At 46.9% G+C, this 103,100-nt stretch overlaps 2 protein-coding genes across 2 annotated transcripts; both read left to right on the top strand.

Annotated features, from left to right (window-relative positions):
- Positions 1-8,176: 8,176 nt before the first annotated feature.
- On the top strand, positions 8,177-19,196 carry RCL1 (RNA terminal phosphate cyclase like 1). The gene is made up of 9 exons (XM_078877197.1): positions 8,177-8,455; positions 8,892-8,963; positions 9,711-9,886; positions 10,335-10,409; positions 10,591-10,715; positions 11,088-11,213; positions 12,047-12,203; positions 15,291-15,394; positions 16,127-19,196. Exons 1-9 carry the CDS (start codon positions 8,329-8,331, stop codon positions 16,278-16,280), a joined length of 1,116 nt encoding a protein of 371 aa, XP_078733323.1. The 5' UTR covers positions 8,177-8,328; the 3' UTR covers positions 16,281-19,196.
- Positions 19,197-19,378: 182 nt separating this feature from the next.
- Positions 19,379-55,668, top strand: ZNHIT6 (zinc finger HIT-type containing 6). Its single transcript, XM_078877198.1, has 10 exons — positions 19,379-19,446; positions 20,592-20,657; positions 39,495-39,601; positions 41,517-41,602; positions 41,909-42,012; positions 43,019-43,087; positions 50,851-50,931; positions 52,920-53,000; positions 53,759-53,880; positions 54,110-55,668. Exons 1-10 carry the CDS (start codon positions 19,406-19,408, stop codon positions 54,178-54,180), a joined length of 828 nt encoding a protein of 275 aa, XP_078733324.1. The 5' UTR covers positions 19,379-19,405; the 3' UTR covers positions 54,181-55,668.
- The last annotated feature ends 47,432 nt before the right edge of the window (positions 55,669-103,100 follow it).

Below are 103,100 nucleotides of genomic sequence, written 5' to 3'. Positions count from 1 at the left end.
CGATGAGCTATAAAGCTCTTTCACATATGTTCAGTAGATACAGGGTAAGAACGTACAAAGAACAAATCAAAAGGGGTGGCGAGATGTTAACTACCTCGCCTGGTATACAAGAGGGTGTAGGTTCGATCCCAAACCTGACGCCTCTATATTTGGAGTTTGCGTGTCTCTCCCCGTGGTTTTGTGGATTTTTCTTCCGAGTCCTCCGGGTTTTCCCTCCACATTTAAAATCAACATCACGTGTTTAGAGTATTTGGCTGCTATTCATTTCCACGTGATAAGCCACTTCATTGAGCTATCATTTGTGGCCAGGTTGCTTCTGAAAGAGCTACATAACTCATTGGGCCTTACCTAGTAAAATAAAATAAAAATAGTTTTTGGATTAGTCAAACCCGGCCTCTTCTTGCTGCGAGGTGCGAGTGTTGCCACTGCACTCCTGCCACCCCTGCCTGCCCTGTTGGTTTGTTTGAGGAGAATAAGTAATATTTTAAAAAAAATTAAACACGCTTTAATGAAATGTACAGTACGAGTAATGGCAGAACTCCACGACTCCAGGACGTGGCCCCAAAGCTTGCCATAACGTAAGGGGGCCGTGGTGATTTACAGCCAACGTCAGTTGAGCGTGGACAATTAGACCCAAGCCAAAACATAACATATAAAAAAGATTGTTTAAAAAATATTTATTTTTTATTTTAAACGATAGAATATAGTATTGTCAAGTTTGCAGTCGATACGACATTGGAAAGTGGGTTAAAATTGAGTTACAATATTTGAAGATACGACAACAAAGTGAGTTAGATAAAAGCGTGTAAAATAATAAACAAACACCCGGATTGAGAAATATTTGAGGGATGTCGATTGCAATGTTTCTCATGTTCAGGATTGTAAACTAGAGCGGAGAGTGTGAGTGATGTTTCTCTGTTATGTAATTTCAGTATCCCAATTGTTTTCGATTAATCTGTTGTTGAACGTGTTGAAGTCTCAAGACGGAGGAATCTTGCTACACACACACAAGGTTAGTCAAGTTGGAAATGAGCTGTGCTAGATGGAGCGAGTCTCAATGTCAACAGCTGAGCGTGCGTGACGAGCAATGAGCAGTTCCAGTAATCGGTGTGCGGGGTAGATACGTTGGGGAGTAACAATCGTTAAATAGTGCTAATTATATGCAAACTGATATGTTAGTGTTAGACTCACGGAGAAAACAAGACAAACGAAGAACACTACAAATAAGCTGGGAAAAAACTAGAATCCATGCTTGAATGTGAATGTAGCGATGTAGGATTTGTAATGCATGCCGCCCGATTTTAATTCGCTTTCAGAAAGGGAATGATTCGGGGGGGGGGGGGGGGGGAGTGATTCAGACCCGTGGGAAACCCGCGGGCAAGCGGTCGGGCAGTCAGAACCGACACCGCTAACAATTTCCCGAGCTCTGTGGTCCTACATTGGGATGGTCGACTTCACCTTTCACGAGGGTTAGTTTATACCTGCAGGAGAAAAGCGGAGCGCCCGGAGAAAACTCACACTTTCACTTGCGTGTGTGGCTGGGTAACACGCGGATGGCATACAGATGTAATTTAAACCAGCTTGCTGTACTGCCATCGTACCCCTGGCAAGCCAGGAGTTGGCAACACCGAAACTCACAGGCAGGAAGGGAGTTCCACGAATGTTGAGTGAGACCGGTCTTAAGCTATAAACATTTCCCAGGATGTATTTTATTTAAAACTTGGAACTCTGTACATGTGAGTAACGTGTGTGTTATACTGGTAGGAACGAAGTGGACCAGCCTACAATAGATTATATCGTCCGTCCGTCCGACCGTCCGTCCGACCGTGTAGCAACATCGCCTCCTACTGCAAACACTTGACATGACCCTACAAAAACCTTTAGACTCAGTGACGCCTTCCTGGCTAAACAAGTGTAACATTCCCTTATAATTCCCTCAGATAGCTTTTAATTAAAACTTTGAAATAAAAAAATAATATCGTCCGTCCGTCCGTCCGATTACGTGTAGCAACATCGCTCCCTACTGAAAACACTTCGCATGACCCTACAAAAACCTTTAGACTCAGTGAGGCTTTCCTGGCTAAACAAGTATAACATTCCCTTATAATTCCCTGAGATAGCTTTTAATTAAAACTTTGAAATTAAAAAATAACTCACAGCGCCCTAAAGCCTACAGCTAGGCCTAAAGCCTCGAACTACGCCTATCACTCTCCCTTCGTATCGTACCCCCGCGTGTGTGCAAGGGAGTTCATGTTTAACAATGTTACATTCCCTGATGCTTTTAAATAGAAACATTTAAATTTAAAGCTTTTACATAAATAATAAAAACATTTAATTTTTAAATTAACTCACGGCGGCCTAAAGCCTACAGCTAGGCCTAAAGCCTAGAACTAGGCCTCAACCTCTCACTTCGTATCGTACCCCCGCGTGTGTGAAAGGGAGTTAATGTTTTACAATGTTACATTCCCTGATGTTTTTAAATAGAAACATTTACATTTAAAGCTTTTACATAAATAACTTAAACATTTAAATTACAAATTAACTCACAGTGGCCTAACGCCTACAGCTAGGCCTAAAGCCTAGAACTAGGCCTCACACTCTCCCTTCGTATCGTCCGATTCGGTGTAGCAACATCGCCCCCTACTGCAAACACTTGGCATGACCCTACAAAAACCTTTAGACTCAGTGGGGCTTTCCTGGCTAAACAAGTGTAATAATACATTATGTTTATATTCTTTGGTTATTCGTTCCTACCAGCCCACCCCGCAGGGTCCTGTTTAAAACTAGGAAGTTGCTCGAGCATAGACGCAAAATGACAAATGGCCAGCCGAGGGCGCTGTCCAAGTTGTAAGAGATTTCCAAAGCGCAGCAGTGCGGGGGAAGGAGTAGAACCAGAAGGTGAGGTCCAGAGGCGTAGCTAGGATATTTTGCGCCCGGGGACGAACTATAAAATTGGCGCCCACCCCCCCCCTTTAATCACATTTTCCTATTACATCGAATAAGGAATAACAATTTAAATTTTAATGAAACATTGTATTTAAATAAGAAAATTTATAGAAATTATATTACATGGCTCACTCAGTCACTGTCGTAGACTGGTTGACATAGTCTACAAAATATAAATTTTTCTTGATTTCACTGTCGCAAACTGGTCAATCACGTAATCAAAATCAGTTTTTTCCAATGTTTCTCTTTCAACGCTAAGAAGAGCAAGATCGCTGAGACGATCTTGTCCCATTGAAGCACGCAAATACGACAAAATAAGTTTCAATTTGCTGAACGACCGCTCACAGCTTGCAATTGAAACTGCTATTGTTAATAAAATTTGCAGTGAAATTGGGAAATATGTCGTCTCCATAAAACACAATAAAACCAAGAAGATCCAAATGAGTTTCTGGTAGAAATTCATTCTGGTTACTGAGCAGCATTTTGCAATCTCCAATTTCTGTGAAAAATTCGTGGCCATTGATGTCGGTGTCTTATAAATTTCCAAAATCTGTGCAATTTCGACGAATTGCATCGACATCTGTGTCGGATAGAAGAGTTTTGACGTCCAGCAGAAATCCAAATTTCGTGTTCAGGTCTTTTAGTCGTAAAAACCGTGTTGACATCTCTTGTCGAAGTCGATAAAAAATGCTCTTCATAACGCGCACAATGTGTTCTTCTGCTGAAAGTCCTGCATTTCTTGCCAGTTCACCTGGCATCTTCCGACGTCGCCTAATTCTTCTGTCCACATCGATCCCCCAGGCTGTGCATCTTATTTTGGCGTTTTCTACAGCAACTTGGCTCAAATCATCACGAAACTTGACAAATTCATGCTCCAAAGATTCAAGATCAGTTGCTGCTTCCTTGAAATTCATAGTAGGATCCTGTAAGCGCTTCTGAACACGATAAATTTTTCCAAGAATGACATTCCAGAAATGTAATAAAACTATGAAGTTAAAATTTAATACGCATGCCTGTAACTTGTCTGCATCACTTCTGGTTTCAGGCGTCATAGTTACTTCCTCCGATAATTTGTCTCGCAGCCATACTAGTTCATCCAGTTCTTCATAGATAGCTTTAACAGCTTCTGATTGTGTACTCCAGCGTGTTTCAGACTCCCGCTTTACTGTGATGGGCACAGCTTTTTTTAAACTCTTCCCAACGAATTGTTGAACGAGAGAAAAACAAATATATACTTTTAACTGTTACAAAAAATGTGACAAGTGGATCCTGTTTAGCTGAGTGTACTCCTGCTAAGTTTAAGCTGTGGTTGTCACAGTTGACAAACAATGCTCTGTAATTTTTGTCACATATTCGTTGTTGAAGGCCGGATATATGCCCAGTCATCACAGCAGCATTGTCATAACATTGTGCCCGACATTCGGCTAGAGGTATGTTGTCAGATTTCAGTCTCTCGACGATGACTCTTTTTAGGCTTGCTGCATCTTTTGCATGTATCTCGATATAACCTAAAAATTATTATTTGATAGTTACTTTTTTAGTTTGAAAATCCACATCCACAAATCTTATGACGTGAGAAAGCTGTTCCCGATGTCCTAGATCAGGAGTTGAGTCAAGTAAGATACCGTAGTACTTGTTTTTCCTGATATCACTCAACAATTGGTTCTTTACAGTCGACGCAAGTATGTGGATAAATTCATTCTGGATTTCCGGTGACAAATAAGAAACTGATCCCGGATTTTCTCCTGCGTGCTGTACGTGTTTTGCTAACAATGGGTCATACTGAGCAACGAGTTTGATCAGCGCGACAAAGTTTCCAACATTTTTATCCTCATCCGCATTCAAATTTTCCTCATGGCCACGTAGTGCCAAATTTTGTGAAACCAGAAACTTAATACAGGTGAGTATCCTTTGCAATATATCTCGCCAACGTTTTTCCAAATGAATCTGAGCTTGAACCACTGCGTCAATTCCAGTACCATCAATTATCCTTCGTTCGGCTTCCTTCCGTACTGTGGCTAGGATTGTTTTAATGAGAATTTAGTTTTTCTGGCTTTCTCCACTTGTTAAAACCGTTTGTTAACTCAAACGAAGCTTGTGAGTTTGAACTCGATGATGTAAATAATAGACAACAGAAACAGTAAGCAGCTTTATTGATTGGTGAATATAATAGCCACGAACGATTCACTTCCTCTCCGTTCGCTAGTCGGCGTTTAAACCATGCTGATGTAATTGAACGTTCTCTGGATACTGATGATAGATTGTCTCTGTGCTGAAAAGGCAAGGATCCGAGAGTAATCATTTCATTGCGAAGAGGTTGTGATATTTTCGATAGCTTTGTCGTTTTATCAAATTCTAAGTAGCCAACATCGTGAAACCTTAGTACAGCAGGAACAGCATCATAATGAGTATTTTCAGCGTCTCTATCAGAAGATTCTTCTATCTCATCTTCCCCGTTACTGTCAACAAGTTCATCATCATGTCGTAGTTTCCGCCACCAAAAAACAGGCCAGTGACTAAGGCTGAAAGACTGCGCCTGTTTGTTGTTTGGGACGTTCTTCCATGTAAGTTCTTAATAGGCGTACCAAAATGTAATTACATGACATGTAGGCTGTGTGTGGCGGGATATATAAACTTTTAGGTTGAGGTGTAGATTTGTGCAGTAGTTTCAGGCTGCCGCGCCCGCCACAATAAGTTAAAATGTCACGTTGTAAGCCTCATTTTGGCGCCCCTTTACCTTGGCGCCCGGGGACATATGTACCCCCCTGCCCCCACCTCGCTACGCCTCTGGTGAGGTCACCTGCAGTGTGGTGGTGAGTGGGTGAGGGAATGAGTGAGACTTTGTGACCGGCAGCACGGTGGTGGTGGATGAGTTGACACCGCGGGCGTCTGGTCGATTGAGTCCTCAACATGGGCGGAGGAATCCACGAGCGAAGTTCCCGGGAAAGTGACCGCGGCAGTAGCAGCGATAGAGGAGTGACCAGGAGGCGCCTGACATTTGGGATGGTGAAACGCTCGATTGATGTTTCGGTCGAATCAAATTGTGGAGTACATTTCTAATCGTCGGAGGAGGTTCGTGGTCGCTGCTGCTGTGAAGATCCGCGTCTACTCCTAATGACTATTTCTGTGATAATTGGTTTTTTACCCTTCTATCTGGCAACAAAACTGACACCTTTTTACAAGGAGTCATGTTTGCATAGACCGCAATACCTGCAGTCATAATACAAACAAAAGACATAACTCTGATAATGTGCACTGTCCTTGAAGTTGATTGGTCCACACCTGAGACAGCTTTCCTTAGAGCCTAGTCTCACATGAGTTGGACCAGATGACGCCAAAAGGCGCACAACTCAAAGACAATGCACCATCAGAGTATGAGAGCTCGGGGCAAGCATCTACACTATGGGAACCTCATTTGCCAGTAAAAATATGATAATTGGTTTTTTACCCTTCTATCTGGCAACAAAACTGACACCTTTTTACAAGGAGTCATGTTTGCATAGACCGCAATACCTGCAGTCATAATACAAACAAAAGACATAACTCTGATAATGTGCACTGTCCTGCACATTATCAGTTATGTCTTTTGTTTGTATTATGACTGCAGGTATTGCGGTCTATGCAAACATGACTCCTTGTAAAAAGGTGTCAGTTTTGTTGCCAGATAGAAGGGTAAAAAACCAATTATCATATTTTTACTGGCAAATGAGGTTCCCATAGTGTAGATGCTTGCCCCGAGCTCTCATACTCTGATGGTGCATTGTCTTTGAGTTGTGCGCCTTTTGGCGTCATCTGGTCCAACCCATGTGAGACTAGGCTCTAAGGAAAGCTGTCTCAGGTGTGGACCAATCAACTTCAAGGACAGTGCACATTATCAGAGTTATGTCTTTTGTTTGTATTATGACTGCAGGTATTGCGGTCTATGCAAACATGACTCCTTGTAAAAAGGTGTCAGTTTTGTTGCCAGATAGAAGGGTAAAAAACCAATTATCATATTTTACTGGCAAATGAGGTTCCCATAGTGTAGAGACTATTGCTGTGTTAACAGCTAATGCCCCACTGAGCTGTGCAGCTCTTTTTCAGAAGCGACCTGGCCACAAACGATAGCTCAACGAAGTGGATCATCGCGTGACGTTGATTCTAAACGTGGAGGAGAAAACCGGAGGACCCGGAGAAAAATACACACGACCACAGAGAGAGAGACACGCAAACTCCAAACATCCAGCAGCAGCAGCAGGCGTCAGGGTCGGGATGGACCCCACGACCTCCCCCCCCCGTGAGGTGGTCGACGTCTCGCCGCTCGTCAGGCGCCACGCGGCCTCCGTGCGGCTCCCCTCCACGCGGGGTGGCGGGGCCGCGTGTCACTTCGCATCCGCCGTCTTCTAATAAATGTTTATTTGCCCTCTTCGTTCACTCCGTGTCGTTGTATCGATCGTGTCGGCTCGTTAGCGCCGTCGCAATGACGCCGCTCGCTCCCGGGGGCGCCGGGAAGAAGAACCACAGACGGCAACAGTTCAGCAGCGAGGAGCCGGCGATAAATTACTCCCCTCCAAGCTCTGCAGTCCTCTCTACACGTGAAAGTGCAATTGGCCATTTAATGAATAAGTTACACGGAGGGTGACGGCTCCTGGACGCCCACACGGGCAGGGAGCTTCACGGCGTCTGTGGTCAGCAGCTGCGGCGTCTTCGCCGTCGGCAGCGTCTTACGGCAGCGTCTTCACCGTCGGCAGCGTCTTTACCGTCGGCAACGCCCCTCGTGCCGCACGGCCTCCCCAGGGGCTCGCGGCTCGGGCAGCGACATCCGCGGCTCTGCCGCAGCCGCAGCAGCAGCGAGCAAGACGCTCGCAGTGAAACGACGTAGCACGCGACATATCGCGATATATCGCGACATCGCACGGTACAGAACGATATAATATTGAGCGATATAGCACAAGACATCACCATTTCGCACGAAACATTGACGCATATATCACAAAATACCCCACAGTATAAAGCGATATACCGCGATATAACACGATGTACCGTATATCGCGATATAACACGATGTACTGTATATCGAGATATAACACGATGTACTGTATATAACACGATGTACTGTATATAGCAAAATGTACTGTATATCGTGAGAACACGATGTACTGTATATCGTGATATATCGCGATATAACACGGTGTACTGTATATCGTGATATATCGCGGCGACCCCGTGGAGACGGGGTTAGCCGCGCGGGCCGTGACGTCACGCGACCTCTGACCCCACGGCGCCACACGTGGTTACTGTACGCGCCACCACGTGCCTCTCCGTCTCCCCTCGCTCCCCGTGTGACTCCCTCCCCGCGTCTCCCCGCGTCTCTCTCATTCTCCCTGCGTCTTGCTCGTCCCCATGGAGTCTCGCCTCCGATACTCGGGCTCCGCGTGGCTCAGGCCGCGCCTCGTCCTCTCCGTGCTGAGCGGCCGCAGCGTGACCATCAGCGCCGTGAGGGCGCGGGGCTCCGAGCCGGGGCTAGCGGGTGAGGAGGTGGAGGAGGGAGTGAGATCCCGAGCGTGAGACTCCGCAGAGACACTGGGATACGTGGGCCCCACTGTGGCCAGACGTTATCTCCCGCGTCTGGTATTCAGGAGATCGTTGGTTCGACCGTGACGCCTGTTGTATATTTGTAGTTTGCGTGTCTCTCTGCCCGTGATCGCGTGTAATTTTCTCCGAGTCCTCCGATTGTTTACTCCACATTTAGAATCAACACTACGCATTTAGAGTATTTGGCTGTTATAAATGTCCACGTCGTGAGCCACTTTGTTGAGCTGTCATTTGTGGCCAGGTCGCCTCTGAAAGAGCTACAGAGCTCGGTGGGCCTTACCTGGTAAAATAAAAAAATGCTTTTGAGAAGTTGTAACTCAGCAGGGTTGCCACTGCCACGAGTGAATTAACTTCCCCGTGTTTTTCTCCAGATTTTGAAGTCAGTCTCATTCGATTGCTGGACAAGATCACAAACGGCTCCCGCATCGACATCAACGAGACAGGTGGGCTGGAGTCGCCTTCGTGATAATCATCGCCATCATTGTCAGCCATGGTCTATCCACTTCTGAATGAAGGCCTCCCCAAGCTGTCGGCATCTGCATGTTCTGTATGTTGAACTTATTTTGCACCGTACGTAGCCAGCAGTGCTTACCGCTCCACCTCCTCGGTGGACGCCCCGTTGTACCATCCTCGGCCGCCATTCCGTTGTTAGTCTTCACCATCGTCCCGTGCAGCCGTGGTGCGTCCCGCCCAAGCCCCGCAATTCGCGTCTCTCGAGTTTGGGTGACGTCATTAACCCCGTGCACTGTCAATCATCCACCAGTTCCTCGCGTCTTTATATAATTCTGAGCGCGTTGTTTATCCGTGCTTTGCGCACTCTTTAGGTTTTTGTTCTGTTTTCATTCGTCACCCACGTTCCTAAACTGCATACGCTTGTGTGTGGAGAGCGGTAGTGTAGTGGTTAGTGCTGAAATATGCTACGAACTCGGTGACCAGAGTTTTATTCCCACTCACGGCCAACACCAGTGACGATTATCTGAGCCGGTTCTAGGCCTCCCCTAGGTCGACTCAGCCGCAAATGAGTACCCGGTGCGATGTGTAAACATTGCCACTGGGGAGACAAAGGCAGTCGGGCGTGGTGCTGGCCACCCACCCCCTCGTGTGCCGTACCGGCCTTCATAGGTACTCGCTAACAACACTTGCCCCAACAGTATTTTAAGGCTATACGGGGGATCTTTGTCTTTGTGTAGGCACGATGTTGCGCTTCCATCCCGGGTTGCTGTGGGGTGGCCCCGTGGAGCACGAGTGTCCGGCCTCACGCAGCGTCGGCTACTTCCTGGAGGCGCTGCTCTGCCTGGCGCCGTTTTGCAAGACGCCACTGAGAGCCTCGCTAGCGGGCGCAACCAGTGGCACGCACGACCCCTCCGTGCGTCACACGCACAGAAGCACACACACGCACGCGCAAAACAACAGCCGCCAATCGTATCAAATCTAGGTGCACTTTCAGTCAATGTGAAGCGTCGAAGGCTTCAAATTTGACTGGGAGATGCACACCTGCGCTCCCCCACTGTGGTGTGTTTTACCGCCTGGCGCTCTGCTCGTGAGCATTTGCTCCTCTGTGGTTGTTGGAGGGCGACTTCCTCCCAATTGTTCAGTAGCATTTGTCTCGAGCCTCCTCCACAGAGGCTGATCTTGACATCGCTGGTACTAGCCATCGCCAATTCCACTCAGTGCCACATTCTCCTGTACCACATCAGCCCATCTCTTCTCGTGGTGTGACGTCACCACTTCGGTGCGCATGTTGTCGTGATGTCGCCGTGTGGTGTGACGTCGATGTGTGTGGTGTCATGACGTCGCCCACCTCTCCCATGTAGGTGGATGTGATCAAGGCCACGGCGCTGCCTCTGCTCCGCCGGTTCGGGATTGGGGAGGTCGGACTGGATCTGCAGGTAAACGAGGCCACGTTGTGGTGCACAGCGCGAACACAACACCTGGGTTCGATTCCCATATCAGGCACCGTTCTGTGTGCAGTTTATATGTTCTCACCTTGTACTGTGTGAGTGAGTGTGTCGCTCAGTGCTCATGGCTCCCCACGTGTGTCACTCCGTGTGTGTCGCTCCCCGTGTGTAGGTGCTGCGGAGGGGTATGGCCCCGGGAGGTGGGGGGTTGGTGCTGTTCTGCTGCCCTGTGCGGCGCCACCTCAAGCCCCTGCAGCTCACGCAGCCAGGGAAGATCAAGCGCATCCGCGGAGTGGCGTATCCTGCTCACCCACCAGCACTCACCACCAGCACTCACCAGTCAGCACTCACCAGCCAACACTCACCAGTATCAATCACCAGCGAGTCCTCACCACCACTCACCAGCTAGCACTCACCAGCACCACTCACCAGCCAGCACTAACCACCACCACTGCTCACGACCATCGCTCACCACCACCACTAACCAGCCAGCACTCACCAGCCAACACTCACCAGTACCACTCACCAACCAGTGTTTACCAGCACTACTCACCAGCCAGCACTAACAATCACCACCACCACTCCCAAACCAGCACTATCCACCACCGCTAACCACCACCACTCACCGTCTGTTGTTAGCGAGGTTAACTTCCTTAGCGTGCGCCACAGCTTCGGCACGCGGGTGTCTCCCCAAGTGTCCAACCGCCTGGTGGAGGCGGCACGCGGAGTCCTCAACCGCTTCCTACCCGACATCTACATCCACACGGACCACCGCAAGGGGGCACAGGCGGGGAGGCAAGACCCTCAGTCACACACACGGCCGCCAGCACCACCCCGACCGCCTCCCAGTCACACACACCGGCGCCAGCACCACCCCGACCGCCTCCCAGTCACACACACGGGCGCCAGCACCACCCCGACCGCCTCCCAGTCACACACACGGCCGCCAGCACCACCCCGACCGCCTCCCAGTCACACACACGGCCGCCAGCACCACCCCGACAGCCTCCCAGTCACACACACGGCCGCCAGCACCACCCCGACCGCCTCCCAGTCACACACACAGGTGCCAGCACCACCCCGTCCGCCTCCCAGTCACACACACAGGTGCCAGCACCACCCCGACCGCCTCCCAGTCACACACACAGGTGCCAGCACCACCCCGTCCGCCTCCCAGTCACACACACAGGTGCCAGCACCACCCCGACCGCCTCCACAGGTGCCAGGCGGTGATGCGTCCCAGCGGTAGCGTGTTCGCCGCTCCTTGTAGAGGTTCGTGGTTCAACTCCGGCAGGCCATCTCGGTTATTACTGCAGATGGATTAACCGTAAAATACCGTTTGCCGTCTTAATTCGCATTGGACGTGAAAGAGCCCGTGGCATCATTCATGTCCTCCTGGACATCTGTGAGAAAAGAGCTTTGTAGCTCATCGGATTCCTCCAGTATACATAAATATTTGAGGAGGCCATTGTGTGCCGGTGTCATGAAAAATAACACCGGAAATTAGTCAATTGGGATGACGAAACATCGCCCCCCCCCCCCCCCTTACTACTGCGAAAACTTGGAAAAGCCCTTCCGGCAAAGGCTTTCTTGAGCATGGCGGTGACGGCACGGCTCCGCTCCCTCAGGTCGCCGGGGTTCGGGATCTCGCTCGTCGCCGAAACCACAGAGGGGTGTTTCCTGAGTGCGGAGTCAACCTCCACTCCGGGGGGCGAAGGCCCCCCCAGCATCCCGGAGGACCTGGGCGGGGACTGCGCCCGGCTGCTGCTGGAAGAGATCTACAGGGTGAGTGGCGGCGTCGCTCCTCCTGCGCATCACCCGGGGCTCCACAAACAGTGTGAGGTATCGCCGCGACAGTGACCTCGGTGAATGCCCCTGGCGCGGGTTCTCAGTCGTGGCTTGGCCTCGGGGTGGAGCTACTTGGCCGCTTCCAGAGGGGCGTGGGTGGCTCAGCCATGGCTCGGGCTCCGGCTCCTGCTCAGATACAGTCATACCTCGGTATATGACCGCTTTAGAATACGTCGAATTTGGTATACGTCGTGTTTTGACGAGAAAAAAATGTCTTGGGATACGACGTCTTGCTTGGGATACGATGTGCTTGCTAGAACTTGTATGGATCGGGATGAGTCACCGCGTACCCGCGTATACTCCGTTCCTCACCACCATCCTCGTAGGCTGTTGATTTTATTTATTTATGCATTTATTTTAATTTATGTATGCATTTTAGTAATAAGTAGTGTCTAAATTATTTTATACAACCCCATTAATGTATAATATGCCATATAAAATATCGTTTCTTATACTCTGGAACGGATTATTTCCTTTGCCTTTATTTCTTATGGAAAAAATTCGTTTGGTATACGTCATTTTCCGTATAAGTCCTACCTTCTGGAACAAATTAACGACGTATACCGAGGTACCACTGTATTAGGAAACCACTGGAGCTACGCACTTTTGAATCTGATTAGTTTGTCGTCGTTCCCCCGCACCTTTGGTGAGCACGGTTGGCTACGTACGGTTCGAAATAAGTTCAGCATACTTAAGTACAGACAGCTCATGAGAAGCCTGAGTGTGCCTGGGACCAGGCTCAGAGCTGGCTCAGAGCCGGCTCAAGTGCATAGCTTTCAGCCAGCTCGCTTGAGCCAGAGGTGAGCCTTGATGAAGAATGTGGATCTCAAGAACTGGTGTGACCCACCACCTCCACGGAGCCGTCGCTGAAGCCTTCGTCTCTGACTGAACAATCGCTGCTGCTGCCACACAGAGCAGACACGTGGCCTGAGATGCAATCCTGCTTCTGTTGCTGCACTCACGCAGGGTGCAGCACCGAGCTCCTGCCTCACTGCACTCCACAGAATTCACCGATTCACTCCAGTCACTCACTCACCGGTGGCCGCTCGCCCCATCGCGACTACCATGGTTGCCGTTCCCCTATCTTTCACCCATTGATTCCTCCACCTGTCTTGAGAACTCGGTCTATCAGATACTGTTTTATCTCATCCACACACGACAGCTCACAACAACAACACTCACCCACTCGCCCTCTCACCACACTGCAGGTTACAACAACAAAGACAAAAATACCCCGTATAGCCTTGACATACTGTTGGGGCAAGGGCGGTATAAGCGAGCACCTATGAAGGGGGTGGGTGGCCAGCTCCACGCCCGGCTGCCTTTGTCTCGCGAGTGGCGATGTTTACACACACTGAACCAGGTACTCATTTGATGCCGTGTCGACCTAGAAGAGGCCCAGGACTGGTTCAGATAATCGCCACTGTTGGCCGTAAGTGCGCTAACTGCGACATCACCCACTCACTCGCCACACTAAAGTTCAGCTGATTTCTCTTTCTCCTGCTTCCCTCACACTGCTCCACTCGGGAATTCCCTCTGCCATAATCACAATCATTGTCTCTTTCCCCCCCTCCTTCCCCAATGATAACCTTGCTCAGTAGAAGAAACGCGTTAACTTTTCGTAATTATAACTTTCAAAAGTTCTCAACGCATTTCTCAATAACACCGTGGGGGGGCCTTGAAAGAAAAAATTATAATCGGCGACGTTTTGAGCAATGGCCCTTCTTCATAGCACAGAGAGGCGGGGGGGGTAGAGAGGTGATGGCGCATGGGTGATAAGAGTCAGAGACTGCACGAGTTTATGCCCGGGGGGGCCCTGTTGAGAAGTGTATTTTTAAAATGTTATGGGATCCCAGTTATATAAGGCGCCACTGGCAACGCCACATCAACAAATTAACGTATTGGCGGTGCACTGGCGGTGCACTGGCGGAGCACTGGCGGAGCACTGGCGGAGCACTGGCGGAGCACTGGCGGTGCACTGGCGGTGCACTGGCGGTGCACTGGCGGTGCACTGGCGGTGCACTGGCGGTGCACTGGCGGTGCACTGGCGGTGCACTGGCGGTGCTCGGTATAAAAAAATAAAATACAAATTTTCGGAAAAAAATATTTTCTTTCCCGCGATTCGTAACCCCGGTCAGATAATCCTGCGGGGTGGTGCATCAAAATCAGTTCCCACAATGTCGAGTCAGTCGGAAGACAAACGTTACGTGAGCGGCTGAACACGAAGCTTCACAGTCTGTTGCCGTATAGCAGCATCCAGCCTGATAACGATTGGCTGCTCCATGCTCCATAGGCAGATTTGACTCCTTGTGCCCTGACTTGGTCGGACGGTTCCTCGATTTTAACAGACCCAAATCACTGGTAAATTGATAAACAGATTTGCTGATTAAAATTTAGATTTCAGACTGTTTTATGAGGACTGGTGTGTTATTCTGCAACGGTGTACTGCCAATTCCAATACACTTTGTGAACAACGTTGGTATTGCTGGGTGGCGCTTACCGTTTGACATTTTGTGGCCTTTGGGTCCTGGCTCGGCATCTGTGTTTTGAAAAAAAGAATGCACCTTTGGTGTGAGGAGACCACGATGAATGTTGTTGCCTGGGAGAGGGAGCATAAAGCATCATCGCATTTGGATGCACTTCAGCGGCCGTTTGGAACACTCTTCCGATATTAGGAAGTCGTAGGAGCTATGCATTTTTATTTTATTGAGGCAATGCGCGGGCCCATTAGATCGCATTGTGATGAACGTACACACGGTCAACATGAACTAAACCGGTTATAAAAAGCAGGGGAAAGAAAGATGGGAAACGAACCCACTGCCTCAAGGAACTATGCACTTTTTAATCATCTAGATTGCAAACTTATTTTGAACTGATTTTTTTGTTTAGTTTGTTGTCCTTCCCCCACGCACCTCCGATGATCACGGTTGGCTACGTACGACGAGAAAGAAGTTCAACATATACATACGCACTTACAACTTGACGACGATCTTTAACGTGACGATGTGACTGTGTCGTGTTTAGGGTGGGTGTGTGGACTCGACCAATCAGAGTCTGGCGCTCCTATTCATGGCCCTGGGCCAGCAGGATGTGTCAAAGCTCCTTCTGGGTCCTCTCTCTCCACACACGTGAGTGTGCACACACAAATCAGAATATTTATACTGGAGGAATCCGGTGAGCTATAAATATATTTTTCACAGACATCTAGTATTCACAGATGTCCAACACCGAGATCCCCTCCACATGGCCTACACCAGGCTGGTGGAGGCCAGTCCTGGTTAAGCGAAGCGTGTGTTGCGCAGCCATGTCACAAAGGCGCCATGTTTCACAGACGGCTGTAAGTCTTCCAGTTGGGGGGCCATGTTGCTAAGTGCAATCCACGTTGAGTGCTTTGCTAAGCCGTTCGAATTCGAGTAGGCCATTGCGTGTAGGCGTCGCGGTCAAAAGTTTGCCAAATTCGAAAAATGCCACTGGAATTGACTCAATCGAGATCACAAACACAGCAGCAGAAACATTGCCCCCCCCGCCCCCAGGACCCTTCTGAAAAACAGCCTTGGGACTCCATGTGGCTTTCCTGGGTCAACAAGCTGGGTACACGATGGCCCATTCGTTTCGAATGACATCGCGGTATCTTTTTAACGTCCACCGCGAGCGAAGCGGATGGCGTGACGGAATAATTTTTATGGTCAATCTGTGAGACTATGACCGCAGTATTAACGAGGGCGGCCCAGCAGGTTTAGATCGCTAACCTCTGCAACGAGCGCGGAGAACGCCCTCCCCCCCCCTCCGAAACGGGTTGGTGCCGGCCGTTTAAAACCGCGCGCGTGCTGCGCCCCCATCTCTCCGTTCCCTTCCGGCAGAGTCGGGTTCCTCCGCCACCTGCGGGACTACTTCTCCGTCACGTTCAAGCTGGAGCCGCGCGCGGTCGAGGAGGGAGACAAGAAGGGAGGCGACAAGGTCCTGCTCACGTGCGTCGGCATCGGCTTCTCCAACCTCAGCAAGACGGTCTCTTAAAGAGCCTGAGCTGGCCTGAGCCAGCTTGCACCAGAACTCTGTTGACTGTCAGATTAAATTCTCCAGGGCGGCCGGTTGGCAGCGCAGTGGTGACGTGCCTCACGGCTCGCGTGCGTCGGCATCGGCTTCTCCAACCTCAGCAAGACGGTCTCTTAAAGAGCCTGAGCTGGCCTGAGCCAGCTTGCACCAGAACTCTGTTGACTGTCAGATTAAATTCTCCAGGGCGGCCGGTTGGCAGCGCAGTGGTGACGTGCCTCACGGCAAGAAAGCGCGCCTGGGTTTTAGAATCAGAATATTTATTTATAGGAATCCAATGAGCTATGAAGCTCTATTTTGCAATGTCCAGTAAGGGCAAGTCAGAACGTTACATTAACAAACAAAACAGAAACACGATAGGAGTGCAAAGTATTAGAAAGGTAAGCAAAATCACAAAAAAATCTACAAAATTGAACCATTTTTATTTTATCAGGTAAGTCCTACTGAGTTTTTAGCTTTTCAAAAGTGATAGCTCAACGAAGTGACTTATGTGAGAACTTATAGCAGCCAAATCATCTAAATCTAAACGCGTGTTTCTAAATGTGGACGGAAAAACCAGAGGACCCGGAGAAAAAATCCACGTGACCACGGGGAGAAAGAGACACGCAAACTCCAAATATATAGCAGCAGGCATCAGGGTGGGGATCGAACCCCCAACCTGCATACCAGACAAGGAAGATAACATGCCACCGTGGTGCCCCTTAAATAAAAAATTAAGTATATAAGTACAAATGTCATATGTACATCAGTTTCCAAGCTTGGGAAAGGCTGCAAAATGGCAAAACGAGTCCCAGACCACACCAAGACAGCACGCAGCCCCTCAATATAATTTTACATTCAAATGTAACTATCAATACGTGGCTAAGGATCAAAGTTACAAATCACATTGGCAAATATGGCTGTATCCAGCACTAATCTTTTGCTTCAGAATATTTTTTTAAGATTTCTGATGTGAAGGGAGCAAACAAGGTTGTTCCAAAACGTTGTGCTGCAACTTCAAAGGCTTTGTCACGTATTCCAATTGTTATTCTTGGGATAGATAAAAGGAATTAGATGGACGTCTTGGATTTGACAATGGAGTTAATGAATTAGCTCAGCAGAGCACAGATTTGCCAGTTAGGATTTTATTGGATTTACAGGGTCCAACGTAGGTTTATTTTTGCATCAAGTGATGTTGAGATTGGATTTTAAGTACAGATCACAATGGTGGGTTCTGTATGGTACATACAGTGGAAATCGAAAGAGCAGAATGATGAAGTGGGTTTAGTCTGTTTCGTCATTCATTAGCTGATCTGTACGCAGTGTCAGCAGTCAAAACTCCACGCCTTTTTGTATGGAGCTTGTGTATTCTCCCCGTTCTGTGTGGGTTTCCTCCAAAAACATTTTTTTACTGGCATTGGCCAAACATCCCAATGCTAAAAAAATACTTGAAAATTACTCTTTTGGGATCACACAACAGCAGCATTACCAATTTATTGCCAACACTTGGCAGCACCTTCCTGAAAAATGATCTTGAGACTCGGTGAATCAAAATGTACCTCGGGCTCCCAGCATGCGCGTCCAGCCCCATGTGTGAATGCGAGGGGTGCTGTCAGAATTGTCAAGGTTGCGCATGATGTGTTTTCACATGATGTGTTTACGCGTTTTTCTTACACCCAAAAGCCACACTGGTAGCGTCGAACTTCAGCATCGTTGATTGAACACGAGCAACACTGGGCCAGTTTTGACATTTGGTGTTTCATTAGTAGCCAGGTTTGCTTGAGCCATTGTTTTAATAAAAGCAAATATCTGGACTGGTTTCGACATTTAGTGTCTCGTCAACAGGTCAGGCTCGTGTGAAACAATTATGGTGAACTGCCAGAAGTTTATAGGCAAAGACCGTCTCTGTGGGGTATGGGTGCTAGTCTGACACAAAGTGCAACTGCATAATTATGTAATGCATAACAAGATAATATCGGCGTCGCTGTGGAGAAGAATAACGCCACGGGCAGAGGGGAGACGCCACCCCCTCATCTGCGCGGTCTTCGGCGCGAGGGTCCAACAGCAGCAGTTGGGGCGCCGTGCTGCGCCTTCGACTCGCCGAGCGAGAATTGTAATAAAGCTGTTTGCTTTCTTACACTTGCTTGGTGTTTGTTGGTACCGGCTGTAAATGTGGTTGGTGGTGGTTGTATGGGAAGCGGTAGTGTAGTGGTTCGCGCTGCGCTGCGCTACGAACCCGGCGACCCGAGTTCGATTCCAGCGATTTCTTGTAGATCTGAACCGGTCCTGGGCCGAGTACCGAGTGTGATGTGTTACCATTGGTTATGGTGATGATGATGATGATGGAGTCTGTGCGTGTTAGGCCAGACGAGGATGCCCGCACCCTTCCCTGTCTTGTTCAACTGCCGCGCTGGGAGGGGGATCGAACATCCACTCTCAAGTCCATTGCGCTGTCAGCATTCCACCACGGGCAGCTCCCTTCATATATTATTTATTTTATTTTTTCTATATATAAGGGAAATTTGTGAATGTGTCTGTTCGAAATGTTTAGCATACTTCTCGACATGCAACAAACTTGAAATTTGGCATGTGGGGAGTATCCAGACTGTACACAATGCAAAAAGTATAAAAATTGACTTTTGTATTTGGGGGGGGGGGGGGGGCGCAATAATGGATATGCTGTATTTTGCACGGCAAGTGAGCAGAGACGTCCCATCTGTGATGTCACCCGCATGCAGCAGCGTTACGCAATGTGCCTGCTGACGTCACCCCCCCAACCCTCCGCGTCGGCCGTGTATTAATCCAAGACAATAATCCAAGTCTCGGGCGAAGCCGGGTAGTAAAGCTAGTTTATGAATAAATAAATACATTTCATTCGTTATGTCTTGCTATATATGTGTATGCAGCAACTATATATCTATGAAGAACAAATATCTAAAAATATATTTGCAATATAAAGTTCGTGAGAAAAACCGATAACCGGTTTGTCTTTGATTGACAAACCGGTAACCGGTTTTTTAATCGGTTACCGGAAATGGAAGAGGCGACCCCAGGGGAGGAGCCAGGCTCGTCACCACGTGCCACGACCGCGCATCACGTGACGGCGAGCAATGGCGGCGCCCATAAGCTTCCACGCTCAGCAAAACGAAGGGTGAGAGGCAGAGGCACACTCAAGACTCCCACACTCGCATTCATAGAGACAACTCGAACTCGTAGAGACACACTGAGACACAAAAAAACAAAGACCCCCGTATAGCCTTAACAGACTAGGGGCAAGTTCTGTTAGCGAGTACCTATGAAGGCCGGAAAAGTACACAAGGGGGTGGGTGGCCAGCACCACGCCCGACCGCCTTTGTCTCCCCAGTGGCGATGTTTACACACCACACCAGGTACTCATTTGAGGCTGAGTCGACCTAGGTGAGGCCCAGGACCGGTTCAGATAATCGTCACTGGTGTTGACCATGAGCGGGAATCAAACCCGGGTCGCCAGGCTCATAGCGCAGCGCGCTAACCGCTACACTACCGCTCCCACACACTGAGACATTCGTAGAGACACGCACATCGATCCACTCACACTCATAGATCCACCGTCTCTCGTAAAGACAAAAAATCCGCGTATAGCTTAATCTGACTGTTGGGGCAAGTGCTGTTAGCGAGCACTTTTGAAGACCGGCACGGTCCACGAGGTGGGTGGGAATCGAACCCGGATCGACAGTTTCGTATCGCAGCGCGTTAACCGCTGCACTACCGCTCCCCATAGACTCACACCCATTGAGGCACCGTCTCTCGTGGAGAAACTCATAAAGACACGCTGACTCGTAGAGGCATTGTCGTGGAGAAACACACTCATAGACACTCAGAGAGAGAGAGTACTCAGAGACAGTAAGATCCCCCGCAGAAACTTAACGGACTGTTGGGACGAGTGCTGTTAGCGAGCACCTATAAAGGCCAACACGGTACACGAGGTGTTGGCTGCCCAGCACCACGCCCGACCGCCTTTGTCTCCCCAGTGGCGATTAGTTTACACACCGCACCAGATACTCGTTTTGAGTCTGAGTCGACCTAGGGGCGGCCCAGAACCGGCTCTGGACCGGCTCAGATACTCGTCACTGGTGTTGGCCGTGAGCTGGAATCGAACTTGGGTCGCTGCACCCCACATTAACACGCACTCATCGAGACGCACTGGTTCTTATGCCCTTGCGCTTGTCATTTTTTGTTGACCCAGGTCTGTATTGCCAGATGAGAGTTCTCACCTGGTAAACTCGGTGTGTGTCTGTGGTGTGTGCTCTTGGGCAGCTGTGAGGTTTGCGCAGAGGCCCTCGCCAAGTACCGCTGCCCGTGCTGCTTGCTGCGCTCCTGCAGGTGAGAGTGGCGCCGCGACGCCGGTGCCCTCGTAGGAGGAGCCCGATGGAGGGGCCAGCTGCCCTCGTGAACCCATTCGCGGCCACGTGTGTGGCAGAGGAGGTTGGGAGCGGTAACTTCGCGGTTAGCGAGCAACGCTACGAACCCGGCGACCTGAGTTCGATTCCCGCTCACGGCCAACACCAGTGACGATTATCTGTATATGTATTGGTCCTGGGCCTCCTGGGCCTCCCTTCAGTCGACTCAGCCTCAAATTAGTCCTTGGTGCGGTGTGTAAAAACATCACCACTGGGGAGACAAAGGCAGCCGGGCATGGTGCTGGCCACCCACCCCCTTGTGTGCCGTTCCGGCATTCATGCTCGCTAACAGCACTTACAATCTACACCAGGGGTCCTCAAACTTTTTAAACAGGGGGCCAGTTCACTGTCCCTCAGACCGTTGGAGGGCCGGACTATAGTTAAAAAAAACTATGAACAAATTCCTATGCACACTGCATATATCTTATTTTGAAGTGAAGAAACAAAACGGGAACAAATACAATATTTGAAATGAAGAACAAGTAACGTTAAATCAACAAACTTGCCAGTATTTCAATGGGAACTATGGGCCTGCTTTTGGCTAATGAGATGTTCAATGTCCGGTTCCATATTTGTCACTGCTAGTCGTAACAAGTGATGCAAGTGTGCATCCGTTAGTCTAGATCTGGTTGGAGATTTCAAATGTTTCATTCTGGAAAAAGTCTGTTCACAGACATAAGTGCTGCCAAAGATGGTTGCCATTTTGAGTGCATGGTTCCTGAGATGAGGATATGTCTCAGAGGGGAGAGATGCATAGAAATTATGAAGGCTGCTTGACTTGAATGCGTCTTTCAGAGAGTCACAATTCTGCAGTTCAGCCAGTTCCATTTGGTAAATTGTATCCACATTTTCAATGTCAATAGAAAATGGGTTACGGAAAAGCTGTATGTCCTGTTCATGGAGATGAAGCTCTTTAAATCTAAATTGGAACTCCTTTTGCAATTTTTCCAGTGAATCCACACATGTTTTGTTTGGGAATGCAACCAATGGTTTTTCCGCTAACAGATTTTGAGTTGTGGGGAGATGGCAGAAGTTTTCCTCCTTCACTTGTTTGATGAGGAGGCCTAATTTTACTTCAAATGCTTTGACATGTGATTGCATATCACAGATGAGCTTCCCCTTTCCTTGAAGTTGCACATTGAAACTGTTGAGTAGCTCTGTTACATCTGTGCCATTTCCATTCTGCATCATTGAGCTCTGGTACTTATTTGTTTTTTGAAAGCAGAAAAGCTGTAATCTGTGGAAGTAAGTCATAGAAACGTTTCAAAACTCTCCCTCGACTCAGCCAACGGAATTCTGTGTGGTACAGAACATCTTCATAGTCAACATTTAGCTCAGACAGAAATTCCTGAAATTGTCTGGTTTAGTGCATGAGCTCTAATGAAGTTAACACAAGATACCACAATTTTCATAACAGAGTCCCACTTCAGTAATTTACTACACAGCGCTTGTTGGTGGATGAGGCAGTGTATGGCTATTGGATGAGAATGGTTATATTTGTCCATCTCTTGGTTAATGAGAGCAATTACTCCTTTATTAGACCCCACCATGCTAGGAGCACCATCAGTTGTCACACTGGCTAGTTTAGCCCAGTTCAGCTCCAAACCATTCACAGTTTGGCAAACCTTTTAATAGATATCCTCTCCTGTAGTTGTTCCTTTGATGCTTTTCAGTGCAGCAAGCTCTTCTGTGACTTCGAAATAGTCATTCGTCCCACGAATAAAAATTAGAAGTTGTGCAGAATCACGAACATCATTGCTTTCGTCGAGTGCCAAGGAAAAATAGGAAAGTTTTTTTGTGGAGTTTTGCAAATGCTGATGCAAATTGTCTCCCATTTCTTCAATCCTCCGTGTAATTGTAGGTCCTGAAAGACTCACTGTACTAAATAAATCGGCCTTCTCTGGACACATCTCTTTGGCAACAGAAAGAAGGCATTCTTTAACAAATTCTCCCTCCACGAATGGTCCTGCAGTGCACGCTATTAGCTTGGCAACTTGAAAACTTGCTCGCAGTGATGAAATATTTAGCTGCTTCTGCTTCACAAAGTATTTTGCTGAGTTAATGTATTTTTCAGTTTTAATATTTTATCTTTTCTCACTTCTCCGACCAAACAATCATATTTATCTTTATGTTGAGTTTCATAGTGTCGACGTAAATTGTATTCTTTGAACACAGACACTATATTCTGGCATATCAGACACACAGCTCTTTCCTTGTACTGCATGAAAAAGTAATCATAAGTCCACTGTTCTTTGAATATCCTACACTCCGAGTAAATTTTTCTCTTTCTTGACATCATTGTTTCCTAGGGAGTCAAAATTGCTATTAGTAAAATACCAATATATACACAGCACTACAAAAACAATACACCAGCAATAACTTTTCCCACACAGAGACATACAGACTGCACTGCCCATCAATGCAGTCTGATTGGGGAAACTCCGCTTTTACCCCAGGCTCACACTGGTGCGGGTGCCATTAAAAAGTTAATTACACCTGCAGTTTTGTTCACAGATCGCAGTGCGATCTGCGAACTCGCATAGGAATCTGATCGCATGGGGGAGAAGACCCATGCGATCCGATTCCACTGCAGGAAAAAAGAAGGCACATGTGCCTTTTTTCTTCCGAATCTAATGCAAGTTCAGCCATACAAGCATATGGCTGAACTCGCACTGCTCAGAGATCGCAACAGTATGAACCGGGGCTTACACAACATACAACATATAACCTCATGCAACTGAATAGAAATCAGAATATAAATGCACTTACTGTCATTTATATTGGGTTTCCTACTCCTCGGCTGTCTGTCACTGACCAGCACGGGAAAACAGCAGGCAGGCCCTCAAGAGATCAGAGATCACTCTGTTATTACCCCTCTATCATTTACTCAGCGGTGCGTGTGCTGGGGATCTACATCCCCAGCACACAGGAATATCACTGGGAGTGGAGCCGAGGGGCAAGTGAGGGAGCTGAGGGAGGGAGAGCCAGTCAAGCGCAGCCAGGGGAGGGCTGGCAGCCTTAGGCCTGGGGGGCAAGTCCAGTCAATTGGCCCATTGAACCATTCACCAGCGCAGCCCAATGAGTGCCCACCGCCGCAGCTCAATCAGTGCCCACCGCCGCAGCTCAATCAGTGCTCACCAGCGCAGCCAAATCAGTGCTCGCCACCGCAGCCCAATCAGTGCCCACCACCGCAGCCCAATGAGTGCTCACCAGCGCAGCCCAATTAGTGCTCACAAGCGCAGCCCAATTAGCGACCATGGGCCGGATAAATATCCTCGGCGGGCCGCATGTGGCCCGCGGGCCGTAGTTTGAGGACCCCTGATCTACACCATCTGAAACCTCATTTGCCAGTAAAAAATATGATAATTGTTTTTTTACCATTTTATCTGGCAACAAAACTGACACCTTTTTTACAAAGAGTCATGTTTGCATAGACCACAATACCTGCAGTCATAATGCAAACAAAAAACATAACTCTGATAATGTATGCACTGTCCTTAAAGTTGATTGGTCCACACCTGAGACAGCTTTCCTTAGAGCCTAGTCTCACATGGTGTTGGACCACATGACGCCAAAAGGCGCACAACTCAAAGACAATGCACCATCAGAGTATGAGAGCTCGGGGTAAACATTTACACCATTGGAACCTCATTTGCCAGTAAAAAATATGATCATTGTTTTTTTACCCGTTTATCTGGCAACAAAAAAGGGTAAAAAAAACAATTATCACTTTCAATCTGTTAAAGTTTATACGGGGGATCTTTGTCTTTGTATGTCTTTCCCTCCTATTCCGCCACATCCATTCACATGGTGTCTTTCTGGCGCTCGCCCTTCATAAAATGCAGAGACCACAAGCTTGGCTAACAATGCCTCTTTATTCACACCAACGCCCCTTTCCCTTTATTCACACCACCAACAACACCACAACTTCAGTTTCATTTATTAGGTACTAGCTTTACTACCCGGCTTCGCCCGGGACTTGGATTCACCACGCCCGGCCGCCTTTGTCTCTCCAGTGGCGATGTGCACACACCACACCAGTTACTCGTTTGAGGCTGAGTCGACCTAGGGGAGGCCCAGGACCAGTTCGAATAATCGTCACCGGTGGTGGCCATGAGTGGGAATCGAACTCGGGTCGCCGGGTTCATAGCGCAGCGCGCTAACCACTACACTACCACTACCCCCCCACACACACACGCGTCCATAGGTATACATACACGCGCTTGCTGCAGACACACGCAACTTTCAGGGTGCGTACGGCAGTAAACGACAAAAAAAAAACTAATGCTGGGCGCAGAACGCCTTAGACCTGCAACACATTTGTATGGCACTTTACTCGCGGAGGGTTGGGGGGGGAATGCGTGACATCAGCAAGCAAACTGCGTAACGCTTCCGCATGTGAGTGACATGACAGAGATGTGACGTCACAGCTCACTTGCCGTGCAAAATATATCCATTATTGCCGCCCCCCCCTTCCCCCCCCCCCCAAAAAAAGAAAAGTATATTTCTATAATTTTTGCATGGTGTACAGTCTGGAAAGTACCCACATGCCAAATTTCAAGTTTGTTCCATGTCGGCAAGTATGCTAAACATTTTGAACAGACACACATTCACACATTTCCCTTTTATATATATAGATAACCCTGTGAGCCATGCGGCTCTTGACTCGGGTGCAACCGCAACAAACAATAACATGAACAAGAAACATCTTAAAGTGACTACACGCAACAGAAAAATCCAGGAAAAACAGCAAAAGTCTTCCAGAAAAAACACCGTATTTCAACGCTGTGTGCAAAAATCCCAGTGGGATGCAAGTCAAACAATAACCATATGACAATTTAGATTAAAGTTATCAGGCTAACTCTTTACTACAACAAACAAACATGGTTAAACCAAAACGTTTTAAAAATCAGCAAAATAAAGCTATAAAAACAATGTAACAGTGATCATAGGAACTGATTCAAATTTATCAAATAAACGATATACATAACATGTACGACCAAACTTTGAAGCCATAGCTGGCTGCATGAGTCACTCCATAACAGCAGGAGTATCAGTAGCAGTATCAAAAAATTTCAACACACCTTTACAGATCAGTACACTATAATCAAAACTCAAAATCATACTTTGCAGCGGTCATCCGGAACGATACATTTGATTTCAGGCCATTCTGAATAGCAGTGGCAGCTAGGGTGTCCAACTCCTCTAGAGCAGTTTTGAGTGAAGATCTCACAGGTAGTGATCAAAGTTGCAGTTTATTGGCGATAGCATTCCAGACCCCGTGGGCATCAATAGAAAGGGCCCTTCAGTACAGTGATACCTCAGTTCACGAACGCTTCTGTTCACGAACAACTCGGTTCACGAACAGAAAAGTTCATAAAAATATGCTCCGGTTCACGAACTCCGCTTCGGTTCACGAACAGGAGCCGCGGCCATTTTAATGCTATGGTCGTGACTTCCTGTAGGAAGATCGTGGAGAGAAGAAGAGACACAGAAAGAAGTACTGTGAGTACTGTGAAGACACTTTCAGTGACTTTTTGCTTTTTGGTGTGCTTTTTAGCACATACAGTACTGTACTGTACAATACTGTACTTACTGTATTGTACAGTTCACCCGTTTGAGTGCTTACTGAAGTCATCTCAAGCAAGGTTAGTGTTCTCTCTTTATACATTACAATACTGTACAGTACTAATGTGTATTGTAATTTGTTTCATATTTTTGTGGTTCAAAAACCAAAAAAAAAGGTCAGAACGGATTAACCGGATTTACATTGAACCCTATGGGAAAATGTGCCTCGGTTCACGACCAATTCGGTTCGCGACCAGAGTCAGTTCACGAATTAAGTTCGTGAACCGAGGTATCACTGTTTTTGTACAGCAATAAGGAATGTGCAGCTGGTAAATGAGCGAAGACCTTAGGTCACATTTGTTCTTCGAAACAGTGAGGAGATCCAGCAGGTAGTCTGCTGATTTTTTTGTAAGTACATCATGACTAAATAAGATCTGATGCGCAAGCCGTTGATCATTAAGAGAAGTTAATCCAATGTAGAGATCGCAGTGGTGGGTCCTATATGGGCAGTTCAATGCACATCTTAAGGCCGAGTGATAAATTGAGCCAAGCTTCTTCAGTATAGTACTTGGGGCTGATTTATATACGACTAGCGGTTAGTACCCGGCGTTGCCCGGGCGAAAAAGGCAGACACATGTAGTTACACACGCAAATCCATTGATACACACACATAGAGTTACACGCACAAATGGACTCACACATACATACATAGACTGAACAACAACAACCGCCATTCGCCACTAAGTGGCGGTGATGTCACAACAACGCTTGTGCCAGGCTATGTGCACCTTGAGGCCACGTGAAGTGTCGAACGCCCACTGGAAAGAGGTCACGGGGCAAACCCAGATGGCACAGGTCGACTGACTGAGACGACTGGCTGATGCACCACCTGTGGCCCCTACTGTGGCAACTTTCTGTGCTTTAGCCACCCGGCGCTCCGCTCGTTGTTGTGAGCGTCGCTCCTCCGCCCTCCGTTGTTGTTGGAGGGTGACTGCCTCCAACTGGCCAGTAGCGTCCTTCAGGAGCCTGCTCCACAGTGGCCGATCTTGACACGGCTGGTACCAGTCATCCGCAAGTGGTCTCAGCTCCAAGTCCTCCTGTAGCACATCACTCCATGTCTTCACCAGCCCGTGCCGCGCCCGTTTAGCCCCCTCGATCCGGCGGAACAAAAGCTGTTTAGGCATGCGGTGGCTGGCCATGCAGGCTACATGACTCAGGCAATGCAGCCTTGCCTGCCGGAGGTCACCGATGGGACTTTGTCCACATCTTTCAAGGATTTGTGAGCTCCTCACACAATGCAGCCTGGTTAAACCCAGGATGGATCGTAGGCAGGCCAGCCTAAATGTTTCTAACCGGCGAAGATGTTCCATTAGGGGGGTCCAAGTTTCGCAAGCGTAGAGAAGGGAGGGAATAACCGTGGCCGAGAAGAACTGAAGCTTCGTGCGGAGTGATAGAGCAGGTAGCTTCCACACAGCGTTACGCAGCCAATGAAAAGATACTGCAGCTCGACTGATTCGGAGTGAGTCCTCTGCTGTTAAACCGGAGCCGGTCATTAGCACACTGCCCAGGGAAACTCTCCACTGTCTCCACAACTGCCCCATCACCAATTGGGAGTTGTGGGGGTGGAGTGTCCGATGGTTCAAAATAGCCAGGCAGGTGCTTAGCTTTGGTTGGGCTGATGGTAAGGCCCCACCTGTTGGTGGCAAGCTCCAGGTTCAGCAGCAGCACTTCGAACGCCTTCTCCGAGTGAGCAGCCATTAGCATATCATCGGCATACATAACGTGGTTGAGCAACAGGGAGCCATCCCTTGACCGCAACCCGGGCATCGATCAGCCTCCCATTGTATCTGTAGCAGATGGGAATTCTTCCGGTACAGGCATTGAAGGCTCGACGAACTACGTGGTCCAATGTTGGAGCCAGAGGACATCCCTGTTGCACCCCAAGGTGTACAGGGAATGGCTCTGACTCACGGCCACGTAGTTAAGACGCGGGGCCGCTCACCATCATGAAGGTCCTTAAGGATGGCGATGAGTGGGTTCGGGACTCGGAAAGCACGAAGAGCAACCCAGAGGCCAGGCCTACTGATGGTATCATAGGCCTTGAGCAGGTTAATAAAGCACACGCATGGACTAAGATGCACACATGGACCTACAGACACGCAAAGAAATTGAATTACACTGACTAACATGGAGGCATGCACACACAGCGACTAACACACACACACATATGGACTGACATACAGAAACACATCGACTTACAGACACACACACATATGGACTCACACACACATAGACATGCACTTGAGATACGCACACATGGAGTTACACACACATATCGACGTACACACATACAGCGACACACACACATACGTAGAGTGACACACACATTGCCGTACACACACATACACATGTGGACTGTCACACAGACATCCACTTGAGATATACACACATGGAGTTGCACACACATATATGGACGTACACACATACAGCGACTCACACACACACACCGACTCACACACAGCAATACGTGGACTAAAACACACATTGACGTAAAGACACATGTACTTACACACACACATATGGACTAAGACACACACACATGAACTTACACATACATAGACTGACACACACATAGCCCTACACACATACACATATGGACTGTGACACACAGATATCTACTTTAGATACACAGACATGGATTAACACACATGGACTCACACACAGACGCATTGACTTACACACACACATCGAGTGACACACATGTATAGACTTACACACACATGTGGACTAACACACACACATATGGACTGACATACACATCGACGTACACGCACACAGATCGACTGACACACGTGGACTAACACACACACAAAAACACTTTGACGTTGTCCTTTCGAAAAAGACACCCACATGGAGTTAAAGACACGCATGGCTCTACACGCACACACATATGGACTCAAAGACACACACATGGACTCACACACACACATCGACGGGCACAGCAATCCCCGATGATGGCACAGCTATCAGTATCGCAGTACTACGTATGAGTAAATAGCGTGACTTGAGCGATGGAAACAATAGAAATGCATTTAAGAAATAAGCAGAAATCACAGACTGGCAGTAGACCGTGGCAGCGTTATAAAAGCGCAGCAAAAAAAGGGGAAATTGAGCAACCCAAAAATCCAAAAAGAGTTTTGTGTACACAAACATAATTATTGTAACATGTCAACTCGTTTCATAATGGTAAACAATGAACCTGAGTTGTTATCTTCACACAAACATAATTATTGTAACATCTGTGAACTTAAATTTCGATTTAAAGCTTTCGTGACTGCAAGGATTCATCTTCTTGGTTCTTTCGGTAAAGTCACGTAGAATGGAAATCATAAAATAATAAAAATACAATTATTCTCACGACGTTTCGGCCACAACGCAAGCAGCCGTCCTCAGGTGTAGAACAGGTCTGTCGAGAAGACAGAGTCTGAATGACACGCGACTATTTAAGCTGGGATGGAGGGGCGAAGAGCGTCTTGACAAAATAATTTGCATATCAAGAGGAATTTAGCATATTTATGGGAAATGCAGATATGCGATTAGTACTACTTGTGAAATGCGTAGGAGGTTTGGCGAGGGGTTTAAAGTCATTATGCCCGTGCATTATGCAGGATTAGCAGCATCAAAGGGAGGGGATAGGGGTATGTATCTGCAGTAACTAGACCACCACGTAAACAACTAAAGTATAAACTACATAGTATCATCAGTATACTAAATATACTCTTCAATAAGCTGAGCTACTAACAGTAAGTAATACATTACAATTCTATGTCGCAAAAAATATAATATGCTTCCAGCTAAACTTTATTCTCTTACATCACACGAGTCTACACCGTACTATATAATGCCATAGACAAAGCCAACATAAAATTAAATACTGTATTGCTATACACCACCTTATACATTGTAATATTACACTATGTATTATTCTACCTACCCTACTGTATATCACACTGCTGTATATTCACTATACAATTATGATACTATATATTACTTTTTACATTGTATAAAACATTACAATTGTATTATAGTATAATAATTTGTGTGAGTGGTTTATTCAGCAGTGCTTTAGTCAAAGGTAAGTATTGCATAGTGGATAGTCCTACCATGAAAAAATTAAACGAGTTAGGACATGTCACACGTGTAAAATATTCATATACCGCGCAGGGTCTTGTTTTGTTTGTAAAAAGTGGTATACCCCGTGGCTTATATGCGGGAAAATACGGTAATTTAAGAGCAACTAGCTGATATTGTAGTTTGTTGAAATCGCCCTGGAGCTTAGCAATCGCGTCATCCGGAGAGCGGCCAGCAGTATCATGTCATCTGCAAACAGATTTACCCTGGAATGATCCAGGTCAGTGGCCAAGTCATTGACATAAAGAGAGAACAAGAGGAGGCCGAGGATGGAATCCTGTGTGACCCCTTTTGTTATCTTAACACTGTTTGATCTCCAACCATCTATGAATACAGTTTGGGTGCGAGAAGAGAGGTAACATTTTTAACCATTCTACTGCGTGTTTGGAGAAACGGAGGCAAATTAGTTTACTAAGCAGGGTGTTGTGGTCGACTGTATCAAAGGCTTTGGGCAAGTCAAGAAAAAAGACTGGTGCATACTGCTTATTAAATCTGTCAGTAAGGGAATTCCTAATCCTGAATGGCAAGGTGCATCTGGGATGAAAGAAAAACCTAAAGGAACAATGTCACCCAACGCCACCACGTAGTTGTATGCACCTGCCATGCCATTCCACAGAGTTCCAGTCCCAGGTCCTTCCAGCATGGAAACGTTGGACCTCAAGAAACGTTGGGATAAGGCGATTGCAGCAGAATATTCTGCCAAGGTCTCTAATCGGTTTTGGGGCTCTCGCTACTCTTGATGATCCAGAGCAGATGTGGGAAGCCTTGAAGCTAAGGACCCTTGCGGCCAGCAATTGGATGCTTTGGGAGTCAGGGCGAGGTCAAGGTGTCTCATCTCATCAGAGACACTGGAGACCATTGCGCAGAGTCGCTTCGCAGCAGTTGGAGGGTAACTCCAGCCTGCGCGGGCACCTGTCGCATCAGGTGAGAGCCTCATTGAGGAGGGATAGGGAGTGTTTGGTTGGGAAGCTGATGGGTGTTGTTTGAGAGTCATCTGTGTGTACGGGCGACTCCTGGCCGGTCTGTCCGGCCCTCAAACGCCTCCGCTGAAAACTCCGAACCTCGAGAGGCCTCACTCAAGGTGGCCGATGGATCTCTTGTATCAGATCCTGGAGACTGTAGTTGGGCTGTGTGGGTCGGGTACTTTTAGCAGCTCCTCGCTGCCTCCCCCTCCGGCTGTGAGGCTGGACGTGCCTGACGCTGCTCCCAAGGCTGCTGGTCCCCTGATATCTGAGCCCCCCCCATCAATGCATGAGATTCTGACAGCAGTGAGGAGGCCGAAGGGGGTAAGGCAGCTGGGATCTGTGGCATCACGGCCAAATTTCTGAAAGCCGGTGGGTACGATACGCTAAGGGGGCTCCACGTGGCGGTGATTGTTGCAGCATGGAGATCGGCCACTCTCCTTCCCAGCTGGAGACAAACCTGGAAGGGGAATGGAGACAAGAGCTAACTTCAACATATCTCTGGGACCGTTTTTGCCAGTATGAAAAAGATTAAATAATACTAGTAGGCTTTATCCTGTCTGGCAATAAAAACGGTTGTTTGGACAGTCCAGGACTTGATGCCTTTGAAATAGGTATTTATTTGGTGTTTGAGCATCTTTCGTTTGGCTGCATATAGTGGGAAAGAAGTTCAATACACACACATACATACATCTTAATACCTGTTTTGTTGCCAGAAAGGCGAAAGCCTATGCTTATTTTTTTCATCTGACTGCAACAATTACCACCGGGTGACACTGCTGTCGGTATCTGGTAAGATACCTGCCCAGCCAACCTTCTGATTCACCAGAGGCCAGAACAGGTCGGATTTACATTTGGAGCGAATCCTGGCTCCCCGCGCCTTGTTGGAGCACCGACCTGAAGAAGGACTTCGACTCGGTGCACTGGGGAACCTCCCTGTGGTTTGGCCTGCACTCTAGAATACCGGAGGGCATTGTTGATTTGATCTCCACCCTGTATTCCAGACCGCTGTTAAATCGTGAGTGGGGATGTTGTATATGTTGGAATTATGAAATTTTTATAAAAATAATAAAAAGTTAATGAAATTTCGAAAAATTATGTTAATGTGTGTATTTATATGCATAATTTATGATAATCACGGAGATAATCGTAGTAATTTATGTGAATGCTTGCGATTATGTTAATGTGTGCAGTTATGACAATTAGGCTTAGCTTCGTTATCCAGAGTTGTATCAATCGGGATAAAACGATTATCTTTGATTAAACATTTATTGATTATCCGAGTCTGTTTATGTTATGTTAGGTCTCCAACTTCATATCTCATCGCAGGTAACAGTTCTTATGAATAAGACAGTTTTGCATGGACTTGGAAAGAAGCACTCGAACAGTTGGTGTTAAGCAATTTTAATTCTAAACAAACACATGACACTCTAATATGCAAAGGCGAAAGCATACGTCAATAAATTCATGAGCAAGATTATGCAATTAACGAAAATGAATGACTAAAACATTTCTTATTCATGTAACTCGACGGCAGCAACTGCTTTGCACGATCAGTTGATATTGAACGCACCACCTTGAAATGGCAACCCTTTTTGAAACGCAAAGATAACTTTTTGAAAGTCTTATTCGTGTGCGTGTTGTGTGTGCGTTGTCCCTTGTAAAATTAATTAAATTTTCATTAGAGCCGGGAGTTGTGTCGTTAGCTTGTGGGGTGTGGGAGGGAATATACAAACAGCGGTCAGGTTCTCTCTGGCTTGGGCGTGGCCGCAGCGAGCCGTGCTGCTCCCTCGGTCGGGCGTGTCTCTGCTCATGCGCTCTCACTCTCCACTGCTGGACGACGAGTTGGCACGACGCTCGCCGGCGTGGTGCGCGATGATTCCGTCGTCGCTGCTGGACGTCTTGTCTGTTCTCACTGGGTGTTGGTCGGTGTTGTATATTTTGGGTTATGAAATTAGATAAAAATAATAAAAAGTAATAATTTTCCCAAAAATTTGCGCATTAATTATGTTAATGTGTGTATTAATATGCATAAATTATGATAATGTGTGTAATTATATGTATAAATTATGATAATCGCGGAGATAATCGTAGTAATTTATGCGGATGCTTGCGATTATGTTAATGTGAACAGTTATGATAATTAAGTTTAGTTTCGTTTATCCAGAGTTATATCAATCAGGATAACACGATTATCATTGATTAAACATTTAACGATTATCTTAGTGTGTTTTATGTTATTTTAGGTCTCCAATATCGTCGTCGCTCTCTCCTTGATCGCTCTGGACGTCGCGGCTGTGCGCGCTCACCGGCTTGGAGCGCTCTGGCGATGAACGATGGCTCTTGTTGCTCATCCGCTGCTGCTCGTCCTTTTCGATGCTTGCTTGGTCGACGCTTGGCGATTTCCGCCCTTTTACAGGTTGATTGCTTGTCGTCACTCGTCACTCTCTCTTCTCCGTGCTTTCCTTTGTTCGTGCAGCTGCCAGCTTCACTCGCACTTAACTTCGTTCTGCGAGAAGCGACACCTGCTATCGGCATCGGTGTTTGCTCCCTCACGACGCTCCGCCAGCCGGAGCACGGCTGAAACCCAGCCTCGACCCAGGTTGAACTCAGACTTCTGCGACTCGAACGACCCCTCCTCGTTCCATCACTTCTCGAGGCACGACGCGCCCCAGCTCCCTTGCGAGCCCCGTCGCAACGCTGCGTCGCAAGCCGAGTCGCGAGACTGAGCGCGACTTGAACAGACTGCACACAGGCTGTCACTATAACGACCCCTCGTCGTCCCATCTCTCCTCGAGGCACGACTGCCACAGCTCCCTTGCGAGCCGCGTCACAAGCCGAGTTGCGAGACTGAGCACGACTCGAACCAGACTGCTCATTCGTGATGTGCGCTTGTGTTTAAACTCAAAACGTGACTCCCCTCTCTGCGCATCTCTTGCGAGAGGAACAACAAACCAAAAAAACAGATGCCCTCGGAATGTCAGGCACAGACCCCCCCCCCCTCGCGACCCTTCTAACCCCCTAAGTATTTATTGGGCCATCTGTTTGTGCCGGACCGTTGGAGACAAAGGTGGCTGAGGAGATTTTTGCAATACATTTATGTGGTCCTGTGTGTTACATTTATTCTTGATATTTCTTATGAGTTCCCTTGGTCTTAGTATATCGTGGTTATTAATCGGTCTATGTTTAATGAATATTCGTAATGATCCTCGTTACATCATTATTTTGAGGGTTTTGCCAAGTTTAGTTATGCGTTTGCCTCCAGGGATTGGTGTTTTATTCTGAGTTATATTTTAATGTCCTGAGGTTAAGTGTAACTAAGTTTCCACTTAAGCTTTCTGGAATTCATATTCTTTAGTTTTTAGGAAGGTCATGTAGATAGAAAACATACCATACTAAATAATATATATGCGGTGAATACGAGTAATATAAGGGAATTACTAATAAAAACCCCCTATTGTTTGCTGGTTAATTCTTTTTGTTAAGTTTCTACTTTTCGGTAAGGAAAACGTTAAAGAAAACGCGAGTTGCAACAGTTGTTTTTCTCTGCTCTGCGCCTTATCCGTGCATCTCCAGATGTCTTGGGAGGTTAGGCTATCGACCTTTGTCCATCTGGATGACCTCTCTGTGCCCGAATTCTTACCGTTTAATGGCCCTCCCCGTTTCACAGATTCCTGGTGTGCTTGTGAGGAGTAGTGGGTTGTTTTCATTATTTAATTTAAAAATATATATAGATAAAAAAAAAAAAATTTGGAATTGTTCTTAATATCAATAAAAAAAGGGGTATAGACACAACAATCCGCCCTTTTGAAAATTATCAGGGGTCGATTTGGCCACTGGCGAATTTTCAAACAAAGTAAATGCCCTTTTTTTTCCGTTATGAATCCATCAGCCGCCCTCACTCTCGGCGGTTATTCCTTACCACGCGCGCGTACGTATCACAATCTTAACATGGTTACATTTGAAATAAGCAAAGAAAATAAAACAAAACGTTAAACATCGATACCACATGTTACATCGGTTCTCATCCATCATAACTACGGCGAATATTCATTTTTGTTAAATCCTGGGAAACGCTAGGTAGCGGTTTCGAACGCATTCCTTACAACGCGCGCATACGTATCACAATCTTAACATGGTTATATTTGAAATAAGGAGAAAAAAATTAACATCAAGGCAACAAGTTACATCGGTTCTTATCCATCATAACTACGGCGAATATTAATTTTTGTTTTTGTTAAATCCTGGGAAACGCTAGGTAGCGGTTTCGAACGCATTTATGTGTTACCTTCCTCATGTTACCTCCTTGCCATATTTTTTTCAAGCTCCGAGTGTCTGGTTTACCACTTATCACGCAGGTAACAGTTCTTATGAATAAGACAGTTTTGCATGGACTTGGAAAGAAGCACTCGAACAGTTGGTGTTAAGCAATTTTAATTCTAAACAAACACATGACACTCTAATATGCAAAGGCGAAAGCATACGTCAATAAATTCATGAGCAAGATTATGCAATTAACGAAAATGAATGACTAAAACATTTCTTATTCATGTAACTCGACGGCAGCAACTGCTTTGCACGATCAGTTGATATTGAACGCATCACCTTGAAATGGCAACCCTTTTTGAAACGCAAAGATAACTTTTTGAAAGTCTTATTCGTGTGCGTGTTGTGTGTGCGTTGTCCCTTGTAAAATTAATTACATTTTCCTTAGAGCCGGGAGTTGTGTCGTTAGCTTGTGGGGTGTGGGAGGGAATATACAAACAGCGGCCAGGTTCTCTCTGGCTTGGGCGTGGCCGCAGCGAACCGTGCTGCTCCCTCGGTCGGGCGTGTCTCTGCTCGTGCGCTCTCACTCTCCACTGCTGGACGACGAGTTGGCACGACGCTCGCCGGCGTGATGCGCGATGATTCCGTCGTCGCTGCTGGACGTCTTGTCTGTTCTCACTGGGTGTTGGTCGGTGTGGGTATCAAACACACGGCGCATTCGATGGCGCTCTTTCTCTCTTGGTGGCAGCTCCAGGCTTCTCCACTGCTGGATGATTGTTGGGTCGGCACGACGCTCGGTGACGCGGTGCGCGATGATATCGTCGTCGCTCTCTCCTTTATCGCTCTGGACGTCGCGGCTGTGCGCGCTCACCGGCTTGGAGCGCTCTGGCGATGAACGATGGCTCTTGTTGCTCATCCGCTGCTGCTCGTCCTTTTCGATGCTCGCTTGGTTGACGCTTGGCGATTTCCGCCCTTTTACAGGTTGATTGCCTGTCGTCACTCTCTCTTCTCCGTGCTTTCCTTTGTTCGTGCAGCTGCCAGCTTCACTCGCACTTAACTTCGTTCTGCGAGAAGCGACACCTGCTATCGGCATCGGTGTTTGCTCCCTCACGACGCTCCGCCAGCCGGAGCACGGCTGAAACCCAGCCTCGACCCAGGTTGAACTCAGACTTCTGCGACTCGAACGACCCCTCCTCGTTCCATCACTTCTCGAGGCACGACGCGCCCCAGCTCCCTTGCGAGCCCCGTCGCAACGCTGCATCGCAAGCCGAGTCGCGAGACTGAGCGCGACTTGAACAGACTGCACACAGGCTGTCACTATAACGACCCCTCGTCGTCCCATCTCTCCTCGAGGCACGACTGCCACAGCTCCCTTGCGAGCCCCATCGCAACGCCGCGTCACAAGCCGAGTTGCGAGACTGAGCACGACTCGAACCAGACTGCTCATTCGTGATGTGCGCTTGTGTTTAAACTCAAAACGTGACTCCCCTCTCTGCGCATCTCTTGCGAGAGGAACAACAAACCAAAAAAACAGATGCCCTCGGAATGTCAGGCACAGACCCCCCCCCCCTCGCGACCCTTCTAACCCCCTAAGTATTTATTGGGCCATCTGTTTGTGCCGGACCGTTGGAGACAAAGGTGGCTGAGGAGATTTTTGCAATACATTTATGTGGTCCTGTGTGTTACATTTATTCTTGATATTTCTTATGAGTTCCCTTGGTCTTAGTATATCGTGGTTATTAATCGGTCTATGTTTAATGAATATTCGTAATGATCCTCGTTACATCATTATTTTGAGGGTTTTGCCAAGTTTAGTTATGCGTTTGCCTCCAGGGATTGGTGTTTTATTCTGAGTTATATTTTAATGTCCTGAGGTTAAGTGTAACTAAGTTTCCACTTAAGCTTTCTGGAATTCATATTCTTTAGTTTTTAGGAAGGTCATGTAGATAGAAAACATACCATACTAAATAATATATATGCGGTGAATACGAGTAATATAAGGGAATTACTAATAAAAACCCCCTATTGTTTGCTGGTTAATTCTTTTTGTTAAGTTTCTACTTTTCGGTAAGGAAAACGTTAAAAAAAACGCGAGTTGCAACAGTTGTTTTTCTCTGCTCTGCGCCTTATCCGTGCATCTCCAGATGTCTTGGGAGGTTAGGCCATCGACCTTTGTCCATCTGGATGACCTCTCTGTGCCCGAATTCTTACCGTTTAATGGCCCTCCCCGTTTCACAGATTCCTGGTGTGCTTGTGAGGAGTAGTGGGTTGTTTTCATTATTTAATTTAAAGATATATATAAAAAAAAAATCTTTTTTTTGAATTGTTCTTAATATAAATAAAAAAGGGGTATAGACACAACAGGGGGGTGCCGCTGACTTCTTCCCGGTGAATGCCTGGGTGAGGCGAGGGTGTGATTTTGGCCTCCACTCTATTCAACATTTGCATGTACTGGGTGTTGGGGCTGGGTATCGCACCAGGGCCATCATGGTGCATTCTACGGACAGTCCAGGTTTTACTGAGCTGGACTTTACCGATGATGCGGTGATATTCGCGGAGTCATTGAATACCGTAAAGGAGGCGGCCCTAGGGGGGGTGTTTCATGTGGAGGTTGAGCCTTGGGGAATGCAGGTCTCCTGGATGACGACCGAGATCCAGTTCTTCGACTCTTTGGGTGTTGCAATTCAGAAAGTTAACTCGCCGCGTGGGGAGGGGAGGTAGTCTGGCCCACGGTGCAATAGAGGCACTCAACCGCAGTGTGCGGTGCTGCCAGGGCATCAAGTTGGATGATGATGTTTCTTTGTCAAACTACCGATTGCTTTGGGAGTCTGGTCTAATAAGCTCCTCTCGTGCCTCTGTGGGGGCGGGGCGCGAGTTGCGGACGTCTGATGGCCGCGCGGCTCGTTTCCCTGGAGGCTGACCCCCTTCGGGGCAGCCCGCTTCGAATCGAGAGTTCCTGCCCGGCTACAGGAGGAAGCCAACGGAGAGAAGGCCGAGTGGGAGGCTGAGGCCAAAGGGGAGGGACGAGGCGAAGGCCAAGGGCGAGGCCGGTGTCCTCATGACTCCAGTAGCTTCAACGTCACCTCTTAGGAGCTGGGACTGGGAAGGGAGCTGGCCTTGCATCTCGCCGTGCGTGTTCCGGAGGGCTGTGGAGTAGGAGGGTTAACGCGACCGCACGACGTGTAGGCGTACATCCCCTGATCTGATCTGCAAGCCATTCTGTTAATTCAAGGCTGTCACGAAGGAAGGGGCTATGCTTTATCAGCCATGGCCTGCAGTAGTTTGACAGTCGGGGGCGATACTGCTGTGCGCCATCTCAATTGAGTAATTTGCTGTTAACTTTGCAGCATTTGGATGTTTGGACAATACCAGTTACGTTGTGTCGATTTTGCTATGGAAGGAAACCCACACAGAACAAGAGAGAATGTACAAACTGCACGCATAAAGGCATTCGAGTTGGGAATCGAACCCGGGACCTTCTCATTTTCTTTGGGTCTTTCAGTAAAGTCATGTAGATAGACGCTTCGATCGCAACACAAGCGTTTGTCATCAGGAAGAGGGGGTTAGCATCTAAAGGGATAGTTGTGTGGAAACCCTCCCCGTAGAGGCGGTTAAATCTTGACTTAAAGCCTTCGTGACTGCAGAAATTAATATTATTTGGGTCTTTAGGTAAAGTCCCGCACAATCCGCAGAATTATTCGATGCTCAGATACCTCGTTGCGACTCTACCGTGAGCGTTGTTTTGAGTGGCGTGCGTTTGTTGTGCTGGGCAGCGTGGCGTGCGTGCAGGCCCACAAGACGCAACGCCATTGCAGCGGCGTGCGAAACAAAACCATCTACGTGCCTCTGGGCACCTTCAGCGAAGGGCATCTGCTGAGCGGTGAGGCTACCTACTGTCCCCACTCACCACCACCTACTCTCCCACCCACCACCACCTACTACCACCTACTGTCCTCAACCACCACCTACTGTGCCACCCACCACCTACTGTCCCCACCCACCACCACCTACTGTCCCCACCCACCACCACCTACTGTCCACACCCACCACCACCTACTGTGCACACCCACCACCACCTACTGTCCACACCCACCACCACCTACTGTGCCACCCACCACCTACTGTCCCCACCCACCACCACCTACTGTCCACACCCACCACCACCAACTGTCCACACCCACCACCACCTACTGTCCACACCCACCACCACCTACTGTCCACACCCACCACCACCTGTCCACACCCACCACCACCTATTGTCCACACCCACCACCACCTGCACACACCCATCACCACCTACTGTCCACACCCACCACCACCTACTGTCCACACCCACCACCACCTACTGTCCACACCCACCACCACCTACTGTCCACACCCACCACTACCTACTGTCCACACCCACCACCACCTACTGTCCACACCCACCACCACCTACTGTGCCACCCACCACCTACTGTCCCCACCCACCACCACCTACTGTCCACACCCACCACCACCTACTGTCCACACCCACCACCACCTACTGTGCCACCCACCACCTACTGTCCCCACCCACCACCACTTACTGTCCACACCCACCACCACCTACTGTCCACACCCACCACCACCTACTGTCCACACCCACCACCACCTACTGTGCACACCCACCACCACCTACTGTCCACACCCACCACCACCTACTGTGCACACCCACCACCACCTACTGTCCACACCCACCACCACCTACTGTGCCACCCACCACCTACTGTCCCCACCCACCACCACCTACTGTCCACACCCACCACCACCAACTGTCCACACCCACCACCACCTACTGTCCACACCCACCACCACCTACTGTCCACACCCACCACCACCTACTGTCCACACCCACCACCACCTATTGTCCACACCCACCACCACCTGTCCACACCCATCACCACCTACTGTCCACACCCACCACCACCTACTGTCCACACCCACCACCACCTACTGTCCACACCCACCACCACCTACTGTCCACACCCACCACTACCTACTGTCCACACCCACCACCACCTACTGTCCACACCCACCACCACCTACTGTGCCACCCACCACCTACTGTCCCCACCCACCACCACCTACTGTCCACACCCACCACCACCTACTGTCCACACCCACCACCACCTACTGTGCCACCCACCACCTACTGTCCCCACCCACCACCACCTACTGTCCACACCCACCACCACCTACTGTCCCCATCCACCACCACTTACTGTCCACACCCACCACCACCTACTGTACCCATCCACCACCACTTACTGTCTACACCCACCACCACCTACTGTCCCACCCACCATCACCTACTGTCCACACCCACCACCACCAACTGTCCCCACCCACCACCACCTACTGTCCACACCCACCACCACTTACTGTCCACACCCACCACCACTTACTGTCCACACCCACCACCACCTACTGTCCACACCCACCACCACCAACTGTCCCCACCCACCACCACTTACTGTCTCGCCCACCACTACCTACTGTCCACACCCACCACCACTTACTGTCCACACCCACCACCACCTACTCTCCCACCCACCACCACCAACTGTCCCCACCCACCACCACCTACTTTCCCCGCTCACCACCACCGACTGGTGTGTTAGGCCGCACCGGCGTACTGCCAATACATCCATTTAGCTGCTGAACACACTGTCCTGTGCAAGCACGGAACAGAATGGTTTTACTGTAGATAAGACGAGCAATGTGATGCCAGTGGCTTTGTTGTTGTGTGGCGGTGGCGCTTTGCGGGTTCACAGATTATCGCTTCCTGGAGGATGTCGGCCGGGCGGTGGAGAACTCGACGCGGGACACAGTGATGCACGGATACGGCCACAGGAAGACCGTACGTGACTCCTGCCACCTGTCTTTGTTAAGTTTGGTTACCCGAAAAAGTCTCACTGTGTCTCAAGACTTTTTCGGGAGGGTCCTTTTAAAGTTTTCGTACTGCGTGCGATCCCAATTGAGTAATTTGCAGGTATTTTTTTTTGCATGGGTTGTTTTAAGCTATGGGAGGAAACTGTAGAATCCGGAGATAGCCCATTGCAGCACAGGGGCAGAGAACATACAAACTCGACACCACGCAGAAAGCCACCCGAGTTAGGAGTCATACCCAGGACCTTCTTGCTGTGTCCACGTTTGTTTCCGGCAGGTGAGCGTCTTGAGGAATTATGCGCGGAGAGATGGCGTCGATCTGCGCATGCTGCCCGCCGGCTTGCAGAGGCACCGCGACAACTTCTCCTTCTTCCACAAGCGGTGAGACGGGACGACCCCTCTTGTCCTCATGTTAAACACCCCCCCCCCCCCCTCCACTAAAACGTTGCTGGCTGCTGTAGACACGTCTCGTGGAATTTTGGTAGGAAGAGGTTTAACATTTTCTGTTTTGTTTTGGTGATGCCTCAATAGACAAGGATGAGTCTCATTTGCTGGAGTGATCTGGCGCTTTAGTCTACCGGTAAGGGTCGATGATTGCTGATGTCCTGATTAAGTAATTTGCGGTGTAATTTCCAAACTTGGAAAATTTAAACTCCGATGCTATCACACAACGGCCCCCTCTTTAACGTCCACTGAGAAGCAGACGGTGCGTCATGTTATCGCGGTCGTTACACTGGGTAATTATTGGGGCGGCCGCTGTATTTGAGCCCGCGTCACCGCCACCTGAAGTCGCCTCTACCCACACCGCACGCAACCTGAACACCAACGGGGTTTGTGGTGAACCCATCATACTGATGTTGGGCGGACATGTGCGGGGAGGGATTTAAGAAACCTACACCGTTGCCGGGACATGGAGTCCAACCGGTACCCTCTAGGTCGCGAGTCCAGCACGCTGACCATTACTTCATCGCTGTGGTAGCAGCTCCCTTTGTGTCTCAGTTACAAAAGTAAACATTGTTGCATTTATTGCTCATGCTGTGTCCGTGTTTGAAACCGGTCACCGGGTTTTTACCATGTGTGTTAATGATGTTACCAGTAAACGCAAAAAATACAAATGTTTATGGCGATGCTTGTTCACAAAGCAAGACTCATTTTCAGTGGGGTCCTGCCAAGATTCTGCAGTAGGGAGCAATGTTGCTGCTATGTATAATTCCAATTGAGTAATTTGCAGGTACATGTTCAGTACTGGGACGTTTAGCGATTACCAGTTGCATCGAGTGCGTGAGTGTTTAGCGTTTATATTCTTTATGAAGAGCAGCGTCCCCCATGTAGCGCTGTGAGTGCGTCTGTGCTGATTGCTGCCTGTGCTGGGCTGGGTGGTGCGCAGGGAGAAGAGCTTCTTCTGGACCGTGAAGCTCATCTTCCCACAGAGTCGGGCAGAGTTCACGGAGCGCAGGTAAATGCACCACGGCACACGCATCACTGGCACGTCACACTGCGACAGGAGGCGTCACGCACGTCACACGTCACACTGACACACGTCATTACGTATGTCGTAACATGTTACACTGACACATGGCGTCACATCACACTGATATACAACGCCACACTGATGCATCATCAACAACTGGCATTCAGCACTAAGTGGCGGTGGCGTCACCGCAACACTTGTCCCAGGCTAGGTGCACTTTAAGGCCTGGAAGTCACAGAACAGACCCAGGTGCCATCGGTTGCATGACTGAGACGATTGGCAGATGCATCAGCTGTACCCTCTACTATTCCAACTTGCAATTTTTTAGCCACCCGGCTCTCTGCTCGTTGTTGTGACCATTGCTCCTCTGCCCTCCATTGTTGCTGAATGGCGACTGCCTCCAACTCACGAGCAGAGTCCTTCACGAGCCACCTCCACAGAGGCCAATCTTGACACCACTGGTACCAGTCATTGGCAAGTCCACTTAGTTCCTTATCCTCATACCATATCATTTGATCTCTTCTCTAGTCCATGCTGTGCCCATTTAACCCCCTCTATCTGGCCGAAAAAAATCTGTGTGGGCTACTTGACCCAGCCAATGCAGCCTTGCCTGCTGGAGGGGCTCACTGATGGGACATTGTCCAGATTTTTCAAGGATTTGTGAGTTCCTCACACAATTCAACCTGGTTAAACCCATGATGGATCATAGTCACACCAGCCTGAATGTTTCTAACCAGTGAAGATGTTCATTTCAGGGGGGGGGGGGTTATGTTAGTGCAAGCATTGAGAAGGGAGGGCATGACTGTGGCCGAGAAGACTGAAGTTTTGTGTGGAGTGACAGACCAAGTCACTTCCACACAGCATTTTGCAGATAATGCCTCCCAACTGATTTGGAGTGAGACCTCTGCTGTCAAACCGTAGCTGGTCATAAGCACACTGCCCAGGTATGGACATTTTTCTACTCTCTCCACTGTGTTGTATATATTCGGTTTTGAAAAAAATAGAAAAATAATAACATTTAATGAAAATTTTACAATGTGTAATTCCAAATGTATGCAAATTTGTGTAATTATGCAAAATGGTGGTATGCTAATTAGGAAGGTGTAATTGTATTAAGTTATGCAAGTGTATGTGCTTATGCTAATGTATGCAATTAGATAATTAGGCTATGCTTCGTTGTCTAGGGTTGTATTATCAACCGGGATAATACAATGAAGGTGTAATTGTATGAAGTTATGCGAGTGTATGTAATTGTGATAATTAGGCTCTGCTTCGTTGTCTAGGGTTGTATTATCAGTCGTGATAATACAATGATTCTCGTTTAAACTTTTACTGATTATGTTTTCATGTGTTCATGTCGGGTCTTAAAATTCAGATCTCACAACAGGAAACAGTTCTTATAATTAAGATTATTATGCATGAACTTAGGAAGGCACCACCCAGACTCTTCTGTGTTAAGCAACTTTAATATCTAAAAACACTTTAACATGCGAACACTTATGCTCAGAATTGTTAACACGGTACTCCTCGATGTCCTACTCATTAATCCTTACATTTAACCCTCAATGGTTACGTTTGTTAAACTGGGTAACAGAACAATCGGCGAATTCCTCAGAGTTGAGCGAGCATACACGGTGATAGGAAAAAGTCCTTGATATTAATGTGACAATATTCATACAAACATGTGACTAAAGCAAAAGTAGTTATCAATTAATTGGTAAGATTATGCAATTAACGAAAACAAATGACTAAAATACTTCTCAACAATCGTTTTCATGTAACTCGAATGGCAGAAATGCTTTTAACAATCAGCTGATATTTAACGCACCACCTTGGAACGGCAACCCTTCTTGAAACACAATGATAACTTTTTGGAACAATCTTATTGGTCCCTATATGCGCGGTATGTGTGTGTCTTCTTTGCCACTTGTTGACTTGGCGGCTTACGCGGTACAGCGTTCCTTGTACTGAAAATACCTCGGGTTCCCGGCAGGGACGGCATGTGTTTGTATTGAACACATGGCGCTCTTGCATGTGCTAACACTCTTCCTCTTGGCGTTACCAGCTCTCTCCTCTGCTGGTTGGTTGAGTTAGCGCGATGCTCGCGTAGGCGGTGCGCGATGATTCCGTTGTCAGATAGCGCTCGCAGCTCGTCTGCTGGTCGCCGTTCCTCACTCTTGTCTTGGTTCCCAGCTGGTGCTGGTCGGTGTGTGTGTGGGTCAAACCCACGGTGCCCTCGCCGGCGCTCTTCTCTTCCTCATGGGCAGCTGGTCAGGCTCTTTTCACTGCTCCATGCTCTCTCCTTGCAGGCAGCTGCCATCTTTGCTGGCACTCAGTGGTGCCTCTCCCCTTTGGCGTGCAGCTACCAGCTTCACGCGGGCACCCGGTGGTGTCTCTCCTGCCCTCCTTCAGGGCCGCGCTGGCTCAGGCTCTTTCCACTGCTCTGTGCTCTCTCCATGCTCTCTCCCTTTGCATGCAGCTGCCAGCTTCACGCAGACACCCGGTGGTGCCTTTCCCGCCCTTACTTCAGGCTGCGCCAGCCAGCTGTCTCCATGCTCTCTCCGCTGCTCCATTCTCTCTCTGTGCTGTATTTCTCCGTCCCTTATCTCGAATTGCGAGGGGGTTTCTTTGTCAAATCTACTTTGATCGATAGCCATACTTTTTGTGTGATCTGTTGAGGGGTTTGAGTACCACCAGGGCATCTTTCCAATCCTGTGGAACCCATCCATTGGTCTAGACCAGGGGTCCTCAAACTTTTTAAACAGGGGGCCAGTTCACTGTCCCTCAGACCGTTGGAGGGCCGGACTATAGTTAAAAAAAACTATGAACAAATTCCTATGCACACTGCATATATCTTATTTTGAAGTGAAGAAACAAAACGGGAACAAATACAATATTTAAAATGAAGAACAAGTAAAGTTGAATCAACAAACTTGCCAGTATTTCAATGGGAACTATGGGCCTGCTTTTGGCTAATGAGATGTTCAATGTCCGGTTCCATATTTGTCACTGCTAGTCGTAACAAGTGATGCAAGTGTGCATCCGTTAGTCTAGATCTGGTTGGAGATTTCAAATGTTTCATTCTGGAAAAAGTCTGTTCACAGACATAAGTGCTGCCAAAGATGGTTGCCATTTTGAGTGCATGGTTCCTGAGATGAGGATATGTCTCAGAGGGGAGAGATGCATAGAAATTATGAAGGCTGCTTGACTTGAATGCGTCTTTCAGAGAGTCACAATTCTGCAGTTCAGCCAGTTCCATTTGGTAAATTGTATCCACATTTTCAATGTCAATAGAAAATGGGTTACGGAAAAGCTGTATGTCCTGTTCATGGAGATGAAGCTCTTTAAATCTAAATTGGAACTCCTTTTGCAATTTTTCCAGTGAATCCACACATGTTTTGTTTGGGAATGCAACCAATGGTTTTTCCGCTAACAGATTTTGAGTTGTGGGGAGATGGCAGAAGTTTTCCTCCTTCACTTGTTTTATGAGGAGGCCTAATTTTACTTCAAATGCTTTGACATGTGATTGCATATCACAGATGAGCTTCCCCTTTCCTTGAAGTTGCACATTGAGACTGTTGAGTAGCTCTGTTACATCTGTCAGAAAGGCAAGGTGCCATTTCCATTCTGCATCATTGAGCTCTGGTACCTCTTTGTTTTTTGAAAGCAGAAAAGCTGTAATCTGTGGAAGTAAGTCATAGAAACGTTTCAAAACTCTCCCTCGACTCAGCCAACGGACTTCTGTGTGGTACAGAACATCTTCATAGTCAACATTTAGCTCAGACAGAAATTCCTGAAATTGTCTGGTTTAGTGCATGAGCTCTAATGAAGTTAACACAAGATACCACAATTTTCATAACAGAGTCCCACTTCAGTGATTTACTACACAGCGCTTGTTGGTGGATGAGGCAGTGTATGGCTATTGGATGAGAATGGTTATATTTGTCCATCTCTTGGTTAATGAGAGCAATTACTCCTTTCTTAGACCCCACCATGCTAGGAGCACCATCAGTTGTCACACTGGCTAGTTTAGCCCAGTTCAGCTCCAAACCATTCACAGTTTGGCAAACCTTTTCATAGATATCCTCTCCTGTAGTTGTTCCTTTGATGCTTTTCAGTGCAGCAAGCTCTTCTGTGACTTCGAAATAGTCATTCGTCCCACGAATAAAAATTAGAAGTTGTGCAGAATCACGAACATCATTGCTTTTGTCGAGTGCCAAGGAAAAATAGGAAAGTTTTTTTGTGGAGTTTTGCAAATGCTGATGCAAATTGTCTCCCATTTCTTCAATCCTCCGTGTAATTGTAGGTCCTGAAAGACTCACTGTACTAAATAAATCGGCCTTCTCTGGACAAATCTCTTTGGCAACAGAAAGAAGGCATTCTTTAACAAATTCTCCCTCCACGAATGGTCTGCTAGTGCACGCTATTAGCTTGGCAACTTGAAAACTTGCTCGCAGTGATGAAATATTTAGCTGCTTCTGCTTCACAAAAGTATTTTGCTGAGTTGTTAATGTATTTTTCAGTTTTAATATTTTATCTTTTCTCACTTCTCCGACCAAACAATCATATTTATCTTTATGTTGAGTTTCATAGTGTCGACGTAAATTGTACTCTTTGAACACAGACACTATGTTCTGGCATATCAGACACACAGCTCTTTCCTTGTACTGCATGAAAAAGTAATCATTAGTCCACTGTTCTTTGAATATCCTACACTCCGAGTCAATTTTTCTCTTTCTTGACATCATTGTTTCCTAGGGAGTCAAAATTGCTATTAGTAAAATACCAATATATATACAGCGCTACAAGAACAATATACCAGCAATAACTTTGCCCACACAGAGACATACAGACTGGACTGCCCATCAATGCAGTCTGATTGGGGGAACTCCGCTTTTACCCCAGGCTCACACTGGTGCGGGTGCCATTAAAAAGTTAATTACACCTGCAGTTTTGTTCACAGATCGCAGTGCGATCTGCGAACTCGCATAGGAATCTGATCGCATGGGGGAGAAGCCCCATGCGATCCGATTCCACTGCAGGAAAAAAGAAGGCACATGTGCCTTTTTTCTTCCGAATCTAATGCAAGTTCAGCCATACAAGCATATGGCTGAACTCGCACTGCTCAGAGATCGCAACAGTATGAACCGGGGCTTACACAACATACAACATATAACCTCATACAACTGAATAGCAATCAGAATATAAATGCACTTACTGTCATTTAAATTGGGTTTCCTACTCCTCGGCTGTCTGTCACTGACCAGCACGGGAAAACAGCAGGCAGGCCCTCAAGAGATCAGAGATCACTCTCGATCATTTACTCAGCGGTGCGTGTGCTGGGGATCTACATCTCCAGCACACAGGAATATCACTGGGAGTGGAGCCGAGGGGCAAGTGAGGGAGCTGAGGGAGGGAGAGCCAGTCAAGTGCAGCCAGGGGAGGGCTGGCAGCCTTAGGCCTGGGGGGCAAGTCCAGTCAATTGGCCCATTGAACCATTCACCAGCGCAGCCCAATGAGTACCCACCGCCGCAGCTCAATCAGTGCCCACCGCCGCAGCTCAATCAGTGCTCACCAGCGCAGCTAAATCAGTGCTCGCCACCGCAGCCCAATCAGTGCCCACCACCGCAGCCCAATGAGTGCTCACCAGCGCAGCCCAATTAGTGCTCACAAGCGCAGCCCAATTAGTGACCATGGGCTGGATAAATGTCCTCGGCGGGCCGCATGTGGCCCGCGGGCCGTAGTTTGAGGACCCCTGGTCTAGACTGTTATAATTATGTCATATAGGGCAGTCTGCATACTATCGCCACCCCTCCCTCAGCAGTTAGCTTGGGAGATCACCTCTGCCCAGCGCTTTTTCTGGTCTCAGACTTCCAGCCACTCACAGAGGGTGATTACTTATTCCAATATTTGAGGCACCGCAGCCTGAGCAGGATCATCCCCACTTTGCCCCATAGTGTTTTCTGGGCTGAGGGGCCCTCCCCCAAGACCTCACAGAAATGCTCAGCAAACCTGCAAACTTCTTCTTCTGGGGTCAGAAATTTGATCACCTTTGATTCTTCTAAGGATGGTGAATAGGTGTTGCGCTGTCCCTTTTTCTCAACCAGCCGAACACCTCCATTAGTCAGGGTCTCTGTGGAGGTTTGTACCGCGTACCAAAAGCAGCCATTGCAGCTGCATGAGCCACAGTCCTAAATCTCACCCGTTTCCTCTCGGCATCAGAAGGAGGGGGACAATGCTATCCCCAGCTGCAAGCGATGATGAAATTCTCGCTTGAAACATTCATCAGCTAGCTGAGACCATGCCACTGTGAGTTTGAATGGGGTACTAGATGTACACCAAACCACCTCAGTGGAATAATGTCAGGTGCATTTTACAGATGAAAAGCTGATGGTGAGTGGGCAGATCCGCTGCACATTAGGTCCTGGTGTCAAGGACATGGGCCTGCATCTAATGTTTTGTCACTATATCGTCTAGCAGATGTTCTTGGTCTGACCTGACGTGCATTCATGATGTTCTTTGGATGCCTTGATTCCAGAACAGCGTGTTGGTAATTACAAGCCGATGGGCTGGACAAATGTCGAGCAGCCTCTTACGATTGTTATTGAGTAGATCTTCTAATCACTCCAGCCCAGGTTCCAATGTCATGACCCACTCGGACATTAAAGTCACTCAACAGGATGATCTCCTGAGGGGCCACTTTAGCTCGCACCTGTGACAGGAGGTCATTAAAGGCATGTGACCCATTGGCCTTGTCTGCATCCCTCCACTGATCTTCATCTTCGATTGGGGCATAAGCCACCACCACCATTCCTTGCCTGCCGTTGATGGGGAGGCGAGCCCACAGTAGCCTAGAACTTACAGCTTCCCACACCTCACCGCCATGGTTCGACGCCTCCTTTATTCTATTGTTCAGAATAAGAGCCACTCCCTAGTCTTCTTCCCCGAGTAGAGGACTATCCAGCCCCCATATAATATACTGGAGCCAGAGTCAGCTCACCGGACCTCCTGAATTCCACAGATCCAGGCGATACTGGTCCAGCTCCTTACAAAGGATTGGCAGCCTCCACAGTGAACATTAGAACATTCCACGTGGGCACTCCCAGTGGTTTTTTGCCATTTGTGGAAGAACCCAGAGGTTGCAGGTTGAGTCTCCTGGCTCCGCCAAATGGGGTTTGGTCAGGAGACGTCATACACGCCTGTTCCCCCGGGGCCTCCGGCACATGCTTAGTTCGATTTTATCATGTGGTTTCATGGTAATTGAATTGAAAGTGGAGGGGTTACCAGTGCCTCGCACCCGTCCAGAACTCCTGTTGGCCGCTGTGGTGGCTAGGAGCACCATGAGGTGAACAGCTGATTGGAATTCCCCCCCCCCGCCCCTTGGCTTTGCTCCCAACCAACACATCGTCACCATCCGGCACCACTAAGGAGGTAGGGAGTGGTTGTTTTTGCCGGACCACACGCATCGTACTGACACGCGGCATCGCACTAACATGCAGCATCACACACGTCATACTGTGATACAAGGCATCGCGCGTCACATTAGCACACGGCGCTGCTGTGTTTCGCAGGTACAGGCTGTTGTAGGGGCGATGATGCCACGTGTAATATCCAACTGACTGTTGTTGTTTTTCATTCCATCATCGTTTCCCAAGCAAACAAAGCAAGAGTGCATTGATCTGTAGGGAATGTGCAGAGCTTAGTATTGGTGTCCAGTGTCTGGTGTCTGTGTGTGTCTATGTATTCAGGGTGGCCGGGAGCCAGAGCCTCGCCGATTTGCTGACTCGCTACGTGGGGACTGACCATGTAGAGCCAGTCACACGACAAAGGTGAGGACAATAATGGGTGCATAGAATGTCACAGTGGAGAAGGAGAGCGTGCAGGCTGGCAAGTTATCCAGGGGTCCCACTCAGAATGGCATCGTACCGTGCGGGAGAGAAGCTGTTGGTTAATCATCCACATACCAAGACAGAGATCCAGACATCTAAATACAAAAGCCACTGGTACCACCGCATGTCACTCCCAATGCTCTTTACCCTCCGCCAGGCCCCACAGCTTCTGCAGCTGCTGCACAGCAGGCACGCCGCAATGTCCCAGCATGTGTACTGAGACTCGTATAGAGGCCCCATAGATTATCACAAAGACCCATAGACTCGCACAGAGATCCATACAACTGGCACCATCTAGTTAGTGCTTTTATTCATTTTATTTTCTGGGCTTGTGGAGACCACTCATGCCTATAAAACTATAAAAAAAAAATATTTTACGAGGTAAATTCCACTGAGCTATTCAAATATTTTTAAGAGGCAGACCACAAATTATAGCTCAACAAAGTGCGTATCATGTGGAAATTTATCGTGGCTAAATACTCTAAACACTTGTTTCTAAATGTGGAGAGAAAAACTCGAGGACCCGGAGAAATATCTACGTGACCACGGGGAGAGAGACATGCAAACTCAAAATATGCAGGTGCCAGGGTTGGGATCGTGCCCACGACCTGCTTATCAGGCGAGGAAGTTAACATCTCGCCACCGTGGCTGCCCTCGTCGATCCTACTGCACACGTTAAATACCCAGTGAAACTGGTTTTGTCTCGTGAAATGAAATGACCCAAAGGGATGTTAATTGACAGAAACATTCAATTGGATTTAGGCCCATCATTACACTCGTATGTAAGTACGAGTCTAATACAACTGCAAGTGAAATTATACAGAATCAACAGCTTAGCATCAAATTGTGGTTTAGACAAAATGGTAACTATAGACATTTTTGACATAAGAACTTACAATTGCCAAAAGGATGACGTGATAATATCTTGTATTTGTAATGAGAGAGCGCCATCTAAGGGACGACGAGGGGTAATTGCATAGTCACTGCTGGGTAACTAATATCCAATCAGAAGGAAGGGTTCCATCTGGGCCAAAGGTAACGGGCGGAGCTCGTGGGTATGTACGGGAGCCATCGGGGAAGGTTTCAGGAGGGGGTGTGGTGTGGCTAGAGGCGGAGCTTATCTCCGCCGAGAGCAATATAAGGAGAGGCAGTGAGAGGACTCTGGGTCGGTGTGGGGAGCCTGGAGTCCGGACTACATCATCACCTACCTCTACCCGCCACCGGTCACGTGGCGGGCTCTGCCAGCGAAGCCTTCTCTCCTCCCAGCGCGCCGCCAGCCAGCGGTGAGCATGGAGAGAGAGACATGCCGCGACGGTGGAAGAGGGAGAGCGCGCGTTACGGCAACAGAGAGAGGGACGCCATCCGGAGAGAGAGCGGAGCTGTGCAGTTGTCGTTAATAATGAAAGACGCCAGTCAACATTCGTTGTGAAAGTGCTTTATTACATATTCATCCAGGAGAGACTATTTGAGTCTTAGGACTCCTTTTGTCAAGAGGTTCATGCATTGAGATATTTTCCTACAATTCCAGTCAAGAGTGGAGTTCTTTGTGTCCTGTGAAGATGAATGTTCAACTTGCTGAGTGGCCCTGATCCAGTTGTTGTCATACTACACTGCTATGGTGGGGCCCAGTCTTTGCAAAGCACAGATCGTATTATAATGAGGGAAAACAACACGTACCAATTGTGTTCTGTATTTCAGTGTTTTATAGGCTTATAAGGAATGATCGTGCCAGGAAATGGTCCTGGCACGATCATTCCTTATAACGCCCGGTGAGGCTTTCCTGGCTGAGCAAGCCCAGTCGCCATTATCCCCAGCGAGGGGTGATGACAACGTTGAACTAGTGTTGTGATGATCACAGCCCTCAGTCGCTTGGCCTGGGCCTCCACCCCCCGGTGCGTGTGTGTGTTTTGCGGTTTTGCTATGTGCAGGCTGAGGGAGTACAACCGCGAGCATGCACGCAGCGTGAGGCTCTTCATGAAGGAGGAGTGCCAGCCAGCCAATGCCGCGAGGTTCGACTGCGCGTTTGCACACACAAGTGTGCCTTCCCTCCTCGGTGCTCACGGTCCTGTAGCTGCCACACAGACGCACTGCGTAATCCACTTAGGCGGCCACTCAGCGGCGGAGGGAACGGCTCGCAATTGGAATGTTGTTAGTTTACATCAACCCATCATCCCTCCAGGACGATACAATTAGTTCCACTTTGTGGGAAAGACCAACAATGTACTGTGAAGAGGGCTCATCCTTGCCATTTGAATGTGGAATTCCCACCACTGGCTCTGCATCGTTGTAAACGGGAGATGAGCAAGAACTCTAAACTTTGACTAAAAGATGAGGGAGTGTAAATTGGCAATCAAATGCGGACCACGCCCCCTTTAAGTGCAGCGAGCCCAGTTCAGCTGTGCACCGGGGTTGGACGCAAGCGAAGTAATGCAAACTGTATTCTTTGGATCTTTCGGTAAGTCACGTAGATGTAAAAAATGAAAGTAAATCAAAAATACGTCGTTTCGATCACAACACAAGCGATCGTCATCAGGAAGAAAAAGGGAAACTAGTGCAAACTAGTGCAAACTAGTGCCCGTGCATGCGAGCGTCGGCAGAAGAGTGTGCGGTGACTCCCTCTCCTGGAATCGAGTATTATGCTCATCCTATGTCGAGTCACGTCCCGAGAGAATTGAGTGGAAGTTTCACGATTTCGCTTTTGTATTTGGGGGCTCACGCACTGACAAACTGGGTGTATACACCCCTCCTGCGCCGCCATCTCTTGCAGGTACCACGAGTTCTTGGCAGACCTCTCCCTGCAGGAGAACCTGCGAGGCAAGACCATCGTGGAATATCCAGTGCTGCACGTGGTGATCGCGAGTCACGTGCACGCCTATCCCACACTGTCAGGTTTGAATAAATCTGTAGGTCCCCTACAGTTTCATCATTGGGGTTGCTATGCTTTTATTTACAAAGAAAATTGCTCTCTAAGGCTCAAATTCCTTCTCCAGGAAGATCCTGCGGAAGTGGGGCAATGATGTTACGCGCAATACCAGTTGACTACTTTGCACATTATACATGTTCTTATTTATCCGATGGCCAGTGACTTGAAGGCGTTTGTGTTTTTGCTTTGCGGCAGATGCGTCTGGAGATATTAAGACCGAAGAGGCTGAGGTGGAAAGTGGAAAGATTCAAGTGGACACGGAATAACCTGGAGCGTTCACTTCCTCTTCCACTTTGTTTCACATAGACTGACTCGGCAAAAGCCTGATGGGGTCTGGTCAAAGGGTTCTTGGGCTGGGCCTTTGTGTGGAATGTCTCAGGCTGATGCCACCCGCCCACCTACTGCCTTGACGTGTAGCCGCAGTCGCATGGAATCTTGTGATTTGCTGCTCAAATGTACCGAGAGGTATTGGTGCTCATCTCTTATTCACAGCCCTTAGCAAGGGTAAGTCTATGTGTAGGACAACCACTGTTGATCGTCGCTACAAAGTGGTAATTGTTGTTTCGAACCCAGCCATGAGGGATGATGGGCTAAGCCAAATCTCAACAAGGAATTGAACTCGGAACCTTCCAATTGCGAGCCACTCGCTCTACAGCTGAGTTATCTTGTTCGTGATGAAGATCATACATTCACCATCATTATAGGATGTGATCAATCTACTGCTAGATGAAGATCTCCAAAGCCACGTCTCATGATCCCGCATTGCAACAAGCAATCCAGCAACTGCACACGAGTTTATTTCATCCTTCATTGGCTCTTTTCTCAGTGGATGATGTCCTCTCACACGTGTTCCATTCTTTGCCTGCCGCTCCCGTTATTGTTCCCGACTCGCGTTCATCCCAATTAGTGATGGGTCCTGCCCAAGCCCACTTTTCCTCCGTAGCATGTATAGCATTATTATTATTCAGAAAAGCCTCATTGAGTCTCAAGACTCTTTAATAAAGAGGATCCTGCCCAGTTTGCAGGGGTGATCTGCCTCTGAATGTAATCCCAGTTGAGTTATTAGCAGGTCATTTTTCCAGTATAACGATGTTTGGTCAATACCATTTACACTGTATGGCGTTTCAGCTATGGGAGGAAACTAGAATAGCCAGAAGAAACCCGTGGCATACCAGGGAGGAGAAACGGACAAAAGCGCCACGCGCAAAGGCGCTCGGGTCGAGAACTGAACCCAGGTGGACATCTTGCTGTGAGGCACAAATGTTTCCACTGCGCCACCATACCCACCCATTAACCTGCAAGTGGTCTCTAATACATTTCTTCCTTTGTCCCAGTTTTGTGGCCAGGCAGGGCCACGTCTCAGTGTTTTGATGAATCGGCATAGAATCATAGCTGTGAAACACCACGAATGAAGCTCATATCTCATCGGGTCTGTTTTAAATATTAAAATGTTTTTATATTATTGGTGTTTTCTTCTTCGTTGCGATGAGGCAGAATATTGCGGGGGCGTGTATTGGCATCGGTTAATAAATCTTTGCTACATTCATCCTGAACGCTGCCTCGAAAGCGGGGACGTGCTCTGAAGAAGAGCCACTACCCAAGACGTCGGCCCTGATACTCTCATTGCACACTTGATGTACTGGGAGCCAGCCACCCGCAGTGTTGGAAGTGGCATGTGCCGCAACCTTGTGTTGCGAGTAGCTCGTGGCCATCTTGGAGGAAACTTTTTGAGGCCATAAATATCACAGGAGCACGGTCTGGGAGTTGATCGGGGGGGGGGGGGGTTGGGGGTGAGTTCCAATGGGGGTCCCGAGGTCGGTGGGGAGGGCTTCTTGGGGTGTTGGGAGAGCGGTTCTGGGGGGGTGGGCACCAAACAAAGATCCCCCGCATATCTTTAACAAGATGTATGGGAATACATACACCTCCGATTATCACGGTTGGCTACGTACGGGCAAGTGCTGTTAGCGAGCGCCTATGAAGGCCGGCATGGCACACGAGGAGCTGGTTGACCCGGACCATGCCCGACCGCCTTTGTCTCTCCAGTGGCAATGTTTACACACTACCAGCTACTCATGTTCAAGGCTGAGTCGACCGATGAGAGGCCCAGGAATGGTTCATATATTCGCCCGTTATTGATCATGAGCGGGAATTGAACTCGCATTACTTTTGTTGTTGACGTCACATTTTGGTCTTGATGACATGTAATTGCTGTTGCTACTACAGTCAGTAGATATCGATGTTTACACCGCACTCGCTACTCATTTGAAGCTGCCTTCAGACATATGGCTACACTTTAATGCAGTTCAAATAAAACACGTCAGCACATTCGTCATTATATGTGTGCATGAGGGCCACTGCAAGACAAAAACTTCGCCGTTTATATTTTATATTTTCCTTTTAAGGTCGCAGAGTGATTGACGAACGCGTCAGTGTTTGGAGAATCCCAGCCCTGGATAGCGAGGCAAGGCGTATCGTGATGTAACAGACGCGTGCCTCCTCCGTGACGTCATGCGTGACATGTGACGTAGACGCAGGGGCGACCGTCACCACAGAAGCTGTTGATTCCGAAGAGGATATCAATCTGCTTCTACATCGCGACTTCTAAAGATGTATAGCTTTACTAGTGGAAAGTACCCGGCGTTGCCCGGGCGAAAAAGAGACACACATCGACTCACACATATGTAACGGGGTTCCAGAGACACTTGTAGAGGTAACTTCTTTATTACAATACAACACTCCAACAGTCCTGATACTCTGTTACAGCCTAGGTACACAGCCTAGATACTCTACTCTGGCTACGCTCTGGAACTCGCCCTCACAAGGTCATAGAGTCGGGAGTTCCAGTCCCACCACTCGCTCTCACAACATCCCAGGGTCTTCAGATGGCTGGTCGTGGGTCTTGGGTCTTGAGCTACGACTGGCCCTGATCGTCCAGAGAGCTCCCCTTTTATGCCCAGTCCCCAACGAGGGGTGGGGCCGTGTGCGCCCCCAGATATCCCACAGAGCACACACAGCCCCCCCCCCTTTGGCGGCGCCAAGGGGATTAAGCGCCTGGGAACCCAACGCCTGACGCCAAGAGGCTTAAGCGTCTGACCCGCCTGGGAACCCACGCCTGGCGCCAAGAGGCTTAAGCGCCTGGCCCACCCAGGGTCCCAGAGACCCCAGCAGCCCCTCCCTTCTTATGTCACTACATTACCCCCCTCTACGTAGCCTCCAGCCGACCCGGCTGTCAAAAAAAAATACAATTGTACAATAAATGATTTGTTACCCATCAGAATGAGTGTGTGACAAATCAAGAAAAAAAAAATGAGAAGAAAGCGCCTCTCCCCCTCCTGTGGTCACGCGTATATAAAAAAAACTCCAGGCCACCGATGCAGAACAACACTTTATAAACACATATATGCAGGATGAACGCACGTCCCAATCGCCCACTATAAATGATGGCAAGGTGAGTGGCGTCGCATTGGGACGAGAGTTCGTGGGCGGGGGTCATGAAAATCTTTGAGTTTTGAGCGAGTCCGAGTGGCAGGTCCATCGGTCGCGACGGAGGCGGGAGGGGACCGACGACCCGCTGTTGCGCTTGTGTCCTGGGTCGCTGATCCCGCGGGCAAGCTTGTTCCCGCTGGGTCGGCCGTGGCGGGTTTCATTCCCAAGGCACCTGAGGGCGGGACAGCGGGACCTGCCCGAGAGTTAGAAGCAGCATCATCGCGGCGCGGCTCGTCAGACATGTCGCGCTCTCGGCCCCGGTGAAGTGAAAGAGGTGTGTAGGGTTGAATGTAAGGTTTTAGACGTGACGGGTGCACGAACCAACGTTGCTTGCCATGCTGGATCCTGACACACTGCGGGCGGAGAACGCGAATAATAACAACCGGGCCTCTCCAAGGCTTAAGCAGTTTTGAGGAAGTAGCCAATGGTACCTGCGGGCAGTGGAGCCAGGCGCGGTCCCCTTCTACCCAAACGTGGCGGGACGTGCGGAGATTCCGCAACCGCTCGTTGGCAAGCTGACGGGCTTCCGAGTTATTTTGAGCGGCCTCCCAGGCATCCACGAGACGACGCACATTAGCACGGATGTGGTCGGCAATCTTAGCCTTAGGTGCGGGCTGTTTAATGTGCAATTGTACGTCGATTGGGGGGCAAACCTCCCTACCATACATAAGATAGAATGGCGAGTACCCCGTGGCAGCATGGGCGCCATTCTATAGGCGGCCAAGACACCAGGTATGTGGAGATCCCAATCAGTCTGTGACTCAGACACCTGGTGGCTTAGCATGGAGGTAAGTGTCCTATGTAATCGCTCGACCATACCGTCAGTCTGGGGGTGATATGGCGAGGTGCGAATTTTGTGTGTCCCTAGCAGGTTGCACATATCCCGCAACAGGGTGGAAGAGAAATTTTTCCCTTGGTCGGTCAGCAGGCGTTCGGGAGCACCCTTATCCAGGACGTAGCCCTGGAAAAAGGACTCCGTAATGGCTGCTGCAGACTGGTTGGGGAGTAGCCAGGCCATGGCCCATCGGGTAAAATATTCGACCGCAACCAAAAGGTACTTACTACCCCGAGGAGTAGCGGGAAACGGACCCAAAATATCCAATGCGACGATCTCATTGACCCGGGAAACCTTAATGGATTGGAGCGGCGAGCAGGACGGCCTAGCAGGTGGTTTCCGCCGTGCACAATCTGTGCAACCTTGCACAAGGTCAGCCACATCGTTTGCCATGCCCGGCCAGAAAAATTCCAATTGGATTTTAGCTAGTGTTTTCTGAACACCCAAGTGCAAGAGGCGACTGTGTGTTTCCCACACAAGTCGCCCCCGCAGGGAGGTGGGCACCACCAACGTGTGGGATTGGGACCCCCCATCCCAATGCATGAGGACGCCTTCCCGGATGACATATGATACGGGGCCCCCCTGCCCCCTGTGACCCTCGGCATCCCTAGCACGGCGTCTCAATTTGAGGAGGGAGACGTCTTCCATCTGAAGACGTCCCCAGTCGTCCAACCCGAGGCCCAGCAATGCGTCCTGCGGAACTTGCGTGGAGGGAGCCCCGTGGTCCCCGACCACATCCCCGGCCGCGGCCGCAAGGGATGGGGGCGGTACCCCGTCAGGCTGCCTACAACGCCCCGCACCCAAAAAACAAGCACAGCGCCCATTGTTCGGCAGTCGCGACAACCCGTCGGCGTTCCCGTGTTGAATCTCCTTGCGGTAAATGACAGTGAACGCAAAGTCCTGGAGGATCTCGAGCCAACGCGAGAGCTGTCCAGATGGTTGGTCCACTCGCAAGGCGTATTGTAGCGCTGCGTGGTCGGAGCGTACTGTGAAATGCCTGCCATACACGTATGGCCTGTACTGCTTTATGAAAAAAACGATAGCAAGCAATTCGCGGCGCGTCACGCAGTAACGTTGCTCCGCGGGCGACAGCACCCTGCTGCCATAGGCGACGACGCGCTCCACTCCATTGACAATTTGCGACAGCACCCCTCCAATTCCGGTGTTGCTGGCGTCTGTATCCAGAATGAACGGAGTGGTAAAATCTGGATAAGACAGGGTAGGAGCATCGACCAGTGCTTTTCGGACGGCATTGAATGATGCCTGTTCTAACTCTCCCCAGCGGAATTTGACCCCTTTGGCCGTTAATGCGTGGAGGGGCTTCGCGATGGATGCGAATCCCGCAACAAATCGTCGATAATATGAGGCGAAGCCGATAAAACTCCGCACCTCCCCAACAGAGGTAGGAGTTGGCCATGAGCGCACGCAATTTGTCTTTTCGGGGTCCGTGGCAATTCCCGAGCGGCTGACAATATGGCCCAAATAACGAACCGAATCCCTCACGAGGTGGCACTTTTGCGGTTTGAATTTGAGGTTAGCCGCTCGCATTTTAAGGAAAACTGCCTTCAATCGCGTGAGGTGTTCATCAAAAGTTTTGCTGAACACGATTACATCGTCGAGGTAGATTAGGCAAGAATCCCACTGGAGCCCAGCGAGGACCAGCTCCATCAGGCGCTGGAACGTCGCCGGGGCCGAGTGAAGACCCATGGGAAGTCTGTTGAATTGGAACAGTCCCTGCGGCGTGCGAAAGGCCGTCTTTGGTTTGGATGCGTCATCAAGGGGTAGCTGCCAAAACCCCGAGAGGAGATTCAAGGTGGAGAAGTAGTGCGCACCTGCTAAGGCATCGAGCGACTCGTCCATCCTGGGAAGCGGGTAGGCGTCGGCCACAGAAATCTTATTAAGTTTCCTGAAGTCAACACAAAAGCGGAGGCTCCCGTCGTGCTTCTTAACAAGAACGATCGGCGCCCCCCATGGGCTATTTGATGGCGCAATGACATCGGCCGCCAACATATCGTTGACGGCCACCCGTACATGTTCCTTTTCGGCCGGGCTCAACCGGAATGGGTTTTGACGAATTGGAGCGGCATCACCCGTGTCGATGTGGTGGCTTAGCAATTTAGTGCAGCCAATGTCGAATTTGCTTTGACTGAAAACGTCGGCGAAATCGCTCAGCAGCGTGCGTAATTTAGCATGCTGTAATGGTGACAAATCGGCAGAAGTGGAGCAAAGCGCGTCGAGCCATCCTGTGTCAGGACCTGGCTTGGCAACGGAAGAGGACTCGCCCCCTATGTGACCCACGATCACATCTTCTGGCGGGGCTGGCGTCGCGTGAGCAAGCACCATTCCCTGACAGATAACGGCCGTTTCCAATCCCGCGTTAAGGACCTGGATAAAGGGGTCGTGGTCGCTTCGCACGAGCGTTTGTGCACACACGAGGTCTGACACCCGCTCAGCTGAACGCGAAGGCCCGATCACAGCACCCCCCATGAACGCGTCGTAATCAAGGGGTTTACGAAACCGGAGGGGAACTAACATCTGAGAGCCGGGAGGAATGTGAATTGTGCACGCCGCCAACGCCTGCACCGTCGTAAATGCGGAGTGCAACCGAGTGGGTGTGGGTAGGAAGGCCATGCGTCGGCCGGAGGGGAGCTCAATACACCCTTTGCTAATGAGAATTTTAATGGGCATCTTCCCCAAGAAATCTGTTCCGAGGAGGCACGGAACGGCGAGGGTTGATGAGACCAAAATGGGCCCAACTAATTGGACGTCAGCAATGCGGATCTGAGCATTGATCCGTCCGGTGATGCCCAACGAACCCCCATTTGCGGCATAGCATGGCACATCAACTGGCTACAAGGGACGGCATGTATCGGGCAGAATGTTATAAATTATGTCTGAAATGATGGTCGCCGACGCACCCGTATCAATCAACATACGAACATCAACGCCCTCGATGGAACCCACTACGGCAGAGGACCCTGCCGCCACGGCAACGACCCTATGGGCCAACTCGGACCATTGACCTGGTCCGAGCGCCCGGTTGTTCAATGATGGGCCCGAATCCCCCTCCTCCAAAGCATGACCCCCCTGTGTGGTGTGAGGGTGCGTGCTTGTTGTAAGTGGGGGCCGAGAGTGCTAGGTGTCGTGACTCGCCTGGGTATGCCGAGGATACGGTGGTGGCCGAGGCGCCGGAGGTCCTGAAGTCCGGCGTCGGGGGACCCGGCAGCCGGACGCCACATGGCCCCGAAGGCCACAGTTGTGGCAGACGATGGACGCCCCGTCCTGGCGCAAGGTTGGCCGGTCCCGCTGGTGGTGATCTCGCTGGGATCGCCAGTTGGACGATCCGCGATTTTCTGTTGCCGCGAAGGCCTGATGAGGCCCCGAATGCACGTCAAAGGCTTGTGCATCAGATGGGTCTGCGCAGGCGGCGATGGTCGTGTCCTCATCGCAATGTAGGTGTGCTTGGATGCACCTGGCAGCACGTAGCGACGTGAAGTCGTCGTCGTCGTCGTCGGCTGTCGGCATGGCAACTCGAAGCTGGCGGGCCAAGCTCATGAGCTTCTGCAGCACGAGTGACTCCACAGCGTCTTCATCCATGCGAGGGTAGGCAACCCGCGCCATGGCCAGCAGCGCGCTGCAGTACCCCATCGCCGACTCGGAGGCCTTCTTCCTCCTCGCATTGAAGCGGTGACGTGCTTCGGACGGGGGTTCATAAATCAGCCGCATCTGATGAAGGGCATCCGTGAGCGTGGCACGTTTCGCCCGTGGCACCGCAAGGAGTGCTGCGAGGGAGTCGTCGTCGAGCATGGCCGGGAGGCCCTGGAGCGCTTCATACTCCGACCAGCCGGACGTTTCTATAAGAGAGACGAACCGGCGTTCGAACGCTGCCCACTCACCTCCCTCTGAAGAAAATGCCTTGAGTTCCGACAGGCATTGGTGGACGTGAGCTCCGCGTTCGTTGCCTGGCAACCCGGCTGAAGCTGGCTTCGCGTTCCCAGCGCTGTCACTCGGCGGTGAGGGACGCAGCGCTGATGACGCGGCGTCGTCGGGTTGGCCCACGCTGGGCCGGGAAGTGACGTTGCTCCCAGCGGTCATTGCTCCCCCGGCAGAAGTGACGACACACCCGGATGTATTTGAGGCGGGAACGGCTGCCATCTTTGTGTTGGAGCCGGCGGAATGGCGCGGCCGCTGCGCCGCCTCTCTCCCTCCTTTCTCCGCCTGTGAGCGACGCATGTCGTCCAGGATGGAGACGGTGGCGTGGAGCAGCTCGGTGAGGCGAAGCAGCGTTTCCTCCATTGCTGCTCCCGACGCTGGAGGAGGATCGGCAGGTGTGGTAGACTGCTCAGCCGGCGGTGCGGCGTCGTTGTCGGCCCGAGTTGGCTGCCCCGTCGCCGCTTGCTCCTCAACATCGCCGTCAGGACTGAAGGAACGTGGCTTACTTCTTGTCTCCATTTCCACTTCTGACGCCAAATGTAACGGGTTCCGGAGACACTTGTAGAGGTAACTTCTTTATTACAATACAACACTCCAACAATCCTGATACTCTGTTACAGCCTAGGTACACAGCCTAGATACTCTACTCTGGCTACGCTCTGGAACTCGCCCTCACAAGGTCGTAGAGTCAGGAGTTCCAGAGTCCCACCACTCGCTCTCACAACATCCCAGGGTCTTCAGATGGCTGGTCGTGGGTCTTGGGTCTTGAGCTACGACTGGCCCTGATCGTCCAGAGAGCTCCCCTTTTATGCCCAGTCCCCAACGAGGGGTGGGGCCGCGTGCGCCCCCAGATATCCCACAGAGCACACACAGCCCCCCCCTTTGGCGGCGCCAAGGGGATTAAGCGCCTGGGAACCCAACGCCTGACGCCAAGAGGCTTAAGCATCTGACCCGCCTGGGAACCCACGCCTGGCGCCAAGAGGCTTAAGTGCCTGGCCCACCCAGGGTCCCAGAGCCCCCAGCAGCCCCTCCCTTCTTATGTCACTACACATACATAGACTCACACACACACATTGGCCTACATACATATATGGAATCGCACATACAGACATGGACTTTAGATACACACACATCGAGTTACACACACATATGGACTCACACACATTGACTTACGCACATATGGACTCACACACATACACATCGATGTACACACACACATCGACTTCCACACACACATATGGACTTACACACACATATGGACTAACACACATGAACTCACACACACAGACATGGACTTTAGATACACACACATGGAGTTACACACACATATGGACTCACACACATTGACTTACACACATATGGACTCACACACATACACATCGACGTACACACACACATCGACTGACACACATAGACACACACACACTGACTTACAAACTCACATGGAGCCATGCACACACATCGACTAACACACATCGACTACCACACACACATGGACTGACACGCACACTTGGACTTACACACACATCGCGTTGCTCGGGAAAAAAAGAGACACACATCGACTTACACACACACATGGACCTAAACGCACACACATATGGACTCAAACACACACATCGACTCACACACACATCGACTTACACAGAAATCCCTGATGCCATAGCTAGAACAATTTCTCTTGCGAGCCTTAGCGAGGAGCAGTTTGAAAACAAAGGTCTTTCCAGTACTGGCAGGTGCATAAAGGATACAAATGACTCGATTTGTAGTCTCAATGTCTTCCAAGATTTTCGTGTAGGCTTCTATTTGTGCATCCATCAGTTTTATTAAACGTGGGTAACAGGGGCACTGCTCTGCCTGTAGGCTGCGTGTTGTGATCTGTGTGCAAAGGCTCCAGGTGCTCTCAGATTAACCCACGCTGCTGACATAATTTCCTCCATTTTTTTTATTATAACAAATCTTAATAAATGTAATTATGCTAAGTTATTGAAATGAAAAGTCATACCAAATAACTAGCATACTTCTGTTCTAGATTTGAAGCTTTCGTGACTGCAAGGATTCATATTCTTAGGTTTTTTTCGGTAAAGTCACGTAGGTAAAAAATTTAAATTAATAAAAGTTAAATAAAACAAAATAAAAAATCACGACGTTTCAGAAGCAACACAAGCCTCCGTCTTCAGGTGGAACCGTCACAGCCACGACAGCTGTATCAAGTAAATGAGAGATCACAAGAAATACTACCCCGTATATATAATGGTTGAGGGGGGAAGGGCCAGGAACGGCACACTTTTTATTAATATGGTAAGGTGAGGCTTAAGACTAAGAATAGACTGCATAACAAAGGACTGAGCCTTTGTTATGGAGAGGTGCGGTTTGTAACTAACACCTAGCATACATAACAAAAGTGTGAAAAAATAAATCAAGTAAAAACTAAAACTGGTAAAACAACAAACTGGCTGTCTATCAATAACCTGTAATAGTTGTCTGTCAAATAAGATGGTCCAAATAAGTGTAGTTACATCTTTTTTGCATGGTTAATCACATCTTTCCAATGATTACTCAGTTTGTAACCCTCATCACGGTTGAAATTATGTCTGTGTTTGTATATTTGTATGGCTTCGTGTACAAACCTTTGATGGTAGCCAGGAGGTTTGCAGAGCACCTTGGTCTCGGACCCGTTCAGGGGTCCGGCTTTTATACACGGTCCCGTCTCACTCCGCCCCGAGCCACACCTCCCTTCTGGAACTCTCTAGAGGGGCCTGGAGTATGACGACATCCCCTAGCCCCCTCTTGGGAGTCTGGGGTCTGCACCTCTGGTCACAGTCCTCCCTGGGGGTGACTTTGGCCCAACGGCCTGACTCATCCCACATAGCCTATATTCCGCCCCCTGTTGACACGTAGCCGCTACTACAGGTACGGAGTAGTGGAGATTACACATAGCGCTTAACAATGGCACTACATCATCCCCCCCCCCCTCGTAGCATCCAGCCGTCCCAGCTGCCAACACACCCCATTAAAAACGGCAACAAAACATGTGTAGTGACTGTACTTGTCACTGTGTGGTGCCAGGACTTGCGGAGTCACAGCCGGTAATGTGGTCATTACGGGTAGCTCGGGTTGTGGGCTGCAGTACCAACACTAGTGGTGGTTGGGTGAGCGCTGGTTAGTGCGGAGGCACCGCGAGCAGTGTGGGGTGCCGGCTCCCAGTGAGGGAGTGAGAGCGTTAGCCAGCCAGAGTTACCCTGGGGCATGATACTCTGGCTGACCTGTTGTCACGTGACCGGACGATACTGGAGGGGGGCCACCGGTTGACGAGGGCCGAGGGGCGGTCACGTGGTCCTGAAGAGCTCTCGGGAACATTCAAAAGTGAGCTCGAGAAGCCTAGAAGATGGGCGGGGCTAAGGGCGGAGCCAGCCTCAGCCCGGGGGCATATAATGAGAGCTTCGTGAGGAGCTCAGGGTTCTTCAAGTGTTGGTGTTCGAAGATCCACATCGGGGAGAAGAAGCCTCTAGCCACGCGGTCCGGGACCCAGCTTGTGGTCCGGATCGGGATAGCGAACCATGTCTAGTTCTGCCGTAGCGTGATTAGATGGGCTTTCGAGACCCGAGCGGAGGTTGTGTTATGTTACGTATTGTATGTGAATAAATAGTGTTGCTGCCAAGATAACGTCTGCGACTCAGTTGGACTCACTACACATGCAAAAGTACGTGTGCCTCAATAACAAAACAAGAACAACAACAAAACGAGTGACCCGACAAAAAGTATCCCAGCCCACTTGTACAAATTTTACACTATATACATATGTACATACTGGTGCACCAGCACAAGCCAAAGCAATGACAACGCGTCCGACCATCGGCAAAACGAAGGCGAGAAAACCCACCGAACAAGATGACCATTCAGACGCCGTGGCAAGTGCGTGGTGCGATCCGCGTGAGAGTGTGGGGGAAGTTCACGAAAATCGTTGAGTTTTAGAATGAGTCCGCGTCGCTGGCCCATCCGGAGGGGTGGGGGGGGGGAAGGGGTGCGGTGGCGGGTCTGCAGGGACCGGTTCAACATCGGAGATCTCCGGCTAGGCGGGAAAATGCTCGCCAGCCAGAGCAGCTGGCGTGGACAGGCCCGGTGACATCACTCCTGTGGCATCTGAGGGTGTAATGACATGGCTGGGCTGAAGGTTAGGCACCGCGGATACGCGACCCGGTTCGTCAAACACATCACGCTCTCGGCCCCCGTGTTGTGTAGGTGAAGTGTGAGTGTGCGGCGCGACGAAAGATTTGAGATGTGATGGGTAGACGTACCAGCACCACCTGCCCCACTGAACTTTAACACATTGGGGCTGGACAACCTGGATGATGTCAACTGGGACCCTCCACGGAGGCCCCACAACCGTTCGTTGGCCAGCAGCCTCCCATACGTCAATACCCCAAAACCACTAAATACTTTTAAAAAATACCCAAAAACCACTAAGAACTGAAAAAATATCCAAAAACCACTAAAAACCGAAAGAACCCAAAAAGCACTAAGAACAGAAGAAAATACCTAAAAATCACTAAAAACCGAAATAACCCCAAAAAACACTAAAAACAGACGCAAATACCCAAAAAACACTAAAAACTAAAAAAATACCCAAAAACCACTAAGACCCAAAAAAACCCAAAACACTAAAACAGAAGAATATACACAAAAACCACTAAAAACTGAAAAAATAACCTAAAACCACTAAAAGTCGAAAAAACCCATAAAACACTAAAAACAGACGAAAATACCCCCAAACCACTAAAAACTGAAAAAATATCCAAAAACCACTAAAACCCGAAAGAACCCAAAAACACTAAGAACAGAAGAAAATACCTAAAAATAACTAAAAACCGAAATAACCGCAAAAAACACTCAAAACAGACGAACACTAAAAACAGAAGAAAATACTAAAAATCACTAAAAACCGATATAACCCCAAAAAACACTAAAAACAGATGAACACTTAAAACAGAAGAGAATACCTAAAAATCACTAAAAACCGAAATAACCCCAAAAAACACTAAAAACAGACGAATATACCCCAAAACCACTAAAAACTAAAAAAAATATCCAAAAACCACTAAAAACCGAAAAAACACTAAAAACCGAAAAAACACTAAAAATAGACGAAAATACCCAAAAATCACTAAAAACCGAAAAAACACTAAAAACCACTAAAACCCGAAAGAACCCAAAAACACTAAGAACCGAAGAAAATACCTAAAAATAACTAAAAACCCAAATAACCGCAAAAAACACTAAAAACAGACGAACACTAAAAACAGAAGAAAATACCTAAAAATCACTAAAAACCGATATAACCCCAAAAAACACTAAAAACAGATGAACACTAAAAACAGAAGAAAATACCTAAAAATCACTAAAAAACGAAATAACCCCCAAAAAACACTAAAAACAGACGAAAATATCCAAAAAACACTAAAAACTGAAGAAAATACCCCAAAACCACTAAAAACTAAAAAAAATATCCAAAAACCACTAAAAACCGAAAAAACCCAGAAACACTAAAAACTGAAAAAACACTAAAAACAGACGAAAATACCCAAAAATCACTAAAAACCGAAAAAACACTAAAACCACTAAAACCTGAAAGAACCCAAAAACACTAAGAACAGAAGAAAATACCTAAAAATAACTAAAAAACCAAATAACCGCAAAAAACACTAAAACAGACGAACACTAAAAACAGAAGAAAATACCTAAAAATCACTAAAAAACGATATAACTCCAAAAAACACTAAAAACAGATGAACACTAAAAACAGAAGAAAATACCTAAAAATCACTAAAAACCGAAATAACCCAAAAAAACACTAAAAACAGACGAAAATACCCAAAAAAACACTAAAAACTGAAAAAAATACCCCAAAACCACTAAAAACTAAAAAAAATATCCAAAAACCACTAAAAACCGAAAAAACACTAAAAATAGACGAAAATACCCAAAAATCACTAAAAACCAAAAAAACACTAAAAACAGACAAAAATACCCCCAAACCACTAAAAACTGAAGAAAATACCCAAAAACCACTAAAAACCGAAAAAAACACTTCAAACCCACTAAAAACAAAAAAAATATCCAAAAACCACTAAAAACCAAAAAAATCCAAAAACACTAAAACAGACAAAAATACCCAAAACCACTAAAACTGAAGAAAATTCCCAAAAATCACTAAAAACCGAAAAAACACTCAAACCTGAATAAAATACCCCAAAACCATTAAAAACTGAAAAAATATCAGAAATCACAAAAACCGAAAGAACCCAAAAACACTAAAACAGAAGAAAATACACAAAAACCACTAAAAACCGAAAAAACATTAAAAACTGAATGAAATACCTAAAAATCACTAAAAACCTAAATAACCCCAAAAAACACTAAAAACAGATGAAAATACCCAAAACCACTAAAAACTGAAGAAAAACCCCGAAAAATTATGACATACCCAAAAACCACTAAAAGCCGAACAAACCCAAAACCACCCATAACAGAAGAAAACACAAAAATCACTAAAAACTGAAAAAATAACCTAAAACCACTAAAAACCGAAAAAACTCATAAAACACTAAAAACAGACGAAAAAACCCCCAAACCACTAAAAACTAAAAAAATACCCAAAAGCCACTAAAACCCAAAAAACTGTTGGGTATATGCCCCTTTTTCAAAAATTAATATTAAGAATAATTCTGCCAATAATAAATATATTTTTTGTATAGACACGGGGGCAACTTGGGAACAAACAAAGGATGAGCGAAAACCCGTTTCCCAGCTTCCACGGGCAGATGCACGCACACCTCGCCTCAAAAAGGCCAGAAAACATGAAAGAGACAGCCATAAAATGTCATGAAACCTCTCCGAATTGCACACCAGAGGAAAGGGGGGGGGGGGGATTGCAAGAGGGTGTTAAGACAATACCTACACTTCAAAAGGCCCCCTCACAATACAAGCAACAGGCGCCACGAGACACATATACATTTTTTTTTAACGGCTAAAAGTAAAAAAAATTGGCAACAAGGAAGCAAACAGACGGGTTTTGAGCCATAATAGTTAAACAAGTTACCAACTTAGCCATGAAGATTAAGCAAACATTATCGATCCTCACTCTAATTAAAGACACACGACTGCAGCGAGTGGGGAGAGGGAGCCCGACCGTCTTTGTCTTCCCGCAGCACGGACAGCAAGATTTGCGCACACGAGCAAATAACATCTCCCCATAAATAAATCAAACCACGATAGAAATACCGTGAACACGGCTACCACATACCTTGAATCACTTACAATCAAATTACAATAATACTATAATAGTAAAGTGAGTCTCATTAACTTCCAAACCGAAAACGAACAACTTAAAGCTGTGCGAGACAAAGGATAACGCCAGAGCGAGGGAAGGGATTATAGAACTCGTTTAACACGTAGGCTTTCGCGACCAATAGTATTCATAATCTAAACCCAAAACGTTGATTATGATTTTGCAATCTCGGTGCGAACGCGAATCGTCAGTCTGGTTTAGTTTGATGACTCATATGTAACGCCGTTTCGCGAGGAAACCCCCCCCCCCTTCTTTCCAGAATTATTACGGACAGCTGTTTCTTTGAAGAACTTTATTCCTCCAATAAATCGCACATATGGACACACACACGACACACATGGACGCAGATGTGTCCACGCACACAAACAAACAAAAAATTATATGGTTCCGGCCTTTTGAACTCGAAAAAAACAGAGTGGATTTTCCCGATATAAGCTGAGGCAAAATCCCAACAACGATATACCACCGGGGGCATACCACCGGGGGTCAGCGTCCCGAAGCATCGTTCATCGCCAGAGCGACAACCAACAAGCAACCTGGAGAAAGGGCGGAAATCGCCCAGCGTCGACCAAGCGAGCAAAGCAGAGAGCACGAAGCAGTGGAGAAAGCCTGATCGAACGGCCGTGAGGAAGAGGACAGCGCCCTTGAATGCACCGTGTGTTTAATACACACACACAGATCGACCAGCACCAACGAGAACCGACTCGTCATCCAGCAGTGGAGAGAGAGTCAGAGCCTGCCGAATGAGCCGCCGTACCGTCAGAGCTACAGAGAAAGAACGAGCGTCGCCGTGCCGTCAGAGCTACAGAGAAGGAACGAGCGCCGCCGTGCCGTCAGAGCTACAGAGAAAGAGCACTGGGCACCACCCCGCGACCAAGCCTCTCCACGAACCGCAGCGGGCCGACGCCGCTCATCTCCCAGCGGAGAAAGTCGCGGCTGCAACCCGCACGGGCGAGAGGAAATCTCCGAATCGGTCGTATCACCTCTCCCACTCACAAACCCAAGGAAGCACATACACACACACACGTCTACATTCCCCGGGGCATGCAAGAATTTATCCAAGAGACAATCCACCTCTTTCACAATGGGACCGACCCTAAACAATCATTAGAAGACTAATTATAAAGTTTGAACACCAGCTGGCCATGAGGAATCGTGGCCCATCGCGTGATTAAGAGTCCGTCTGTTATAGGAGTGTGAGGTTTATTTCTCTTGCCTTTTCATTTTCGTTTTCTCTTATCGCATGAGCGACCAATAGATTCGTTGACGCAAACTAAAACTCTCGAAATCCTCATTACGAATCTACACGTTTACAGAGAGAGAATATCTTGTCAAACCTGTTTCTTTGTCAGAGTCTCGCCTAAGAATGAATTAAAGCAGAGCCAGATACGCTCTCCCACAAACACACGCCCTCAACCACCATTGTCTCAAACATTTCGTTAACAAATATAATCTTGCCGACGAATCGATTGACGTATGCTTCGCCTTCGGGGTACAATAAGTGCTTTTATTGCCCGTCATACACTGTAAAAAATGTGACCCATTGTTACTTTAAAAATGTATGGCAACAAAGTGACACGTAATATAATTGAATAGATTTTAAGCACTACAACTTTGAATAAAAAGTATTAAATCAATTAACTAAAAAATAATAAAAAAACAAGTACATGGTAATAAAAGCAATAGTTAAAATGTGTTGGATTTAGTATTAGGATGCCAAATGATGAGTTATATATTATTTGGTTCTTTCGGTTAAGTCACGTCTAAAGATAAAATAATAAATTAAATTAAATAATAGAATACGACGTTTCGATTGCAACACAAGCAATCATCATCAGGTATAATGAAATAGCGACATAATATCTAACCAGAAAACTATAGACAGACATATTAGCAGACAGATATCACAAGATACATACATAGCGAGAGCAACACAGGTGACAGAGAGGGGTGATCGTCTCTGTGGGGTGGCCTTAAATAGACAGAGGGGGGGCGGAGGCAGAGAGAGGGAGGGGGGTTAGAAAAAATTAGCATATCAATGAGTGGTCCAAAAGAAAACGTGGTGCTGCGAGTACGATGGCACAGCAAGCAAGCCTGAAAATCAGGAGAAAGACTAGTGCCCTCACCATCACTGGTCTCTGGTAAATAAGAATGGTCAACAGTCTGATTATGGCGACTCTCATACACGTCTTTCTTAAAATCACTCAAAGAATAGGATTTGTGTCTTCTGCTTTTGTGTTTTAGAAATGTATTGTATATATTTGTCTGAAAGCTGCATCCTTAAAATACACAAAAGACAGTTTTGTGGCTCTTCAGATGATTTCCAATATGCTGAAAGTAGTCCTTCTCTATAGAACAACAAGCATTGCAAACTAAATACTTAAAAGCAGAGATGTTTCCTGACCGTATACTTTCTTCTGAATGGCATCTGGACAAATGTGTGCGAAGGGCACTCTGCGTTTTAAATGTGCAAGGGCAACTGTCATATAGGCATGGCTGGGATTGCCCACGACCAAATGTTGCGTGTTGTAGTCTGTAATGCTTTAGTAGATTTCCCTTTGTGGCAGACAAAGACTTGCAGATCTTACACTTCCATTCCATAAGCAAAAACCTGAGGCAGAAAAAGGTCCATGTATCAGATGCAAGGCCACCAGGTCTCTAATCACATGAGGACAATAGAATCACATTTACAAGATAATTCTTTATTATTTTTAATATTCAAAATTTCATGCTCAAATTTAGCACATCAACTTCTTGTCACTCACATCATCTAGCTAGCTAGCAACTACACAACAAGCTAGCCACAACGTAAAGGTGACGCCAACTGACTGGTGGCAATCTAGCTAACGTTAGCATACTGTACATACATCAACACCAAGATATAATATACTAGAGGTGTAACGGCAGGTACAGGACTTTTGGTTCAGTACACGCTGTGATCCGAATGAATATAGTCTAGTTTTAATCACGCACGTTACTTTTTCGTGTGCGGAACAAAAATTATAGTCTCGTGCTTTTAGTCGAATCAGACTGACTTCCAAAGGCCTAACGTTGTGCTAGTTAATTCTGATATACGTTACAGCCAGTTAAATTGGCATGCTGGTAACATGCAGTAACGTAAAACAATGTTCAACTGCTACCACACCTTTGTTAAAAAATTGTTCGCTGAAATAATTAAACATGTCTTACCTTTGGGAGAACGGCGGTCCCTGAAACGTGTCTGTAGAAGAAGATGGTTGACATGCACGTGGCACGAAAAAATGCCTCGAGTTGGGGCGGAAGTGTAACGTTATTAAATTCAAAAACTTCCCGATTAGTAAAATTAATAAATTTTTAGCATTTTTGACTTTCCTGATAAAATACAATTCAATTCTACTTAATTATTGATGGCTGATTTTATTCGAACAAAACTGAGTAAAATACAATTAATAACTAATAGAAATGTGTTGAATTCAGCTCAATGTGATTCCAAACTACACATAGTCATTATTTTTATGTATAGGCTACTCTTATATATTTACTAAACATTAATTAACCCCAGTCTCGGTTTTTACAGTGTATGAATATCGTTGCATGCTTGTTTTAAAACTCGGCCAGTCGCCGGTTGTGCTCGATACATGGGGGAACTAATGAGATGTCTGGTGGGAAAGTAGAAATTACGGTTGTTAGAAGAGTGTTGGCCCTTCAGTTTCGTTAATTGAATAATCTCGCCAATGAATCTATGGAGGTATGCTTTCGCCTTTGCATGTTAGAGTATCATATGTTGTTTAGAATTAAAATTGCTTAAAACAGAAGTATGTCGAGTGTTTCTTTCCAAGTCCATGCAAAACTGTCTTATTTATAAGAACTGTATCCTGCGATGAGATATGAATTTGGAGACCTAACACAACATAAACACACTAAGATAATCAATAAATGTTTAAGCAAAGATAATCGTTTTATCCTGATTGATACAACTCTGGATAACGAAGCGAAGCCTAATTATCATAACTGCAAACATTAACATAATCGCAAGCATTCGCATAAATTAATACGATTATCTCCGTGATTATCATAATGTATGCATATAGTTACATAAATTAACATAATTTATGCGATTTACGCATTTTTTTAAATTCACTAATTTTTATTATTTTTATCAAATTTCATAATCCGACATATATAACAAAACCCAAAACACTAAAACAGAACAAAATACACAAAAACCACTAAAAACTGAAAAATACCCAAAAACTGAAAAAATACACAAAAACCACTAAAAACCGAAAAAAACAAAAACACTAAAACCGAAAAAAACATTAAAAACAGACGAAAATACCCAAAAATCACTAAAAACCGAAAAAACACAAAAAACAGACAAAAATACCCCAAAAAACACTAAAAACTGAAAAAAATACTTCAAAACCACTAAAAACCAAAAAAAAATATCCCAAAACCACTAAAAACCGAAAAAATCCAAAAACACAAAAAACAGACGAAAATACCCAAAACCACTAAAACTGAAGAAAATTCTCAAAAAACACTAAAAACCGAAAAAACACTAAAAACTGAAAAAATACCCAAAAATCACTAAAAACCGAAAAAACACTCAAACCTGAAGAAAATACCCCAAAACCATTAAAAACTGAAAAAAAATATCAAAAACGACTAAAAACCGAAAGAACCCAAAAACACTAAAAACAGAAGAAAATACACAAAAACCACTAAAAACTGAAAAAATACCCCAAAACCGAAAAAACATTAAAAACAAAAGAAAATACCTAAAAATCACTAAAAACCAAAATAACCCCAAAAAACACTAAAACAGATGAAAATACCCCAAACCACAAAAAACTGAAGAAAATACCCAAAAAATAATAAAATACCCAAAAACCACTAAAAACTGAACAAACCCCAAAACACTAAAACAGAAGAAAATACCTAAAAATCACTAAAACCGAAATAACCCCAAAAAACACTAAAAACAGACGAACACTAAAACAGGAGAAAATACCTCAAAATCACAAAAAACCGGAATAACCCCAAAAAACACTAAAAACAGACGAAAATACCCCAAAACCACTAAGAACAGACGAAAATACCCAACAAAACTGCAGAAAATACCCCAAAACCAATAAAAACCGAAAAAAACACTAAAGACTGAAGAAAATACCCCAAAACCACTAAAAACTAAAAAAATATCCAAAAACCACTAAAAACCGAAAAAACCCAGAAACACTAAAAACTGAAAAAACACTAAAAACAGACGAAAATACCCAAAAATCACTAAAAACCGAAAAAATCACTAAAGACTGAAAAAAATACCCAAAACCACTAAAAACTAAAACAATCCAAAAACACAAAAAATAGACGAAAATACCCAAAACCACTAAAACTGAAGAAAATACCCAAAAAACACAAAAAACCGAAAAAAACATTAAAAACTGAAGAAATACCCAAAAACCACTAAAAACTGAAGAAAATACCGCAAAACCACTAAAAACTAAAAAAATATACAAAAACCACTAAAAACCGAAAAAACCCAAAAACACCAAAAACTGAAAAAACACTAAAAACAGACGAAAATACACAAAAATCACTGAAAACCGAAAAAACACCTAAAACAGACAAAAATAACCCCAAACCACTAAAAACTGAAGAAAATACCCCAAAACCACTAAAAACAAAAAAAAAAACACTAAAGACTGAAAAAATACCCAAAACCACTAAAAACCGAAAAAACACTCAAACCTCATGAAAATACACAAAAACCACTAAAAACCGAAAAAACATTAAAAACAGAATAAAATACCTAAAAATCACTAAAGACCGAAATAACCCCAAAAAACACTAAAAACAGATGAAAATACCCAAAAACCACTAAAAACTGAAGAAAATACCCAAAAAATTATAAAATACCCAAAAACCACTAAAAACCGAACAAACCCAAAACTACCCAAAACAGAAGAAAACACAAAAATCACTAAAAACTGAAAAAAGACCCAAAAATCACTAAAAACCGAAAAAACCCCATAAAACACTAAAAACAGACGAAAATACCCCCAAACTACTAAAAACTGAAAAAATACCCAAAAACCACTAAAACCCCAAAAAACCCAAAACACTAAAACAGAAGAAAATACACAAAAACCGAAAAAACATTAAAAACAGAATAAAAAACCTAAAAATCACTAAAAACCGAAATAACCCCAAAAAACACTAAAACAGATGAAAATATCCCAAACCACTAAAAACTGAAGAAAATACCCAAAAAATTATAAAATACCCAAAAACCACTAAAAACCGAACAAACCCAAAACTACCCAAAACAGAAGAAAACACAAAAATCACTAAAAACTGAAAAAAGACCCAAAAACCACTAAAAAAAACCCATAAAACACTAAAAACAGACGAAAATACCCCCAAACCACTAAAAACTGAAAAAATACCCTAAAACCACTAAAACCCCAAAAAACCCAAAACACTAAAACAGAAGAAAATACACTAAAACCGAAAAAACATTAAAAACAGAATAAAATACATAAAAATCACTAAAAACCGAAATAACCCAAAAAAACACTAAAACAGATGAAAATACCCAAAATCCACTAAAAACAGAAGAAATACACAAAAACACTAAAAACGGAAATACCCAAAAATCACAAAAAACTGAAAAAACCCCATAAAACACTCAAAACAGAAGAAAATACTCAAAAAACACTAAAAACTTAAAAAAATTACCCAAAACCAACTAAAAACCGAAAAACCCAAAAAACACTCAAAACAGAAGAAAATACAAAAAAAACAATAAAAACTGAAAAAATAATGAGATGTCTGGTGGGAAAGTAGAAATTACGGTTGTTAGAAGAGTGTTGGCCCTTCAGAATCGTTAATTGAATAATCTCGCCAATGAATATATGGAGGTATGCTTTCGCCTTTGCATGTTAGAGTATCATATGTTGTTTAGAATTAAAATTGCTTAAAACAGAAGTATGTCGAGTGTTTCTTTCCAAGTCCATGCAAAACTGTCTTATTTATAAGAACTCTATCCTGCAATGAGATATGAATTTGGAGACCTAACACAACATAAACACACTAAGATAATCAATAAATGTTTAAGCAAAGATAATCGTTTTATCCTGATTGATACAACTCTGGATAACGAAGCGAAGCCTAATTATCATAACTGCAAACATTAACATAATCGCAAGCATTCGCATAAATTAATACGATTATCTCCGTGATTATCATAATGTATGCATATAGTTACATAAATTAACATAATTTATGCGATTTACGCATTTTTTTAAATTCACTAATTTTTATTATTTTTATCAAATTTCATAATCCGACATATAACAAAACCCAAAACACTAAAACAGAACAAAATACACAAAAACCACTAAAAACCAAAAAAAACAAAAACACTAAAACCGAAAAAAACATTAAAAACAGACGAAAATACCCAAAAATCACTAAAAACCGAAAAAACACAAAAAACAGACAAAAATACCCCAAAAAACACTAAAAACTGAAAAAAATACTTCAAAACCACTAAAAACAAAAAAAATATCCCAAAACCACTAAAACCGAAAAAATCCAAAAACACAAAAAACAGACGAAAATACCCAAAACCACTAAAACTGAAGAAAATTCTCAAAAAACACTAAAAACCTAAAAAACACTAAAAACTGAAAAAATACCCAAAAATCACTAAAAACCGAAAAAACACTCAAACCTGAAGAAAATACCCCAAAACCATTAAAAACTGAAAAAAATATCAAAAACGACTAAAACCCGAAAGAACCCAAAAACACTAAAAACAGAAGAAAATACACAAAAACCACTAAAAACTGAAAAAATACCCCAAAACCGAAAGAACATTAAAAACAAAAGAAAATACCTAAAAATCACTAAAAACCAAAATAACCCCAAAAAACACTAAAACAGATGAAAATACCCCAAACCACAAAAAACTGAAGAAAATACCCAAAAAATAATAAAATACCCAAAAACCACTAAAAACCGAACAAACCCAAAACTACCCAAAACAGAAGAAAACACAAAAATCACTGATAACTGAAAAAATACCCAAAAAACACTAAAAACCTAAAAAAACCCATAAAACACTAAAAACAGACGGAAATACCCCCAAACCACTAAAAACTAAAAAAATACCCAAAAACCACTAAGACCCAAAAAAACCCAAAAGACTAAAACAGAAGAAAATAACACAAAAACCACTAAAAACTGAAAAAATACTCAAAAACCACAAAAAAACGAAAAAAAACATAAAACACTAAGAACAGACGAAAATACCCCAAAACCACTAAAAACTGAAAAAATACCCAAAAATCACTAAAACCCAAAAAAACCCCAAAACACTAAAACAGAAGAAAATACCTAAAAATCACTAAAACTGAAATAACCCCAAAAAACACTAAAAACAGACGAACACTAAAACAGGAGAAAATACCTCAAAATCACAAAAAACCGGAATAACCCCAAAAAACACTAAAAACAGACGAAAATACCCCAAAACCACTAAGAACAGACGAAAATACCCCAAAAAACTGAAGAAAATACCCCAAAACCACTAAAAACCGAAAAAAACACTAAAGACTGAAGAAAATACCCCAAAACCACTAAAAACTAAAAAAATATCCAAAAACCACTAAAAACCGAAAAAACCCAAAAACACTAAAAACTGAAAAAACACTAAAAACAGACGAAAATACCCAAAAATCACTAAAAACCGAAAAAAACACTAAAGACTGAAAAAAATACCCAAAACCACTAAAAACTATTTTTTTTCCAAAAACCTCTAAAAACAAAAAATATCCAAAAACCACTAAAAACCAACAAAAATCCAAAAACACTAAAAATAGACGAAAATACCCAAAACCACTAAAACTGAAGAAAATACCCAAAAAACACAAAAAACCGAAAAAAACATTAAAAACTGAAGAAATACCCAAAAACCACTAAAAACTGAAGAAAATACCGCAAAACCACTAAAAACTAAAAAATATCCAAAAACCACTAAAAACCGAAAAAACCCAAAAACACCAAAAACTGAAAAAACACTAAAAACAGACGAAAATACCCAAAAAATCACTGAAAACCGAAAAAACACTAAAAACAGACAAAAATAACCCCAAACCACTAAAAACTGAAGAAAATACCCCAAAACCACTAAAAACAAAAAAAACACTAAAACAGAAGAAAATACACAAAAACCACTAAAAACCGAAAAAACATTAAAAACAGAATAAAATACCTAAAAATCACTAAAGACCAAAATAACCCCAAAAAACACTAAAAACAGATGAAAATACCCAAAAACCACTAAAAACTGAAGAAAATACCCAAAAAATTATAAAATACCCAAAAACCACTAAAAACCGAACAAACCCAAAACTACCCAAAACAGAAGAAAACACAAAAATCACTGATAACTGAAAAAATACCCAAAAAACACTAAAAACCTAAAAAAAACCATAAAACACTAAAAACAGACGGAAATACCCCCAAACCACTAAAAACTAAAAAAATACCCAAAAACCACTAAGACCCAAAAAAACCCAAAAGACTAAAACAGAAGAAAATAACACAAAAACCACTAAAAACTGAAAAAATACTCAAAAACCACAAAAAAACGAAAAAAAACATAAAACACTAAGAACAGACGAAAATACCCCAAAACCACTAAAAACTGAAAAAATACCCAAAAATCACTAAAACCCAAAAAAACCCCAAAACACTAAAACAGAAGAAAATACCTAAAAATCACTAAAACTGAAATAACCCCAAAAAACACTAAAAACAGACGAACACTAAAACAGGAGAAAATACCTCAAAATCACAAAAAACCGGAATAACCCCAAAAAACACTAAAAACAGACGAAAATACCCCAAAACCACTAAGAACAGACGAAAATACCCCAAAAAACTGAAGAAAATACCCCAAAACCACTAAAAACCGAAAAAAACACTAAAGACTGAAGAAAATACCCCAAAACCACTAAAAACTAAAAAAATATCCAAAAACCACTAAAAACCGAAAAAACCCAAAAACACTAAAAACTGAAAAAACACTAAAAACAGACGAAAATACCCAAAAATCACTAAAAACCGAAAAAAACACTAAAGACTGAAAAAAATACCCAAAACCACTAAAAACTATTTTTTTTCCAAAAACCTCTAAAAACAAAAAATATCCAAAAACCACTAAAAACCAACAAAAATCCAAAAACACTAAAAATAGACGAAAATACCCAAAACCACTAAAACTGAAGAAAATACCCAAAAAACACAAAAAACCGAAAAAAAACATTAAAAACTGAAGAAATACCCAAAAACCACTAAAAACTGAAGAAAATACCGCAAAACCACTAAAAACTAAAAAATATCCAAAAACCACTAAAAACCGAAAAAACCCAAAAACACCAAAAACTGAAAAAACACTAAAAACAGACGAAAATACCCAAAAAATCACTGAAAACCGAAAAAACACTAAAAACAGACAAAAATAACCCCAAACCACTAAAAACTGAAGAAAATACCCCAAAACCACTAAAAACAAAAAAAACACTAAAACAGAAGAAAATACACAAAAACCACTAAAAACCGAAAAAACATTAAAAACAGAATAAAATACCTAAAAATCACTAAAGACCAAAATAACCCCAAAAAACACTAAAAACAGATGAAAATACCCAAAAACCACTAAAAACTGAAGAAAATACCCAAAAAATTATAAAATACCCAAAAACCACTAAAAACCGAACAAACCCAAAACTACCCAAAACAGAAGAAAACACAAAAAATCACTAAAAACTGAAAAAAGACCCAAAAATCACTAAAAACCGAAAAAAACCCATAAAACTTGTAGATTTGAAGCTTTCGTGACTGCAAGGAATCATCTTCTTAGGTTTTTTCGGTAAAGTCACGTAGAAAGTAAAATAAAATAAAAACAAAAATCACGACGTTTCGGAGGCAACACAAGTCTCCGTCATCAGGTGGGACCGTCACAGCCAGATCAGCTAATCTGGCTGTGACGGTCCCACCTGATGACGGAGACTTGTGTTGCCTCCGAAACGTCGTGATTTTTGTTTTTATTTTATTTTACTTTCTACGTGACTTTACCGAAAAAACCTAAGAAGATGACCCCATAAAACACTAAAAACAGACGAAAATACCCCCAAACTACTAAAAACTGAAAAAATACCCAAAAACCACTAAAACCCCAAAAAACCCAAAACACTAAAACAGAAGAAAATACACAAAAACCGAAAAAACATTAAAAACAGAATAAAATACCTAAAATTCACTAAAAACCGAAATAACCCCAAAAAACACTAAAACATATGAAAATACCCAAAAACCACTAAAAACTGAAGAAAATACCCCAAAAAATAATGAAATACCCAAAAACCACTAAAAACCGAACAAACCCAAAACTACCCAAAACAGAAGAAAACACAAAAATCACTAAAAACTGAAAAAAGACCCAAAAACCACTAAAAACCGAAAAAAACCCATAAAACACTAAAAACAGACGAAAATACCCCCAAACTACTAAAAACTGAAAAAATACCCAAAAACCACTAAAACCCCAAAACACTAAAACAGAAGAAAATACACAAAAACCGAAAAAACATTAAAAACAGAATAAAATACCTAAAAATCACTAAAAACCGAAATAACCCCAAAAAACACTAAAACAGATGAAAATATCCCAAACCACTAAAAACTGAAGAAAATACCCAAAAAATTATAAAATACCCAAAAACCACTAAAAACCGAACAAACCCAAAACTACCCAAAACAGAAGAAAACACAAAAATCACTAAAAACTGAAAAAAGACCCAAAAACCACTAAAAAAAACCCCATAAAACACTAAAAACAGACGAAAATACCCCCAAACCACTAAAAACTGAAAAAATACCCAAAAACCACTAAAACCCCAAAAAAACCCAAAACACTAAAACAGAAGAAAATACACAAAAACCGAAAAAACATTAAAAACAGAATAAAATACATAAAAATCACTAAAAACCGAAATAACCCAAAAAAACACTAAAAACAGATGAAAATACCCAAAAACCACTAAAAACAGAAGAAATACACAAAAACACTAAAAACGGAAATACCCAAAAATCACTAAAAACTGAAAAAACCCCATAAAACACTCAAAACAGAAGAAAATACTCAAAAAACACTAAAAACTTAAACAAATTACCCAAAACCAACTAAAAACCGAAAAACCCAAAAAACACTCAAAACAGAAGAAAATACAAAAAAAAATATAAAAACTGAAAAAATACTCAAAAAACACTAAAAACTGAAAATATACCCTTTAACCGAAAAAACACTAAAAACTGAAGAAAATACCCAAAAACCACTAAAAACCGAAAAAACCCCAAAAACACTAAAAACTGAAAAAAATACCCAAAAACCACTAAAAACAGAGGACGGTAGTACAGAGTTGGCCTGATAACTTGTCTTATGGTTGTTATTGTTTGACTTGCATCCCACTGGGATTTTTGCACACAGCATTGAAATGTGATGTTTTTTTTCTGGAAGCCTTTGCTGTTTTTTCCAGGATTTTTCTGTTTCGTGTAGTAACTTTAAGATGTTTCTTGTTTATGTTTTTGTTTTGTTGCGGTTGCACCCGAGTCAAGAGCCGCATAGCTCACAGGGTTATACCTAATAAATGAAAATGAAACTGAAACAGGACGTCAAGCAAAGATGACTGTACTGGATTTTTTTGGTTGGTCTCTTGGGGACATTTATTAATTGAAATAGGTTAAATTTATTTGCAAAATTTGTGGCCACGGCCAGCGAGTTTAGCTAATTCCAATTCAGATCACCCACTAAAACTATTTAACCTTTAGGGAGGCCCAAGAAGCTCTCAGTGCAGACGCAGCTTCAACATCCTTACCACTAGGCGGTCTATAGCAGCACACTACCAATATCTGTTGATTATTTGAGAGAGTTATTCTGAGAGCCAGACCTTCAAAGCAACATTTGTAACATAGCCAACACTGTGGCATATAGAATAGTATCGACACGTGTCGATTATTACAACTCCCTACTCTATGGGACGTCTGGCAAAAACAGCAAACTGTGATAGGTACTGCAAGATTGGGCCATGTTCGTCCTGTGCTCGCTGAGCTGCATTGGCTTCAAGTTGTTGAACGAATACATTATAAGGTCCCACTCATTGGACACAAAGAGCTTACGAAAATGTAACCACAAATGACCCACAATGCCTTGCTGATCTCATCAAGGAGCATAAACCATCATGAACACTCTAGTCATCCTCGCAGCGGGTTTTGGCTAACCATCATACAAAGACAGTAACTGCATCGCGATGCGCTTCTGCGGCCGTCTGAAACACTCGTCCTTCCAATATTAGGAAGCCACTGGAGGTATGCAAATTTCAACATACATACACGTTGTGTATTAGCGAGGCTGTGGTGTGCATTAGTAGTGTTGTGCGTTGGTGTTCTTGTGGTATGCGTTCATGCTGATGGGATTTTTGTTGGTGTACGGTGCTTTTTCTGCAATATTTTGCTGTCTTTTCTTGGATTTTCTGTTTGCACATAGTCACTTTAAGATGTTTTCTTGTTTTTGTTTTCTGTTTGTTGCGGTTGCACCCGATTCAAGAGCCGAATGGCTCACAGGGCTATACCTAATAAATTAACTTGAACTTGTGTTGTGTGGCAATGCTATATGTTGTTCGTTAAACTTGTTGTTTTGTTCGTCAGTGCTGTTGTGTTGTGTGTTAGTGCTGCATGCTATGTGTTGGTGCTCTATGTTGTGTGTTTGTGTTGCAGCCAGCCAGAGTCAGCGCTACCAACAATATTCCCAAGCTCTGTAGTCCTATATTGGGATTATTTGTCAATACCGCATTGACAGTGGTGCCCAAATAACAAACAATAGAGAATGCACACATTAGTGAATGCCGCTGCTGCATTAAAATGTATCATGGGCGATGTTTCAGGCAATGGGCCCTTCTGCATGGTATATATTTAGCCATCTCTATGGGGGGAAAGCAGAGTATCCCGAGAAAACCAACGCGTGCGAGGGGATAACATTTACCGTAATCCGCTAGAGATGGAAATGTCTCCGCTTGCTGCGCCGCCATAACCTGGCCAGACCAGGAGATGGCGACCTCAGCTCCCACGGGGAAGGAGTTTCACATTTGTTTGGTGATTTAGCAACCCTCACTGCTTCCTCCACACACAGTGCTGGGTTACAGGCAGCCACGTGCAACAACACATCCACCACCACCGCTTCAGATACAGGGCGTGTGGGGATACTGTAATACGATGTCCGCCGTGTGGCAAAGAGGTCACCTGAAGATGATATCAGAGTCAGTTCTGTGACTTCCCCTTCTTCAGTCGATGCTGCGCTGCGACAAAGACCCCCCATATAGCCTTACCAGATTGTAGGGGAAAGTGCTGTTAGTAGCTAGTAGCGAGTAGCAGCAGAAGCGCCTATGAAGGGCGGCACTGTGCCACACTCATTCATTCACTTACCACCCCTCACCCCACCTCACCACGATGCCCTTCATCTGGGGATGAGGAAGGCTTTGTAGGGGGCTGGGTGGAAAGGAGGCACAGCAGCGGGGAGAGCGACGGCTCCGGAAGGAAGAGGAGGAAGTGCAGCACAGGGAGGGAGCCGGGACGCAGGGGAACCCAGTCTGGCCTAGACACACTCATGTGCACTCTCACACAGACACGCACACACACGTGCACGCTCACACTCACACAGACTCACTCACACACTCAGATCCGCACACGTGCACACACAGACTCATACACTTACACAGACGCACACACACAAAGACCCCTCGAATAGCCTTACCAGACTGTTGGGCAAGTGCTGTTAGCGAGCACTTATGCAGGCCGGCACGGCACACGAGGGGTGGGTGACCAACTCCACGCCCGGCTGCCTTTGTATCCTTAGTGACGATGTTTACACATAGCACCGGGTATTCATTTGAGGCTAAGTCGAGCTCGGGGAGGCCCTGGACCGGTTCTGATAATCGTCACTCGGGTAATCGACCTCGGGTCACCGGGTTCGTACGTAGCACTGCGCTAACCGCTGCGCCACCTCTCCCCCGCTGTTACAGTGCAGTACTGTCCCCAGGCAAGATGGCTGCCCGCCCCCACGTGACTCGGCGCGCGTGACTGGCGCACTCAGCACGTGGTGTCATCCAGGGCGTGGTCTCGCGCCGTCCCTACTCACGAACTTGCTACCGCGTAAGTCTGAGGGCCTCTCGTGTACAGCGTCTGTTGGTCTCGTGTGGGTCTTTGCTAGTCGCTGGCGATCTGTAAGAGTCTCTTCTGGGTCTTTGTGCGAGTCTCCTCTGCGTCTTTGTGTGAGAGTCTCTGGGTCTCTGTGCTCGTGAGTCTCTGGGCCTTGTGCTAGAAACAAAAATGGAGCCTGCCAATGACCCCTCTCCTCCACGTGGCGTGGCATTTTAGCCACTCCCGGCTCGTGTGGGTCCGTGCAGTTGCACCCCCTGCACACGCGGTAGTCGACACTGCCACTGGTGGTGTACCGCGTGTTCATAATTTTCTGTACTGTATAGTAATTTCCCGAATAGGAAAATAAAAGTAATTGTTTATAGCACAGCCTACATGCGCGTGCGTTCGTTTTGTGTTTTAATGTTGTTCCTGCTCCGCACACTCCGATTAGCACCGGTGACTACGTCGAAAGAAGTTCAACACAATACAACTTGTTTTACTTTCTACATCCGTTAAAGGAGCAGATGACGGCAAGAGTAACACCTAACGTCTCGAGTAAGGCGGTGTGGCGCTCACAGACAGACGCGCCTTTAGCTCATGTGCATAGATTAATTTCTGATGGGGAGAAACAGCGGCAACTCGAATCTAAACCATTTCTTGGGGCCTCCCTTAGGTCATAGCCTTAAACGATTACCCTGTTTGCTGTGCGGACTTGGGAGGCAAAGACGGCTGTGATGCTGCTTACACGACCACTAACAGCACGCTGCTGGCCTCTAGAAACTCTTACGCCGCCCTTGATGTTCAGAGCGTAAAGTAGCGAATTGAGTCCCCGAAAGATCTGAGCCGGTCATAAAATAAGCGGACAAACTCCGAATAGTTGTTTTACGCTTCCAATCGTCGACATCTGCCATTGTATAATTTTCAAGCAGCATTGGTTCAACACAAGCAGGTAAGAATTGTTTCAATACCACCAGGTAAATTAATTGTTAGATGTACTGTTAATGTATGCAGTTCATAGGTTAAATAATGTATTAATATAATGGGTTATGCATAAATCGCGTAAATATATGTGTCGTTAAAATCCGCCACGAGTAAGGGTTGTCACGTAAACAGAACATGCCAATTCGTTACTAGTACAGCACACCAGTGTGTTGGAGAGTAAACCACAACATTTACAATTCGAGTCCGACGTTTCGCCAGTAAATACAATTAGCATCATCAGGTGACAGCCAGATTTGTGGAGAAGTCCACCTGTTTCGTTCTTTATATAGAGACCACGCTTCTGCGCTCTTGCGCAAGGGGGGGGGATTAATGAGTCATGTAAATTATGCATGCGCATTATGCGAATCCTTTGATCTTGTCCTTCCTGTCCATTGCCTGTATTAAAATAGCCGTACCAACAGTAATCCTGGCCTAAACCTGCCCGTGCCTGGAGCAGAGCACGTGGTGAAGATGTCGTCATCCTTGAACACAGGCGCCGCGGGGATGAACTCGCGCTCTTGCAGATGCTGCTTCCGAAACTACACCCTGGCGTGTGAGTTCAAGCTACACCCTGGCGTGTGAATGTAATATAAGACACCAGCAGCTTGCAAGCGTTGACTTTGAATGCTTCTGCAAAGGTCAAGAGGTCATCACAGCCTGTGTTGTTGGTTGCACACCACACCATCGCTTCCTTCCATGTGCCAGAACCCTCAATGTCTATGCTTATAGCATCCCTGCTATCTGTTGGTCTTTTCCCTTAGTGCATTAGGCCTGGGTTGCCACTTATAGTGATTGAAAAACAGCAGTCAACAGTGATGAGTGGCTGCTAAAATTGGTAACACTTTGGCAAATGAAAAACATTGGCCACCCAATAGGGGTGCCATGGTCTCGAGATGTTAACTATCTCGCCAGGTATACAGGAGGTCGTGGGTTCGATCCCGACCCTGACGCCTGTATATTTGGAGTTTACATGTCTCCCCATAGACGAAAGGAATTTTCTCCTGGTCCTCTGGTTTTTCCCTCCACATTTAAGAACATGCGTTTATAGTATTTGGGCTGCTATACATTTCCACATGATAATCTACTTCGTTGAGCTATCATTTTTGATATTCAGGTCGCTTCTGATAAAGAGCCACAGCTCAGTGGACCTTACCTGGTAAATTGAAAATCGTTTTTTTGTCGTTTTCAATTGGTGCAGCTAAGAATGTTTTGCAGTGGTTGACACATCGTTTGTGTGTCCTTTTTCTTCACAATCCTCATGTGGCCACATGCCATAGGAAGTAAAGTTGCATTCTGTAGGGTTCCCTACCCCTTGACTTAAACCCTATAGCCTTAAACCCCTAACCCTCCCAGGAAAAACTTGCATTCCAGTAGACCCTTGATTATCCACGTGCGGTTTATCTGATTTGCAGATTAACCGAACACCTGAGATTTTGGCATAAATTAATAACTCATGTATTTTCCCTTAAGCCCAAATTAATAATCTAAAAGTTATCCATTGATATTCTTGGAAATGTTTATTAAAAGTCACGCGCTTAAACTGAACAAATATGTTGCTCCAGGTTGATCCGAAATCCACGTGATCGCCGCTACAGTTCAGTAGTTGCAGATCTTTACAACAGTGGGTGACAATCAGGTCTATGATTGTCATTCAGTCATAGAGCTGATTGAATGAAAATCAGGTCTACGATTGTCATTCAATAATAAACATGATTGACTGAAAATAAGGTCTATGGTTGTCATTCAATCATATACCTGATTGAATGATAATCAGGTCTTTGATTGAAACTATAAACCTGTACGGACAGTAATTCCAGACTCGAGTTTGCCCCCTTAATCTGCTATGATGATGAGTCGCCGCTTTAAAATGGGGAAAAAGCCGACGCTGTCTTTGCACGTCAGCTGCTGCCTTAGCACTTCGTCCATGCCTCTGTCATGATTTTAAATTTGTCCGTTTCCCAGTGGAGCCTGGGGCATCAAGCAGCCGCCCCTACCTGCTGGTGTGCGGACATGTCTTCTGTGGAGCATGCCTGCAGGACAAAGGCACACGCGCAGGCTGCGAGTTTGTGTGCCCCACCTGCAAGGTACAGCTATTACAATCGTATGGCAACGTACATACATATGGTTGTGTGCACGCGCGCGTACGAGTGTATGTACGTGTGTGTATATATCTGCCTGCATGTGTACGATAGTGTAGCGGTTAGCCCGCTGCGCTACTAACCTGGCGACCCGAGTTAGATTATCTGAACCAGTCCTGGGCCTCCCCTAGGTTGACTCAGTCTCAAATGAGTATGTGGTGCAATGTGTTAACACCGCCACTGGAGAGACATAGGCGGTCGGGCGTGATGTTGGCCACCCACCCCCTCGTGTGCCGTGTGGGCCTTCATAGATGCTATTCGTTAACAGCACTTGCCCAAACAGTCTATTAAGGCTACAGGAGGGATCTTTGTCTTTTTTACATGAACATGTCATCAATAAGTAATATTTTAAAAAACTTTTTAAAAAGCACGCTTTAATGAAATGTACCGTACTCGTAATGTCAGAACTCCACGACTCCAGGAAGTGGCCGCAAAGCTTGCCATTAACGTAAGGGGCCGTGGTGATTTACAGCTAACATTAGTTGAGCGTGGACAATTAGACCCAAGCCGAAACATAACATATAAAAAATAATGTAAAAAAATATATTTTTTTATAGAATATAGTATTGTTATCAGTATGACATAAGTATACCAAGTTTGCAGTCGATACCACATTGGGAAGTGGGTTAAAATTGAGTTACAAGACTTGAGGATACGGCAACAGACAGAGTGAATTAAATAAAAGCATGTAAAATGCCTCTTGGCTAGTTGCGTGTGAAGCCCCGAGTGGCGTAACTGGGCGCTACTACAGTGGAAAAAACAACCTGCAAATATGAGCCAAAGAGACTGATTGACTAATCCTTTGTATCCCGAATTATATACATCCAGATTAATTTGTTAACGGTGAAAACAAAATTTCGATTTAAAGCTTTCGTGACTGCAGGGATTCATCTTCTTGGTTCTTTCGGTAAAGTCACGTAGAAGGGAAATAAAAAAATAATAGAAATCCAACAATACAATTCTCACGACGTTTCGGCCACAACACAAGCATCCGTCCTCAGGTGAATAACAGAGCTGTCTGAAAGACAGCGTTGTAATGACCACTGCTAAGCTTGGCAGCACATTTATAAGCTGGGTGGGAGGAGCAGAGAGCAGTGACAAAGGAGTTTACATATCAACAGATGAATTTAGCATATTGACGCTAAAGAATTGCAACTACCCCACTTCCCTACAATAAACCGATGTGAAAAAGCTAAATATAAACTACATCAATATAATCAATGTACTCAATATATTCTCCAATAAGCTGAGCTATTAGCATTAAGTAATTGGGTATATACTACACTATATAATGACTACCATATAGTGAACCGATAAAAAACTAAAATATAAACTACATCTTTATAATCAATATACTCTCCAATAAGCTAAGTTTACATGTCAAAAGAGGAATTTAGCATATTGATGCTAAAGAACTGCAACTACCCTACTACCATACAATTAACCGATGTGAAAAAGCTAAATATAAAATCACATCAATATAATCAATGTACTCAATATGCTCTCCAATAAGCTGAGCTATTAACATTAAGCAACTGGGTATATGCTACACTATATAATTACTACCATATAGTGAACCGATAAAATAATCAGTATACAGTACTCTTCAATAAGCTGAGTTTACATATCAACAGAGGAATTTAGCATATTGATGCTAAAGAACTGCATCTACCCTACTACCATACAATAAACAGATGTAAAAAAAATATATAAACTACATCAATATAATCAATGTACTCCAGGGGTGTCCAAACTTTTTGCAAAGAGGGCCAAATTTGATAAAGTGAAGATGCCCGGGGGCCAATAGTTCCTTCCGACATTTTTTTACCACAAAAGTTACGTGAAAACACACACTGTTATAAAACAATTTTCATTGTCACAATTACCTTTATTTTTCAAATGACAATGTAACCAAATATAAGTCACTCAGGCAGACGTGAACAACTTTAAAAACACAATTCTGCCTTTTATTCAGTCAGAAAACATTGAACAAACTGTATAAAATACCTTAAATTTCCATGAGTTAAATATCTTTACCTCATGAACATTTTAAACAGGAGTTATAAGTAATGCAAAGTGGGCTGTTATCATTAAACTTTTAAATGAGTGAATTTTGCCCTTGCCTTTTGCAAGATCTTTCAGAAAGCAATAGTTTGTGTCACATCTACAGGTACATAACATCAACAGTTATAACCAAATCTTATTCAAGAGTTTAATAAAACAAGTGCCATAAGTCCAAGTGCATTAGTGTGCTTTAGGCTTTTGTTGTATGTGTTGGGTTATGAAATTTTGATAAAAATAATAAAAATTAATAATTTTCCGAAAAATGCGCAAATCGCATTAATTATGTTAATGTGTGTATTAACATGCATAAATTATGATAATGTGATTATGATAATCGCGGAGATAATCGTAGTAATTTATGCGGATGCTTGCGATTATGTTAATGTGAGCAGTTGTGATAATTAAGCTTAGTTTCGTTTATCCAGTGTTATATCAATCAGGATAACACGATTATCATCGATTAAACGTTTACCGATTATCTTAGTGTGTTTATGTTATTTTAGGTCTCCATTTTCATATCTCATCGCAGGTAACAGCTCTTATGAATAAGACAGTTTTGCATGGACTTGGAAAGAAGCACTCGAACAGTTGGTGTTAAGCAATTTTAATTCTAAACAAGCACATGACACTCTAGTATGCGAAAGCAGGTATACGTCAATAAATTAATGGGAAAGATTATGCAATTAACGAAAATGAATGACTAAAACATTCCTTATTCATGTAACTCGACGGCAGCAACTGCTTTGTACGATCAGTTGGTAGTGAACGCACCACCTCGAAATGGCAACCCTTTTTGAAACGCAAAGATAATTTTTTTTTTAAAGTCTTATTCGTGTGCGTGCTGTGTGTGCGTTGCCCCCTTGTAATATTAATTAATTCTTAGAGCCGGGAGTTGTGTCGTTAGCTTGTGTGGTGTGGGAGGATACAAACAGCGTCCAGAAGTTTTCTCTGGGTTGGGCGTGGCCGCCGCGAGCCCCTGCTGCTCCCTCGCTCGGCGTGTCTCTGCTTGTGCGCTCTCTCTCTCTCCACTGCTGGACGCGACGAGTTGGCACGACGCTCGGTGACGCCCGGTGACGTCCGAGTCGTGCTGCTCTTGCGCTCTCTCTCCCTCTACTGCTAGATGACAAGTTGGCACGACGCTCGGTGACGCCCGGTGACGTCCGAGTCGTGCTGCTCTTGCGCTCTCTCTCCCTCCACTGCTGGACGACGAGTTGGCACGACGCTCGGTGACGCCCGGTGACGTCCGAGTCGTGCTGCTCTTGCGCTCTCTTTCCCTCTACTGCTAGATGACGAGTTGGCACGACGCTCGGTGACGTCCGAGTCGTGCTGCTCTTGCGCTCTCTCTCCCTCTACTGCTAGATGACGAGTTGGCACGACGCTCGGTGACACCCGGTGACGTCCGAGTCGTGCTGTGTTGTGGCTCTCTCTCCCTCTACTGCTAGATGACGAGTTGGCACGACGCTCGGTTACGCCCGGTGACGTCCGAGTCGTGCTGTGTTGTGGCTCTCTCCTTGATCGTTGCCAACTTCACACGGACACTCGCCCTTGCTTCAGGCTGTGTTGGCTTGTGGCTCTGGACGACGCGGCTGTGCTCACTGGGTGGTGGTCGGTCTGAGTATCAAACACACTGCGCATTCGATGGCGCTTTCTCTCTCTTGGTGGCAGCCCCCGGCTTCTCCACTGCTCGATTGATTGTTGAGTCGGCACGATGCTCGCCGTCGCTCTGGACGTCTTGTCTATTCACACTGGTCGTTGGTCGGTGTGCCCTCAAACACACGGCGCATTCGATGGCGCTGTCCTCTTCCTCACAGCCGTTTGACCAGGCTTTCTCCACTGCTTCGCGCTGTCTGCTTTGCTCGCTTGGTCGACGCTTGGCGATCTCCGCCCTTTTACAGGTTGATTTCTTGTCGTCACTCGTCACTCTCTCTACTCCGTGCTTCCCTTGTTCGTGCAGCTGCCAGCTTCACTCGCACTTAACTTCGTTCTGCGAGAAGCGACACCTGCTATCGGCATCGGTGTTTCGTTTCCTCACGACGCTCCGCCAGCCGGAGCACGGCTGAAACCCAGCCCCGACCCAGGTTGAACTCAGACTTCTGCGACTCTAACGACCCCTCCTCGTTCCATCTCTCCTCGAGGCACGATCTGCCCCCGCTCTCTTGCGAGCCCCGTCGCAACACTGAGCGCGACTCGGACAGACTGCTCATTCAGGCTGTCACCTTAACGATGTCTCGTCGTCCCATCTCTCCTCGAGGCACGATTTGCCCCAGCTCTCTTGCGAGCCCTGTCGCAACGCTGCGTCGCAAGCCGAGTTGCAAGACTGAGCGCGACTCGGACAGACTGCTTGTTCGCTGAGCGCGCTTGTGCTTAACTTAAAAACGTGACTCCCCTCTCTGCGCATTCCTTGCGAGCGGGAAACAAAACACAAACAGATCGAGAAAAAGCAGACACCCCCGCGACCCCTCCTCGCGACCTTTCCTAACCCTCCAAGCATTCATGGGCCATCTGTTTGTGCTGCGGGGAGACAAAGACGGCCGTGTTTAACTCAAAACGTGAGCACCCTCTCCTCTCTCCGCGTCTCTTGCGAGAGAAAACAAACAGAAAAAAAACAGATGTTCTCGAATGTCAGCACAAACCCCCCCCCCCCTTGTGACCTTTCTGCTCCCTTCTTGCTTGCCGGACCGTTGGAGACAAAGGTGGCTGAGGAGATTTTTGCAATACATTTATGTGGTCCTGTGTGTTACATTTATTCTTGAGTTATTTTTTTTAATGTCCTGAGGTTAAGTGCAACTAAGTTTCCACTTACGCTTCCTTAACTGTTGGAATTCGTACTCTTTAGTTGTTAGGAAGGTCATGTAGATAGGAAACATATAATTCTAAATAATATGTATGCGGTGAATATAAGGGAATTACTAATAATCAAAAAAAAACCTATTGTTTGCTGGTTAATTCTCTTTGTTAAGTTTCTACTTTTCGGTACGGAAAACGTTAAGAAAACGCGAGTTGCAACCGTTATTTACTCTGCTCTGCACCCCCATGTACATCTCCAGATGTCTTGGGAGGTTCGTCCATCCATCTTTTGTCCATCTGGATGTCTATGACCTCTCTGTGACCGAATTCTTATCATTTTAACCGCCCTCCATGTTTCATGGATTCCTGGTGTGCTTGTGAGGAGAAGTGAGTTGTTTTCATTGTTTAATAAAAAAAAATACATAGATATATAAAAAAATATATAATAAAACATTTTTTTTTTGAATTGTTCTTAATAAAAAAAGGGTATAGACACAACACTTTTCACTGTTAATAGTGACAGATGTTAACGTTCAAACACTCAATTTCAGATTGATCAAGGAACAGATAACTTGCTGATACTAATGAGAAGGTTGATACTGAGATATAGATTTCAGTAAAGAGACCAGGTCTGGCTTGAGGGCAGTGGTTGAGATGTGTAAAATGCCACGCAAGTGGGAGTCACTCATCCTTGACCTCAATCGTTTCTTATTTAAGTTCATGACTGAGAATGTTTGCTCACACAAATATGTGGAGCCGAATATGCTCATCATTTTCTTAGCGAATGACCGCATTTATGGAAACTTGCTTTTGTCCAGCTGCCGGTAAAAGTCAACAAGAGAACACTGCTGGTGTTTTCCGCGGCACTCATCGTCACACTGCAGCTCAATGAGCTGCAGCTGTGGAGGAGCATCATCAGGGTCCACGGAGAAGGGAAAAGAGAAAAGCAACATGTCCTTTTCAATAACTGCAAAGTCCCGAAAGCGTTTGTTAAATTCTACAGAAAGAGTTGCGATAGCTGTTGCATAACTCTTCATTTGTGCACCGATGTTGTCCTGTGGGAAACTGTCAATGACCTCTTTCAAAGCTGGGAAGTGCGCGGTGCAGGGCTCTGTTTGGGACAAGTGTATTTGGAAAAGTTGCAGTTTGGTTCCAAAGGCCTTGATGTGAGCATATAGCTGGCTCACCACTGCATCTTTTCCTTGAAGATTAACATTCAGCGCATTCAGATGCTTCGTTATGTCAACCAAAAAACCCAGATTTGCCAACAATAAAGGATCGGACAGTTCTTCCATTGGTTGTCCCTTATCACCAAAAAAATGTCCAATTTCCTCTTGAGAGAGAAAAATCGCTGCAGTGCGGACCCCCGACTTAGCCACCTCACATCGTTGTGATATATTACGTCACCTTATTCAGCCTGGATGTCACGCAAGAACTGCTGAAACTGTCAGTGGTATAGAGCTTTAGAGCGAATATAATTGATTGCCTTTGCCACAGGTTTCATAACATCGACAAATTTGAGATGTTTGGCGCAGAGAGCCTGCTGGTGAATGATACGGTGAAGTTTAAAAGCGTTGCCTGCTTCTTCGCTGACTTTATTGCAGATCAGTGTGGACAATCCACTTCGCTCACCAGCCATGGCAGGTGCACCATCGGTAATGGTCCCAGAAACTTTACTCCATGGTAGTTTCATGTCATCAACAGCTTCACAAACAGAAACGAAAAAATCTGTTCCTCTGGTTTGCCCATTAAGGCTTTTGAGGTCAAGCAGCTCCTCTGTCACATTCAAGTTGTCATCAACTCCGTCTTAAAAAAATAAGTAGTTGTGCAGTGTCAGATGCATCGCTGCTTTCATCGCAGGCTGATAAAAAATAATCAAAAGCCACTCCCCTGTCGCCCAGTTGTCTCTGAATATCTGACGATATGTCCTCAACTCTCCGTGCCACAGTGTTGCGTGACAGGCAAACATTCATAAATTCTTGCTTCTTCTCGGGGCAAATGTTCTCCACCATTTTCATGACACAGTCTTTGATAAATGCACCTTCAGTAAAAGGTTTGCCATATTTAGCTATTAACATGGCCACTTCGTAGCTGGCTTTGGTGATGTTTTCCTTTGACTCACAGGCCCGCGTGAAGAATCGCTGTTGCGATGCCAGAGCAGCACGGAGTTGCTTCACTTTTTCAGCGCGGTCACTCCCTGTTAGCTTGTCGTATGTTGTAGCATGTTTAGTTTTGTAGTGTCTCTTTACATTTAAATCCTTAAACAAGGCATCCGTCTCTTTACAAATTAGACAAACACAATTGCCTCGATTTCCAGTGAAGAAGTATTGTAATTCCCACCGCTCCTGAAAGCGGCGGCCCTCACTGTCAACTTTTCTCTTTTATTTTTGCAGTCGCCATGGCAGAAATAATTCTAGAAGGGTTCGCGGCACGTATGTGTAATGTAGTAACTCGGCGGGAGACGACTTCACGGGTAGCACACTCTTTATTTCACCAACTTCGTTACACAGGTGACTAACACCCACTGTAGTTACTCGGGTGACTAACACCCACTTGGTTACTTGGGTGACTAACACCCACTTGGTTACTCGGGTGACTAACACCCACTTGGTTACTTGGGTGACTAACACCCACTTGGTTACTCGGGTGACTAACACCTACTTGGTTACTCGGGTGACTAACACCCACTTGGTTACTCGGGTGACTAACACCCACTTAGTTACTCGGGTGACTAACACCCACTTAGCTACTCGGGTGACTAACACCCACTGAGCTACTCGGGTGACTAACACCCACTTAGCTACACGGGTGACTAACACCCACTGAGCTACTTGGGTGACTAACACCCACTTAGCTACACGGGTGGCCAACACCAGCCTACCCCACACGGTTCTCCTGGCTACACCCCCACGGGCTCTTACGCCCCGTAGCCTCTCGGAACACACCCAGCCGGGGTGTCCCTCTCGACTCTGGGTCCCACAGTCCCGACCCACATGGGCGTCGGACCACGGGTCCCACAGTCTCGCCTCCGAGCCACACAGGGCCCCGGTCCCCACAAGGACAGCGGGACTAGGGGTCTCAGGGCACTACCTCTTCACTCCGTCTTCGATCTTCAACTGGTTAACAACAACCACGAGTGCTCTCGCGCGTCCCCCTTTATACACCTCCTGCGGACGTCGCTGAGAGCACCCATCCCATTTGACCAATCACTGGGCGCTGGCTACGATCCTGTTTTCCCACAGTGTCAGCGCGCCTCACCACTCACGCCGCGCCGCCCCGTGATCTCTCACTCCCGGCGCGCGCGTCCACACCACGCCCACAACGCGTGCCCAACCCCGCATCCCGTGCCGCCCCGTGATCCATCACTGTCGGCGCACGTCAACATCACCACTACATCACCCCCTACCACATAGCTCGCAGCCGACCCGGCTGCTATAAAAATATACAACACCCCCTATGTGTGCCCCGTAACACAACAACAACATTACAACATAACACAACACGAACACCGCCATCCGCAAAGATCAGCAATGCCACCACAACAACAGAACAATATGTACAATCCGGCGAGTGACAACAATAAATGTGTATGCCAAAATTTTTTTTTTCTTTCTTCTGACTCGTGCAGCGTCCCATTCTTCCCGAGCGTCCCTTGAACGGGACATTACCCCGGCAGAGGGGGAACACGGCGGTGAGCCCGGGTTTAAAATTTTTTTTTTTTTTCATGAAAAGTGTTGTGTCCTAGCCCGAGTTCGCCTTGCCGGTCCGTCGTACGGCACCAGACGCGGTTGACCGTCCGGTGGTGCCGGCAGTTCAGGAAGGCACGGGCCAGGCATCGGGGATCCGCGCGTGCCGCGGGGTTCCGGTTCCCGACGGTCAACCGCCGTCAGGCCCGAGACACCTGGGGGTGGGTCAGGTGGAGACACGTGAGGATCAGCCTGCGACACATCCCTCCCCGAGTCGACGGTCACATCACACGCTCGGTCGTTACGGCACAAAACGGGGTCACGCGGTGCCGCGTAGGGTTTCAGTCGGGAGGGGTGCACATACCAACGTCGTTTTTCCCATTTAATCTGTATACTCTGGGGTCGTGCAACCCGCACAATTTCCACCGGTCCCCTCCATGGTCTCAACAACTTGGGGGACATAGCTAACGGTGCATGTGGGCAATGCAGCCAGGCCTTATCGCCTGGTTTCCAATCGTGCGTATGCACCCTCCGTCCATGCAATCTCTCGTTCGCGATCTGCCGAGACTGCGAATTCAATCTCGCAGCCTCTCGCGCTTCAGCCAATTTGGCGATATTAAACTTGATGTGGTCTGCCAATTTAGATTTTGCACTTGGCTGGGAAATCCCCAGTTGGACGTCCATGGCCGGATCGGCCTCCCGCCCATACATAAGAAAAAATGGGGAAAACTCCGTCGCCGCATGAGGGGCCATTCGATAGGCCGCGAGCACCCCCGGTACCTGTAAGTCCCAATCAACCTGATCGTCGCAGACCTGTTGGCACAGCATAGACGTAATCGTCCTGTTCAGACGTTCAACCATTCCGTCAGTCTGCGGGTGGTACGGGGAGGTACGCACTTTCTTTGTACCCAACAGGTCGCACACCTCGCGCAACAAAACACTCGAAAAATTCTTCCCTTGGTCCGTCAGCAAGCGTTCAGGGGCGCCCTTGTCCAAAACATAACCTTGGACGAAGGCGTCCGCCACTGCCGCAGCCGACTGGTTGGCGAGTGGCCACGCCATGGGCCAGCGGGTGAAGTACTCTACGCCAACCAGCAGGAACTTATTTCCCCTAGGTGTAGCGGGAAAGGGCCCCAAGATGTCTAACGCAACCAATTCGTTTGTGCGCGAAACCTGAATGGATTGCAGCGGTGGATTAGCCGCTACTGGTGGCGGCTTCCTTTGGGCGCACCTTACACATCCCTTAAGAATGTTCGCCACGTCGTTGCCCATCCCCGGCCAATAATAGTCTCGCTGGATTAGGGCGAGCGTTTTGTGAAAACCCAGATGCATGAGTCGTTCATGAGCAGCCAGAACGACCCTTCCCCGCATAGCAAATGGCACAACGAGCGCGTGACGCCGGGACATGTTGTCCCACTTCATCAAGAGGCCCTGTCTGCACACCCAGGAACCGACCCGCGTTTCCCCCCCCTCGGGAGCGTCAACCTTCCGACGTAGCGTGAGTAGGGAGTTGTCGGCCATTTGGAGACGGCCCCACTCGATGAGAGGCAACGCTAACAGCGAGTCCCTCCCCGTGGGAGCGTCGACCCCCGTAGTATCAGTGGCGGTGAGCACAACTTCCGCGGGGACGGCGACAGGGGGTTTACACCGCGCCGATCCCAGCAGACATTCGCATTCCGTGCGCGGCGGCAACCGCGACAAGGCATCCGCGTTCGAGTGGCGCAATCCCTTGCGGTAAATCGTCGTGAATTGGTAGTCCTGAAGGACCTCCAACCATCGGGACAATTGGCCGGATGGCTGCGCCACCCGCATAGCGTACTGGAGAGCCGCATGGTCCGTACGAACCGTAAAATGACGGCCGTAAAGATACGCCCTGAATTGCTGTATAAAAAACACAATCGCCAGCAATTCACGACGTGTCGCACAGTAGCGTTGTTCCGCAGGGGACAGAACCCTGCTACCGTAGGCGACCACCCGTTCAACCCCCCCGACCACCTGTGAGAGCACTCCCCCGATACCCGTGTTACTGGCATCCGTGTCGAGCAAAAACGGTTGCGTGAAATCGGGGTAACACAAGGGGGGAGCCTGCACCAAGGCGTCACGAAGGGAGCAGAACGCAGCCTCCTCTTCCGGCCCCCAGTGAAACCGCACACCTTTAGCCGTCAAAGCGTGCAGGGGCCTGGCTATGGTGGCAAACTGCTTGACAAAACGACGGTAATAGGAGGCGAATCCTATGAAGCTGCGGACTTCAGTGACCGAGGTTGGCGTTGGCCATGAGCTGACGCAGTGCGTCTTAGCAGGGTCTGTCGAGATCCCTGAACGACTAACGATATGGCCCAAGTACCTGACCGACTCCAGAAGCAGAAAACATTTAGCCGGTTTAAATTTAAGCTTAGCGGAACGCATCCTGAGGAACACCGCTCTCAGACGCTGGAGGTGCTCCTCAAAAGTCCGGCTGAAAACGATGATATCATCAAGGTAGATCAAACAGGTGTCCCATTGGAGGCCCGACAAAACCAATTCCATGAGCCTCTGGAACGTGGCGGGAGCGGAATGTAAGCCCATGGGCAATCGGTTGAATTCAAATAGGCCTCCCGGCGTCCGGAAAGCGGTTTTAGGTTTTGATTCGTTATCGAGGGGCAATTGCCAAAATCCCGACAGCAGATCGAGCGTCGAAAAAAACTGTGCTCCCGCCAAGGCATCCAGCGACTCATCCATCCTGGGGAGCGGATACGCATCGGCCATAGAGATTTTGTTTAGGCGGCGGAAATCGACACAGAACCGCAAGGACCCGTCCTGTTTTTTAACTAGGACGATAGGAGCACCCCACGGACTGGAAGAGGGCGAAATGATGTCGGCCGCCAACATGTCATTAACCGCCGACTGCACATGCTCCTTCTCGGCTGGGCTGAGCCGGAAGGGATTCTGTCGAATAGGAGCCGCGTGCCCCGTAGCTATGTGGTGGCGCAACAGGTCTGTGCAGCCAATATCGTACTTGTGACTGCTAAACACGTCAGCAAACTCGAGTAGCAAGCCCCTCAATGCTCCCAACTGCACACTGGACAGGTTACTAGACCCGGCACACAACGAGTCCACCCACTTTGTCCCCTCCTTACTTTGAGGATGCGTATCGGCACTCAATCCCGCGTGAGCAACGAGCTGTTCCTCGACGGGTAGCGGCGCGGCGTGAGCCAGCACCGTTCCCTGTGTAATTACGGCCGGCCGCGACCCCGTATTCAGGACCATAACGAACGGCTCACTGTCCCCCCTCACCATGGTCTGAGCTACCGCTAAGTCGAGGCCCCCTTTGGCTCTGTTAGACGGCCCCAACAGAACTCCCTGTGCCCCCGCATCCACCCCGAGGGGTTTTCTCAACCGAAGGGGTACCAACATTTGCGATCCCGGGGGGACCCGTACAGTCTGAGTTGCCAGCGCCTGCACCGTCGCACAAACCGTGCGTATTTTAGTAGGGCTCGTCAAAAACGCAACCCGCCGTCCCGATGGAAGCTCAATGCAGGCTTGATCTACGAGAATTTTGATGGGCATTTTGGACAGAAAGTCCGTACCTAGTAAACAAGGAACGGCCAGCGATGATGATACAAAAATAGGACCCGCCAATTTGATATCGCCAATACAAATAGTCGCCCGAATCTGGCCGATAATTCCCAGGGATCCCCCGTTCGCCGCGTAAAATGGTACGTCCACCGGCAGAAGGGGTCGACATTGGACGGGAAGAATGTTATAAATAAGGTCCGAAATGATAGTGGCCGACGCACCCGTGTCCACAAGCACCCGGACCTCAACCCCGTCAATAAACCCCGTTACCACGGACGACCCGGCCGACGCAGCCACCATCCTGTGGGCCAATTCGGACCATTCGACTGCTTTCGGGCCGTGTACGAACCCCCCTCGCCGAACCGAACCCCCGGTACCCTTATGCGGTCCCCGCACCGCCAAGCGGCGACCCGAACGTGCCGTGTATGGGGACCGAGCGCGTGAGGTGCCGCGACTTGCCGGGTTTAGTTGCGATGACTTGTGGCCCCGGTCGTCGTCCGGACGTGGTCCCGTGGCGCGCTGACGCGGAGCCCGGCACCCGGCTGCGACGTGACCCCGAAGGCCGCAGTTGTAGCAGACGACGAGGGACGTTGTAGGTTTCGGTTGCTCCAGCTTGCGGGATGAACGTGTGGGCGAACGACCTCCCGTTCTCCACTCCCCCGGTCTCGATACAGTGAAGGCCTCCTCCCGAGCCGCAGCAGGCTGAGGCTCGGCGACCGTGGCAGCCACTGCCGCGTTCCCCGCCGATGCGCAGATGACCGTTGGCTTGCGCTTGAGGACCTCGTATGCGTGAATACTCGTGGCAATCCCCAGGGAGCAGATGTCCATTTCGTTCGCCGTATTGATGGGGACTCCCAAGCCGTGAGCCAACGCCAACAGCTGCTCCGTCACCATGGCGTCCTTCCCCTCCTTGTCCATGCGGGGAAAAGCTGCGTCCGCCAGGGCGAGCAGCGCCGTGCGATAGGCGAGCGTCGTTTCTCCAACCACCTTTCGCCGATCGTAGAACTGGTGGTGACAGGTCGAGGGCGGCCCGAACACTTTAGCCATTAGGTGTAGCGCGGCCTGGAGTGTTGAGCGAGACGACCTAGGGGCCGATGTGAAGGCTGCAAGCGCGTCGTCGTCGAGCATCGCTGGCAGCGCGCGCAGGGCAGTGGTGTCGGACCACCCCGACATTTCTTGATGTGCGAGGAACCTTCGTTGGAAGGCTCCCCAGTCGCCCCCGTCTGCCTTGAACGCCGACAGCGCGGGCAATCGTTGCTGGAGGACCCGGTCGTCGTCGTCGTCGAAACGATTTTACCGCGCGCCGCTGTGGTTGTAGAAAATGTCGGCTCCGTCTGCAGGCGCATAATGGAGGGCTCCGGCGCGCGCCGATGACGCGGGCCGCTCTGAGTGGAGCTCTCCGCCCACGTGGTGTCCGCGCTTCCCGCCAATTAATGGCGGACCCTCAAAAACGGCGCCAATTTCAAAACTTTTGGCGCGAAGCGCCTTCTGGCGGGATCCCTCCAGCCGCGCCGCCTCCTCCAACCCCGCAGCCGTCCCTCCGCCCGCTGGAACGGAGATCTCCGCCAAAACTGCAGCGGCGGCGAGCAGCAACTCCGCCAGGCGGGAGTGTGCGTCCTGTAGGCTGGTGTCGGAGGCGAGCGGAGCGTCGGCCATCGCCGCGAAGTGCTGCATCGGCGGCAACTCCTCGTCCTCTCCTCCCGAGGTTGGTGTCTCCGGTACGCCGTCGTCTTCCCGATCTCGCTCGTGGGTACGGGTAGTCTTCCTAGTATCCATTCTTCTTGAAGACAGGTTTACTTCTGACGCCAGTTGTAATGTAGTAACTCGGCGGGAGACGACTTCACGGGTAGCACACTCTTTATTTCACCAACTTCGTTACACAGGTGACTAACACCCACTGTAGTTACTCGGGTGACTAACACCCACTTGGTTACTCGGGTGACTAACACCCACTTGGTTACTCGGGTGACTAACACCCACTTGGTTACTCGGGTGACTAACACCCACTTGGTTACTCGGGTGACTAACACCCACTTGGTTACTCGGGTGACTAACACCCACTTGGTTACTCGGGTGACTAACACCCACTTAGTTACTCGGGTGACTAACACCCACTTAGCTACTCGGGTGACTAACACCCACTGAGCTACTCGGGTGACTAACACCCACTTAGCTACACGGGTAACTAACACCCACTGAGCTACTCGGGTGACTAACACCCACTTAGCTACACGGGTGGCCAACACCAGCCTACCCCACACGGTTCTCCTGGCTACACCCCCACGGGCTCTTACGCCCGTAGCCTCTCGGAACACACCCAGCCGGGGTGTCCCTCTCGACTCTGGGTCCCACAGTCCCGACCCACATGGGCGTCGGACCACGGGTCCCACAGTCTCGCCTCCGAGCCACACAGGGCCCCGGTCCCCACAAGGACAGCGGGACCAGGGGTCTCAGGGCACTACCTCTTCACTCCGTCTTCGATCTTCAACTGGTTAACAACAACCACGAGTGCTCTCGCGCGTCCCCCTTTATACACCTCCTGCGGACGTCGCTGATAGCACCCATCCCATTTGACCAATCACTGGGCGCTGGCTACGATCCTGTTTTCCCACAGTGTCAGCGCGCCTCACCACTCACGCCGCGCCGCCCCGTGATCTCTCACTCCCGGCGCGCGCGTCCACACCACGCCCACAACGCGTGCCCAACCCCACATCCCGTGCCGCCCCGTGATCCATCACTGTCGGCGCACGTCAACACCACCACTACATATGCAAAGCCAGAGGGCATTAGAATGGTGCTGCCACCGTGTGGCGGAAAGAGGAAGTTTTATGATTTATTTATTCTGACAAGAGATAGCGAGCCATGAATAACACATTATAAGACCGAAGCTGCGGGCTGTATGAAATCTGATCGCGGGCCGTGATTGGCCCGCGGGCCGGACTTTGGACATGCCTGATGTACTCAATGTACTTTCCAATAAGCTGAGCTACTAACAAGTCATTATACATTACATTTCTATGTCGCAAAAAACATAATATGCCTCCAACTAAACTTTTTTCAACATCACACGACTATACCCCGTACTAACACTGCCATAGACAAACAAACCCCAACATTGAATTATACATTGCGT

Source organism: Lampetra fluviatilis, chromosome 47 (assembly GCF_964198595.1).
Source record: "Lampetra fluviatilis chromosome 47, kcLamFluv1.1, whole genome shotgun sequence".
In the NCBI taxonomy this organism is placed as follows: Eukaryota; Metazoa; Chordata; class Hyperoartia; order Petromyzontiformes; family Petromyzontidae; genus Lampetra; species Lampetra fluviatilis.
This window is presented reverse-complemented; position numbering and strand designations above follow the sequence as displayed.

Excerpts from the sequence above, each read along its gene's own strand:
- RCL1 (XM_078877197.1), top strand. The coding sequence starts at position 8,329 with ATGGAGTCTCGCCTCCGATACTCGGGCTCCGCGTGGCTCAGGCCGCGC. Across the intron at positions 8,456-8,891 it reads CTCCGAGCCGGGGCTAGCGG|ATTTTGAAGTCAGTCTCATT; the intron begins GTGAGGAGGTGG and ends GTTTTTCTCCAG. Across the intron at positions 12,204-15,290 it reads TGCTGGAAGAGATCTACAGG|GGTGGGTGTGTGGACTCGAC; the intron begins GTGAGTGGCGGC and ends TGTCGTGTTTAG.
- ZNHIT6 (XM_078877198.1), top strand. The coding sequence starts at position 19,406 with ATGGCGGCGCCCATAAGCTTCCACGCTCAGCAAAACGAAGG. Across the intron at positions 43,088-50,850 it reads GCAGAGTTCACGGAGCGCAG|GGTGGCCGGGAGCCAGAGCC; the intron begins GTAAATGCACCA and ends CTATGTATTCAG. Across the intron at positions 50,932-52,919 it reads GAGCCAGTCACACGACAAAG|GCTGAGGGAGTACAACCGCG; the intron begins GTGAGGACAATA and ends TGCTATGTGCAG.